Source organism: Polistes dominula, unplaced genomic scaffold (genome assembly GCF_049000335.1).
Source record: "Polistes dominula isolate Pdom_NZ unplaced genomic scaffold, Pdom_raw_medaka contig_23, whole genome shotgun sequence".
Taxonomy (NCBI): domain Eukaryota; kingdom Metazoa; phylum Arthropoda; class Insecta; order Hymenoptera; family Vespidae; genus Polistes; species Polistes dominula.
The window spans coordinates 3,451,931-3,596,109 of NW_028300963.1; the positions used below are offsets into that span (position 1 = coordinate 3,451,931).

Below are 144,179 nucleotides of genomic sequence, written 5' to 3' on the forward strand. Positions count from 1 at the left end.
TCTTTCACTTGGACTCATCAATACAAAAGATTTTCTTAAACCCAGTTTCTAATCCCCTTCACCCATTCTTAGTTTTTTTTTTTTTTTCGAAGAATACCTGTTGTTTTAAGATATAAAAAAACATTGTGGAAGAAACAACATTAATAGCAATTAGTATCGTTTCTACTGGAACTGTGAAGTTCAATGATCCCTCACCCACCCTCTCCTACATCGGAGTGAAAGGTAAACCTCTCGAAGGACACGCCTGCTTCTCTTTCTCATTCTCATTCTCATTCTCTCGTTCTCATTATCATTTTCTTCATTATCGTATTATTCGCACAATGTTCGTGTATTATTATTTTATGTATTTCATTCTAATTGAATAACATCATATATATACCTTAAATTGACATAATCTTTGAGGATAAATTTCTTTATATGTTTCTGCCTACGTGTTAATATATTCTATCTTTCTCTTTCCTCTATGAATATGGCTAAGGTCCAGCAAAGTATTCGCTATATTAGGACCGCCTTATATAACGTTAACTCATATCTATGCTATGATGATGATGATGATGATGTGTACGAATCTTTAACATGTACGATCAAATCAGTATGAACTACCATTTGCTAATAGCTTATGGTTAGTCAATCCTCTTACAAGCTACCCTTTGTTTTACTCTCATCTTCATCATCTTCATCTCATCTTCCCATTTAACCATCTTCATTATGTATATATATATATATATATATATATATATATATATATATATATATATATATATATATATATCTTTTTTTTTCTATTAAAAATACTTGGAAAAGTAAAAAAATCTTTTCTTTTTATACGAAAGATTATTAAAAATTAAAAATTGTTCTTTCTCGTTTTAATTAACAGTAATAAAATTTAATTAATGGTAAAAACTTTTTGACGAATTTTTAAAATAAACTCTAAGGTTAATAATATCTACATAATAGAGACCAATATTGAAATATTCATACACGTGTAACTAAGCACGGACCTGCTTGGGTTTTCGCCTAATTAAATTTTCCTGGAAACTACACACATGGTAGTGGGTTTTCTCTGTGTTGAAACTAGAAGCTTACTTCCGCTTGACCGTAAATATTTTTCCGCAAAATCTTCACTAATCTCTTTCTCTCTTTTTTTTTATTATTAAACAAGAATATATAAGACTTCAGGATATTTTTCCCTTTCCGTTGGTATTAATCGAGGATCATATAATTATTTTTTTTTTATTAATAGACGTAATCAACGAAGAATAATTTCGAACCCCTGCTGTCGTATTACGATTATTATCCTAAATTGGTGAGTAATACAATATATTAAGTTAGATGAACAAATTTATTTCATCTATGCTGTAATTTTATTTATAATTTTATTATAAATATTTTCAATGAGAAATATTTATTGTATGTGTGCGTATATATTTTTTTTTAACTTTGAATGCATTTATAATTTATTTTAAAATAAATGAAGAAATGAATTCAGGAACGTTTGAGTTTCTAACAAAGTACTTATGTATATGTACTGTGTAAATATATATATATATATATATAAAATGAGAAATACGGAAGGGACAGAATATATATATATATATATATTCCCTTCCGTATTTCTCATTTTCATCGGTGTAGATCCAATGTCCGCAAAACGACTGTCCAAACAATTAGCGGTCAACCGAGGGCGTTAATTTACACGACAAATACGACACCCTCTTTCTTCCTCCTGCCCTCAGGGTTGCTGTCAGTGCAGCACGGTTTACTGACTTAACTAATGTAAAAGAGACCTAACACGAGTAGTAGTAGTAGTAGTAGTAGTATTAGTAGCAGACCCTTTTATTGCGAGCATGATTGAATTAAAGATTAGTGATCCACGTAAACAAGGTGTCCTTCATTTATCTAGGTCATGGAATGTTTAAACTGATCAAACTTAATGGAACTAACATAAATGAAATTATTTGAAACGAAATATATATATATATATATATATATATATATATATATATATAAATATAGATAACACGTTTTACGATCATAAATAAAAAAATATATTTATATATTATATTTTATATATTATTTTTTAATAATACATAATATTTTTTTATTTAATATATTATATATATTATTTTAATATCATATTTATTTATTATTTATTATATATATTATTGTAATAATCCTGAGTAATATTTTTTTTTCTTTTTTCTAATCTAACCTAAATATATCTTTCAATCGATCATCGTTCGTTCGTTCGTTTTTTCGTTCGTTCAAAATTATTATTTCTATGGATATTTCGAAAAAGATATTTTCTTAGTTGATTAATTGCCAAAATGAATCTAGATATATCACGTTGCAGCCAATGGCAGCAACGTTTTATGGTTATTCGCGAAACAAACACGTTTCTTTTGCTTTACCCGTGATGAGGGTGGGTAGAGGGGTGTTGAGAGGAGGATCAAAAGCATTGAAAAATCGCGAACAAACCTACTGATGTTAACCTAAAAGTAGATAGGGCCCAACACTGCTTTCCCCACCCCCTTCGATTGTTTGTACGATCACCCCTCCCTCACCTCTCACCCATCCCCATACATCTCCTAATTTCGAACGAATGTCTAGTTAGCAGCTTATAGTTTGTTTTACTTGGCTAGAAAATCAACGAGGTCGATCTAGTCGGCACCGATCGAAAAGAAAATATGCAACGATCGAGATTCGCTATGATGAAATAGGTTGGATGGGTTGGGGGTGGGGAAAGGGGATCACAGCAATCGTATCCATACCAAAAGAATCGATCATTTTTTTTGGTTCACGTAAACGAATGAATATTTTTCTAGTTTCTGTTAGTTTGTTTTTCTTTTTTCTTCAAATCTTACACCGTTTAGTTAAATTTGATTGAAAACGTTCTAAAAAAAAAAAAAAAAATAAAAAATTATACTTCTAATATACCATTTATAAAGAAATTTAATACGCGTCAGAAAAATCTGTCAGTTGGCTAGAAACAAATGTTATTTTGTTTTATAAAACATTAATATGCATATTACAATAATTCAATTGTTAATATTAACATATGATGATTATTATTATTATTATAATTATTTCGATATATTAAAACAACGTATGAAAAATGAGAAAATGAATGACGATGAAAATTGAATATGACGATGAAAAATTTGTGAATGAAAAAATAAAAAAAGAAAAAATGATAAAATGTTTGTCCTACCTGAAGTTGGCATCTTCGGATTAAAAAATGATATAAAAATATACAATTACGGATTTATAACCGTGTGTTTGGTCGGGAAAAAAAATTGATTGGTTGTGTTGTTCGTCACAGGGGCCCCGTGTAGCTGATGTCTATGAGCTCAGAGATTCATACGAGAATAAAGTCCGTGAAAGTGAAAGCGAGGGTGGACGCCTTGATGCGAACTGACTGCCCCGCGACGGTTTCATTCAAGAAGGCGTCTGGTGGGTTTGCGTCGCGACGCTTTCCGCGCACGCGCCCCTCTCCCACCCTCTGACGACGATGACGACGACGACAAAGCAACTAACACGACCGACAACTGACTTTTATCTTTTTTTTTAACCCCCTCCAATTTTTGTTAACATCAGAACTACCCACACAAATGAAAAAGGTTTACATCGTATTTTATTTCGATTTTTCTTTTTTCTTTTCCATCCCTCCTTTTTACTAATCACCCCTTCCCTCTCCTAACCTTTTCTTTTTCCTGTTTTTCTTTTCTATTAAGTATTTGTTTTATTTTCTTTTTCTTTTTGATTTTAAATACTAATTATTTCGATTACTTTTCATAAGAATAATTTAAAAGAATAATGTTTATATAACTAACAGTAATTTATTTGTCGAATAATAAGAAAAATAATTAGAATTGGATTGTAATTTTCTTATCAATGAATCTTCAACTAGATTAAGAGAAAATCCTTTTGAGACGTTTGTGGATTCGTGTAGAATGAATTTTCTTCGAAAATTTTCAATGCAGTTGCCAAATTTGGCGTGTCTCCAACCACGTTGTAGTACGTTTATTAACGAGAATAAATATTGTCGATATTATCGAGTATCTGTCAATTATTAGATTTAGAAATTATGTTTTCGATATATATATACGTATGATATCTATTAATTTCCGGTACAAGGTAAAAGCATTAGATCGACAACGTTACGGTACGCGATTCGGAAAATGTTCATCTCTTCAACGTGGTCCATTCAATTTGCGTGCTTAACTCAAGTCTAATAGTTCTATAAATAAGTGAGAGGGTTACTAGTCGATGGTTAGGCTCTTCCATGCTTACCACGACGATGTGGAATGTTCATTCACTATTAGACCTATATATTTTGAGTTTGAATAATTAAAACCTTGCCTTAGAGTTTTTCCAAACGTTTGATTTTACAGTTTTTTTAGAAAAAAAAAGCAAAAAAAATTCATTCGATCTTACGTCTCCTTCCGGTTGTGGGTTCGAACATATTGAAAAAAAAAAAAAAAGAAATAGAATAATCAAGACGAACTAATATGAAAGAAAAGTAGTAGTTCGTTCGTTTAAAAAGTGCAGTTTTTAAGCAGTTAAAACATATGGGTTGGATGATACTAAAAAAAGAAATCCCTCAGCGATGAAGTGGAACGGTTTCTATTCATTCAATCCCGGAGCTAAAGTCACGTTTCCTAATCCTAAAAATAAATGACTCTTCTTGGGTATCAAAAGCTGGGTGCTAGGTTTCTACTAAGATTTAGGATAAAAATTCATTTAAAGTGGTGAGTGTGTATGTTTTTAAATGCAACAAGCAGTTTAACGTTTCGTCTCTATTTCCTAATTAAAGTAAAAAAAAAAAGAAAAAAAAATGGAAATGATGAAAGAGAAAGAAAGAAAAAAAGCAAGAGAGACAGACAGATAGATACAGTTTTTAGAAATAAATAAATAAAGAAAGAAAGAAAGAAAGAGAGAAGAGTAAAAATTTTTTTCTTCAAGCAACTTCAAGCTGTCGTTTTTTTTCGCTAAGAGGAGGCGGAGAGGATTCAAAACAAGTTCCCCCTAGAAGCTTCTCCGGTGTTCAAAAATAGAGCGATGGAATGACACGGAGAAGCGGATACCGTAATATTTTAGTGTCACAGGAATAAAACACATCCCGATATCCAGGCAATTATACGAATGGTATATAATGTTATCCCTTAAAGCATAGAAACTAATACTCAATAAACGAATCATCCTTTGTCGCTTTATCTATTGACTAGATCAACTTCTATACATATATATATTAAAGAAAAATATAAAAAATATATTTGAAGATAAATTCAAATTTAAATTTAACATAACATTATAATAACAAACTTTTAAATATATATATTTAATATTTAGTGTTTATATGCGTGTGTGCCTTCAGAAATGCATTTATACATATATCAAATGGAGGAGAATCAAAAAGGTTTGTTGTTAAATCCAACGAAGATCACCTGCAACAAAAAGAAAACTATATTAATCATATAATCAAGTGATACAGTAACTGCTTGATATACAAATCGCCAAATACGCAGATGCACTTTTTAATTAAATTCTGTATTTATTTTTATCAAATATCTATTTACCGTAGCAATGAAACTAAATTTAAACGCGTGATTTTACATTTACAAAAAAAAAAATAAAAAAGTAAAAGTACAAATATTTAATTACTAGAGAATATAATATTCATTAATTATTATGACTAATACTTTTAAACTGTATTACATAGAAAAGAAAAAATTAAAAATTTAATAAAACACTAAAACAGTTAAAAATCTTAAAGACAAAAAAAAAAGAGAGATTACTTAAATATTCAAAAAACGATAACTAGCCTTCAAAATGTAATAATGGAATTTAAATCTTTTGACTCAAAGTATTTAAACACATATGCATCTTTTGGACGATATAGACACAAATTTGGTATCTCAAGGAAATGGAATGATTCATCATCTCCAATTACAACTAAAAATTAATGACGAGCAAAAAAGGTAAAACAATAAAATATAAAATATGACTGGAGAGTCATTCTCTAAAGGTTCGAACTTGCTGTTGAACCTTTGAAAATAACTCTATAGCCTGTAGTTGCCCTCTTGAGCCACAATTAAGTGGGGGCCTCTTCGGCATTAAGCCTCTTCTTTCTTCATTCCATAAAAACTGCATTTGGACATTTCCTACGTGCGAGCAAGACAAGATCTTTCATACTAATGTTGCAAATGAACTCGTATTTTGTTACGATTCTAATTCTCAATTATTAAAAAAATTAATTTACATTTCGCGTTTACTTTTCTAGCTCGTGGACCATCAATGAACTTAGAGTTCATTGACCATACACGAGAATATTTAATTGAATGTCCAAGCAGATAATAATTTCCCTCGATGACCTAATAACACTTCGCACTTTTAACGTCGAGTAATAAATCGAATTGATATAAAAAGTGCAATAAATGTAATGCATTTTCTTGCAATACCTTCATTTAATTAATTCGCTATATTTAATTATATCAAATATTTCTAGCTGTAAAACGAAATCGCGATAGTGCGTAGTGCTAATCCTGAAAAACTTAAAACTAAGTATCAAATGGATCAAAGAATTTGCGAATTTGATTCGATTCTATCTCGTTCGAGATTAAATCGAAGTAGAAATGAATCTTTCAAATGGTTGCAAATACCTTTGAATCATGATACATAATAAAGATCACAGAATAGTCACAAAATAAATTAACAAATCAAGCATAATATAGAATGAGATGATCAAATTTTGTAACAATTCTGTATAAACCAGGAGGCGGAATTTCCACTCCGGAGTGGAAGCAAGAAGTCTAATGCCTTTCCTGGATCCTACCTACTTAAAATTAAAGTTTTCACATTCATTCATAGAAGTATGCTACCTGCCTGCCTATTATCCATATTTTTACCCATTTTAAGAAAAAACATACATACCCACCCACTCACTCCACGGTTCTCACACATACCACCAGGGTGCAAAAGCCTAAACTAGAGAGCATGCCCCGGGGCACCTCCGACACCCTAGTTCAACCACGTTTTCTAAACTTATATGCTAATGGGTATACGTACGTTTTGCTGTAATCGACTGCCAAGGCTAATGATTATTGCATAAAAAACTAAAGCAAAAATACAAGTATACACTAGTATATATGCATACTAGTTATATACAAGTATATCAAAGTTTCCACAAATAAATGCAGTAACTCTACTATGCAAACGATTATCCAAAAAATTAGAAATATTTAATATAAATATAAGAATGAAGATAGATATGCTATGCTAGAAGAAGGTAGAAGTAATGCTTTAAGTATTTAATGATGTATTAAATGAATAAAAAATATCGCGTAACGATGTACAATACACACTACCTAATACGCACACACAGGTGTAAAGTACATCGTGCAATCACTAGCACAATAACAGCCGCCAATAGGGGAAAAAACTAAAACTAAACCCACGCTAAGTGTTTCTCACCCATACGTGTAACACCTGGGCACACGCATAGATGAGAACGCAGAAAGTATGGGGGGGAGAAACGGGAGATTAGTATATTAGAAGCTGAAAATCCTGATCTAAAAAATATGATTAACACATAAACACATAAATACATTTGTATAAAAATTCATCTAAGCGACTAAGGACTCTACAAGTCATTTGGTGAATAATGACTTAAACAAGCGAATGAAAAAAAAAAAGTTACCCCATATGAAACAATTATAGTTTCGAGGTAAGGATGTATTAAAAGACTCTACAATGATGATGGATATTTTTTGCAAACCTCGGACGACTTTCTCATTAAGTTGGCTGTTCTAATGAAAGAACTGGGCTTTGAGCCGCCACTTAACTGCCAAAGTCTATCCGTCGCGAATGAGTTTGTCTTCTTGCTCATTTATTTAAAATATCAAAGTATTGATATATCAAAATTAATTTCGATTAGATAAACTATGTACGAAGCAATGCATGTAAGACATTTATTACATGCTTTTAACACGTAATAAAGAAGAGAGTGCATTTATTAATTGCATTATGAAATAAATGAATTTAACCGATGAGACAAGAAAACCTATCCTAAACTAATAATAAAACATACAATAAAATATACAATTTTCATGAGTAACTCCTAAAAAGGAATTACTCATGTGCTCGTCAATAATTTATTTAAATAATTACAACCAGTAACTCGTGCCGATTTGGACCTTTCATCCTCGGCATGATTGAGCACTGGAGGGACTTTAAATAAAAACTCACGGTTTAAGAAGTTCTGCGATGGCTCCAAAACACTCCTACTTCGCAGCAAGTATTGTAGTCTGACGATGGAAGACGATACTCGATTTGCCATTGAAGAAGATCCATCCAAAATCCTTCGAAAAATTCATCCAACATCTTTGAAAGGAAGAGAATCCATGGTTATATCTGTAAAATAAAATAGAAGAAAACGATAAGTTATCTGGAATGTTATCCAAAATCATGTTAAAATAAAATCGAATAAAATGTAAATAAAAATGAATACTTACAATGCATTCTAATAAGATGCAGCTCTATTGCACCATGGTGATGCACCTCGCGTGAATCTAATAACCCGGTATAAACGAAAATAAGAAACTATAGATGAGTTTCTTATCGCGAAACCGAAATTTTATTATACGACGAGCAGCACTGACTCTAATTCGCGTTTGATTTTAATTTATTACTCGCCCGATCACTGATTCTAAACTGCACTAATTCAAAGACTGCATTGCTCGCAGTCAAATGCAAGAACGAAAATTTAACTCCCGGTCACTTCACATGGGCCATTCGTGCACGATTGCAATCTGAAACTGAAATAAAAAACAATACTATTAATATCATTACTATTACAGAAGACTATTAAAATTTTTGAGGAATTATTTAATACAAAATTATACTCACTTTGATGAATGTACGATGAATGCACGATGGGTCTCCTACCCTTAGGATGACGATGAGCACATATTTAAACCGAATAAAAGAAACTTGCGAGTTTCTTAACCGAGCAAACGGAACTTTAACATGCGACGATCAACACTGAATCTATTTGTCGACTTTTTTATATTTTATTTTAACACGATGCAACACACGAGAACCTCATTGCCTACGCGCTCGATTGCAATGATTTTCTGAAATATAACAAGAAAAAGAACAATTAATATCATTGTTGTAATAAAAATCAATTGCAATTATCATAGAAATATTTGATAGTAAAATATACTTACTTTTAGTCTTCGTTGATGACTGCAGGATGGGTATCCTACCCTTAAGATGACGATGTATAAAATAAAATTAAATAAAAAGTCTGAAAAGCTGAAACATACTAAAGACTATATTACAATATTTCCTGAAAATCATTTCTGAAGGCAGGGCACACATTAAAACCCTTGAATATTTTTGATAAAATATTCAATGGTAAATAGAAAGAAATAATTTAATAATCTATGAGAGTTGACATAATTAAAAGTTAAAGTTATTAAATATTTGTGAAATTGATCAAAGTAATGCAACTATTTGCTTGCAATATTACACATCAAGTATGCAATGTTAGTATAAATATTAATTAAAAATCTTTAAAGTTGTCTAAATAGAACAGTAATTGTATCAGCAAACTCAATAAAGAGTAACATAAAAAATAAACCTGTTTTTATACCATTCTATGCAATGAAAAGCTTTTTAAACTATTAAAATCAAAAAGATAACGTTAGAAATAAAATTATTAAATAATTTAATACGCCTTATTTTCGTTCTTGTTGTCTCGTTGAAAGATAGAAGGCGAATAAGAGGTATGTTACTACATAACCTTGGTAGAGGGGATTTCGGGAGTGTCGAACGCTCGGCTATTATACCTGTGTTATCGGCTGTTTACGTTCTGTCGTCGGAAATTCGACGAAGAAAATTCCTCGAGAAATTCCTGGAAATAAAAATACACATTTATAATAACCTATATGTCGAGTGTATTGTTTTCTTATTCTTCTCTCTCTCTCTCTCTCTCTCTCTCTTTCTGTAGTATTTCTATATGCTTATATGCTTATATTTAAAAAAAATAATGCTCACCTCGCCATATATAGAGAAGATAAAAAAAGTTGCCACAAGGTTAAAAGATTAGTGAATTCGTGTTATAACTCTTCCCATGTTAAGAAAGCTAAAAGAAAGTAAAATATTAAAACACATATAAAAATTATGCATGTAGTATGCATTTGATATATAACATTCGTTATATATCATTTAATATATAACAGGAAGGTGTACATTAAAATATTAATTGAAACAATTACCTGAAATTAACGGGATAACAAAATCCGCTGCAACAAGTATACAGATAACAGAATAAAAAAATTCGAAAGATTCGCCATATTGCAGTGCATAAAACAGAAGCGTTAGACTGGCGCGAAAATACTGCATGCGCGAAAATGTTGCGCAGTAGATCTTCTTTCCACCTATAATAAAGAAAAATTTCGAATGATTAAAAATACGATATAGGACCACAAAAATTGTCAAAATATACTCAAAAAATCAAAATTGATCCTTTTATCCTTTATATATTATAATAGGAAGGTGTGAACGTTACAAAATATCTTTTAATTACCTGATCTTAACGGGACGATGACACTCCGATGTGTTCTCCACGAATGACGCCATGAAACTGAAGAATTCGGACGAAAGCTTGGCTGTGATTGGCTAATTCATTTTTTGAACATGAAAAGGGTCATCACAGCTTTTTACACGGACAGAATCTGACCTTCTTCATGACCACGCTGGTCAAACTACATATGATAATTTATTTATTAAATAAATTAAAAATCATTTCTATTTTTCTAATAAATGTATACGAAACTTATAAATATTCTAAAAATAATGAATAGAATAAAGACAATGTAGACATTAAGAGATCTTTGTCGTTTTGCACAAATGAACAAAATCGTATAGAAGAGAATTGTCGATAGAAAAATGTCTAATATGAAATGCAGCATATGAAAGAATAAATTCCCAAAATCTGTATCGATAAAGAATCCTCACAATTGAAATACTTTCAGAGATGCATAATTGTTTTAAAAATATTCACAATAACGTTTATACACGATTCACACGAACATTATTCCACATGATATTCTATGCTATAAGATACTACATGCTCTTTATTCTATTCATTATTTTTAGAATAATCATAAGTAACAAGTAACAATTTAATTTGTAATCGTAAAAAGAAACATAAATTTATAAAATATCAAAATTACTTTCTATTTAATGTACCTTAAATTCTATGAAATGTTTAAACCAATGAATATGCATAGAAAGAATCTGAAATGTAATTAAAGAATATTAGAATAATAAAACAATTGTTAAATAATTAATATAAGTGCATATTGTTATCTAATAACTTATTACATATGATCTTTGTACCTTTCTCTTCAAGATTCACCTTTAAACTGAGACATTTTCCTCTATGAAAATGCTTTTATTTAATGTTGGTTATGTTATTTTCCAAATGTTGCCCATGTATACAACGCAAATAGCATTCTAATTAAACAGAAATTCACATTATAACACTCTAATTTTTACATTCTTATCACTTTTATGTAATTACTATTTTTATTAAATGCACATGTAACTTGTAATCATTATAAACATAATGAATATAATAAAAAGGATGCAGAATAAAAATATCTCATTGCATAAGAGAAAACAATCACTTAGAAAAGAAACCTCTTCAAAGAAATATGTAAAACAATTGACAATCTATCGCTTGCCAATAGTAGAAAAGTCCCTATAATTTGTTTCTTTAACGTAAAAACTCGCCTTTATGATAGACATTTACTTTTATACGGGTGGATATTGATAGATTGTCAATTGTTTTGCAAATATCTTTGACTATGTTTCTCTTCTGCATGATTATTTTCTCTTATGCAATCAGATGTTTTTATTATGCATTCTTTTTTATTTTATTCATTATTTATATAATATTTACAAGTAAAAGTGTGTAAAGTATTATACTAGTAAAAAAGTGTAAAAAATAGGGAGTTATAATGTGTATCTCTGTTTACTTGAAATGTTTTATTTTGTTACATACATGGGCAACATTTGGAAAATAACATAACCAACATTAAATAAAAGCATTTTCATAGAGGAAAATGTCTCAGTTTAAAGGTGAATCTTGAAGAGAAAGGTACAAAGATCATATGTAATAAGTTATTAGATAACAATATGCACTTATATTAATTATTTAACAATTGTTTTATTATTCTAATATTCTTTAATTACATTTCAGATTCTTTCTATGCATATTCATTGGTTTAAACATTTCATAGAATTTAAGGTACATTAAATAGAAAGTAATTTTGATATTTTATAAATTTATGTTTCTTTTTACGATTACAAATTAAATTGTTACTTGTTACTTATGATTATTCTAAAAATAATGAATAGAATAAAGAGCATGTAGTATCTTATAGCATAGAATATCATGTGGAATAATGTTCGTGTGAATCGTGTATAAACGTTATTGTGAATATTTTTAAAACAATTATGCATCTCTGAAAGTATTTCAATTGTGAGGATTCTTTATCGATACAGATTTTGGGAATTTATTCTTTCATATGCTGCATTTCATATTAGACATTTTTCTATCGACAATTCTCTTCTATACGATTTTGTTCATTTGTGCAAAACGACAAAGATCTCTTAATGTCTACATTGTCTTTATTCTATTCATTATTTTTAGAATATTTATAAGTTTCGTATACATTTATTAGAAAAATAGAAATGATTTTTAATTTATTTAATAAATAAATTATCATATGTAGTTTGACCAGCGTGGTCATGAAGAAGGTCAGATTCTGTCCGTGTAAAAAGCTGTGATGACCCTTTTCATGTTCAAAAAAATGAATTAGCCAATCACAGCCAAGCTTTCGTCCGAATTCTTCAGTTTCATGGCGTCATTCGTGGAGAACACATCGGAGTGTCATCGTCCCGTTAAGATCAGGTAATTAAAAGATATTTTGTAACGTTCACACCTTCCTATTATAATATATAAAGGATAAAAGGATCAATTTTGATTTTTTGAGTATATTTTGACAATTTTTGTGGTCCTATATCGTATTTTTAATCATTCGAAATTTTTCTTTATTATAGGTGGAAAGAAGATCTACTGCGCAACATTTTCGCGCATGCAGTATTTTTCGCGCCAGTCTAACGCTTCTGTTTTATGCACTGCAATATGGCGAATCTTTCGAATTTTTTTATTCTGTTATCTGTATACTTGTTGCAGCGGATTTTGTTATCCCGTTAATTTCAGGTAATTGTTTCAATTAATATTTTAATGTACACCTTCCTGTTATATATTAAATGATATATAACGAATGTTATATATCAAATGCATACTACATGCATAATTTTTATATGTGTTTTAATATTTTACTTTCTTTTAGCTTTCTTAACATGGGAAGAGTTATAACACGAATTCACTAATCTTTTAACCTTGTGGCAACTTTTTTTATCTTCTCTATATATGGCGAGGTGAGCATTATTTTTTTTAAATATAAGCATATAAGCATATAGAAATACTACAGAAAGAGAGAGAGAGAGAGAGAGAGAGAGAAGAATAAGAAAACAATACACTCGACATATAGGTTATTATAAATGTGTATTTTTATTTCCAGGAATTTCTCGAGGAATTTTCTTCGTCGAATTTCCGACGACAGAACGTAAACAGCCGATAACACAGGTATAATAGCCGAGCGTTCGACACTCCCGAAATCCCCTCTACCAAGGTTATGTAGTAACATACCTCTTATTCGCCTTCTATCTTTCAACGAGACAACAAGAACGAAAATAAGGCGTATTAAATTATTTAATAATTTTATTTCTAACGTTATCTTTTTGATTTTAATAGTTTAAAAAGCTTTTCATTGCATAGAATGGTATAAAAACAGGTTTATTTTTTATGTTACTCTTTATTGAGTTTGCTGATACAATTACTGTTCTATTTAGACAACTTTAAAGATTTTTAATTAATATTTATACTAACATTGCATACTTGATGTGTAATATTGCAAGCAAATAGTTGCATTACTTTGATCAATTTCACAAATATTTAATAACTTTAACTTTTAATTATGTCAACTCTCATAGATTATTAAATTATTTCTTTCTATTTACCATTGAATATTTTATCAAAAATATTCAAGGGTTTTAATGTGTGCCCTGCCTTCAGAAATGATTTTCAGGAAATATTGTAATATAGTCTTTAGTATGTTTCAGCTTTTCAGACTTTTTATTTAATTTTATTTTATACATCGTCATCTTAAGGGTAGGATACCCATCCTGCAGTCATCAACGAAGACTAAAAGTAAGTATATTTTACTATCAAATATTTCTATGATAATTGCAATTGATTTTTATTACAACAATGATATTAATTGTTCTTTTTCTTGTTATATTTCAGAAAATCATTGCAATCGAGCGCGTAGGCAATGAGGTTCTCGTGTGTTGCATCGTGTTAAAATAAAATATAAAAAAGTCGACAAATAGATTCAGTGTTGATCGTCGCATGTTAAAGTTCCGTTTGCTCGGTTAAGAAACTCGCAAGTTTCTTTTATTCGGTTTAAATATGTGCTCATCGTCATCCTAAGGGTAGGAGACCCATCGTGCATTCATCGTACATTCATCAAAGTGAGTATAATTTTGTATTAAATAATTCCTCAAAAATTTTAATAGTCTTCTGTAATAGTAATGATATTAATAGTATTGTTTTTTATTTCAGTTTCAGATTGCAATCGTGCACGAATGGCCCATGTGAAGTGACCGGGAGTTAAATTTTCGTTCTTGCATTTGACTGCGAGCAATGCAGTCTTTGAATTAGTGCAGTTTAGAATCAGTGATCGGGCGAGTAATAAATTAAAATCAAACGCGAATTAGAGTCAGTGCTGCTCGTCGTATAATAAAATTTCGGTTTCGCGATAAGAAACTCATCTATAGTTTCTTATTTTCGTTTATACCGGGTTATTAGATTCACGCGAGGTGCATCACCATGGTGCAATAGAGCTGCATCTTATTAGAATGCATTGTAAGTATTCATTTTTATTTACATTTTATTCGATTTTATTTTAACATGATTTTGGATAACATTCCAGATAACTTATCGTTTTCTTCTATTTTATTTTACAGATATAACCATGGATTCTCTTCCTTTCAAAGATGTTGGATGAATTTTTCGAAGGATTTTGGATGGATCTTCTTCAATGGCAAATCGAGTATCGTCTTCCATCGTCAGACTACAATACTTGCTGCGAAGTAGGAGTGTTTTGGAGCCATCGCAGAACTTCTTAAACCGTGAGTTTTTATTTAAAGTCCCTCCAGTGCTCAATCATGCCGAGGATGAAAGGTCCAAATCGGCACGAGTTACTGGTTGTAATTATTTAAATAAATTATTGACGAGCACATGAGTAATTCCTTTTTAGGAGTTACTCATGAAAATTGTATATTTTATTGTATGTTTTATTATTAGTTTAGGATAGGTTTTCTTGTCTCATCGGTTAAATTCATTTATTTCATAATGCAATTAATAAATGCACTCTCTTCTTTATTACGTGTTAAAAGCATGTAATAAATGTCTTACATGCATTGCTTCGTACATAGTTTATCTAATCGAAATTAATTTTGATATATCAATACTTTGATATTTTAAATAAATGAGCAAGAAGACAAACTCATTCGCGACGGATAGACTTTGGCAGTTAAGTGGCGGCTCAAAGCCCAGTTCTTTCATTAGAACAGCCAACTTAATGAGAAAGTCGTCCGAGGTTTGCAAAAAATATCCATCATCATTGTAGAGTCTTTTAATACATCCTTACCTCGAAACTATAATTGTTTCATATGGGGTAACTTTTTTTTTTCATTCGCTTGTTTAAGTCATTATTCACCAAATGACTTGTAGAGTCCTTAGTCGCTTAGATGAATTTTTATACAAATGTATTTATGTGTTTATGTGTTAATCATATTTTTTAGATCAGGATTTTCAGCTTCTAATATACTAATCTCCCGTTTCTCCCCCCATACTTTCTGCGTTCTCATCTATGCGTGTGCCCAGGTGTTACACGTATGGGTGAGAAACACTTAGCGTGGGTTTAGTTTTAGTTTTTTCCCCTATTGGCGGCTGTTATTGTGCTAGTGATTGCACGATGTACTTTACACCTGTGTGTGCGTATTAGGTAGTGTGTATTGTACATCGTTACGCGATATTTTTTATTCATTTAATACATCATTAAATACTTAAAGCATTACTTCTACCTTCTTCTAGCATAGCATATCTATCTTCATTCTTATATTTATATTAAATATTTCTAATTTTTTGGATAATCGTTTGCATAGTAGAGTTACTGCATTTATTTGTGGAAACTTTGATATACTTGTATATAACTAGTATGCATATATACTAGTGTATACTTGTATTTTTGCTTTAGTTTTTTATGCAATAATCATTAGCCTTGGCAGTCGATTACAGCAAAACGTACGTATACCCATTAGCATATAAGTTTAGAAAACGTGGTTGAACTAGGGTGTCGGAGGTGCCCCGGGGCATGCTCTCTAGTTTAGGCTTTTGCACCCTGGTGGTATGTGTGAGAACCGTGGAGTGAGTGGGTGGGTATGTATGTTTTTTCTTAAAATGGGTAAAAATATGGATAATAGGCAGGCAGGTAGCATACTTCTATGAATGAATGTGAAAACTTTAATTTTAAGTAGGTAGGATCCAGGAAAGGCATTAGACTTCTTTCTTCCACTCCGGAGTGGAAATTCCGCCTCCTGGTTTATACAGAATTGTTACAAAATTTGATCATCTCATTCTATATTATGCTTGATTTGTTAATTTATTTTGTGACTATTCTGTGATCTTTATTATGTATCATGATTCAAAGGTATTTGCAACTATTTGAAAGACTCATTTCTACTTCGATTTAATCTCGAACGAGATAGAATCGAATCAAATTCGCAAATTCTTTGATCCATTTGATACTTAGTTTTAAGTATTTCAGGATTAGCACTACGCACTATCGCGATTTCGTTTTACAGCTAGAAATATTTGATATAATTAAATATAGCGAATTAATTAAATGAAGGTATTGCAAGAAAATGCATTACATTTATTGCACTTTTTATATCAATTCGATTTATTACTCGACGTTAAAAGTGCGAAGTGTTATTAGGTCATCGAGGGAAATTATTATCTGCTTGGACATTCAATTAAATATTCTCGTGTATGGTCAATGAACTCTAAGTTCATTGATGGTCCACGAGCTAGAAAAGTAAACGCGAAATGTAAATTAATTTTTTTAATAATTGAGAATTAGAATCGTAACAAAATACGAGTTCATTTGCAACATTAGTATGAAAGATCTTATCTTGCTCGCACGTAGGAAATGTCCAAATGCAGTTTTCATGGAATGAAGAAAGAAGAGGCTTAATGCCGAAGAGGCCCCCACTTAATTGTTGCTCAAGAGGGCAACTACAGGCTATAGAGTTATTTTCAAAGGTTCAACAGCAAGTTCGAACCTTTAGAGAATGACTCTCCAGTCATATTTTATATTTTATGGTTTTACCTTTTTTGCTCGTCATTAATTTGTAGTCGTAATTGGAGATGATGAATCATTCCATTTCCTTGAGATACCAAATTTGTGTCTATATCGTCCAAAAGATGCATATGTGTTTAAATACTTTGAGTCAAAAGATTTAAATTTCATTATTACATTTTGAAGCCTAGTTATCGTTTTTTGAATATTTAAGTAATCTCTCTTTTTTTTATCTTTAAGATTTTTAACTGTTATAGTATTTTATTAAATTTTTAATTTTTTCTTTTCTATATAATGCAGTCTAAAAGTAATTATCATAATAATTAATGAATATTATATTCTCTAGTAATTTAATATTTGTACTTTTACTTTTTTATTTTTTTTTGTAAATGTAAAATCACGCGTTTAAATTTAGTTTCATTGCTACGGTAAATAGATATTTGATAAAAATAAATACAGAATTTAATTAAAAAGTGCATCTGCGTATTTGGCGATTTGTATATCAGGCAGTTACTGTATCACTTGATTATATGATTAATATAGTTTTCTTTTTGTTGCAGGTGATCTTCGTTGGATTTAACAACAAACCTTTTTAATTCTTCTCCATTTGATATATGTATAAATGCATTTCTGAAGGCACACACGCATATAAACACTGAATATTAAATATATATATTTAGAAGTTTGTTATTATAATGTTTAATTTATCAACATATCTGTTTCAGATTTAAGACTTTAATTGATCTACTTCCTTTTTTTATTTTTATATTTATGACAGGTATCTCAAAAGGATGTGATTTTAATTTGCTTGTTTCTATGATCGTCTATTTTTGACCAAGTTATGGTTATTTGAAATAACAATGGAACGAAAATTTTGAATTTTTGATAAATTTATCCCTTTTTTGGGGTGGGCCAAAAAAATCTGAACAAATTCTCAAAATGTTGTTAAAAATTTTGACTTATAATGCCCAATATATACACATATATAGTCACGTGTGTATATAAAACAGATACGTATATGCATTGACTTTATTCAAATTGAAAGTAATTTTTAAGGGAAGAGGATGAGGAAGCTGGAGTTTGTAGGAGGAAGAGGTTTACTTGTTGGGAGTGATGGAAAGGGGAGTTAGGATCGTTTGTAAATGCGGGTGGTGGCGTTCGTTTAAATTTGGAACGTCGTCAGTTCAGAAATAGACGTTTCTCTCTCTCTTATTCGTTGCCTTACCTTGCTAACGTGATACCACTTATCCCTGAATCATTTTCCTTCGATTTTTACGATCTTCTCTCTTTTATCCGTTTAACTCCTCATCTTCGAGTTATATATTCTTCTTGCTTGCTATCATCTTCTCTATATTGCCTAATTCCTTTCCAGTCGGTTGACTAAAACTAGTCGTTGAAAATCTATTCATAGGTTTTTGATTATCTATTTTTCCTTTTTTCTTTTTTTTCCTTTTCTTGTTTCGTAATAAATCTTTGGAACGATAATCTTTAACACGTGCGAGCTATAATTTTACGTTTCTGTTAAAAGAAATATATGACCGTTACCGATGCATTAATAGATTCGAACAGTTTAAATATATATATTCGTAATAATGAAATTCTAGTTTTATATGTGAATAAAAAATATTATAAAAAATATTAAAAATTATATTGTATATATAATAAAATTGTTGAATGTAAAATATTTGTAGATTACTTTGCATACACCACTGTACGAATGTTGCCTTTCATCCGGGGTTGGACGTTTGGTGAACTTACTTTGAAATTCGACAAATTCTCATCGGATGGCGCACGTAGTTACGCTATTTAAAATTTAATAATTCCCGCGTCTTGTTAAAATTCTCTTCTATTTTAGTTTCGTATAATATTTTTTCGTTATTTTCCAAGGAAATATATAATATAATATACTGAAAAAGGTTTTGTAAGAGAATGGTTTGTAGTTAGAGATGAGAAAATAAAAAAATACATGCTTTATATATATGTGGCTCGTGTTATCATGTTATTTTTTTTTCTTTTTTTTTTCTTTATTCTTTTTTCTTTTTTTTTCGTTCAAAATCGTTTTCCTTTATTTTGTAGAAAACTGCGTGGATAAGTACACCAATAATTCTTGCAAATGTCGAAAAAATGTTGCCGATTTTATGTATATCGATGATGGGCACGAAAAAAGGGGACTGTCCGGAACAAGTTATATATGTATATAAATATATATATATATATACATATATATACATATATACATATATACATATATTCGATTCGATTGATGATATTCGATTGTGTTTGTCTTTTTTATTTATTTTTTATTTTTTTCTTACTTTCTTCTAATACAACACGTTTCTTTCTTTTTCTTTTTCTATTTCAATCTTTATACAGATTTCCTTTTTTCATTTTCTGATCCGAACAGCCTCCGAGAGGCCCGAAATATGCTTTTTTATTATTATTTTTTTTTTATCTAGCAAGCCAGAGCAGTGAACAACGAACATCTTTTTTTCCCTATGTGGTATTGGTACAATCCTACTGTATAAAAAACCTTTGAGAGTAGTAGTAGTACGTGGGGCGGCCATGACACAACGCGTTCGAAAATGCACCCGAGTTGCACACATACTCACACACACGCAGCACGCAGTACACATCATACACATGCCATGTACAACACAACAGAATAGTACTTGAATAGTACAACCATGAATTATTTCATATAATGCTTTTACTCTCGCAGTAATCATTTATCGAACGCGCATGCTCTAAGCGCGCGATTTTCAAATAACGTTGAGCTTCGTACCATTTTCGGATTTGAGTCTCGTTTTATTTTTTTTATTTTAACATTAGTTTAACTTTAGTTTAGTTTTTATTTTTTATTTTAGTTTAGTTAGTTTAACTTTAACTTTACTTTTTTTATTTATTTTTTTTTCCTGTAGAAGCAACCTACTACTTTTAAAATGACACTGTTTTTCTACAACATCGATCGATTACTTTGAAAAAAGATTTTTTCCCTAATTTTCTTTCTCTCTCTCTCTCTCTCTTTCTTTTTCTTTCCCTATATATTTCCATCCTTCCTTCTTATCTGTTTTTTTTATTTTATTTTGTAGTATATTTGACATAATGAAAATTCATTATTACTTCGTTCGAACTCTGACACACACGGCGCGGTCCCATTTCATTTTTCTTATTTTTAACCATTCCCATTTCCAACACTTCTTTTTTCTACAATTTCATCTATACCTTCCACCCATCAACTTCCATCATTTTTTCCATTCTTTCTTTTTTTTGAAAAGACACTGCGCGTTTCTGAAACACAACAACGAGACATTTACGAAATTTGTTTTTTTCTTTTTTTCTTTTTTTTCTTTTTTTGATTAGGAAACATTTGAATTCCGTCAGTCAGCGGGGTCTGTGCATTATATTGATGATGTTAATTAAAAATGATGATGATGATGATTATTATAATTATTATTTATATTATTATCATTATTAATAATATAATTATCGTTACTATTATTCTTTGCTGAATTGTTTTCTTTATAATTATTATTATTATTATTATTATTATTATTATGATTATTATGATTATTATTATTTCTCTCTATCTGTTTTCTCTTTTCACTTGCTACTAATTCGTTCTTTAACCACCCAAACATCCATATCCCAAATTACGAGTGTAATTTTTTTTTTATCTAAACCTTTTTTGTTTTTTTATTTTTCAACAAGAAAAATTGTACGCTCTACGACGAATAGGAGAAATGTGGAAATAGTAGAAAGAAAAGGAGACAAAAAAATAATTCTCCGAGAGTATTATTTGGACGTGTTATTTTTTTATTCTCATCAAAATTTTCACTAAAACTTTCATCCCTAATTTTTATAATTCTTATCCTTTTTTTTTTTTTCTTTATATCTCTCTCTTTCGAATTTATTTTCTCTCTCTGTCTCTTTCTCTCTTTCTCTCTTGCTCTCTTTCATCGCGAGGGACTAGACACACCAATCATATTAACAATACGATATAATTAATTAATTTATAGCTCTTAAAAAAAAAACAAAACGAATAAAATAAAAAAAAGTTTAAAAATAAACATATTTAAACAAATATTTTTTTAAAAATAATACAAATAAAAACGTATAGAAAACATTGTCTTTTTTTGTTTTCTCTTCTTTCCTTTGAAAAAAACAAAAAAAAAACGAAGAAATAAAAAATCTTTTCTCTAGCCTTTCTCTTTTTTTTTTTTCTTTTTCTATCAATCATTCATACCCAATTTCGTTTTTCCTATTTGTTTGCGCGCGCGAAACACGTTTTAACAAATTCGACAACTCCCTTATTTATTTGTCATTCTAAGTTGATTTGACTTACTAACTTTGGAATTTGTCGATCGGTCGGTCGGTCGGTCGGTCGGTCGGTCAATCGGTCGATCGGATTTTTAAATTTTTAAAAACTCTCGACGACTAAGAATAAATTTTTTCTTTTTTCTTTTTCTTTAGAACACAACTCGTGAAATCACATTATTATTATTATTATTATTAATATTATTTATTTTTTTTTCTTTCTTTTTCTTCTTCTTCTTCTTCTTCTTATTTAATTATAATTATTATTATCATCATTATTATTTAATTATTTATTATTTATTATTTCAATTATTAATTATAATTATTAATTATTATTATTTATTATAATAATTATATTATTATTATTTATAAGAATTATTTTCCGCCTAAGATTCGACCGCTGCTATCGCGTTCCGCCGTCGGGGGAGGAGGGGGGGATAAGAGATAAGAAAAAAACAACCCCTTCAAAGAAATAAAAAAAAAGAAGATTAAAAGAACGATGAAACAATTATCAATCTAAACGGTATATGTATATATGTGTAATATTTTTTTACTTTAATTATAAATTAAAAAAAAACATTTGTGTTATCTTCTCTAATTTTTTTTCCTCTTTCCATCTGTTTCTTTTTCTTTCTCTTTCTCTTTTTCCTCTTTCGACGGTAACGGGGTTTGCGCGCGGTTTAATTATTTATTTATTTATTTAATTATTAATTTTTTTTAATAATGACAATAGCTACAGAATTTTTATCGACCGATTTTCTTTTATTTTTTTTAACTTCGACGCGAGCGGACGTACGGCTCAGCGGTGACTAGAATTTCATTGGGGAGAGTTTTTTATTTTAATTTATTTTATTTTTTTTATTTTTTTCTTTTCTTTTTTTTTTTTTAATACAATTGACTCGAGATACTACGAGACGACGATTAGAAGGAACTACTCTTAAGGATTTTAACATTCCCCTTCTTCTTTCTTTCTTGCTTTCTTTTTTTTTTCCGTTAAAATGATGAAATTTCAAACGACTATTTTTTTTTCCTTTTTGTTTTTTTTTTTTTTTTGCAACTTTTTTGTTTTTCCCATTTTTTTCTTTTTTTTTGTTTTCTTACTTTACTTTATAAGCACATTCAACGTATACCTCTACTATCCTACTACCAACAATTATTACCACAACAAATTTGTATTAATTTTTTTTTTTCTTTTTTTTTTTATTTAATATTCAAAATTCGCGTCTAATTCTCTCTCACTTCTTTCTTTTTTCTCTCATCTCGAAATTCAAGTATATATTTAATTTATATATCAAATTTTCATTAAGACCCACGAGAGCCCTTTCGATATTCGAACAGAATGAAAAAAAAAGGAAAATTAATCGTCAGATGATATGTATTTTTTTTTTTTTTCAATATATACCAAGAAACGTCATTTTTTAAACATTTCAAAGACGAAAGGAAAGGTTTGGCAGGGAGGATAAAAAAAGAAAGAAATCGAAAAGAACGATTATCAAGAAATTCTAATTTCGTATGCTTTGGCTCTCGTGCGCGATCGGCAAGAGAAAAAATTGAGAAGGAAATAAAAAAGAAAAAGAAAAATAAAATATACAAAATAATGGCAGAGGCGTGTGTCGTCGTATTGAAAATCGTGCATTATGGACAAATTTATCGAACCGAGCCGTTCGTCCGATTTAAACAGCCAATAATTTAAAATTGGACTCTCTCTCTTTCTCCAATGGGAAGGAAGATCGTGTCTCCTCGATTGGCGGGCGAAATTTAATTGAAATAACCGTTTTTTTTTTTACCCCATTTACTATTTTTTTTTCTTTTTAAATTTGCGTCGAAAGGCCACGATTTCACATAATCATTTTATTTTTTTTTTCCGCTCCAATCCGCGAATCTTCTCTAACGTTAATAAATTACCTTTATTGTTTGTTTGTTTTTGTTTTTTTTTTTTTTTTTTAAATATCGCGCGCTATAGAATTCTTCCCTAATGAATTTAATGATAAATTTAAAGAGATTTTTTTATTTTTATTCCTTTTTTCCTACGAATAATAATTTCTTTTTCTTTCTTCATTTCTTTTTTATCCTTTCTTCCCTTCCTACCATTTTTCTTTTCTTTTAAATCGCTCGCGCATACAATAAAACTTCACTCGGTCCAATTATAATTAATCGATCTAAAACATAACCATCCCCAATTGTCATTTATTAAACTTCTTATCCCCCTTTTTTTCTCCTTATTTTGCTTTTTTATATTTTTTTATTATCATTATTCTTTTAAATTCAATCAATCTAAGTTAATAACATTTACAATTTAATTTGAAACTTGCACAGAACCCATTGCATTTATCTTTTTTTTTTTTTTCCTTTTTATTTACTATCTTTCCTCACATTCTCTCGCTCTCTCTCTCTCTCTCACTCTCTCGCTCTCTCGCTTATCTCATCTCTGAACGCGTATTATCTCACTCGAAACGCAAGGCCACGTCGATGACCCAATCGTCTATTAATAATAATAATAATAATCAAATTACGATTGATCCTCGCCATTTTTATATAATTCTTTTTTTTAATATTGCATACGCGTTGAACACATTTTTTTGAACGGATGTAAAATAAAAAAACAACAATAAAAAAAAGAAGAAAAAAAAACGAGCTCCCCTCGTTATTTTTTGTTTCCCCTTCTCTCGGATTTTCATCTAAAACATTTGACAAGCGTACACATCGTCACTCGGCAACGCAATTCACAAAGTAATATTACAAATTTCTTTGTTTTTTTTGTTTTTTTTTTCGCAAAAATAAAAAAAAACTCATAGGTCAGGAGTGTTGAAAGGGGTGCGGGGACGGGGTCGCTGGGAGTCGATTTTTGTTTGTTAGTCAATCAAAACTGCCCGGAGGTAGACATAGAAATTTGTTCTTTCAAAGGCATTTTTATAACTGGACACTTACTTTGTTGCTCGTTCCTTTTTTTTTTACTAAATATAACACTTCACTCAACCCTTTTTTCAACGAACATTTTCCATCCCTTTTTCCTGGTTTTTTTTTTTTCTTTCGTTTCTATTTTACATTAAAATTACAATAATTGATGACTTTTTAAGAGAATACATAAGTTGGGTGATTTCGTTCTGTACGTGGAGAGGATGCAAATCGGGGAGGCTCGGGAGTGTTCAACGAGACTCGTGTTGAAGATTATTAATTGTTTATCAGATTTATCAGACGTATGTGTACGCAGGGCCGTACGAAACGAGGAGACGTTGTTGTGCACCGTCGTCAAGTTCGATAATTTATTTTTTTGTTCTTTTTTTTTTGCCTTTTTTTTTATTTCTTCCTCTTCCTCTCCTTCTTCTTCTCATCTTCCTCTTCATCTTCTTCTTTGAATTATAAAGATTTAAAATCCCGATGGCCACGCGTCTCACGAACGCTATGGTCTTTTGTCAATTTTCTCCTAATCTATATTATTATTATTATTATTATTATTATTATTATTATTATTAATATTATTATTAATATTATTATTATTATTATTAATATTATTAATATTATTATATCGATCTCTCAATCGTGGGCTTTTTCAAAGCATTTGGAAAAAGAAAGGAGGGAGCTTTCGATACGATTCACTAAAACGTGAACCCGTTTTTCTTGAGCTTTCCTTCCTCGCTTTGATTAAAAAAAAAAAAAAAACAACAAAAAAAAATAAAAAAAATTAATTTATTAATTATTTAATTATAATAATAATAAAGCGCGCATATTCATTTGCACAAAAGACAATCCGCGACGACTAAACCTACGAGAATGTATTTTTATTCATATATATATATATATATATATAAATATATATAAAAGGAAAGAAAATTGGACGAATGAACACGATCATCGGCTAAGAAAATAATAACGTGGCCATTCATCATCATCATCATCCCTCTCCTCCCTTTTGTTTTTTTTACTTTGCATTATATACAAAAATAAAACGAAACGGAGAACAAAAATAAAAAAATAAAAATAAAAAATACATACATCAAAAAATGAATATAGGTGCGTGTATCGCGAAGAAAGAATTACAAAAAAAAAAAAAAATAGAATAAAATAAAATAAAAAAACGTTGCTTTTTCGTACGGCCCCCCTCTCTACCCTCGAGCTGTCGGCACCTATTCAGAATGTGCCGGACAGCACATATTTTTTAATGGTATGCGTGTGTTGTTATTGTTGTTACTGTTGCTGTTATTATTATTGTTGTTATTGTTGTTGTTCGTAGTTAAACGTTATATTGGATGTTTACTTTTTAAATCGGTATTGTTGTGTTGTATAGCATATAATTTTTAGTCGTAATAATTATATTGTGATATTGAGCTACCTAATCTAATATTTACAAAAGTTTTCATTTCATTTCATTTCATTTCATTTCCTTTCATTTCATTTCATTTCATTTCATATCATATCATATCGTTTCATTTCACATTAATTATTCGCTCTTGGCACTACTAACTTAATCATTCTCATTTAATCATTCCGCTATTATTCATTTTTTATTTATTATTTTACTTATTTTTTTTTTTTAATTATTATTATTCCTTATAGCCCTGTGTTTCTTCAATATTTTTTCTTTTTTTTTTTTATTTTATTTTCCTTACTTCCCAATTATTGGTCTCTTCTCCTTCTTTTTTCACCCCCATATCAACGCTCGCATTTATACCAATTAATTTTTTTTCTCATTCACTCTATCATTCTTATTCTCATATTGACACTCTCACATACACACAGACATTCCATTGTATTCTTTTATTCATTCACACACACACACACATATCATCGTCTGCCAGTATCTCTCACAGGTATGAGATGACAGCAGGACGCGCGAATATATCCTTGAATAAATAATTTACTAAGTCTTTTCTCGCGTGTGAAGAAAAAAAAACAAATTTCTTCTTCAGCGACACTTTTGCAAATCGTCCATTCGATCGTTTTTAAATCAACGTGTCGAAAGGGGTGGAGGGCGGGTGGGGGTCCGAGAAGGAGCAGGAGGCGAGCGATAGTTTTTTTCTTCTTTTTCTTCTTCTCCTTATAATTTATTTATAATTATATTATATTTACCCCCATCGTCATCCGATTTATATTTCTATCTAATTCTTCAATCCTCTCTCTTCCTTTCTCTCTCTCTCTCTCTTGGAACGAGATTTTTTACTTGGAAATGAAAAAAGAGAAACCCATCATCTTCCACCTAATACGATTTTTGTTCACTTTTTCTTACTCTTTCTTTCTCTGTCTCTCTCTTCGCAAGATCTAATCTCATCCTCATTTATCACGCTTTGGAATATTCTGAGATCTACAGGATTGTATTAATATAGTTTAAAAAAAGAGAAAGAAATAAAGATATATGGGGTTTTGGGGGTAGGTGGAATAAAAAGTATAATCCCCTTTTGGTATCTTTTCATCCATCTCTCTCTCTCTCTCTCTCTTTCTCTTTTCCTTTAAACTTTATTATTTGTTTAGGCGCCGTTCTCGTTTGGTCCTCGAACCAAAAGCAAAGGAGAGAAAAGTCATGTGTCGCCGTTTTGCTATTGGTCGTAGTTCAGTCTTCAATTGGCGTATCGCGAAGAAAGAGTAATAGAAAATCGTTTCATCGTTGTTATTATCTTCTTCGTCGTCGTTGTTATGTTTACTGCAACTGCTGTTGTTGCAGTTGCAGTTGGTGTTGTTGTCGATGATGGTCGATGACGTTGTTGCTGGAAGGAACTGGAATAGAGGATGAGTCTTTTTCGTTTTAGTCTTTTCCTTTTTCTTCTTCTTTTTTTTCTTCTTCAAAGAAAGGAACGCTCGCCTCTTCCTTCGCCACAAGGATCCACCACAATCACCATTAGCATTGCCATTGTCACCATAATCGCCACTACTACTGGCCTCGGATCAAACGCGTTTTTGCCTATGTTGACTCTCGTCCGTTTCACAAGGCACCACCGTCAATGTGGACAAATTACTGAGGTTGCTACTGGATTCGGAATAACTTGACAGGGTGGTCTTTTTCGGTGGGGATTGTGGAGTAGATTGTTGTGACAATGACACCGTTGTAGACGTAGACGTAGACGTAGACGTGGACGTAGAAGAGGTTGTTAATGATGACGACGTTGATGTTGACGTTGACGTTGACGTTGACGTTGACGTTGTTGACGTTGATGATGACAATGACGTTGATGTTGAAGATGGCGTTGGCGTTGACGATGACGGTGACGATGACGACGACGACGATGTTGTTGTTGTTGTTGTTGTATTACTACTACCAGAACTTGGAAACTTTCTAAACATTTTCAGCAATGAGCTACCCGCGCTATGAGAGCGTACCCTCTGTTCGGGTGGCTCCAATGGTCCTGATTGACTACGATAAGGGGGTGGACTTTCGCTATCGAAGATAGTCCGGTTTGGTGGTGGCCGTATGCACTTTTGGTAGATCTCGCTTTCCTAAAAAAAGAAAAAAAAACGTTCATATTTATTTTGTTAATATTTATATACATTATTTTACTTTTGATTTAAATATAAAATTAACAGTTAGGTAAATAATAGATCTGTATATTGTGTATAAGAGGGATTTGTGTGCATCTACAGGAGTGCACAGGAAAATATGATATCAAGTGAATGATGAATGGCAAGGGACGATCTTCCAAGTATTTTTGTTCGAATCAATACTCTCTCTCTCTCTCTCTCTCTACCGTTCCCCCTCTTTGCTACCCCTTCCCAACCTTGACGTTTACATTTAACAGTATTAATATATTATTCGTAGTAAAATGTTAGAAGGATGTTGTACGCGTACCACCACCCCAACCCACTTCGGAGAGTGGATTTATTCAAAACGGTATATTCTCTATCCGCGCACCGTATAAAGCGTTTTCAACTTCCGCACCACTCGATCCTTTTTCCGCACAGCAAGGCAGAACCGAGCGAGAGAACATAGGCTGATGTAATAGTAGTAGTAGTAGTAGTAGTAGTTATGCATATAGATATAGTAATAGGAAGTGCGTTCCGTAACGAGTTGCGAGATGCTTTAAAGCTAAATAACGTATTTTCTAGCGGATCGTAACAAAACGACCCGTTGCTCGTCGTTTCCCTTTCTCTCTCTCTTTCTTTCTCTTTTTCTCTCTTTTCACGTTTCTCCACAACTCCCGGGGTATATTGTGAGTGGCTTTTACAGTTTTCCCGATAAAGATCGTCCGACCGAAACGAGAAATTGATCTCGTAAGGGTCACACACACACATATAATTAGATTTATATTTACAACAAGATATCTAATTTTTTTTTCTATGTGATAAATCTAAAAATAATTAAAAAAAAAAAAGAAAAAAGAAAAACAAATGTATTGCATACTATTCGTTTGCGTCATTGATCCCAACGTTATCGAATTGTTTTGACTACGCGATTAAAAAGAATGACTGAACGAACGAGAGAGAAACTGACGAATAGGTAGGAGGAAAAGAAAAAGAAAAAAGAAGAGAAGGAGAAGAATGAGGGAAGGAAACGACCGAAGGGAAAAAATAAAAATAAAATGACGACAAAGAATTTGTCTAACCTGCAAGGGGTCACGAAGATGTATGTTGGTTTGGGCACCGTATGGGCGTTCCTCGCCATCTGGAAGTTCCAATCGTGGAGGTAAATTAAGGGCGAGATCTTGCCTGACGCTACCGGTCCTAATAGCCCTGTCCCTAGCCGCGGCTACCATTGCTTCTTGTTGCAGGACGTAACTATGTCCACGTACTGATGCAGTTGCTATTCTAACACCACGTGCCAAAGTTGTTGGGTTCGTTGTCTCGCCACTTCCACCATCTCTGCGTCCACCCCTGCGTCCTCCAACTTCACCTTCTCTTCCGCCTCTACGAACGTCCAATGCCGAACCCATCGATAGCATCTAGAAAAAATATACACGTAAAATAAATTAGGTATAAATAATAATTCTTGGTTAGGGTTCAGGAAAGATAATTTGTGTGTGTGTGTGTGTGTGTGGGTGTGGGTGTTCGTAAAGAATATTTTTCCTGTTAGCCAAGAAAACAAATTATCATTATTATAAATCATTTCCCAACCACGTTAAATAATCTTAAGCTTTCTTCCTATCCTCCTCACCCCCTTAATCCTCATTGTACTTCAGACTCTTTCCATTGTTCGTAAAAAGCGTCTAAGCTCGGTCTAGCCAGCCAGTCGTTGTGTTGAACGAAGCCAATTTGTTGAGGGTCGTTCTTTGAATTATTACTGTGTTACCACTACGATTCTTTTTTTGGTTTTTAAGAAAAACGATCAATCCTAAGAGTCAGACAACACATCGTCGCGTCGAGAGACAAATTTAGTTAATTAATTATTAAATGTCATACGATTGAGTTACATGTATATCGATAAAAATAAGTGGGACACGATTTAGTTCATGTTTATTACAGACTTATTTGCTTATACATTGCAACACATTGTTAATTAATAATGATTCCTAATATCGTATTATAGGAACGACGATTTTCTTCTTCTTCTTCGTATAATAATAACGCGGATGCACACACACGCATACATACATATACACTAACCCGCGCGTCACGGCTCAAAATCTCTTTGACGTAAGCCGGAAGTTTCTATGAATATGTTAAAAGCTGGGCCAAGATATAAACTTCGAACGCGAAACCTGTAACAGCAAATTCCCTCCTGCTGGCCTTTGGCTTTGCTTCCTTCCTTTTGCTTCCTTTTTATCTCTTTTTCACGCATCAGTGATATTCTAAACCTAATGATATCTACAATTTTCCAAATCTTTTATATACATCCGTTCATAATCATATTTTCATTATTAATGATAAACAAGACCAAAAAGAACGACCACCCTCAAGAAATGATGAAAAATGTTGGATCAAACGTAACACGTTGAATAAAAATTAAATTTGAACTAAAGACGCCGATTGACGCAAATGCGTTCACAACCGAGCAGAATGAAAAACCATTTCGAATATTTTTCGATTCTCGACCATTTAATAGCGGTAAATTAAAAAAATTTGTTCACCTTTAGCTCTACCAACCTTTCACCCAATTTATCCATGATAACTTGTTGCGATCCAAGTTTCTCTTGCCCTTTCCTACCCTCCTCCTTACTCTCCTGCATCAGCAGTTTTCTTTTACATTTTTATTTTACTTTAGCTTGATTTTTAATTAATTTCATGAAAGTAGAAAAAATATGATAAGAAATGTGAGATAATAGAAAAAGAAATAAATTAAAAAAACATAAACGAGAGTCAGGAATAATTAATGATGTTACTACTACTACTACTACACTACAACTACTAATACTATTACTGCTACTACTACTATTACAATTACTGGTCGCCAGTACGTCTGAAACGATCGTCGGATTTTGTTGTCTCATCTCGTTTCGTCTCGTCTCGTCTCGTCTCGTCTCGACGTCGTATTTTGGCAGTCGCGAATTACACGTAGGACACACCACACCACACCACACCACACACATACACATAAACGCATACATGCATACGTGCGCGTGCGCGTATGCATGCACATATAAATATAGTCGGAGACGAACCGCATTCACAGCTATTATATATGCAATTCGTACCGTAACAAAGACAATTAATTGTCCGTGACACCGTGGCTCGATGTACAAATTCCTTGGCCATGCCATGCCATGGCTTGCTTCCTTTTTCATAATAATAATAATAATTCTACGATTCACCAATTACAATTACAATCGACACATGCCAAGTCTTCAGATGAATTATTATCATTATTATTATTAAATCTTAATCTTGTAGTTGTATTCAAGAGAAGGGAAGGAAAAAAATGAAAGAATAAATCGTTTGATTAGAAATGAAAGAAATAAACAAACATGGTTGAATGAATAAAAGAAAATATTTCTATCGATTAAAAGAAGAGGAATACATCAAAACGATGACGTTCAAAAGAAGAAGAAAAAACAGCCAGAAAAGAAGTCGTTTTTCTCTTCTGGGGCGTTTGCTATCGAAAGAGAAAAAAGAAAAAAAGAAAAAAGAAGAAGAAGAAAAATGAAAGAAAAAAAAAATAAAAAAAAAAAATAAAAAAAAATGAAAGAAAGAAATAGAGAAAGATTTCTCGAAGTGTACTCTGCGAATTCCGAGGTTATCGTTTAAAGTCTTCGAACCCAATGACGTCTTTTATCATACGAGTTATGAAAATTGTTTCTTTCTCTCTTTTTTTTTTTGACGTACTACTCCTACTACCACTACTACTATGACACGACGAATGTATCAAAATATTTGCATATGTCTAACCTTTTCAAAAAGAGAGTGAGAGAATAAAATAAAAGAAATAAAGAAAGTAGAGAAAACGCACGAGTTGGGAGACATATGTGGGGGCAGATTGTAAGAGGATATGAAGGGGATGTGAGAAAGGGATGTGAAGGGGAAGGAAAGGGATGTGGGGAGAGGCTAGCTAGAAGAGTGTGGCGCCCTAGATTCGTACGTTCCTATCACGACGATCGACCGCCCTCGTTTTCTTCTCCCCCTATGCCAGTAGAGGAGGTATACGTACACGTCGACGTCATCGTCGTCGTACTATGAGTATAAAAAAAAAAAAACCTGTGCGAGTTTTCCAAGACTTAACCCAAAGAAACGTTTCCTCCACCATCATCATCTCTTCCTTTTTTTCCTCTTCTTCCCCATCATATAACCAACCACCTTCTTCATCATTTTTTTCTTTATCGTTCGTCGAATACACGGCTCAGCGCGCGCGCGCGAAACTCGATTCGAAAATAAAAAAAAAAATAAAAAGGGCTTGCTTTTGCCGAGAGTGACTCGAGTTTAAAGCTTTAAAGGGGGGTTCCATCTCTCTCTCTCTCTTTCTCTCTGCGTTTCCACGGAGGCCGTCGAAAGGGAAAGCTCAAGCGGGTGTAGTAGTTGGAGCGTTAACAGGAGAGTAGTGTAGTATAGCAGCAGCAGTAGCAGCAGGAGTAGAAGCAGCAGCAGTAGAAGCAGCAGCAGTAGAAGCAGCAGCAGTAGAAGCAGTAATGGGAAGAAGAGAAGGATGGAAGGTGTTTGAGGGGTGGTGAGACGCCTGCTGCTGCTGTTACTGCTGCTACTGCTCTGTACCTCGTACTGGTATTGATCGGACACTACTCGGCTCCAGAGGAGACTAGAGACGCGTATAATGTCCACGGGGTACGTTCTGAGAGCACGAGAACGAGCACGAGAGAGAAGGATAGAGAGGGGGAGAGAGAGAGAGGGTGAAGTTGGTCGATCGATCGAGAAGAGAGACGATACGAAAGAGAAAGAGAGAGAGAGATTCAACTTCTCCGAGGGTGCCGATGTGCTGCTGCTACTGCTGCTGATTCCTTCGTGAACGTTTCTTTAAACACGTGGTATGTGCTACCTAACACATACATATACACAGAAAAGAAAAAAAAACGTCCCTTTGAAATCTTCCCAATTAATCGAGTCATTTCCTTTTTTCTTTTTATTTTCCTTACGATTCATTCGATTCATTGAATCTTAATCGAAAAGGTAAATGCACATGTTGTTGGGATGAGGAGGAGACGCCAGGGGAAAGTGATAATACAAAATATAAATGAAGATGATGAGAATATGATGAAAGGTTTTCTTTTTTTTTCTTTTTTAATTTTTACAAATGCAATTTATATTAACTTGAGTAAAAAGAATGAAAGAAATTTGATAAGAGAATTATTAAATGTGTTCTTTCTTATATTATCGCATGAAAGATTTTGTTCTCTCTCTCTCTTTCTCTCTTGGCAATCTTGAGAAAATGAAGATTTTTTCTGTTAATGATAGATGGAGAAATCAATCACAATCGATAGTTTTCCTAGGTCTATTGATTTAATCGTTAATTTGTACATCATACGTATTATAGGAATATAACGTGAGCTAGTTACGGAAAGAGAGAGAGAGAGAGGTTAGATCCGACGTAGCACGTGTAATCGGGCTGCCAATTATCGTTATCGCCCAAGGCCACGAGACGGATAGGTTCCATTGGACGGTTGACGACGACGACGACGGTAACTATGACGATGTGTTGTATTATTTAAACGTTTCTACAACGTGACTAGTAATTCACCCGAGTATGTAATTTAAATATTATTCTTCATTTAACTATTTCTTCTATTTCTCTTTTTTTTTCTTTATATTATAAAAAACTACGTAAATATGTAGGTAGGTTTGCTTAATTAACAAAATTTCAAATGAAAAATATTAATGGAATTTATAAGGACAACGACAACGACAACGACGACTAGAACGACAAGTAAGAGGAAAACGACGATGACGTCATTGACAAAGAAAAATAAAAATAGTCACGATAACGATAACGTTGGTCATCAGAGAAACACTGCCCCCGCGTACTCGTTGATCTGAAAATAATAGTGACTAGCAGTAGTAGTAGTAATAATGGTGGTGGTGGCGAGAACGAATCGATGATAACGACCAAGACAATAATACATATATTGTTTCAATTATGATTCATTTACTACAATTTTTATTTAATTTTTAATTTTATTTTTCCTCTTCGGTAGAAACAAATTTCACTCATACTTTTGTCAATGACGAAATTTTCATAGCATGTAGTAATACCCCCTATGGAAGAAACATTTTCACGTTTACCTCATAGTAGTCCGATCCGTCGTATTGCGACGTATAAAAGCAGCGTCGAAGAACGTGACGCAACCTGTGGCCATTTTCACGAGAGTATAGACAGAAAAAGAGAGAAAGAGAGAGAGAGAGAGAGAGAGAGAGAGTACCCGCATGCAAGAGCAATATTTATATACTGCAAAGAGAGTGAGAGTGAGTGAGACAGATCATAGATACGTTAATGTGTACGTACGCACGTACATACGTACGCACCACACTTACACACTTACGTAACTTCCCAGCAGACGCTTCCCGTTTGACGGAGATAACGCTAACGAGGGCCAGATAATAGTGTCGGGAGTCTAGACGGTTAATTACAAGAAGACCTTTAAAATGGCGTGCGCAAGTGAGTGCGACCGCACTTACATACGTGCTTGCTTGCTTTCCTTGCTTGCCTTGCCTTGCTTGTCTTGCTTGCTTGCTTTCCAAGTCCCGTACGTAGGTATTACCGCTTTTAGTTTAGTTTTGAGTCTTACTATACGCCTACCACCCTAACGCACCACGTATGAGTAGTGATGGTGCTGGTGGGGGGGTTGAATATATTACGCTCGTATATTAAACGCATATTTCTTCTCTTCTCTTTCTGTGTTTGTTTCTCTCGACCCCCGACGCGACCCCTTTTTTGCGATAACTTTTTTACTTGGTCAAAATGAGAAACTACTTCTTCCAAGAAACATATTTTTTATTTTTATTTTCTCATCCAATTATTATATAAATATACTTTTACTTTCATTTTATTTTTGTTTTAGTATTTTAGTATTTTAAATTATAATATATATTTGTTATATTTAATATATTTTTATTTAATTATTTTATATTATCAATTATTCATCATTTAAAAGTTAAATAGTTTTATACTTTTTTACGTACTTCGTCGTGTTATTTCAACTAGGGAAAAAAATTTCGTCTGATTTACAATATCAAAAACCTCTCTCTTTCTCTCTTTCTCTTCTCGGATCTCGGATTAATCATTCAAAACGAGTATGACTGCTACTGCTACTGCTACTGCTACTGCTACTGTTACTTCCACTATTACGGCTGCTACCAGAAACGAAGCGCACGTGCGAAGGTTTTCTGTGAGTGCAAAAGTCCAAATCGATTTTTTTAAAAAAAGAAAAAGAAGATGATGACGATGAAGAAGAAGAAGAAGAAATAGGTATACAGGTACACCTTTTTTTCTCTTCTTTCTTCTTTTTCTATTTTTCTCAATTTCTAATTTTCCTCTTCCTCCTTAACTTCGTCTCTCTTCCTCCCCATACTTTTATCGATTTTACTCGCTAAACCCCGTCAAGGTAATTTCCTGCAAAGGCTCGCCTTTTGTAAACGTCCAATAAGTCAACGGGAATCGCTGAATTAGTGGCATTGTGTTGTGCCAGGAAGATCGACGTATAATGCATTCTCGTAAATTGTATCCCGTACAACGGAAAGCGACAACGACGACGACGACGACGACGACGACGACGACGACGACGACGACGACGACGACGACGACGAGTGGCGGCAATGGCGCGTAACTTGCCTTTTCTCTTCCCCCTTTACCCACCTCCTCACCACCCCTGGCCTAACCATCCGACACCATATCAACTCTTCTTCCTTTCTTTTCATCGTACAGGTGTGTGTGTATCAGAGAATCTCTGCGAAACTCTCTCTCTCTCTCTCTCTTTCTACACGTAATTAAGCTACGCTTTTCACTCATCATTTTTTTTTCTTCGACCAATCACGATGAATATATATATATATATGTATATAATAAATCCCATGTTCCCTTCGTAAGAATGAAAATTGTTTAAAAAGAACAAAATTAGACAAAATGAGACAGAAGAAGAAGAAGAAGAAGAAGAAAAAGAAAAAACTACATTGGCATAAGAGAAAGAAAGAGTGAAAGAGAGAGATAGTACTGATAAAAACGTTTTATCCTTATCATACCAGTCGATAAAGACACGTCACGCGATTTGATCGTTCAATGAATCGAAGCGTTACATTACTCGTTTCGTATTTTAATGAAAAGAATAAATATATACACTGTGTGTGAATTCAATGTTAATAATTTCTTCTTCTTCTTTTTATTTCGTTTTTTTTTTTTTTTTTTTTTTATTATAAAAAGAAAGGTTAAAAAGAAAAACAGATTCAACCGATCGTAGAAAAAAAAAGGAAAGGAAAGAAAGACAGATGGACTGGTGCTACGCAAGCAACGTTGTTCTGCATATTATATATTTATATATGGTAGTAGTAGTAGTAGTAGTATGTATGTATATATATATATATATATATATATATATATCGTATATATATATATATATATACAACCCGTGGTTCCCTCATTAACGTTTAATTAAATTAACGTACCCGTAAAGTACGAGGCCTCGTGGTGTTTAAAAATAGATAGGTTCAGGAGTTTGTTACAACCCGTGACTCGACCTATTTCTTTTTCTTTCTATTTTTTTTTTCTACTTCTGGCCGACGAAAAAAAAAGCACATACACACACATACCGTTCGTCATCAATGATGACGTTCTCTCGCTCTCTCTCTCTCTCTCTCTCTCTCTCTCTCTCTCTCTCTCTTTCAAAAAGTACGATCGATACGAAAGAAAACAGGAAAACGAGATAGAAGGAAAAAGAAGCAAAATAAAAAGAAGAATGAGAAAAAAAGAATTGGAAAAGGCGATATACTCTCGTATAATCATTGCAAGCTGTTTTTGGTAGAAACGATGCATGTGTATGTGTGTGTGTGTGGGAAACGGGAAAAGGAGGGGGAGGGAAACGAGTAACGAAAGGATTAACGAGCCTCAACGATAAGTCGACTCTGGATAGGGAAACTCGATAAGTCACGGTGAATCGAACTCTATTCAATGCGAGTCTCGCCAGCACACAACCCGTGCTAGCTAGCACAAGCTGCCTCGTGATTTCCTATTGAAAAAAGAGGGTGTTCCTCCATCCTCCTCCTCCTCCTCTGCCTCTTCCTCTTATTCGATAGATCGATCAGTTTAGATTCATCGATGTGTGTCGACGACACTTGCGCAAACGTTGGCCTACTGCCTCTTTCTATCTTTTAACATTAATAGTAGTAGTAGTAGTAGTAGTAGTAGTAGTAGTAGTAATAGTAATAGTAGTAGGTTTAGTCTATCTCTTTCTTAGAGAATCGACTGACCTTAATTTGCCACTTTGAAAAGGAGTATATTATTTTCTTGTTTTTTTAATTGACGGTTGTTATATATATTGGTTATTATATTATATTTTCTATATTATATTATAATAGTAATATTATTATAATATAATAACATTATATATAATTTCATAAATATTATATATGATCAGAGAAGAATGAAGCAAGTATGTATATGTCTACTTTTTATTATTTTTTATATCGATTTTTATATCTGTGTTTTTTATTGTTCTCTTTTGTATACGTGCGTGCGTGTGCATATGTATGTATTACGTTTGTGGTATAGGTAGTAAACGAATATGGATGAATAACATCGCATACGTGCCCTGTCCTATAATTTCCAGGCACGCTGTCTGCTGATACACCTTTAAAATAAGACCGGTGTAACACTTATTAAAATTCTATTTAATTTTCATTACGGTATACCTACGTACGATCCCAATGATCGACGAATTAAGAAAGACAATTTAACATAAGTTTTGCACGTGTGAATTCAACGTGTGTATATACATTAGGGTGGGTCAAAAAAAATCAATTATTTTTTTTTTTACAAGTGCCACGGAAAAATGGGTTGCTAGACACCTTAAAAAAATTCTCACCAAATATGAGCTCTTAATTTTAATAGGAAGATCCTTCGCATCGCATTTTTTTATTTTTTCTCAGTCCAATAGAATAAAATTAATACCTCTGTATTAATTTATCGGTGGTCTGACCACCGATTACATCCGGTCGTGAAAAATTGGCATGGGAGACGTTGATTGGCTTCATTTCTCGTAAAATCGAAAAATCTCAAGCATCAACGATGACGACGCAACGTTGCTAAATTTGTTATCGATGTTCTAATTTTTGATTATAAACCAAAGGGCAAACAAAAAAATTTGGTAGCACCACGTTTGTGTCATGAGAAATAGGATTTTTATTATTTTACACAATACAGATTTTTCGATTTTTCGATTTTACGAGAAAGGAAGCCAATCAACGTCTCCCATGCCAATTTTTCACGACCGGATGTAATCGGTGATCAAACGCGTACGTCCAATAATTTTCTTCTTTTTTTTTTTATCTTTTCCCTTTTAAAAAAAATAATTGAATTTTTTTGACCCACCCTAATATACATGTGACACGTATTTTAAACGATGACTTATTAAACACGGTTTTTTTTTTTTATTCGACACATTTGTGATTTTCGTTTGGACATGTATTTTTATAGAAAATGTTTCCTAACTATTCTAACATAAAAAAATATATAAGAAAATGACTATATATGTATGTATGTATGTATGTCTCTCTCTCTTTCTTATTTCTTTTTTATTTTTTTTCTCTTTTTAACTCACTCTTTCCTTCTATACTCGAGAAGCTCGATGAGAGTCGCACGAAGGCTGATGACATTTAAAAGTGTAACGCGAAGGTATCGACCGACGAGACCTGAGCAAGAGAGTAAGAGAGAGAGATGAATGGAGAAGGGATGTAAGAAGAGAGAAGAAAGACAGAGACAGGCTGCCGACCCAGACGAGAAAACTGCAGTGAAAGCCCGGTTCGCATTCTGGGCCAGACGGAAGAAACACGAGGCAGACGGTGTAACGGCCTCTCTCTTTCTCCCTCCTCTCTCATATTTCCCCTCATACTTCCCTCTCTCTCTCTTTTTCTTTTCTCTCTTTCTCTCTCTCTCTCTCTCTCTCTCTCTCTCTCTCTATCTTTAACTTATATTCGCTAGCAGCAAAATCAGCGTACTCGTAAAGGTATACACACATACATATATACATATATATACACATATATATATACACGTGCCCGGTGCACATAGAATTTTTCCTCTTTTTCCAGAACTCACGAGCGTATTACCGACGTCTGCGATTCCATCGGGGATAAAGACACGAGAGGAAAGAAAAGTAGAAATTACAGGAACGTTAAAAATCCTCCTCTCCTCTCTTCTTTCTTTTTCTTTTACTCTTTTTTTTTTATTTCTTTCACAAGAGGACGATGACGTTGAGCACGGTATGTATTGAGTACTATACATCGAGAATAGGAAATGCAACGTTTTTTTTTTTTTTTTTTTTTTTTAACATACCGATGCATTTACGTTATCACTGAGAACGAAATAAAAAGACTAAATATATTTGTTTTGGTTAATAAAAAAAAAAACTCGAGATGCGCGCGGCGACAGTAATGCATATATATGTATGTATATAAGTGTGTATCGTTTTTTGCTATAGAATTTCATTGGACACTCGTAACAGGCCGGCCTATAAATATGCATTTTCTTAAACTGTAAACATAGCAAGTACCGTGTTATGAATAATAAGCGATAGATTGCGCCTGCGTGATTGTGCGTGGTGTGTGTGTGTTTAATTCGTGTGTTGTATATATATATATATATATATATATGCGTGCATATATAGGAAAAATCACGTCTCTCGTCTTGCGAACCATGAACACCTCCACCCCTCGTTCCTCCTACTACTAACTCTAACGAGTTTAACGCTAATTTATTAAACGTCAAGAGGACAGACGATGCATCGACGACGACGACGACGACGACGACGACGACGACGACGACGACGACGACGAAGACGACGTTGGATTTTTTTTTCTTGTTATTTTTTTTTTCCTTTTATATATTCTTCTATTCACGACATTGTGCCCGCCGGTCGATCGAAGAGAGACCCCCGGTTGTCTCTGTCCCTTTCTATCCATCTACCTATCTATCTATCTATCTATCTATCTATCTATCTATCTATCTCTATTTCTATCTCTATCTTTCTCTCTCTATCTACTAGCTTAAAGTGGATAGAAACAAAAGCTTCTTCCCTACTACTCCTCTCTTGATAGGACGCGCGCGAACGCGGATCGAACCGTAGAATCAACTATGAACTACGCTTCTTTAGATATTCGAACGTTATAAAATTCATGCGATTCTACCCGATTCCTCTTCTTCTTTTTTTTTATTTTTCTCTCTCTCTCTCTCTCTCTCTCTCTCTCTCTCTCTCTCTCTATTTACTTATTTCTATTTCCATTTCTATTATTTCAGTTTTTCCGTTGGTAGACGATCGATTTGATATAACACATAATCTAACGATAATCTTTTCTTCTTTTTTAAATTTGGATATATTATACACATACAACCGTATATAAAAGAAATAAAATATATATTATTGACAAATCAAAAATCAAAAATGATTAATAATAATAATAATAATATTAATATTAATAATAATGAATTAAACGTATATATGTTTGGTGATAAAAGCCACAAAACATACCACCAAGGCCATGTCGCGCGGTTTCGAGCCCTGTGCGTGTAATATGCGTGCGCCCAACTCGAATAGCTTTCTCCTCAACTGTTTGACGGAGACGCCGAGCGTCTGCATGCAGCGACGCCTCAGCTTCATTTGAACGGAGCCGCCAGGTTGCCGAGGAAACTGGAAACTAGCTAGACACACCACCAACACCGTCAGCTGTCAAGCTGCCACCGACAAAGAGACTATCTTCTTTTCTTCTTCTCTCTTCTTCCCTCAATATCGTTGCACAGTAATATTCCCTCTCCCTCCCTCGCACCTTCTTCTAATAGATATTTATCTCCTTCGTGTCTTTACAGGAACCTTTTATTTCTTCTTTTGTTTTTTCTTTTTACTCGTGTTCGATCCAATAGACGAGTGGAAAAATTATTACAGAAAAAAAAGACAGAAAAATAATCGGAGGATAAATAAATTCCTCCTCCTCCTCCTCCTCCTCCTCTTTCTTCTTTATCTATCTTTTTAATAATTAATTCTATTCTCTTTTGGTTTCTTTAATGTCTTTATTTTTCTTCTGTATTATCACTCAAGTCATTCGAATTGACCAAAAATTAATTACACAGGAAAAATTATATTTGCCACTAGCGTTGAAATAATAATTCAAATCTTCGATCTTCTTCTTCTTCTTCTTCGTTTCCGTTCTTTATTTCGCGCACTGATATCCGCAAAAGATGTACCGATATATATCTCTCTTTTTCTTTTTAAATTCTTCTTCTTCTACGTCCAAAGATGTAGAAGCAAAAATATATGTCGAATGAATAACGAAAAGTGGAATATCGAGAAGAATAATAGATGACGTTTTTTTTTTTGATCTATCTATTATCTATCTCGTTGTTTTTTAGTCAAACTTCACGATTATTTCTTCCAATATATTTTGGCCAATTTCCATCGATCTATGATTCACGGAAATGTCACAATTCTTCTATTGCATCCAATACGCGAATATCTCCTTGTGTGCACGCCCGTGTTGTTATTTCGCGAATATCGGTATTTAACTTTTTATCTGTCTTTTTAGTTGGATTCTTCGTTTACACGATAGAAGGACGATGGAACGATATCGAATGGAACGTGTCGGTGTATATTTATAGAAGGTAGATTTTGTGGAATGATAGGACGACGATACCGACGTGGATGACAAATAAAAATAATAATAACAATAATAATAATAATAATAATAATAATAACGATAAAGAAATATAGTTGAAAGTAAAATGATAGTAGAATAAGTATAAAGAATACGAAGAACGAGAGAGTTGTGTGTTAAGTCGTGTGTCGTGTAGTTTCGTGTCTCTTTTCGTTGTGCGAAAAATGCGCGTATATATTCGCGCACAACGAAACCCAACTCGTCCTAAGTCCGACGGCAGACTGAACTCGTCCGGTGGCTGTCAGGCCGCAGCACCGTCGAGTTACCTCCACCACTCAGGGTTACCCCACTCGGCGTCGCAAGGCGCTCGCGTTTAGCCCCACCACTGCGCATTTGTCTCTCGGAGTTTTCTCTGTTGAATGTGTAAGTGCAGCGTGTGGTATGTGTGCATGCATGTGTGTGCGTATCGACGAAGAGGACGACGCGACGCTCCCGTACCACCCTTTCTCCTCTCTCATACACTCTCTCGTGTAGCTCGACACGACCATCGTCAGCCGGTCGGCTCCCTCCCTCTTCCACCCTCTTCTTCGACTCACCTCCACCACCTCCGCCACAATCTCCACCATCTCCCTCTCCTTCTCCTCATTCTCGTTCGTGTCTTGCACGGGCGACGGAAAAATCAGCCGCGAAGCGGTGGCAGGTGACCTACGAGAGACGAGACTTCGCAAACGACTCATATATATGTATATATGAGTATGTATGATACAATGTACGTAGAAACTGACAAGAAAAAAGAGATAGAGGGTGGTCTTGATTTTCAACGTTGGAAGTTAATTCATTCTTTCGATTTGACGAATGAAGTAGGAAAAAAGAAAAAATATGAAAAATCGAATGTTGGTACTTTAGAATTTCAACATAAGTTCCCGTACATATAGTGCGTACTCTCTCTTTTCATTTCATTGATTCGAAAGTAGGTACCTCTCTACCCCCTTTTAATCGAGGGAAAAATTACCCTTGAAATTATAACAGGTTTAATAATACTAGTACCAACGTTCCGATCGATATGCCGATTCTCCGATTCCAATCGTGAAATCGTTTAAATCAATGAAATCATTAGGCGAAAATCGAACGAGCATGCGAAAGAGAGAGAGAGAGAGAAAGAGGGAAAGAGGGAAAGAGGATTGGTAATGCCCTCGATTGCGATAATCTCGTACAAATACACGTATATATATATATATATATATAAACGTCGTCTAGGGGGTACCCAACAGACGCTCGTTTCCCCCATTTTTTACTGTGACATTAAACGAGAGAGAGAGAGAGAGAGAGAGAGAGAAAGAGAGTGAAAGAGAGAGAAAGAGATAGAGACAGTCTAAAGTCTCACAGACGCAACCCACAGTCGAGAAATCATGCGTTGTGGAAGAACAGTAAGAGAAAGCGAATGCGAATATGCGAATGCGAATGTGAATGCGAATGCGAATGCGAATACGAATGCGAAGGCGAGTGTGAGAGAGAAAGAGAAAGAGAGATAAAGAAAGATATGTAGGTAGTCTCGTGAAACTGCAGAAGAGACGCGCTTTAAGGAGCCTCAGAAGTTGACCTTACCTCGGCCAAGGTCGCGAGCAGTGACGGCAAAACGACGACTACCATCTCACGGTCTTTCTTTCTCTAATGTCGTTTTGACCGACTGTCGCTTTCTGTTTTGACGACTCGAAAGCAGCGCGTGCCACTCACACTCTTTCCTCCGCCCTCCTCCTGCTCCACCACCACCTCCTCCTCCTCCTCCTTCAACGCTCTCCTTTCTCTCTACCTCTCCTACCTTTCTTCCTTTTTCTCCTCTGCCCTGTAGCTCTACCCCTACCCCCTAAACCCCGCGCGCTCTTATTCTTTCTCTCTCTCTTTTTGCTAGAGAGAAGACCACTCAGAGGGTTCCCCCACTGCTATCCTTTGCCACCTGCTCTTCTCCTCCTTGTTTTTCATCCTTCTCTTTTACTTTAAACTCCCACCTACTCTCTCTCTCTCTCTCTCTCTCTTTGCTCATACACCTCGCGGATATGCGTGCACGCGCAACTTTAGCGTCGATCCTACTCTAGATTGATTCTCTCTCTCTCTCTCTTTCTCTTTTGTTCTGTCTTTTTTTTCGAAAGTTAAATTATATTTTGCGAAATTTTGACATTTCCTAAAAAAAAACGAGGTACTTTTAAATAATACGAACTTTCAATTGAATAAGCGATATTTGATTGAACAAATCGACAAAATTCAATATACAAATAATTAAATAAATAAAAAAGAAAATAAATTCGCGAGGGAATGAGATAGAAAAAAAGTACACAAGTAGAATAAGAAAAAGAATAATAAGAAAAAAGAATCTGCTTTCCTTCCGATTCGCGACTCTATCGTAAGGGACGAAGGAAGAAAAAGAGCGGGAGGGTGTGGAAGGGAGAAGGGCGAGAGAAGAAGGGTCGGTTGGGGGATGCAGGGGGAAGGGTAGAGAGTGCAAAGAGAGAGAGAGAGAGAGAGAGAGGGACGATGCGAAGGCGCGTCAGTGTGTGCGCGCCGTCTAGACGACCGGTTGTCGGCGAGACGGTGGAAAAGAGGGGATGGTGGGCAAAAGAAGGAGCGAAGGGAAGGGAGGGAGGGTTACGGAGGTACAGCGGGGAAGTATGATAACCGGCTATCATATCTCAGGGCCGTCGCTACGACTACTACCTCTCCTTATCTTCCCCCTTTCCCCCTTCATCACCCCTTATCCCATCTCTTCGTCGTTTTCGTAGCGTCTCGTCGTTCTCTCTCTCTCTTTCTCTCTTTTTGTTCGTATTTCTCTGTGTATCTCTGTCCCTCTCCCCCTTCCCCTTTTTAACTTCACTTGGTTACATCGAGAGGAGAAGAAGAAACGTTGCGAATCAGCTTCACTTTTTCCTCTTCTTCTTCTTTTTGTTTTTTGTTCTTTACGTTCGTTCATTTTTCTTTTCCATTTGAAATCATCCCCCTTCTTTATCCCATACCTATTGATTGAAAATTATTAACGAATATATCGATAGACAATCAATGTAATGGTCGATAGAAGAATAAGAAGAAGAAGAAGGGTAGAAGAAAAATTGAATAAAAGATATACTATTTGATATTCTGCAAAAAGAGAAAGAATTGTGACGGGAGATCGTTTAATCGAAAGTTGAGAAAAATTGGGAATAAGAAAAGAAGGTTCGATAACGTAGGTTATACTACATCGACGGCAATGGTGTTGGTGATAGTGGTGATGGGTATGGTGTAGTTTCGAAAAGGGCGAGAGAATATTCGAAGAAAAGTAAGAAAGAACGAATACGACTTGAGGGTGGGATATGAGGGCGAGGTGAGTCGAGGCGAGGCGAGACGAGACGAGGCGAGGAACTCTTTGATATTCCGAATCGTAAGGGAACGATAAATCTGACGATTCTAATACGCCTGAGTAAATTCGTAAAACGCGTATATTCTTCTTGAATTTTCCTATATGTCGGAGAATATTTTTTTACATTTTTTTTTTAAACATAAACACGTTATATCACTATCTAGTTTTATTTTTATAAAATATTTTCTTATACGTGTGTACGGTAAAAACCTGATAAGGTAGAATGAGTGTAGTAGTAAGTATCTTCTTGAAAATGAACAAAAAAAAAATAGAAAAATATTCTTTTAAGGGCTAAAGGAGGGACAGGAAACGTCTTCCAAACGGGACACACCGTCTATACGTCTTCTTCTTCTTCTTGTTCTTCTTCTTCTTCGTCCTGCCAACATTACAGAGGGAAGGAAAGAGAGAAAGAGAAAGAGAGAGAAAAAGGTAGTTCGCAGTCGTATTAAATTTTGATGAAATCGATAGTCTGGCCTGTGAAAAAGTGAGAGAGAGAGAGGGAGAGATATGTAGAGATGGTCGAGAATGCCTGACCTACGCGCGCTCGATCCCAGCACGCGTCGTGTTCAAGCTCGTTCTCTCTCCCTCTCTCTCTCCCTCTCTCTTTTTCTCCCCCTAACAACGTTCCAAATAATCTGCAGCGCGAAATGGACGTGCCTCGATATTGGTCTCCCGGGTGTGCTTCGATTCTACCGGACACCCGAAGCGAGTGTCAAAAAAAAAAAAGAGCGAGAGAGAGAAAGAAGAAAAAAAAAACAAAAAGAAAAAATAAATGGGAGAAAAATAAAAAAAAAAGAAGAAAGAAGAGAAGACTAGTAAGGAAAGGGGTAGGGGGTTAGGAAATATATACAACAGTATATATGTATATATATATGTATGTACATATAATGTGGTGTATGCGGAAAACGATCACCCGACACCCCTTTGTAGCCCATCGAAAAACGAGTAGAGCGTCGAACGGGGGGTGGGGAACAAGGGTGGAAGGGTGGTAGCAGTGGTGATGGTGGTGGTGGTGTCGCGACGGTGTCGCGACGCTTTGCAACCCCCTATTACATGGTGGATGCTGTGTGTGTAGTTTCGATTCTTCCTTCCTTCGAATTTGGATTTTCCTACTTCTTCTTCTTCTTCTTTCGATGTACATTTTTTTTTTAATCGTTCAGATTTAAATAGTCTCAAACGTAAATTCCCCACCACCACCACCTTTTTCTTTTCCTTTTTTTTTTATGTTTCCAATAGGTTTTATTTTTTTTTACAAAGACACCCCGAAGTGTGCGTAACAACGCGTGAAAACGAACCGTGCCGTAACTTTTCGTCTATTTACGTACACGCATCCACCCACGTTTTCCTCCTCCCACTAACGTATATCTAAAATCTCTCTTTCTCTCTCTTACTCTTTTTTTTCTTTTTCTTGTTTTCTGTTTTTTTTTCCTTTTTACACCGTTCCTCCTTCTCTTTCTCTCAATCTTACTCGTGTCGTGTCAGAGGATGCTTCGCGCGCGCGGAATAACTCACATTCTTTTCGCTTGAGTAAGAAAACGTACGAATCTGCCAGTGATCGTGTCTCGTCCCTTTCTTGTAATCTTCATTCGAGACGTTCTATATTTCTTTCCTTTTTTTGGGGGTTTTTTTTTTTACACCCCTTCGATTATTTTATTTCAACGAATAATCGAATCGAACACGAAAATACGGTGATAATCATTTGTCTAATTTTAATGATCTTCAATTCTGAATATGTTTTTTGACGTATTTCTTCTCTCGCGTGTAATTTTATTCTCTCTCTTTCTCTCTTATTCTTTTTTTTATTTTTTTTATTTCTTTCTCAGTCTCCCTATTCCTTCTACGACGCGTCGCATTTCACGGAAGCGTTGATTATGAGAAAAACGGAGGGGGAAACGGTAATTAAAGAATATTTTTCGCGCGTTCGTAATTAGCCGGACCGTGATATTAAAGAAGAAGAAAAAGAAAAAGAAGAAGAAGAAGAATAAAATGAGAGGGGTAATTTTCGAGATAACGCGACGCACCCCAAGCGGAAAGGAAGTGCATTGTCGAGTAAGAAGGACGACGATTCTACTTTTATCTTACCGACTATGATAACGATCGAAAATCATCGTCAAAATTGTAATAGAGATAAATGTTCAAATATTTTTTTATCCCTAATTAAATCTATCTTTTTTTTTCACCTGTCCAATTTTCCTACGATGTAAATTTTCTATTATTATTATTATTATTATTATTATATCGAATAAAGAAAATAATCCTTTATAGTTACGTACAATTGTTCGTATACTTTGATTAATTAATCGTCATCAAACAACCCTTTTTCAACTTGACCCTTGAATCTGACCGTACGGTGGTACATTTTTCGACTCGATGAAAGTTGATAGAATAAACGAACAAATAAAAGTAAAATAAGAGGATGAAGAGCAAGAAGAAGTTGCAGAAGATAATGAAGTAAAGAAGAACAAGTCTTAAAAGAAGAAGAAGAAGAAGAAGATACTGGTCGACTGCAGAGAATAAACTTGACTGGTCAGCCTCTTTCCACTCTTCTTCCTTTTCGTCTTTAACTTCTTCAACTTCTTCTTCTTCTTCTTCTTCTTCTTTACGGGGTGACCGACCTCGAGTACCAACTGAACGAAGCGATCAACCAAGCAACCAAGCAACCAAGTACATTTCGAACCCCATGGTTTGAGATCAACAAAGTTTACGATCGATCCTCGAAAAGAAAGAAAGAAAAAAAAAACCTAAAGAGTAAAAGAAGAAGAGAAAAAAGGGTTGGGGGAGGAGGAGGGGGAGGAGAAGTAGAGTACTCAGAGTAGCAATGTTAGTGTGTGTACTAAATCTCAAAGGCGAGCTAATAAAAGCTCGTTACGTCGAGTTCGAATCGAGTTCGTGCACGCGATCGCGAAAAAAAGGCCACGACCATACTACGACTATTGACCTAAATGGGTTGTGTTGGTTGATGTGGGATAGGGAGAGAAAGGGGGAGGAGGAGGAGGAGGAGGAGAGACAGTAACAGTGCATAGAAAGAAAGAGAAAAGAAGAAGAAGATGAAGAAGAAGAAAAGGGTTAAAACAACAAGGCGAACGTACGTACGACGAGTGTCTGGCCACTGTCTGTCCGTCTGTCTATGTGTCTGTCCGTTCGTCTACTTCTTCACGTCTGGAGAATGAGAGGAAGGGAAAGGGGAAAGCCGAAGAGAGTAAGTAAGTAAAAGAGAGAAGTGTGTGTCAGAATGAGCGAGAAAGAAAGAGGATAATAAAAAAGAAAAAAAAAAAGAAATAAATAAAAAAAAGAAACGAAGAAAGAGACGAGTATAAACCAACGTCTGAGTCATTAGACACAATAAGCGAGAACTCTTGTGAAAGAGAGAGAGAGAGAGATAAGGGAATGAGAGTAAGCAAGTGAGATAGAAAGAGTAGCCGGTGGTGTACTCGAGCTTTGATTCACTCGTCGTCTCGAATCTCATTCCTCCTTCTTCAAGTTCGAGCCTTAGTCGAGACTTTTAGACACAATAACCGTTGTCTCGAGATTACAAGTGGATAAATGAGACATTAAATCGGCCCACAATCTTTCCCTTTAGAAAAAGAAAGATAAAGAATGTGAAAGAGAAAGAGAAAGATTCTTTCAAGACATACACACACATATATATATATATAACATTTATAATGATAATAATATTCGAAAGAATTCACATTTGTTCTGATAATGAAAATGAACAAAAAATTCGACAAATGAGAGAAGATTAAGATAGGTTGGTTCGTCGTACTAATTGTTAAGAAAAGATGATTTATATATGAAAAATAAATTAATGAACAAAAGTTGAGGGCAATGGTTAAACGATGATGAGTTAGAAAAAAAAATGTTGTATAAAATGTGTATTATTAAAAAATTGAGAAAAGAAAGGAAGAAAAAAATTGCAATAATTAGAAAGATAGATAGATAGAGATAAAAGAGAAAGAGTGTGGAGAGAGTGTGTGTGTGTGTGCGTGTGTAAAGTTGAAAAAGGATGACGTTAACGATCTAGAAAACTGACGGAAATTTACGCTCTGACGGATCATGCTTGTTTCTCGCGAACGACCTCACGTTTTCTACTACACTACTACTACTACTACTACTACTACTACTACTACTACTACTACTACTACTACTACGATGATGACGATGATAATAATAACTGTAATAATACTATCACTATGCTATCTGCTTAAAGAGCCGCTTTCCGAGAAGCGACAGGCTGAGTTTATCGCGCGATAATGCAAGGTGTAAAAGAAAGATAGAAGGAAAAGACACGACGACGGTGATGCTCGTTAGATGAAGAAGATGAAGATGAAGATGAAGATGAAAAAGGAGAGAAGAGAGAGAGTAGCCAGGTTTAAAACTTTTTTCTTTGACGTTAACGCTTACTATGTAAGATGGTTACTTTAATGATAGCTAGATGGATCGGCAGATAATGCGGAAGGATTTACATGGGAGAATGAGATACGCGAACTGGCAGCATTCTAAAGAAGACTACTATACATATAACCATACTATATAATTCAGGTTAAAACTGTTTACTTACTTACACGCTTTTACGATCTTGCTACTAGGAATGATCGTACATACGAAAAAAAAAAAAAAAAAGAAATCATCTCGTTCGCAATTTAATTGTATAAAATAAAAATAATAATAATAATAATAATAATAATAATAATAATAATAATAATATTAATAATAATAATAATACAAGAATGAAATAAGTTTATTAGAATAGAAATGAGATTTGTGTTAATGAAAATGATAAAGAAAAATAAAAAGAAATATAGTTACGAACATGTAGCAAGAGAGTAGTAAACGAGCGTAGATAAGAGCAATAATTTAGTAGTAGTAACGTTAATACCAGAGACTGGCCTAATTAAAAGCCGGAGTAACTCTAACGCATCCCGATGCCTAAGCTAGTCCCTCAAGCGTAAAATCTATCCGTGGAATCGCTGCTTGCACTTTCCCACGAATCGCACTACGCGTCATTAGCTCTCCTGGAAGCGGTTTCAGCGCGTTATCCGTGTGGCGGAAGTCGTGCGAGAAACTTCGAGTCCGTCATTTTGTTAGTGGTCGAAGAACATCCTGTTGGTTGGTTCTGCCTGGCTAGAAATACACATTACTACTACCACTACCATCACCATTATCATCAATGGTGACCAGTAATAAATTTCTAGTCCAGTTTTTAAGAGGAATCCCGCTTGAACGCGTACAATTCTAATCATTTTCTTCCTCACTATTGCAAATGATAATGATTTGTTATTTTTTTATTTTTATTCTTTCTTTTTTCAAAGTTGGTATCATATACGATTGAAAAAATACGAAATTTCTTTCTCTTACGTTCCACGTGTTTTTTTCTTTTGTTTTGTATTCTTTATCCCCTTTCACGTTGCAGCAGTTGTAGCAGCACACTATTTTCTATGGGTTTTCAATTAAATGTCCCTTTTTTCATTCACGATAAAATACCTGTCTGTAGTATCGCGTAATCGTCTAGACAATCGTCGACCCGTTTTATGGGTTGACGAGATACGATTGATGATACACCGCAAACGCTAGCAAAAACGATTAAAATTTCACGATAGAAAAGAAAAGATAAATCTCACGCACGATTTTTTAGGTATATATACTTTGAATTACTGTACGTACATAATTATTTTCTTTTATCGTAGTATTTAAATTATTAACAACGATGGGATCATTTTGATTAATTAATGGATTTCGTAGTACGAATTTGTTCCTTAACGCAACACCTGGGAAATCTTTTTTCCTACTACGTAGGACGTACTTTTTTTTAAAACAAAACAAAAAACTTTGACCTTTTTACAAATGTATAGAATTTTTCATCCCTCTTTTCTAAAAAACAAAAAAAACAAAAAAAAACTGCAACAACTTTTTTTTTGTTCTTCTGGGAACGCGTCAATTCGCGAGGGTTGAAAATAAAAGTATGACGTACTATAGTTGCAAGACATTTTCTCGAAAATAGCGTACCATAAAAACAAAAACAAAAATGAAAAATAAAAAGGGCACATATGTGTCCTTGTGTGTATAATATCATTTTATTCTATCCCCTTTTTATTTTTCTATTTCATGTAATACATTGCATACGTAATTTACGAATCGAGATAATCACGAGAGAGAAAGAGAGAGAGACTAGACGAAGAAAGAAAGTTGGAAGGACGAAAAGAGAACCCTTTTCGTCTGGGGGCCTCTAAAAAAGTCATTTGTCAGCATCGTGCTTCGAGAGCAGACACATTTGTCCCAAGGACTCTTCCTTCTCCTCTTCCTTCTCCTCTTCCTCCTCCTCCTCTTTCTCCTCCTCTCAACTTCTTCTCTTTAAAAATGAAGACCTAGGAACCATACCAGTTACCCACAAAAGGGTTTAGAAAATCTGCCATCTGCCCAAACCGTGTTAAAGTAGTAGATAAAGTGAAAAGAGTACAAGAGTATGAGAGAGAGAGAGAGAGTGAGAAAAAGCAAAGCAAAGAAAAGAAAAGCAGACACGATCGAAAACTATTTTAAGAATACTTTGGTAGGAGGTAAAACGCGAGGGTGGTGAGGTGGTGGAGAGGGGAAGAGAAAGACTCGTTTCTTGACTGGACGAGAACGACAGGTCGTCCTACGACGACGAAGAAGAAGACGACGACGACGACGACAACGACGACTATGTGGAGGACTACTACCAACTCGTATGCAAATTCCTCGTATGCAAGTCCTGTTTATCTCGAGCATAAGAGGAGGAACTCGTTCGTTCCTCGTATTCTGACCATCATCGCAAAACTTCGTCTCGTCTCGTTCGTCGACTTTTATCCAAGAATGGTTAGGACGAGGTCAAGAATTAACGGAGACAGTTTTCTTACTTACAAAACACATCTCATAGTCATCATGTTGGTATTTGTGTAGTAGTTGAAATGTTTGTAATTGTCCTCGTGACAAACGTGGGACTGGGTCGAGGTTCTTTTAAAAATCCTCTTCTTCTATCGAGGTTACTACATTACAACGATAAAATGGATAAAATCGAGAAAAATTTCTCTCTTGCATCGCGACCTTTAAACGTTATATTCTGTTTCCTTCACCTTGGACGAAGGTCAACGACGATTTCAAGGTAGGAAAGTTGCGACCCGTTTAAAAACGATTTCCTAGTTGTATCAACCCGTTTTACGATTCTTCTTCGATTCGGCATGGGTTTGTGTTTGTGATTATTGGGTTAGTATAGATAAGTATAAATAGATAATAATTAAAACATTAAATAATTAAATATATATACATATATATTTAAATTTATATTTAAATAAATATCAAATATATATATATATATATATATATATATATATATATATATATATATATATATATATATATATATATATATATATATATATATATATATATATATAATGTAATATAGTAAATTTTATTTTATATTAATTATAATATATTTATATTATACATTTAATTATTATATATATTTTATATAATCGTTGAGAAGAATGTAGAAGAAAAGAGGATTTTGTAGAAACTCGAATGACTATGGAATACAAATGTGAAAGAGAAGAGAATGGAGGAGAGGAGAGGAATAGGAGAAGATGAGCAGAACCGTTGAAACGTTTTAGAGAATCGGTGTCACACGATTCCTCGAAAGACTTCGCGGTTTCGAATTGTCGCAACATCGACACCATCACCACCGTCGATGATGTTCACGTCTAGACGATCGGCTTTCACCATACTGCCTTCAGGCGCCGTTAACTCACGCTGATATTGCCGCATTCGAACGAACGAACGAACGAACCAACGAATGAACGAACGAACACGTTCGATACGTCACTCATTTTACCATGTGAACAGATCGCTAAGGTTACATCTTTTTGTTCTTTTTATTTTTCAAATAATCGTTTCTCTTTTCCTCATATATATATATATATATATATATATATATATATATATATATATATATATATATATATATATATACACGTTACTGTGAAAAAATCGAAATTGGAGAATGTTAAAATTCATATAATCTCTGATCAACACTTACCATAATAAATTGATTAAAGATCAAATATCTGAATTTATTTGTATACATTAATATTCCTGACATAAACCAAACGATCAAGTTAATCTTAACATTATCCAATTTTTGTTATTTCACTTTAACCCTTTTCGCTACGGGTATGTTTTCCCTACTGTACGGGCTGTTAATACGTACATCATCGAATCTGCACTTTATTTTTTGAGTAATGTCGCGTGAAAGAAAAAGAAACCAAATAATATTTCAACCAGTTTTTATTAACCCGTTCGAAGAAACATGAGGGTTGCGATTTCGTTTGTTTCAAAGCCCAAACAATCCCCTTCTCCCCTGATTCATCTAGCAACGAAACACGAAGATAAAGAATGGGATACGAAAGGAAGAGTGGAGATTGGTTTAGGGGAAGGGCTAAAGGGAGAAGGGTAGTAGTTTGCGTCGAAAGGACAGACGGACCAAAGAGAGAAAGAGAAACACTCATAGAGAGAGAGAGAGAGAGAGAGAGAAAGAGAGCTGGAGGAGGCGATTAGAATTCCACTTTCGTGGTCGAAGGCTTAATTCATCGTCCGGATGCTCCGACAACGGGTTGGGATAGGGGGAGGGGGGTTGTAGAAGGATGAGGATGAGGAGGAGGAGGCGATCGATAAACATATCGAGTGAGAGGGGAAGGGGTGAGAGAGAGGGAGAGAGAGAGAGAGAGAGAGAGAGAAACGGACACGTGCAGGAAAGTCCAAAAAGTAGCGGAGCGGCAGGCGGAAGGACCGCAGACGCGGTCTGCGGTTCTGCTCCGGTCCCCACCCCATTTTCTCATACCCCTACGTCCTTTTCCCCCTTACTCACTCTCTCTCACTCTCTCTCTCTCTCTCTCTTTCTCTTTCAGCAGAGTCAAAGTAACGATCTCTAGCAGCAACAGCAGCAGACAAGGCTAACTGAGAGAGAGGGAGAGAGTGAGTTTACTGTGTGTTTTCTCATTCTATCTCTCTTTTTTCTTTTATTTTATATAATATATTTTGTCTTTCATACAACCTACAATTAGGCGAAGGAGTATTTTGGCAGGTAACGTGAAAAAATTTCGGATTAATTTCTCTGTTAAAACTTGGTGTAGCTACTGTTCAAAGAAAAAAGATTGAAACGTCACCAAACGCAGGATTACTAAGGATTTACTAGGTCTAGGACACCTAACGTTAGCTAAAACAGATAAACAAGATCCTATTATTTTCCATATTAAAAAATTTTTCTATTCCATTCCATATCCCATTATGTTTTCGTAGAAATTCGTGGACTAATCTTTTACCTAACATTCGATCGAAATTTTTGTCTAATTGTTTTTAAATATTATTTATTTATTTATTTATTTTTTTTTTTTACAATAATCAAACTAACGAGTCTTTTTTCGTAAGGGGTTGAATAGTTACATATCGTATTAAATGATAGAATAATGTAATATTGATTCATGATGTATAATTATCGATGTCACGTTGAATGTTACATGTAAGTATTTGAAAATGAATTACGGAATAAGGTGGGACATTAAATTGTCACGTAGGAAGGATCATCTGTCGTTGTAAAAGGAAAATAGGACTGTTGGTATCCCCAGTTCATCCCTCTTCCTCCACCTCCTCTCCCTCTACCCCTCTTCCCTACCCATTCCTACTTCTCTTACAAAAGCGTAGACTCACCTCGTGCATCTACGTGCATGGAATACGTTTTGTTTATATCCCTTGTGAATTAAACTTTCATGTCCACTTGCAACAACCAAACCGATGAAAATTATGCATCGTTGGTAGAATTGTGACGTACATTTTTACAACTGTAACTAAAATATTTGTCTTTTATTTTTGAGTACTTTGTCTGTGTCTGAAAATATTCCCCTCCCCCCCCCACACCCCTAATCTGACCGAGTTCCGGTGAACGAAGTAAACGAAAAGAATAAAAGAACAAACGAGTTTCCGTGAGAAGAAAAATTCTAGGGAATTTAGAGGCATTTTTTAGGATGCTTTTATCAAATATTGATAACTATACGTCTCTTTCAATGTTTATAGAGGGAGGAAAGGGGAGGTATAATATTTATCAGTATACGTACGTCGTTGCATTTAACGAGTTTAATTTATCTTACGTTTAATTGCATACTACAAAATGTATTTATATAAAATAAATAAAATAAATAAAGAAAATGATAACACAACATAGATATGTTCTCGTTTAAATGTTGTTCGAATAATCTCATATCGTATAAATAATATATAAATTGGTATTATAATTTATCGTATAGCGAGTTTACAATTTATATCGAATATTTTCATATATATATATATATATATATATATATATATATATATGCATATACGTATGCGTTATCCTAGAACGAGGTAACAAAAATGGATAATAGAAATATTAAAGTGATCGTGATAAGAGAAAAAGAGAAAGAGAAAGAGAGATAGAAAATGGGAATATATTTGAGAATATAAATATCTCTCTCGCCTACGTAAATTCCTATTTAATCGGTATCACTCGTCCGTGAAAGAAAAAAAGTATTAGTCTTTTTATTATACTAGATCGAGTAGTAGTAGTAGTAGTAGTAATAGTAGTAGTAGTAGGTAGTAGTGGTCGCCTTTTTCTCTCTCTGTTTTTTTTTTGTCCTCTTACGATCTGTCGTTTTGCGTTAGTTTAGATAAGAGAGTACGGAATGGTTCGACTTTATCGTCTACTCGTTTTATCGTTTCCGAATTCCGCGTGAAAACGCGTCGGAATAGGATAAAAAAACAGGGGGAAAAAATAGTTTTGAGTCAATTTCCAAGTGACTCTCGACGATATAAAAAGAAAATCAAAGTTAATTAAAATCAAAATCAAAAAGAGAAAATAGATGAAAGAGACAAAATATATAAATATAAATAAAAATATGTAGAAAAGTGTAGATTTTGTTCGTGCTTAATCGTTAATTTCCAAAAATATAAAAATTTGTAAAAAAAAGTAAGTTTTGAAATTTTGCCACAACGTTGCATTCGCATACAGCTAGGTTTTTACTTGCATTAATTTATTTATAAAATAATTAATTAATTGAAAAAAAGAAAAGAGAAAGGGATATTTTCATTACCCCGTCGATTAAAAAAATATAAAAGAAAAGAAAAAAGGTAGAGGAAGGAAAAAACGTGCGAATGATGGGTGATGCGTGTTTGTGAGTGGTATGGAGAATCTCGTGTTGGTGGTTTGCTAAAAAAGGGTGTAAAGAATATATCTATATCTATATCTATCTCTTTTTCCTCTTTTGTGTTGGGTCAGCCACGACCGAGAGAAAATCGAGAGGGAAATCTGGCTGTCATACTGTTAGTCGATATATCGTACAACGTAGTCCTACCCTATATTAGCCTATGAGATAGGGGGATGCTCGACACGCCCCGTTCACGAGCCCGTTATCAAATATTTCTCAAGGGCTAATGTCACCCCATTGTCCTTCTCATTCCCTCTCTCTCTCACTCTAGCATGGGCTTTACTGACACATGAAAATGAATTACCGTCATTTTGTATATTACGCGTTTTATGCGATTAAAATGTTTCATATAGAAAGAGAAATATATATATATATATGTTAAAGACGTTTAATATCCAAGAATGAGGAGGGTTGCTTGAGGATTAAGTCTGAAAATCGTACAGACGTAAAAACAAAATTAGCCTCTTTGGAATTGGATCACGAAGGTAAAGTTTTTTTTCCTATAAGGTGGGGAAAAGAAAAAGAAAGAGAACAAAAAAAAAAACACACACACACACACACTTGGAAAAAGAAGGGAGAAAGGGTGGGATAGAATTGGCCGGGAAGAAATAAATCGAAGGATGAGGGAAAAAGTTAAAAGAAGACAGAAAGATATCGTCCTAACGTTTCCGCTTTAAGTACGACCCAGACAGCGAGCTCCGAAAAAAGGAAAAGAAAAAGGAAAAAAAAAAGAAAAGGGAGACCCTTAGGAAGAAGACGTAGTGGTGGTGGTGGTGGTGGTGGTAGGTAACCCTTAACGTAGACACCCTCTGTTCTGAAGTCTGAAGGCCTCGAGGGGGCTGACGGGGGTTGAATTCGAACGGCACGTGGAGAAGGACGTCGCCAAAGAGAGTAAGAGAGAGAGGGTGAGTTGGTAAGGTCGAAGAGAAAGGTAACGCCTCGGGGGCAGTTTTATCTAAATCGAGAACTGGGAAAGAGAAAGAGAAAAAGAAAAAGAAAGAAAGAAAGAAAGAAAGAAAGAAAGAAAAGGAAAGAGGACACGTGGCCTCCCGAGAGCACCTTGATATCCTTACGAAAAATAATCTTAGGCACACGCTGAAAATCTTCCGAGAAAATCGCCAAAAGGATTCCAATCCTCTAAGGGATTCTTTATACAGATATATACAATATATATATAGAAAAAAAAGAAAGTATTTTCTCTTATTTCGAAAATTTCATTCTACGAAGAGAAACTTTTTTTAAAAGCAAAAAAAAAGCAAAAGAGAGTATAAGGTTTTTACTCGTACTTTCTTTTCTTTATTTTCGTTCGTTCGTTCGTTCGTTCGTTCGATCCTTTCTTCCTTCTTTCTTAAAAGAAATCCGTCTTCGTCCGTTATCGACCAAGGTTCGAGTTTCGACTTTGAACGAACCACCTCTTTTCGAGATATACGCGAACGTGGCTCTTTTCACGAGCCACCGACCGGATTAACGAGCAAAGAGCTTTCAAGGGTTCGCTGCTGCTGGTTCCTGCTGGATCGACGTTTCAATCCCTTCTCCCTGCTACCTATCCCTTTTTCCTTTCCTCTCTAACATCACCCAAGTCAGCCGAGGTTTCCGACCATCTTCCAGATTCTTCTTCATTTTTTTCTTCATCTTTTTCTATTCATTTTTCTATTCATTTGTATTCTATCACGTCGTTCAGATGACGTCATTGGAAAAGTTGATCTCACAGAGTATGCCACGTGTTACGATGTTTACGCAGTTTTAAAGAAACCAAAAAAAAAGAAAAAAAAACATCTAACACACGTGCCTTATTACAAATAAAGGTTTAATAATATTATTTATTATTCTTTTGCTAATTCTTGTATTAATTAAAAATCGTATCAAAATCTGAGACAAATGTAGAAGGTCTATAAACCATTCTCAGATTGTTACGAAACCTTTAGCAATTCTTGTTTTACTTGTTTTATTATTGAAAGTGTTCTCGTTGTTCAGATTAACGAGTTTTGAAACACTTCTCTCCAATGTATCGTTACTCTACAAAGAATCTATGAATATATGTGTGTCTGTATAAGTGTCCGGAAGAAAAAGAGAACCAATGACGTCATAGGGATATATACTCGTCTCTGTATGTAACGTAAATGTCTCGATAGCTTGAGTCCGTCGCCTTTTATGCTACGAACGGTTCGCCTTTATTGCTTTTTCCGGAAATATACACCGTCTAGACGATACAAACGCAATATGTAGACTATACTATATGCGCAACATAGAGAAAACAACACCTAGTTACGAAAACGCAACACTGTTTTTCTTTTATTTTTTATTTTTTTAAGAGGAAAAAACAACTTCAATAATCACTTTTGTTGTGTGTGTGTTTTGTTTGTTTTTTTTTGTATCTTACGTTAAGTAAACCAAGTAAATTGCAACTTTGATAATTTTGTAATTAAAGTGTGTGATATATTAAAAATAGTTTATAGTTTAATATTTGATTCGTAGACATTTTCCTTTTTATTTTTTTATTATTTTATATCTATATTATATTTCATTATTATTTCTTTTATTATATTATTAACACTAGATTTACGAATTGAGCCAATTTGACTCATTGAACATTTGATTATTTTATATATTTATAAAATTTAAATACTATTTTTTGAAAACTTATTGGTTTTTAGTTACGTAATGAAATATACGTAAATATTAGTTCAATTCCTTTACTCAATCCTTTATTCAAACAATGTTATTACGTCATTAAAAAATAATGAACAAAACATCCGTAAATCTAGTGTTAATTAATTTTATTATTATAATTCTATATATATATATATAAACCTCCTATATATTTTATTTTTTAAATCACAGAAGAGAATAACGTGAGATTATTTTTAGAAATCTTGCAACGTGCTCAAATCTTTTTCCTTTTTTTTCTTCTTCTATTTCTTTGATTCCTTGACTTTATTTTATTATATCTCTTATCGATTCCCACGGATCTTCTTATTCCCGTGTTGCTACTTTCTTTCTATTCTTCTTGCCACCCCTTAGCCCACCCCCATTTTCTTTAGACCGATCAAAGTTGTTCGTGAATTTGCCAACCCGTGAACTATACACACATATATACACCCACACTCACATTATTCTTTGCTATGATTGTAGTTGGACAGGATCCAAACATAATAAATTTCAAATCGGACCATTGCTTTTACCCTCGGATTCGTAAGAAACCTCGGAAAAGATACCTTCGGGACTTTCGATGTCAACAATTTCGTACTTGTTCGAAATATCGAAAGAAGGAAAATCAAAAAGCAAAGAGCTACGAAAGAAAAAGCGGCGGACGAGGGGGGGGAAGTAGAAAGTAACAAAAAAAAAAAGAAATAGAAAAAGAAAATAAATATCGTACGTTTTTGAGAATATCGTGGACAAAATTTATCGTGAAAAATTCGATGCTAAAAAGAGACCAACCACGTTAATAGAATTCGCATGATTTTGTGAATGGAATAGTGGGTTACGAAGAGAAATAAAAATATTATTGACAAATATGATAAAAGAAAGAGTATTATGATCAGTTGTTCGTAATTTGATTTCATCTACATCCCATACATAAAAAATGATATCAGATGATGATTCATGCTGTAAAACATAAAAATCAACAGATTTATTTTCCACTATAACTTTTGACAAGTACACTTGTTTCTATATTTCATATGAAATTCTAAGAACAATTAGTTTTTTTCAGATAATAGATAGATCCATATAAAAATTATATTTTATCATGCTATTGCAAAAAGTATTTAGTAATGTAAAGAATTAAAAAAAGGAAAAGTAAACAAATGGTGATAACGATTATCACAATGGAATATAATTTCTTACTACTATACTTTTCCACGTAGGATTTTTTTTTTTTTGTAATTTAATAATCTAACAAGTGTGTGTCTTACGTATTATAAGAAAGAAAATAAAAAAAAATGTCAATTAGTATTTCGTACGTAAACATTTTTCGAGTTGATATTATTAATGAAGTTTTCGTTAAAAAGTTGATTTGAAAATGTTATTGAACGACATAACTCGTGGCACGTAATTTTCTACTCTCTGCGATTAGGGGTGGAAAATATGTGGGGATGGTAGGTTGGGAAAAGGGGTTCTCGAGGGAAGAAAATCATTTCTAGTTCGTAGAGTATTATTTTACGGTTCAGGTGTATTAAGTTTTTACGTTGCATCGACGGTGACTATCAAGCATTCGCCCATTTATAGGTACGACCGACCTCGTCCGGTTATTATGATGAATTAATAAACCACGTGCAAAGAAGTAAGAGAAGAGAGAGAGAGAGAGAGAGAGAGAGAGAGAGAATCCCTCGTGAATAAATCCTGAATTATGGCAAATTTTAGAAGCCAAACCATTCTTCCATTACTCTCTCGTTAGTTTCCTTTCCTATTTTCTCTTACATTATATTCTCGTAACGATCGAATCCTTTCCATTTGATTTGTGATCGACAGAACACAAAGCAAAAAATAGAAAGAGACAGAAACTTTAATTAGTATAAGTTTTATTAAAAATTAAAATTAGTTTAGATGTGTTTTTGGATACATTTACGATATTATACACACAAGTATAGTGGTTTAATTATTTTTTATTATTTAATTTCTAAATTATTATAATTTAGATTACTTATATTATATTATACAAATATAGCAGTTTATTTATATTTATTATTATTTAATTTTTAAATTATTATTATTATTATTATTGTAATTAATTTTTTTAAATTAATAGTTCAATTTATTTTTATATTTTTATAGAAAATGTTTTTTATTTATTATATTTTTTTTTCTACAATTTGGAAACTCGTGAACTCCAGGGGGGTACTTTAGAAACATCGTAGATGGTTTAAACCGTACGCGTAGAACCACCACCACCACCACCACTACTAACGTCTATTTGCCATGGCGAAACAAGTTTGGAGGTTGGGCTTCCCTAATCTAATTTGCGAAGCAATCTACAATAACAATAGTTCGCGTACCACTGACGAGATGAAGAGGAATAGGAGTAGAAGTAGAAGTAGAAGAAGAAGAAGACGAAGAAGTGAAAGGGGTAGTGTGTTCATTGGTGATGGTAGTAGGTATAGGGACTTTACTGGATGAGGAAACCTCTTGACTTTGGCGTACCAACGTTCCTACTAACTTCCAAGTTTCCAACCTGACGAATAAGAGTGTGTGAGAGAGAGAGAGAAACAAACTAACTGAGACCACGTTTAGATCAACGTTTAGATTTTCCTACATCCCAAATACGAGATGTCTTATCGTATATTTCAAACGGAGAAACTCAGTGACAATAATTGTGCTCATAATTATGATAGTGGTCTAAGGTTAATCAAAATGAAAAGAAAAATATCAATTTATCAGTTATCTCATACCATATTATTTTAAATGAAATAAATATCAATATAATTTTTATCATATTGTCAAAAATGATCATGTTTACATATTATTATATAGAATATATAGTAGTATATAATATTTATAATATAATTGTTGAACAACATACACACACACACATAATAATAATAATAATAATAATAATAATAATTATTATTATTATTATTGTATTTCACTTGCATGTTTTTTCGTGATTCTTTGATGACAGGAAAAATAGAAAGACGAGACTACGTCTCGGTGAAAGGCTTGACAAACATATAGATAAATAGATAATTGTATACTTAATAGACAAAAAGAGAGAGAGATAGGTTGAAGTAAAAAAACAAATGAAAATAAAATAAAATGATGAGCGCGTGCCAATCGTGACCTCGTTTACCAGTCTATCTTATGTTGAAAGAATGAATGTAAAAAAAGAAAAGAAAAAACAACAAAAAATATATGCACTTGAAGATATTTGCAGTTGCACACCGTCATCTTATGTTAGTCAGCCTATGTGTACGCGAGAATATTAAATAAAGAAAAGAGAGAGAGAGAGAGAGAGAAGGAAATAAAAAGAAACGGAGATTAGATATCAGGAGAGAATTTTTTACAGACAACCTTCGAAGTTCTGCGAATAGCGTAATAATCTTGTCGAAGGTCAACGACGTCGTGTACCTCCAGTATTTAAACCACTCCAGACAGGAAAAATATTATTATTTATCTAGGGATACGTGATAGTAACAATGGCAAGGTTAATCACCGATCTATATATAGAGAGAGAAAATGAAATATAACGAATGAATGTTCTCTTTAATTATCAATAATAATAATTAAAAAAAAATGAAAGAAAAGAATGAAAAAAACAACAACTGATGATGATGCATCAAATGCATTCGATGACGAATCAAACGCGAACAAAGGAAAATTTAAATACAAAGAAGAAATAAAAAATAATTAAAAGACAAATAAATGAATATTATTTAAAAAAAAAAACTCACATGCGTTCCAGGATGAAATTGGTGATCCTGCAGCAAGGAATGTTGCTGATGCAACACCGACAAAGGATTTTCTTGATCTTCTTGACGATGCTGGCGATGTTGCAATGGTTGCAATGGTTGCAATGGTTGATGATGATGAAGGTGATGATGATGATGATGATGATAATGATGATGATGATGATGATGATGTAGATGTCGATGGTGATGTAAAATAGAGGAAGAATTCGATTCCGTTAATGGTTCCAATCGACGATGATGAAGATGATGCGATACTGTTGCCAATATTGCCAAAATCGTACCAACTGTCAAAACGAGCACCGCTGACACTACGTAACTGCTCGTACTCACTAAAAATTTAACAACAATGACAATAATTAATTTTACATAGAAAAACAATCCAAAATCTTGTTCACACATCTTCCTCTCATCTTGTTTTATTTTCAACTGCATCAATATCGATTACTAACACCAACTTCAAAGTTACGTGTTTAAATTTTGTGCAACGTTTCGCCAATAACATGATGAGTTTTGTTTTTAGCGTGTATTGTTGTTGTTCAACTTGATCGACTAACTACCAATTAAATATGCGATCGTTTTGGAAAATAAGAAAAAAATAAAATATCAAATAAAATGAATTCAATTGAAGGAACATCATACACACGTGTTGAATGTTCATACGTTGATGAATATTGCAGAAACCGAATTTATTCGGTTAGCCAATCGTATTTTTTTTTTTTTTTGTATTTTGTCATACAACCTTTCGAGAACCGATATGAAGTAACGCAAATTTATTTTGCAACGATGATAAATTTTGTCTTCTCTCAGCAATCTATTTAATCCAATTAATAATTTGTTTTCTTAGTTTAACTTCGAGAAGATTCTGTAACAATTTTTCCAACGTTTGGTCTGAATCGTTAGATTTCAATTCAGTTTGTTTTGTTTACAATTTCTTCTAGATAAACATTCTTAAACTATAAGTTCTTGTTCTTCATCTAAGTACACTTTCGATATGTTATCTGTTAAGGTTATCCATATTTTTCTTCTTTGATGTTTATTATTATTAAATATTTTTTTCACCTTGACATAGTTTGAGGTATTTATAATCTCTTTGTATCAATTTATCGGTTGGTAGTCATCTGGTATTTCAAAATTCTGTCGATCAGGTGTAGTTATTGAAGTTATGCATATAATATTTGATTTTTCATTCGCTGTTGGGTTTAACCGTAAACTCAAACCTTAATCTTTTCCATGTTAAAATGTTTGCAGAAAATGTTGTTTTATAATGAGTTTTCAATTGGTTTATATAACAAAACAAGATTTATATTTACAATATTTACAATGTTTACAACATTTAACGAATTAACAGATTCACTTAACTATTATAACGAAACAAGAAACAACATTTAAAGTCTTTAACTTACAATTAGGTAACAACTAACATTTACCTTCTAATAAATCAATCTTTCTTTGGGGAAGATTTTCCTCACATTAACCATCCATCTCACTCTTCCCTATCGTTATATACATATATATATATCTACTGATGTCGCTAGCTATGACACCTAGTGTTATATACAATATAAATACTAAATTAATTATACTAAATAAAAGTGCTTTAAAATCGATTTATATGTATTATAAAAATATTCAAAAAATACTTGATCGATCGTGATCGCAATTATTGAAAATTCATTTGTGAATCGCAATATTTTAAATCAAAATTTCCGAAATATTTCAATTATTTTTAGAGAATAATCCTTGTAGGTTGTAATCGTAAGACGTTTAAATGTTGACTGACTAAACACCCATCGTGAATGAACGACTTACAAAACAAATTACGCGTAGGCCAAAGTAATATCGACGATAAGCAATAAGCATAACATCTGACTTTATTGTTTATTTTTAAGTACGTCGCATACAACAAATAACCCACGAATGTAAATCGTTTTACTGTATATACAGGATGTTGGATTTTTCATAGCTTTATTATGTAAATCTTACCGATAGAAATACTTGAAATTTTCATAGTAGATAGAATCAACATTGTAATACGAACTTGATATTATTTGAAATCGTATTAGAATTGAACAACACCCTTGTACAATTGAACATTTTTGATTCTTCATTATCTTTTTCATCTTGAAAGATTAAACAACAAATTAATTGCTTCTGGATACATTTAATTTCTTTATTAATTTTTTTTTTTTTATTTTATTTTTTCTTTTCTCTGTCATACATCAAAAGTTAATCAAAAACGATATGAAATTCGACCAGATAAATGTGTGCCTAAAAAAAAAAAAAGTCAACCAGAGAGATAGAGAAAAATATACAAATAAAGAATAATAAAAAAAAAGAAGGTAAAAAAAAGAGAGGTGGGTTTGGTTGATTGGGACTAACACGAGGAACCTTTCAACCTGTTAGCTGTCATAAATAAGGTAGCTCATTAACTCGCTTCTGTTGCTTCTGCTTCTGCTTCTGCTTCTGCAGGTAGCATAGCATCAAATTCAGGAAGCTTTAATATATGAAACATCCGAGGCCTCGAGTTTTAACAGTTTACAGTTTTAGCATTATACTTTCACCTTCCAAGTTAATTTTTTACATGATACACACACACACACAAATATATATATATATATATATATATATATATATATATATATGTAGATGAAAAAAAAAAAAACATATTTCGAATGAGTTCATTTCGGTGTCTCGGACAATGAGTCACCACAATAAATAAACAAAAGTAAAAAAATAAAATTTTAGAGGCACGAAGCTAAAAAAAGGATGAGAGTTAAGGGAAGTAAATAGCCATGGGATGAGAAGACTGAACAATTTTTATTTTTTTATCGTTGAACAAGAAATAAAAGTCAAATTTGGAATTTAGCCGTTGAGAGAGAAAGAGAGAGAATTTGTTTGGACTAATGGGACATTATTCGTCGAGGTGAGTTTGTCGAGAATGATGCCAGCAAGCATGTGTGTGTGTGTGTGTGTATGTATGTGTGTACGAGGACGATTCTCTGTGATCGCGATTGGTTGGGACAGGATGAGACACGACTATAAAACCTTATCAACGTTCATCATCGCCAGTTCAACGGTTTGAACGTGGCTCGTCACCCACCGCTCGTTAAACGTCCTCTATCTATCTTTTTATCTCTCTCTCTCTCTCTCTCTCTCTTTGAAACACACACTTGAACGTAGTAAGCATCACGCAGAGACAGTTTCGTCGTCCTCTCTCCCCTTTCGAAAGGCTTGAAATAAAAAAATAAAAAAAATAAAAAGGGAAAATGAAACCACTCTTCTAACGAAGAAAAAAAAAAGAACGGCTTTTATGTATACACACGTGTGTATGTGTATATGCATGTGGGGTGGGAATGAGAGGTAGAAGGAAGAGGGAGAGAAAACGATCGAGTAAATGAAAGAAAATTTCTCGTGGTTAGTGAAAAATATTCGTCGTTTCTTCTTAAAGCAAAGATGGTTGTGGTGATGGTGGTGGTGGTGGTGGTGGTGGTAATGTTATCGAAGTATTCGTTATTAGAATTATTAGCGACCACGCCCCGAAGTAAGACGTGTTTGAACTGCCAAAGTGCAAAAGAACCTCCACAGACATACATACATACATACACACACACACACAGATATTTATAGGGTCTTTTCCCTACGTACTTTACTTTGCGAGTCAGTTCGAAAACGAATAGAAGGTAAAGAAGAAGGTGAAAGATACAAAACTGAGAGATGAAGGTTCAAAAAGTCGAAGTAGAAATAGTAGAAGTAGAAGAAGAAATATAAAGAAGAGGAAGGGAAAGAAAGAAAAGGAAGGAAGGAAGGAAGGAAGGAAGGTTTGCTTTTGGTCAGCTTTTGTGCAAGAAGGAACAGCCGGCTGGCGTCTAAGTCCGCAAACATTTTGCGTGTCAATATTTGACGGACCGTTTAGGATGTCTGCTGCCATAAGTCCTCGTCGTGTCCACGTCGTTGACGTTGACGTTGTCGTCGTTGTCGTTGTCGTTGTCGTTGTCGTCTACGTTGAACGTATAAAAGAAAAAAAAGAGTAAAGGGCAGTAGACTTCCCGCACCTTTTTTGTAGATATATTTCGATTAGCTTTCCCTCCCAAACCACCCAACCCTTCCTCCTCATTTTTCTTACGATCGAATCTTCTTTACTTTCTTCTATCCTCTTTCCTAGCCAACCACTTAAATTTCTTTTTCATTTTTTTTTTTCTGTGTAGTCAAATCTCATTTATTTCTTTTAAATTCTTCCTTTTTTTTTTTTACGTTTAATCTCGAAACAAAAATTGTCTTTATTTTCACAAAAGACAAAGGAAATTACTTTATGAACAAATTCAATACTTGTTAGAATAATTAAAGAGAACATGTAAGAAACGTAAGAATGAACGAACACACGGCAGGTGCATTGAATAATATTCGCGAAAGGATCTTCTTCTTTCGTGGACTTCTTTTCTCCCAGTATCCACCACCTCCTCCTCCTCCTCCTCCTCCTTTTTCTGAGGTCATAACCGAGACTGGTGGCTTCCAACGAACGAATCTTCTTCTCCTCCTCTTCCTCCTCCTCCTATTGCACACGCACGTGCACTCACATGTACTGGGGCCGACAGTGCGAGTGGACTCTTGCAGGACAACGATGATGATGACGATGATGACGATGACGATGACGATGACGATGACGATGACGATGACGATGACGATGAAGATGACGACGATGACGATGAAACGAAGAAGAAGAGTGAGAGAAAATAAAAGAACGAGAAAGAGAGAGAGATAGAAAGTTAGGGAGAAAGAATACGAAAGATGGAGAATAAAAAAGAGAGGGAAAGGAGAGTATAAAAGAAAGAGAGAAAGAGAGAAAGAGAAAGAGAGAGAGAGAGAGGAGTTACGATGGTGCAGCGCATGCAGCGCACCAGACAAAAAACGATGAGCTACGGTGGGGGCCAGACGGGGGACAAAAACACGCGACGGGCCCCAAACCCACTTGCGAACGACTCCCTTACACCGAGTCCTGCACGCACACATACATATATACATATATACAAGCATATATATTGAGGGAAGGAAGGAAAGAAAGAAAGAAAGAAAGAGAGTGAGAGAGAAAGACATAGGCACACAGACAGACCGTAAAAGCGTGTGTCTTTGTACGTGCAGTTTAAGCCTCTTGCATGCCTGCATCCGAGGATCGCATGCAGCATGGGTAGAAAAGGGCGAATGAACGAACGAACGAACGAACGAACGTACGAGCGAAAGCAGTCGGAGCCCTTTCCAACGTTGAAATGACCCATCAAGGACGAAGAGGACGACGACGACGACGACGACGACGATGTTGAGGAGAAGGAGGAGGAGCAGGAGGAGGTTCCCTCTCCTCGAATTTTCTTTAACTCATAACTCGAAGTATCGATAGGAATAAAATAGGGGATTAAAAAAGAAAAATTTCCCTTTTTTTTTCCTCTTCTTATTATTTTATTTTTATTTTTTTATTTCATTGAATATTATTGTAGACGTGTTATTAATTCCTCATATACCTATATATATATATATATATATATATTTAATATAATTAATATAATTTATAATATAATTTATTTAATATAATGTATATAAATATATATGTATTTTTATATATATATTTATTATTAAATATATACTTAAATATTTATAATATTAGAATATAAATAAATTATTATATTTGTATATATATATATATATATATATATATATATATATATATAAATAATTTTTTTGCTATTATATTTTTATCTAAACATAATTCTGAAGGTGTTTCTCTGACACATTTGAGATTCTTCCCTATCACCCGTAAATTTTTACTGTTCGACAGGTGGACGACGTATTCGTCGTTGCGTTTAGCGTCGCAAATGTTGCAGGTGCGACCTTTGATACCTCTATCTTCCTCCCTTTCTCTTTTTACCGGACCACCTCACCCCACCGAATATTCCCCAGCCCAATATTCCTTGTTCAAAATACACATATGTCCATCTAGTTTGAAAAAGATACCATTGTTGCTTTATCCTTGCAACAACATACACCCCATTGTGTATAAAGGTACGCAACGAGTGCAAAAAAAAAACTGGGAGTGGAGAAGGGGTGTGTGGAAGAAGAAAAATTTACGGCTATTAAAAAGAAAAAAAAAGAAAAAGAAAAAGAAAAGAAAAGAAAATAAAAATATATAACTCAAGGAGACACACACACACATTATTTTTCGTCCACGATTTGTGATCCGTCTTAAAAGTTAAGCGACAAGGAAAACGTAGTGGAGGGTGGAACAGAAAAAAAAATGCGAGCACAATTCTCCCCTTTCTATCCGTGGATAAGGGATAAAGGTATTATTCGTAGGGTTACAAAAAATGTGAAGTGATATAAAATAAAATAAAATGAAATAAGAGGGAAAAAAAGAAAGAACAAAAAGAAGAGGAAGATAATTAAAAAAAATAGAAAGAAAGAAATAGGAATAAGACAAAAATACAGTAATACAGAAATGCAAAATAGAAAAATACAGTAATACAAAAATACAAAAATAGAAAAATACAGTAATACAAAAATACAAAAATAGAAAAATACAGTAATACAAAAATGCAAAAATAGAAAAATACAGTAATACAAAAATACAAAAATAGAAAAATACAGTATTACAAAATTACAAAACTACAAAAAGGAATAAGAATAAGAAGAAGGGACAAAAAGACTATATATATATCTATATATATCGAAAGACTGAATCTAAGGGATTTCCACGGTTCGGGTGAACGCGTCGGAGTCCACTTTTAATACGCTTATCTGTATTATTGACGGGTCGCTCGGCTTCGTAGGAGATTAAAGCGGCGCGATCTTTAAACGGATTTTCAACGTTCGAACGTGAACGAGAGACGAGAGACGAGAGAAGAGAAGAGAAGAGAAGAGAAAAGAGAAAAGAGAAAGAAGAAAAGACGAGACGAGACGAAACGAGACGAGACGGGACGGGACGGAACGGGATGGGGCGATGAAGGACTCACCAAAAGGTTTCCACGCCTATGAGGAGACGACCAAGGAGGGTGGGAGAGGGAGAGGAAGGGAAGGGAAGGGACGGGGGACGGGGGATAGACACGTGTTTGACCCGAGTCGTCGTCGACGACGACGACGACGACGATGACGGCGACGACGACGGCGACGACGACGTTGGCCATCCACGTACGTGAAGGGCAGAATGGAATCCGACCGAAATGGAAACCGGATTTTGCGATGGTTTTCACTTTATTCCAGGTATAAGGGACCATTCACTCTTTAACTTCTGTTATATACCTTTATTCTCATTGGTAACCCTTTCCCTTCCCCACCCACCCTCCTCCTTCTAATCATTCGTTGCTCATTTAACTTTTCTTTTTTCTAATTTTATTTGTGAATTAATAAGGAAACATAAGAATAAAAAAGAAGAAGAAGAAGAAGAGGAAGAAAATGAATGAGGTTAGAAATAAGTTTGATTGGTTGATTGTAACAGTAGTAGTAGTAGCAATAGTAGTAGTAGTAGTAGTAGTAGTAGTAGTAGTAGTAGAGATGGTGTAGGGCAGTAATGTCAAACACGTGGCTTCGTAAAATTCTATATTATGAAACCCGCGCTTTAAAACACGTTTGATAATATAAAAAAAATTGTATCTATATTATTATTATAAAAATAATATTGTATAAAAATATATATATATACAAAATTTGATATATAGATTGTAGATGGGAATAGATGAAAAAAAGAAAAAGATAATAAAGAGAGAAAGTCTTATTGGATGAAAGAAAATGTGTTATCATACGTGGAAAATTCTTTGATAATACAAGTCAGAAGAGAGTCAGCTAAACTCTTCTACGTCATCTATCTCTTTTTAGTCTAGCCAAACCTAGTCGGCGTATTCTTTGTCCTGTGACCTAGATAGGAAAGCCAGCGTGAAGTAGGAGAAAGAGGAGGGGGAGGAGGAGAGCATTGAACGATCCACAGAGAAAGATAGAGAGTAGGGGAATTAAAGGGTGGGAGGGTTAGAGGAATGGTGGGTCAGAGGAAGAGAAAGGGGAAAAAAGAAAGACATATATATATATATATATATATATAGATAATACGTATTCTACGCATCGTTGGGTAAACATATGAATATGCATATATATATATATATATATATATATATATATATATATTAATATAATATGATAAATATTCGTTCTACATTATTTGACAAAAAGTTAACTGTATTAACTTATATAATTAATTTTAAACAAAAATAGAAGGAGTAGTTTGGTGTTAATTCCTTAACTAAATAAACCAATGGAAAATGATTTCTATAAATTAATGTTAAATAATTCTTGAAGATATTCAAAGTTTAACTTGGCGTGAGAATATAAGAAAAAGAAAGAGAGTGTGAAGAAAAGAGAAAGATGATAATAAAAATACAAAAGTAGAAGGGATAGTTTGCACGATTGAAGAGACAAGAAACATGGCATCGTCATAGTCATCGTAGTCGAAGGTAGGGAAAGGACGTTAGATGAACGTCGTAGTCTTCGTTGTAGTTGTCGTTGTCGTTGTCGTTGTCGTTGTCGTTGTCGTTGTCGTTGTCGTTGTCGTCATGGTTGTCCTCCATTGTCCTGGGTTCTGCTGCATGGGTTCTTCCTCGTTAAAAGCATCCTTAACGATCGCTCTTCAACGACGAGTCCTTGCTGTCGTCGAAATCGTCGTATCGTCGATCTTAACGAGACTCCTAGTTTATCTTCCCTCCCCAAGCCAAACTCCTGTTCTCTAACTCGTGAGTACCCCTAACGCGAATCGTTTCATCTTTGGTATTGAACATTTTTTTTTTTAATATTCCTTTTTTATTCGTCGTCGATCAGATAACTTGTCGGAAAATATATTCCAATTTTTTTATTATGGAGTTCATTTCGATAAAATAAACTTCGGTTATTTTTTTGGGGTGGGGAGGGGGGGGGTATACGAATTTGTTACGAAAATTTAATAAATATTAATAAATATATTAGAATAAATTGCACTGTATGTTTCCCTACGATAGAAAAAGAAATATATATATATATAAAATATCGGAAAATCTCTAAGAACATTTTCAGAACAAACAAATACCCCAAATGAACATTTTCTAAATAGAACAAATAAAAAGAAAAATACTAATAACAATAATAATAAAAAGAAACAGAATAGATAGAAGTAGCATGGTAAGAGGGGGGGGGGCAAGGTGATGATCACAAAATATAATATAGTAAAATAAAAATAAAATAAATCGTAGAAAAACAGAACGGTGCTTTGCACATGTGGGTGGGCATGCTTCGTGCCGAGGAGGGCAAACGGAGAATGAGGAGGAGGAGGAGGAGGAGGAGGAGGAGGAGGAGGAGGAGGAGGAGGAGGAGGAGGAGGAGGAGGAGAGGTGGTACTACCAGATTGCAAGAAGCCGAGGCTGGCCAAGGCCAGAACGTCGCGCTGAGCCGAGCCGGGATTATTTTTAGGCGCTTCCTACTATTGTGCAAAGTACAAGAGTAGTCAGTCTGTCAAGCGTCTAGGCGTTCTTTACTTTTAAACGGGTTGACGGTGGGGAGGGAAGGCGAGAGGAGAGTCCACCGTTAGATTTAACATCCTTTCACCTTCTATTCGTCTTCTCTTACCTCATCCACTTAGACATGATTCCCCCCACTCTCTCACCTCACCTCACCTGGTTTCTTTTTCTTATAGCAATCTAATCGAGTTCCTATTCCGATTATAAATCGATGATGATGACTGTTGCTTTATAATCATATACAGAACCTCAGACACGCATATATGTGTTACGTATAATGCATATGTATGTATAATACGTGTATCGTACGATCGTCGTACCACGTGACAACGAGACGACGACGAAGACTATGACGAAGACTTGATCATCGTACTAATGCAAGAGACCTTCTTGTATTAGCTAGAAATCGCGAAAGTGCAGACGTATTTAAAAGAATCACGGTTATGCAATTCCAACCGATCGATGTGACACGCATTGAAAACGAACGAATTGAAGGAATGAGGAAAGAATGAGTTATCAGGAACGTTTAGCTAGTCTATCATGAAAAAACTTGGGTTTTTTTTTCTGTATCAAACCCATTGGGTTCTGGGATAAGTCTACTTTCTTTTTCTTGATTAGCATAAATATTGAATAATAATATCATATATCTATATCAAAGGATTCAAGTATTACTACTATTGCAACTAATGTTTAATTTAATTTTTATAAACGTGGACACAATCTCACAAAATCAAAAAATATTAAGTAATATAATATATAAGATATATTTTATATATGTGAATGAAAAAAGAAAAAAAGTAACTAGGCCTTTTTGTAGAATACTCGAGAGAAATTCTAGGACAGTGTGGTAGAAACAAGCACGTCGAATACAACGATGCACATGGCCTTAGCCTAGTTGCAGAAAAGGCCGTTCGCTGGACACGATGACGGCTGGCAATAACAACACTAACACTAACACAACAACCATTAACACCACCTCCATATACTACTACTACTACTACTACTACTACAACTACTACTGTCTTTACGACAAGAAGGTTTAAGTAAATCAACTAATCAGTACAACGGTGTTGTCTCGCGTACGAGTTCGTGCTCCCTTGGATTTATTTACTGGAATAAAACCGAATGTGTTTAGACGACATAGAAATACAAAACCTACAAAACCTTTCAATGAAGATATGCCACCCACGAATGGGTTTTTGATTATAATTACTCCCCAAAAATTCGCCTTACTTTAACTATTTTTCATTTTAAGTCAAATCGTTAATAGTTGGTTTAATTAAACAATTTGACATATTGTTTTTACATGAAAATCCGATTTCCGATCAAATCCTGTAAATATTATTCAAAAATGATTGTACTGACGATACCGACTTACAATGTAAATGAAGTCAAAGTATTTACGTAACTCAAAACACGTCAAAACGGGAGGCGCCGTTATGCCGCGACCAATGCTGCAGACATCTTGTTTTTTTTTTTCTTTTTCTTTTGCGTGTTCAATGAAAAAAAGAAGTAGAAATAGAGAAGAAGTGACGAAAAATTTCTTACTGAGAAAAAAAGACAAAAAAAAAAACACGGAGACATTTCTTTTTCTGTTTCTTTAACTCGTTCCCCCCACTGCACACCGACCAAAACGAATACGAATACAGTTTATTTATAAGGATATTAATGATTTCGTTAATTTGTTCGTGATATTTCGTAATGTTATTTTTAGACATTGTCATACGAATAAGATTTGATTTTTTTTCGTTTTTTTTTTTTGGTCTTTTTTCGGTCTCCATCAATTTCTACCAAGGAAGAGAAAAAAAAAGTAAAGGAGATTGGTTCGCGTAAAAATTGTCTACGGTTTAACTTACGTAAGTATATTATAAATGTTTCTCTTCTATTCTGAAGTAACTCGAAGATAAAGATATGCATCTATCTTTTTCCTTTGTCCAATGCACAATGCATTCGATGTTTTAAAAACATCCGATCGTTTTAATCCTATAACAAACTTGTTATGTTTTTTTCTCTATTTTTTCTTCATCTTCATCTTCCTGTTATTTTATTTTTTTTTTTTTTCGTTTACTTATTTATTATAAACTTTGAACGTTTGTTCATACTTTGTTCCGTAAAAAAGAAGAAGAATAAGAAGAAGAAAAGAAAAAATTAATTATTAATGCAGTTTGAATATAAATTTAATATACGTACGATCGTAATTAACATGTTATTCATATATGCGAATACAAATACAAACAAAGTAATACACATAATTATTGAACAAAAAAGAATATTATTTACGTAACATTCCACACATTCTCGTTCAATCTATTCTTTATTTATTTTTTTCTTTCTTGTTTAAACAATTAATTTAATTATTCAATACACGTCGAGATATTAAAAATAATCAACCTTCTTAATGCACAAATAATGTGCACTATAATATCACTATAATTTAAGTGAACATTTTCGTTTCTCTTCCACTTCAACAAACTTGACAACTCCTCTTTACGTTTATAGGCAAGAGAAAAAAACTTAAAATGCCCCAGAAAAAAAGATTTAAAAAATGAAAGACAAAAAAAAGATATCGTGATGAACACGAAAGAAGAAGTAAAAGAAGAAGAAGAAGAAGAAAAATTCCTGACATGTACGATACCAAGTTGAGAACGCGTGCGTGACGTTACTTTATCGGTGATGTGCTAAAAATCTTTCGTTTAAAGGAGTCTGTTGGCTGATGCTGTTGCTGCTGCTGCTGCTGCTGCTGTAGGCTTCTGTCTCGTCGTTAAAAAGTACGTCCTTGACCAGTCGACAGGATGGTTGGTACAGTTATGTACCAAGTCAAATTTTACATATACCACGTCTCACAGCTGTCTCTCTCTTTCCATACATTTTATCTCTCTCTCTCTCTCTCTCTCTCTCTCTCTCTCTCTCTCTGTCTATATATATTATATATAATATTTAATTTGATTTGTTATTCGTTGTTTAGTGAATTAGAAAAAACAAATAAATTGTATGTGTGTGTGTGATATTTTCAAAAAAGAATTCTTTTCGCTTTCGTTGGACCATTTTATAAATCAATTTATTTGTTTTTATTTTGAGATACTAAAGAAACAATGTAGATGGGTACCATCCTTTGTAACTAAACATGTTTAAAGGGTTATGGTCAGGGTCAGTGTCAAATATCAATGACCCAAGTATCGAAATTCTTATTATCATGTAGAATATAATCAATTGATTCATATGTAGATATATATTTATTGCGAAACAATATGGCTGATTGGGAGAATAAGTAAAAGAAAGTTAATTATGTTAATTAAAACTTTCGAATATTATATTTTTAAGTAGTTATTTTAGAATTGATTAAAACTCGTAAGAATATCACATTGAGGAAAAAGTACACGTCAGTTATTTTATGCGAAATCGTTTAGAATGAAATGTCTGACGACTACGACGACTACGACGAACCTAAAAGGGGGCAAGCAAAGGAGGAAGGGAAAGGGGGAAGGTGGAGGAAAGGGGTAACGGGCGAACGACGACGTAATGCAGAAGGCAATTGGCCTTGCGAGGTGAACGTACTCGTGAACGATTCGACAAGTATGACGAACTGAAGTGGACAAGAAGGAACATTGGAATTGGACAAATCAAAACGTTCATTCGAATTCATCATGAATTTTGACTAATAAACAAATTCACGTTCTATCTCGTTAATGTGATTATTATTATTATTATTATTAATCATTTAAATTTATTTTTAACAATTAGTCCTTTTTTGTTCTTTTAATTTCAATAATGTCATCTCGTTAATTATCTTTTTTCTTTTTTTCTTATGAATCATTTAAATAAAATTTAAATGCACATACGATGCACGAATACGATTAAACGTTTTTTTTATATTATATTATAGTAATTTACATTGAACATAATTTATAACACAAAATGTCGTTTAATCGCATACGAGATTCTTGTAATGTACGTGAAAAAGGGTTGAAGGGTTTTTCATTTAGTATAGCATAATTTATTATTAGATAACGAGATGCGAAATGTTATTTATTCATACAGTTTTGTTCTATATTATTTAAGTTAGCAAAGGGGTTGTTTAGGGATACTAAATGAAATTGTCATTAATACATACGATATACTAATGTATGTAAAAGGTTCAAAGGAACATTAATAATAACATTTTATTTATAAATGATAACGAAATGATTCAATTCTTGAATATCTAACATATTAAATAATAGGCTTATATTATTATTATTAATATTATTTTGTATGATCTATTAATATATTTTCGTGTTATTAATTAAATGAAACTAAAGTACAGTATAGTCATCAAAAACTGAAATGCAGAACGATAACTCCTAGGGAAATAGAGAATTCTCGTAAGATGAAATAAGAAGAAGAAATAAGAAAAAAAAGAAGAAAAAAAAAGAGGGAAAGAAAGAGATCATTGTTTCTCCCCTTTATTGCAGAGAGAGAGAGAGAGAGAGAGAGAGAGAGAAAAAAAGAGAGAAAGACAGAGAGAGAGAGAGAAAGAAGCAAGGAAGAGGTCATACGCCTAATTATCCCACGGCCCGGGTACGGGCACGAGCACGAAATACAAGGAATACAAAAGGAATAAAAAAGGGAACAAAATATAATGAGAGAAAGAAAAACAGAAAAGAGAGAGAGAGAGAGAGAGAGAGAGAGAGAGGATGGTGAGTGGTGAGTGGGGTTGGGTAGGGGGGAGGCTACACAACAACAACAACAACAACAGCAACAGCAACAACGATAACGACAACAACAACACGATGAAGACTCGAATTGGAAAAGGGAACAAACATAACGAAAAAAAGAAAAATAAAAAAAAATAAGAGAGAGAGAGAGAGAGAGAGAGAAAATGGTTGGCTCGTTCCATTGCGAAGCACGCGCGACGAGGAGCAACGAAGCTTATCGTAAATTATTTCAATGCACCTAACTCGCCTAACGTGTGCAGGGAGTATTATTTACGACGAGAGGGTTTCTCTCTCTTTCTCTCTCTCTCTCTCTCTCTCTCGTAGTTATTCTCTTACTCTTTCTCGCGCACTGGGTGCAGCCTAGGCCGTGTGTCTCGGATAGGGTAGGATACGATTACATCACGGCGCAAACAGCCGGTAATAGTGGCTCAAGGCTACTATGCACATATGCACGTATGCACATATGCACATGCATGCATGGCCGCAACGCCGGCTGGCCCACACGACCGCCTCCTACTTATTTTCCTTTTTTTTTTCTTTTTTTCTTTTTTTTTCTTTATCTTCGTTTAACTCTTTTCCTATCTCTTCTCTAAAGTTCGCAAAGAAAATTCTTTACTCAACTCAATTACATACGTTTAAAGATACATCCCAGTTGTTTTTGCTTTTTTTCCCCCATCTTTTTTATAATATATTAATTTTTTATTTTTATTTTGTAAAAAATATCTTTTATACATATATATATATATATATAATTTGAAATCAAAGTGTAATTCCTAGACATTGAAACGAGAGGGGAAAAAGGAAATACATTAATTTACATGAATTATATAAGTTAAGAAAAAACAAGAAGAAGGAAGGATTCTCTATGATTTGCAACTTGAACTATAATTTTCTTAACAACGTTCTTAATGATTATCAACGTTAAATGCAAATTATTCGATTCTATTGAAAAGTTTTTCTCTTCCTGATTTATGTCAATACTTATTACATATACGTGCATACACACATATCTGTACAATTATACTAGACGAACATAATGGTTATATGGCATCATCTTTTATTATCTCCTTTTTTCTTCTTTTTCTTTTTTTTTTTTTCTTTTTCTTCATTTATTTTTCTTCCACGTCTAATTGAAATCAAAGTCTAATTTTACATGTCGTTTACAATCTATATCGATTTAATTATGATTAATAGTAAACGCAATATAACAATGTAAGTATTTATATGATATAGTATATACGATACGTGTTAACTTATATTTAAAATTACTAGAAACTGTATAACCATTTGAACGTCTGAATGATGTATTTATTTTAAGAACACCAACCGACGAACGCAGGATTCATCTTTTAATGACTTCGCAGGGTCAAAAGTGCAACGCGTCCTCGAGTTATATAAAACCCTTTTACTACAACACGTCTGAAATCTGTTTGGAAAAGATAGACAGACAGACAGACAGACAGACAAATTGAAAAACAGACAGAAAAATCAAACTTGAACAAAAAATCAAACCTTTATCTTCTAACAGGAATATATATATAAAAATTGATTAGATCATTTTATCAATCGATAATGAGAAATAAAAATTCAATAGTCACCTGTAATCTTATTAATCTTATTAATTTATTTAATTAATTATACAATTGATTTGATAAGATCTTAGAGTCAAAATCATCGATCAGCTTCATCATTGTCATCGCATGATGATCAAAGTAACACGTGGAACGAAAAATAATGTGTGTGGGTATTATGTCAACGTCCTCTCAACCTTTTTCTTTTTTTTTCTTTCTTTCTACCTCTTTTTCTTACACTTATATACTATATCCTGTTTATAATAAATCATGTTAAAATACGATACGAAACACGTGTTACTTGTCAGTGTTTTTTATTTTTTTTTTTTTTTTATTTTTTACGCGGAAGTGTATCGTCATTTTGTTTCTATCTCTCTTTCTCTTTCTGTTATATTTTTTTATATTTCTTTGAGTTGTATTTTATGGAAATTATACCCCCACTCACTCACTCTCCCTTCTCTCTCTTCTTCCTCCCACTACTATCGTAACACGGTGATATAACGAGATACATGCAATGACATTTTTATTACGATTGACAAATGATATTTATTAAATCGAAACCTTTAGTCACGAAAATAATTTCTTTAGACATATGTGTGTCAAATGAAAATTTTTCTTGATACAAAAAAAAAAGAAAAAAAAAAAAACAAGAACATAAAAAAAGACAAATATGTTTCGTGGAAATATCGGAAGATTTTTGAGAATTCGATTTAAGTGTTTACAGATTCAACGATGATGATGATAATGATGATGATGATGATGATGTTATTTTCCGTATACGATATATCTATTTATTTATTTTTTTTTATTTTTTCTTTCCTTTTCTTTTTTTTTTTTTTTTATTATTATTATCAGGTTGAGAAGAAAAACTTGTCTTTTTTTTTATTAATCGAGACACCGTTGCGACGGAGTTTGTAATAACGAGGACACAGGTGCCGTGAACGTAATGTCGCGTGTAATCGTAGAAAAGCAAGGCAAAAGAAAAAAAAAAAAAAGGAAGAAAAAGAAAAGAAAGGAAGCAAAAAAAAAAAAAGAAGAAAATAATGCGTGACGAGACGATACGCATAATCCAAACTAGTTCTCATCGATCATTCGGCACGTGTATTTCTCACTTGTGTCGAGAGATAGGAGTCTGGTTAAAAGAGAAAGAGAGAAAGAAAGAAAGAAAGAAAAAGAAAGAAAGAAAGAAAGAAAGAAAGAGAAAGAAAGAGAGAAAGAGAAACCAGTCGGAAGAATGTTGCGGAACAACTCGCACGATTCGTGTTGCCTAAGCCAGATTTATTTACGTCGTAAGGTCTACATATATAAGAAGAAAGATAGAGATAGATAGATAAATAGATAGATAGATAGATAGATAGAATAGAAAAGGGTAGGGGAGAGATACGTGTAATCTAATGTACGATCATCGGATTCGATCGTAAAAGGAAAGGAAGTCTAGCACCAATATCGATATATCACGATCAACGCGTTACCTTGAAACGAGATTCTGATTTTATTTAAAAAAAAAAAAAAAAAAAAAGAATGAAAAATACGGAATGCCTGTAGTAAGAAAATAAGAAAGAGAAAGAGAGAGAGAGAGAGAGAGAAAGAGAGAGTGAATAAGTAGAGAAGAAAATGTTTATTAATATTTATAGCAATATCGTGTTGAATAATAAAAGTCGAGTTTGATAATGATAATTTGTATAATTTCAATCATAATTATAATTATAATTTATACTATTAATATTAATATTATAATTTAGTAATTATTAAATTTTTTAATATCAATAAAAATATTATATAAATATTTAAAAGTAATACAAGAAATGACAGATATAAATATATACATAATATAATTAATATACAGTTAGATCGTACAGAAAAGAACAAAAAATAATATTAAATACGTGTCTCATATTTTATATCAAGTTATTATTTATAAAATACATGCATGCATGCATCCATACATATATATATATACATATGCATACGTCTCTAATGTAAATCGTAAAACGAAATCGAAGTAAAAACAAATGGACCGTGATAAGTTATTAAGTAAGTACTTATTCATATGTTTCGATTTGAATCGTGATATTATTAATAGTCGACTTCGATTTCGATCGAGAATCGATTAGATTGAAAGAAAGCGTTTGATTTGATTTTTCATCGAGAATAAAACGAAATGACGAACCAAAGCCAATTTTCGAGGATGCGTATCCGATCGTATTTAACGATAACCGTGTTATTACTATCGTCATCGTTTTATTATTATTATTATTATTATTATTATTATTATTATTATTATTATTATTATTATTATTTTTATTATTAATATTAATCGCTGATAAAAAGAAGGTAATCTCCGGCGTAGACATAAATACTTTTCTTGTTGTTGTTGCTGTTGCACTTGCATTGCCATTGCATTGCTGTTGCATTGCTGACGACTACGACGACATTATCGATGTTGCAATGTTGTAATTCGCAAGCGAGCCAGAAGTGAAGATTTTTTATGTCTGCTAAACGTCTCGACACTAACTCGATATATGCATGTGTGCGTATGCTATATTTAAATACCTATGTATTTATATATATGAACGATACAAATTATCTTTTCATATTATTATTACATTCTATTCGTAGATGTGACTGATACTTTATAACGGTTGATTTATAATAAGCAAATTGAAAAAAAAAATATATTAATTTTTATGATTTATGTTATAAAGCATATAATTATCAATTCAAATATAAATCATACTTAATGAAATTAATTATTGTAATATACAAAAATGGTAGGGGAAAGTTACCGTAATACTCGTATACACAAGTTTTCAATTTAAATGTTAAATCATTCATATTTCAAAGCTTACAAATTCTACTACACGTAAATAATACGGAATACATACAAGTATTTTATATAATATATACATATAAAGTAGAAGGGTTGAAAAGTTCTGAGCTTATCATACAAACAAATATATATATATATATATATTTATATATAACTATCTTTCATAATTTGAAAAAAAGTTACATTTAGATTTGTTCTTGTTCCCTTTATAATACCTTTACTATAAAAAACGAAAAGAAACGTTTAAAGTTGACGAAAGGCACGTAGGAAGTTCAATACGAGTCAGCTTTCGAATTCCATTTCGTTGTCTAAAGAAAGGAAAAAAGAGATAGAGAAGACAGTGAAAGAGAGAAAAAAGAGAGAGAGAGAGAGAGAAAGCGTACGACGCGCGGACGTGAGAGTTTGTTTATTCGTTTGTGCACCCTTTTAAAAATAGGCTTTCATTCAAGGATCCCAGCCAGACGCGGGCCAGACATTCGACAGCACGCGTACAGATAGCTTCAGCTATTTCGTCATGCTCGTCTTCTTCTTCTCTCACGTTTCACACTCCTGATGCTGATACTGATGCTTCTGATGCTGTTCTTGATGCTGTTGTTGCTACTGTTCTCTTTCGACACACTCTTCTTTTCCTCTCTCTCTCTCTCTCTCTCTCTCTCTCTCTCTCTCTCTCTCTCTCTCAATGCATATGCATAAGAAATAAATACGTGTATGTGTTTATTTCTATATATATATATATATTTGAATGTGTGTAAGCACTCATGCGTTTAAATAAAAGTGGGACGACAAAGAAGAAGAGACAATAAACGAACCAATGACAACGACTACAACGATACGTTATTGCAAATTCACATCTTATTATCAATCGGTGTTTAAATAATTCAATGTTATATATATATATATAGATATATTTACCATCGTTATTTTCGACATCAATGTTAATCCCATTCGATGAATTATATCTTCGAATATATATATATATATATATATATATGTGGGTGAATGTGTGTTTATTATGGGTGTATATGTAAGGTATGTTGTTTTTATTCTCTTTCCATTTGGTTTTGCACACTTTGTGTGCAAACAAATTCTTTTTTTTATCTGTGTACATGTGTGTGTGGTTGTGTGTGTGTGTGTGTGTGTGTGTGTGTGTGTGTGTGTGTGTGTGTGTGTGCATGTATTTATGTTCATACGTAAGTGGTGGAAGGAAAAACATTGTCTGACGCATCGAGTTTAACATGGGAAAGTGCTGGCTTGTGTATGATACGGGTATGTAGGTAGGGAATGTATTATACTTGCCGATGTCGTCGATCGCGACGTGGCTACGTTACGATAAATACTATAAAAGAGAGAGAAAGAGAGAGAGAGAAGAGAAGGGGAAGAGGATGGGGAAAGGGGGGAAAAAGAAGAGACAAGTTGGATTGAAAAGACACGTAGAGAAACAACAGTTATAAGGAAATCAAAAAGAGATAAATAGATAGATAGAATGAAAGAAGCGGGTTTGAGGGAGTTGAAAGGGGTTGGAGAGGGTTTGAGGAGGGAAAACAGGAAGAGAGAGAAAATTGTACAGACGAATATCAATGGAAAAAAACATAGGAAAATAAACTGTAGAAGTTAGATTAGACAAAGATAGAGAAATAGGAAAGGGAAGGTAATTGAAAGAGAACAATCGCAAGGTACAAAGCAAATAGAAAAATAGAAACAAAGAAAAAGAAAGAGAAGGGGAAAAAGAAAAGACAAATTTAATTCTATTCTTTCTTCCTTTCTTCCTATCTTTCTTTATAATTCTACATTGAAAGATATTATAAAAACAATAATGTTTTTAAAAGAAGAAAAAGAAAAAGAAAAGATAAACTTTGACTCGTACATTTTCGTATCTTCGATGATTTAACATCGTTCCAAAAACGAACAACGGAATAATCCGGTCTGTTTAGATGATGGGATTCCGATTTTGTGACAGGCTGTATACACGTCCGGTTGTTCAAGTTTATTTTTGTTTAGTCTGTCTGTGCTCGTTCAAAAACGTTACTACTGCACTCGGAATTACCTACAGGTATACCCAACACCACCGATACCACAATTCTCCTACTCCTCTTACCCATATATCTCAAACTCCCCTCTTATCACTGATTCTCTACGTTTTTATTTTTTTCTTTATAAAAAAAAAAAATAAAAAAAATAATATACGAAAGGTATAAAGCTTTTTTAATATAATATATATTATATAAATTATATTTGAATGTTATATAACATATAAATTATTTTAAATGTAATAATCTATTATATTAATATATAATAAATCTAATGACTAGATTTATTTATATCGCAAACACATCTTTGCTTCATTACTTAAAAGCAAACCTTCTAACCCTCCAATCCCACCCTCTCTCCATCTGTAAATGAAAAAAACAAGAAAGATAAAGAAAAGAATGTAATTTTTAATTTGATTTTCCACACAGACAGATATTCGACCTCGATGTAACCGAAAGGTTTCCCTTCAATCTTCAAATCGGCTTTGAGATATTATCGATGTGAGATATCCACGTTTGGTTAGTTAGAAAATGGCCAAACACGTATTCCACGTAGAACAGGCAGGCGCGAACTACGACCGGCTGGTCGATGCCCCAGTGCTGTGTACTTGGCACCATTTTCCTACCCTACCATACCCTACCCTACCCTACACCCTACCCTACACCCTACCCTACGCTTTACCACTACCCATCTCACCTTTACTACTTCTATCTCGTTCTCGTACCCACTTTTGCATTTGCTTTTGCTTTTGCTTTTGCTTTTGCTTTTACTTCTTCCCTTTCTACCATCCCTCTCCTCTGACCCTTCCTATCATCCCATGTTTTCTCATTCCAGAGGGAGGAGGAGGAGGAAGAGAAGGAGGACAGGGAAAAAGAGGGGTGAGTGAATTGAATCAAGAGACGAGGGTATGACGTAACTGAACCAAACTCTTCCCCCTTCCTTCTCTTTCTCTTTCCCATAAATGTGATCATTATTTAAAGGATAAGGGGAAGAGGGAGGGTGGAAATCGAATAAAGATGTCAATGTGAAACGAATTTGAAGATTTTTCTTTTTTCGTTATCAAAGTTCTGTAATTATTTAAACGAGCATTAAATTGTATAACAAGTTGTACACCTGTTAAGAATTCAAAGAATTTGGGGTGGTAGAAAAGAGGGATGGATTACTCGTAATTAATCGAGATTTTGATAAAATTACTTTAACTAATTATTGCAATGAAAGGATTAGGTTGTTCGTTTATTTCCTACAACAAGTCAATTGATTTTGAAAAAATGTTGAAACAATATGAGATCATTGCGAGTTGTAACAAATTGTTAGTTAATCCTTTTGTTAATACTTTTTACAACAATAGAATAAGAAAGAGGAAGAGAGAAAGAGAGAGAGAGAAAGAGAGAAAAGTATTGTCTATTGTAAAGAGAATAGAATGAATCACACACGGTAATGGGAGGATTCTCCGACGAAATCGTCGCGATAACTTTTACACGCTAATATGAGAAAGAAAGATATATGTAGATAGATAGAAAGAGAGACAAAGATAGAAACACACAGAGAGAGAAAGAAAGAGAGAGAGAGAGAGAGAGAGAGAGGGGGAACGTTTGAATATAATCGTAACATCGTGCCACGGATTCGTGGGCGTTACTCATAGAGACGTTTTATGTGCGTCACAATACAAATTTAGAAATTACGTGCTTGCCAAGTCGAATTGTATACACTAATACTATATCGTTAAAAAATCTTCAAACACAATGTTGCAAGACTATTTAGAAATGATTGCCCTTACGATGTGATACACGTATATGTGATGCACAATGTTAATGCACGGATGTGATGATAGTACGTGCATATGTGTGTTATGCGATTTCTACTGTCCCGTTTAAAATACGAGTACATAATTTCTATCTTCTCTCCCGTATTTTTTATTTATTTATTTAATTATTTGACTTATTTATTTTTTCTTCTTTATCTACTTCTACTTCTAGTTCTTTTTTTTTTTTTAATATTTTTGCAATAGTACGATTCCTACCATCCCTTTTATTTCGTCACGTTTCTTTCATTCCTTTTTCTTCTCCTTTGTTTACTATTTATTTTATATTATTTGTACTATTATAAATTTTTTAATCTTTTTCTACTTCTTCTTCTTCTTCTTCTTCTTCTTTTTAAATATTTTTGCAATTTCATCTCGCGCGGAAATTTATTCGCAAAAGCAGTTTACATCTCGGTTGGAAACGATCGCTTGTTGCTGACGGCCTACAAAAGGAGAAAAGATCGATCGATAAAAAAAGGGTTTACGTGGAGAAGAGAAGAGAAGAGAAGAGAAGAGAAGAGAAGAGAAGAGAAGAGAGGGCAAGGGGGAGGAGGAGGAGAAGAAGAGGAGAAGAAGAGGAGAAGAGGAGTAAGAGAAGGAAAGGAAAGGAAAGGAAAGGAAAGGAAAGGATGGATAGATGGATGGATGGATGGATGGATGGATGGATGGATGGATGGATGGATGGTTGGAGTTCGCGAGAGAGGTTGTTGGTTGCCAAGAGGGTCGCTCGCTCACCAGAGAGAGAATGAGAGAGAGAATGAGAGAAAAAAGAAAGAAAAAAAAGGAGGAGAGAAAAAGAGAGGGAGCAGAAGAATGAAGAGAATTGAAGAAGAAGGTTGGAGAAGAGATTTCTTCCTCTCTCTTTCTCACTCACTCTCTTTTTTTTTTTTTCTTTCTTTCTTTTTCTCTCTTTTTTTTCCACCTTCCGTGGGATGGCGTCGAAGAGTGCGGAGTATCTAGGTCTGTGTAACGATTTTTAGAATCCCGACCCTCCCGACAATCGTCCAGTACGGCATAAAAAACTTCAGCTACCCCGCAGCGAGAGTTACCATAGCGACCAAGCCCTTTTCGCACCCCCTTCCCCTCCCCCTCCCCACGCTTCTCCTCCTCCTCCTCCTCCACCTCCTCCCTCTTTAACCCTCCTCACCGCCCTTCTGTCATTGACCTATACCATTCTTTATATTTTCTCTTCTTTTCTTTCCTATTATTATTTGTATTCCCTTTCTCTCTTTTTTATTTGTTTCTAATCCAACGTTTACTATTTATATTTTGTGTGTGTGTGTGTTATTTTATACTTAATTAATGTAATTAGTTAATCACACTTTTTTTTGTATGATATTATAATTATTTAATGTTACTTCCATTCGAAGTAATATACAAATGAGAAAGAGAAACAAATCGTCACAGAATACATATACAAAACATATACATACGTACTTTACTTACATATATCCATACGTAACATACATACATATATAAATAAATGTACGTATACGTAGTATAAGTCGAAGAGCTTTATCAGACATGCAACGCCGTCGAAAAAAGTTAGGGGCGTGGAATCGTAAATCGAGAATTAAATATGACGCCGAGAGGTAAGGGCGTATATAAATTTTCCTTGCCGATGAATAATAAATGGTAGTAATGTTAGAGAAAGCAAGAAAGAAAACTAAAGAAAACCAAAGAGAAAGAAAGAGAGATAGAAACACACAGAGAAAGAGAAAGAGAAGAGGAAAAAACACAGAATGAGAGAGAGAGAGAGAGAGAGAGAGAGAGAAGGGTACAATACGGTATATAGTCACGCTTGAAAGACGTACGATGAGTGGGAGAGAGAAAGAAAACGAACGAATGAACGAACGAGTTGCTTAGCGAGAGAGAAAGAAAGAGAAAGAAAGATAGATAGAGAGAGAGAGAGAGAGAGAGAGAGAGGGCAAGGAGTAAACGAAAGGACGTTAACCCTTTTCTTGTTTCTCTTCTGCCCATCCCTACGTTTCTCCTCATCCGCAGGAGAGCTCCTTTGCACCGAAGAGTTTCTCTCCTTTCTCTCTCATTCTTTTACAATTTTACTTCATTTTTCCATATCTTCTCTCTCTCTCTCTCTCTTTCTTTCTTTCGTTGACTTTTGCTAGGTACAAACATACTCCTCCTGGTCCTTCTCATTCTCTTCACTCGTACGAATGAATTCCCATTTTGACCTAATGTTTAATAATTAAAGTTATTTTATGCAGAAGGAATTTTATCATACGAACTGTAAAAAAATCGGCCGCCATACGCTTAAAACTTTGACGGCAAAGTAAGTGCCCAAGGAAGGTGTGTTAACACAAACATCAATTTGATATTATTAATAAATAATAAATAACGTGTATTGTGTTTCTTACAATTATAATAAAATCATTCGATTATGCATATAATTTCTATAAAAAAATAATCTCGTTTTTTATGAGATCAAATCGGTGGGGGGGGGGGGGGGAGGCAGGGAAATACCGCCCGAAAAACTTTGACTATACCAAATAAAAATAAAGAAATAAAGATTATTATTTAACGATAACGTAATCGAAATGAATATTGCAGATTACTCTTGTTACTTAAGCTTAAATTGTGTGTATTTGTTTTTTTTTTTCTTCTTTTTCTTTTTTTTTCTTTTTGTAGAGCAACGAAAATAAGACAGCCGAGTTACGGAATGCCTGGCCGGTTAGTCAGAGTGCATTTAGTCATTCCTCTTATACTGAGTACCCGGTATCGCATGCTAACCGAGAACTCACCGTTGGTAACTGTCCAGATCGCGAATTAGCTAGCGAAAAAAGCTGCCTAAGAAGAAGCAGCAGCAGCAACATCACGGAAATAAACGCATCAACCGATCAAACTTTATCCTACCTTTTAAGTTCTAGATCGTGGCTTTGGTAAAACCCCTAAGTTCGTAGCTTGAAGTTCGGATTTTAAATCATTTTTCTTTTTTTTTTTTTTAATAAAAATTTACTATGGTTCAAAACACCTTTTCTACATCTTACCCCTTATCCCTAAAGAAAGATTCGAATTCGAGACAAATTGAGGGGGTTCGATTGTCAAGCATTGTAAGAAAACAAAATAATATTATCGATTGATTATTCATACTCAAAGTCACGAACTGCATTTACTACGTGCACGCATGCGTGCACACATGCATGTGTGTGCACTCGTGCAAGCGTAATTGAAAACACGCGAGTAGGATACACCGAGATGCACCGAGATGCGTTTACGCATCGTTGTACTACTCGTCTCCTGTTTTTTTCGTGAGTTTTCCAAAGTACACGCGGTTAGTTAATGTTTTTTTTTTTTTTTTTTTTTTTTATTATTATTACAATTTATTATATTATACAATTATAAGATTGTGGCGATTTATAAATACATATAATATGTTTTGGTAAAAACATTCGAGTAAAATTTAATGAGATCTGGAAATGTAGTGTCGATCAGTCGTAAAACAGTAGGATGGCGACATAGATACCTAAACTTTTTAAATTTAGCTTAATAGTCGATTATACGAGTTTCGTGTTCCTCAAAAAAAAAAAAAAAAAAAAAAAAATATTACCGAACTACAAAATTCCGGTGTTTTATGGGAGCCTATGTATATCGGAAATAACGCGAAGAAAATTTATATGAATACCAGAACGCTCTGTCACTCTTTGGTGGCACGCGTTCAACTTATTTTTATATTTTGCGAGTTATACGAAATAAACGGCCGTTCGAGAGGAAGACCACATGTTTCGGTGCTAGCTTAGATTACTTTTAACTCGATTATTATGGAACATCGAGTAGAACAAAAAGAAAAAAAGGAGTACGCCCCGGTAAAATACCACAAAGTTTTTCCCCTTGAAAAATAATTGCAATTTCTATAAGAAAAAAATAAAATAAAGAATAAAACTTAACGAGATCGTAAAAAGTAATAATAATTAACAACATTTTTTATATTATAAGATAATTGGAATAAAAAAAACATTATAATATATAAATGGCGAAACGTTGCATTGGACTCTAAATTAAATCGATAGATGAGTTATGTTAAGTAGTATAGAAGAAATAATGGGGGTAAGTTGAACTCACGTGCTTCCATAGAGTTGTCCCGAGTGGGTGGTGGTAACTGTGTGGTGGATAGGACCGTCGTCGTCCCGGTGATCGTCGAGGATGAGGATGAGGAGGAGGAGGACGACGACGGCGAGGAGTCGATGACCTTGACCTCCTCGCGTAACGTCTGCTCGTCCTTGCCTAGTTCTCCAACTTCCTCTTCCTTTTCTTCTTCTTCTTCTTCTTCTTCTTCTTCCTCTTCTTCTTCTCCTTCCCCTTTCCCTTCTTTTTCTCCAGAGCTTGGCCGTTTCACTATCTGATGATTTTCCGCTCCCGGCAGCTCCTCATCTCCAGGATACGAACTCGCTGACATCGGCTCGGTGACTGTTATCGTCGTCGTGGTGCTAAGCTTGACGACACCACCACCACCAGCACCACTACCACTAGTAGCAGCACCACCACCAACAACACCAACAACACCACTACTATTACTACTATTACTATTACTACTACTACTATTACTACTTTGACTACTACTACTATTACTACTACTACTACTACTACCACCACCGGCAGAAACAACGGTAGCACCGAGTACGAGTAGTTGTTGCTCGGTGATACCACTTTTACCACCCTCTTTGTCTTCTTTTTCTTTTTCTTCCCTTTCTTCTTTCCTATAACCTCCTCCTTCTTCCTCTTCTTCTTCTTCTTCCGTCCTATCAGAAAGACGAGTTGCCAGGACTCTAGTCCTTCTCCTCTTCCTTCTCCTCCTCCTCCTCCTCCTCCTCCTCTTCTCCCTTGTTCTCGTTTTAATCCTCGTTCTATTCGTTGTAACCGTTGCCGTTGCCGACGCCGTCGTTGTAGTCGTTATAGTCGTTGTCCTAGTCGTAATCGTAATCGTAGTAATAATCGTCGTTCTAGTACTTTTAGTCCTCGTCCTTGTACTCCTTACAATAACCGTTTTTGTATTTTTAATATTCGAATCCTGGTCGTCTTCGTCACTTCCATCGACAGTAAAGGACGAAAATGTCGATCTTCGTTTCTCGTGACACCAACTCCACCACCACCACCACCACCACCACCTAAACAACCGTTGTCGATCGATCGATGAATCCAAATGTAAAATCGATCTTATGCAATGGGGTTTGATCGTAGGAGGATGAGAAGTTATGGGAAAAAATAGAGGAAGAGGAAGAGGAGCTGGAATTATTGTTGTTGTTGTAGCTGGAACTGGAGCAAGGGAGGAAGAAGAATAAGAAGATGATGGATTCGTGGGGGGTGGACGGTGATCGGACGACAGCAACCCTTTTACAGTAGCCGTCGTCGTACAATCGCCCTGAAAAGCGACGACGAGAAGAAGAAACAGGTGCAAACCCACTCCCGCCCCCGTGGTGGCCCACGCGAGCTTCGATTCACCACCCTCACCACCACCACCACCACCACCACCACCACTGACAACAATCCTTTGCGATCTACATCCAACACTCAACTTTTTCCTCTTCCTCTTCTTCTTTTCTTTCTTCTTCTTATTTGAATTCCTCTTTCCGAGGAGTTTGTTATCCCAATAAAAACTGTCATTTATCTAACATCCAGTTTATATCCAAATAACTGCGTACTTCTTTGGTCTTTTTGATAATTAAATAAATTATTGGATCTCGTTCCGCCATCATCGCGAATTACGACATTCGACAGATTGGAAAACAATCGTACTACAACGATGGTACTTGAGAAACTGAAAAGATCTTTTACTAGATTGCATCCTTTCCTCTTTTTCCTCTTCCTTCGTATTTTCTGCTTCTTCCGGTACCTCGTTGATCGTTATCGCAAATTTTTCCTAATACACGATTCCTTTGGAATATGCATTTACTGTTGTATGACCTAAAACAGGAAAAACATTGATTATCACTTTTTGTTCATTTTTATAATATTTCTCTTTCTCTGTCCTTTTCTTTCTCTTTCTTCATCGTTAATACAAATATACGAGAAAAGATTGCTACTAATTTATATGATTCCATTTAACAACGATTATTAATGATGTTTATTAACTCGAACCATTAGTTTTATTTTTTCAAGTAAACAATCTTATGGACTCCGCGATATCAATCTATCTCTTTCTTTTTTTTATTTTTACGTATTCCTCGTGGTCTCCATATCTTTCTCTCTCTCTCTCTTTCTGGTTCGCAAGAGCGAATACTAGCGTAATAAATTTAGATTCTAGCGTGTAAAAAAAAAGAGAGAGAAAGAGAAAGAGACAACGGGGTGAGAGGAGGGGTGTGGGTTACGCGAGGTCCATGCCTTCCTTCCGAAATTTGTTTACTACACGGAGACACGAGGCACGGCTCTAAGTATAGACGACTCGTAGGGAACGTGAAAGCATGAAAAACCTATTTTTATAAACTGTACGCACGCACGCACGCACGCGCTCACTCACTCACTCACTCACTCACTCACTCACTCACGCACGTACGTACGTGTTTGAGGAGAAACATTGTTGCATTGAATTCATCGTTATAGTTGTGTGAACCTCCTATATATATATCAGAATAAGAAGAAGTGTTAGAGAGTGTGAAAGAAAGACCGGGGTTCCCGTTTTCATCGAGTAGCCACCAGCCATTCTCTTAATGCAAAAACCGTGTACTACTGCATTGCCTAGCAGGACGTCCAATTTTTGTTGAGAGTGAAAACGCGAGTAGTCGATCTAAAAGTCGACGATAACGAAGTGAGAACACGTTCATTTTGCCACTAACTTCTTCTTCTTCTTCTTCTTCTTCTTCTTCTTCTTCTTCTACCTACACGTAAACTGTGAGAAAATAATCCTTTTATTTAAAACCTATGGCAGACATTGAAAGATCTATTAATACGACCAATATACCAATTGGAATAATAAGAAAACCTTCAACATAAAAAGGTTATTATTATTCCTTGGGTTTCCCTTAACCAACTATCGAGTCCTAACGTTTTGAACAACACCACACTACTACTACTACTACTACTACTACTACTACTACTACGACTATAACTGCACGTGGTTGTCTTCGACATCGAAGATGATTTTTCTTCGTGAAATGATGACGAAGAGAATAGCTCTAGGGAGAGAGGGATGGAAGGATAGGAGGAGGGCCAACAAAGGGCTCGTCGAGTGTTTCGAGTCGCACGTGACAGGACTTATCAAGGAAGTGTTGGGAAGTTGGCTCCTCCGCTGACATTACTTCGCGAATAAAACAATAAATTTTGTGTAGAAAGATAAAATACACGATTGCAATACTCGTCTTTGGTTGTGCCAACCGAGAGTGGGAATTTGCTGTTTTCACGGGGAAAAATGTTAGCGGCACGCGCGCTTAAGCGAGTAAGTGCGCGCGCACGCGCGCGCACGCTGACGTTCTATTTTCGAATGAGAAACGCGCGATCAGGGGACAAGAACGAGAGCCCTCGTGTAGGAAAGGATAGGAAAGGAAAGAGGGAGGAAGAGAAAGAGAACGAACAAGACGATGGAAAGAGGGTTTCGCGTATAATGTGAAAGAGAGAGAAAGGAAAAGAGGAACGAACCGAGTTACTAGAGATTGAGTGAGTTAGACAAACTGACTGAATGCATCTTGGCGGAAGAGGGACAGACCTATGCAAGGAACACTCTACGAAGCAAGCAAGCAAAAGAGAAAGAGAGAGATAGAGAAAGAGTTGAACATTAAAGGGAGATGAATAGAGTGCGTAATGCGTGTGCACAAGCGCGCAACTCAACAGAGTGAGAGAGAGAGAGAGAGAGAGAGAGAGAGGAGTGATAGAAACACGACGGGGAAAAAGAAAAAGAGATAGAAAGAAACACCGAACCTAGCCTGGTGGATATCGAAGAAGAACACTCTGACTTGTCTCGCGTTAGGCGGCCATGCTGGGTCTCCCTCGCGTTCCGAGAAAACGTTCCGAGAAAAGAAGCCTTGTCTCTTTCTGTTCGACGAACGAACTAACAGACAAACCGAAAACTAAAGGCTTCAACTACTTCAAGCGAGAGACAAATTTTCAAACAAGTTCTCTCTCTTTCCTAGATGTGAAGAACCACCACATGATCTCTATTACTTCAGTGATAAATAAAAAAAGAAAGGGGTAGAAATGAAAGATGTTTATTGTGAGCATGCAAGCGAGAAACAAATAAATAAATAAAAAATGAATGAAAGAAAGAAGAGGTAGACGAACCGTGTTGACCAGCACGCGTCCGTTGCTTGATGTGCTGCGAGGAAGGGGGTGGTTCTCCTCACATGTGTTGGGTATATGTGTGCATGTATATATATACGGGAATGGTGTGCAGGGGACGATGATGATCAACAACAACGAACACACAACGAAAACTACGATGACGACAACGACGATAATGATGATGATGATGATGATGATCACGATGCCGATGATGGACGATGAATTATAACGATAATAACGATGATAATAACGATGATGATAACGAAGATGACGACGTTGACAACGATGACGTCCACACCAACGTGAACAACCTTCGTGTTTTCGAGACCGAAAGAGAAAAAGATGATCCGAGTTAAATTGTAAAAAGAGAATTATTTCAAAAAAAATAAAAGGATGGGTTGTTTCTCACGTACGATTCACTGCGTCCATTTATTACACCTATGCATATTTAGTATATATAGATATATATACATATGTTTGTGGTATATATCGTGAGGAGCGTTCCACGCTGCGTTCGTGCGTACATGCGTAAGTATATAAGTAAATAAGTAAATAAGTAAGTAAGACAACAAAAAGGCGCACCAACGGGGCCACGATAATATTACTTCGACTATCGAAAGAGAAAGAAGAGATGCGATATAAAAGGAAGAAGCTATACTCGTTTCTCTCCCTCCCTCTCTCCCACCCACCCTTTCACCCTCTCTCTTCGATATAAAAACAGACAGAGAGAGAGAGAGAGAGAGAAAGAAAGAGAGTGAGGACTAGAGGAAGGGTGGGACGAAGGAAAGAAGGGCAGGAAGGAGGGAGGGAGGGAGGGAAGTAGAAGCAGAAAGAGAGAGAAAGAGAAAACACGGAGAGAGAAACCCGGGGCTTCCCGTACGAGCGAACGAAGCGAAGGATCCACGGAGCAAGCGGTGCTGCCTATCGGATGGCACTGCGTTCAGCGCCGCGGTGTGCGACACTCCTCGGCCTTCCTCGTATCTCCCCGTCTCTTCCCGTATTTATTCGGAAACGATCGTACGTTTTCGACCCCGTTCGTTACCTCCGACAAGGATCAACAACAGAAAAGGGGAGAGTCATGCAGAAAAAGGGTGAGCAAGAGAGACACTAATAGGGAACACACTCTCTCTCTCTCTCTCTCTCTCATGCTGATACCTATTCTCTCTTCTCTTCTCTCTTCTACGTTTCAACCTCCTCATCCACGTCTCTCTTCGCCTCCTCAACGAAGACGACGACGACGATGACGACGACGACGACGAGGATGGTGAAACCGGTTGACTGACTTCCTGGCGAACGACCCAACTCTCTTTCATTCGTGTTTTTCCTTCCTACCCTTTCTTTTCTTTCTTTCACATAATCACTCTCTTTCTCTCTCTCTTTTGTTCTAATTTATTTTACCTAATATGGCAAGATTTTATAATTGATATCAAACATATCTTACAATTCGCGCGTATATTCAAATAGAATCGTCGTTTATAGGAATTTTCGTATTTACTTTATTTGAATGCATATGCACGGATTAAAAGTTAATATTCGTTGATAAAAAACTATCACCAATTAATGTCCTCCCGTATAGACAAAATATTATAAATAATTGCATTCGATTGCATTGCGGGGAATGCTCGGATAATCCAATATGGCAGTCGGCGGGGCCTGAGATTCGAGCGTAGTGGGGAATAGGGCTGAGAGGTCACGTGATACGATTGTGGTCATCGGTTTCTTACCAAGTAGAAGTCGGTACTGCAATAATTCATTAAAAAGGTTAATTGTGGAATATGCTTTGAGAATCGTACGATATGCGATATGCAGTCTCGACGTATGGAAACCTTTGTTTCTCACCCCTCGAATTATTATTCTCTCCCTCCCTCCCTGTTTCCCCAACTCTACTTCTCCTTTTCTACCCCTTCTAAGAGCCGGTGGTATCGACGTCACGGTTCCCATTATTTCTTCTTTAGAAAACGAGAACGTCACTGCAACCAAGAAGACAGAGACAGAAAAGGGTGAAGGGAGGAAGAAAAGAATTCAACCGGACGACTAGAGAGGTTACCACGTCTCGATAACTTCTTGTCGTTCAAGGATTCCCCATCAATTTTCTTCCTTTTTTGATGAAGTTTCTATAGAAAAAAATAAATGTAGACGTAATCATTAATCTCGACGTTAAAAGAACATTTCTTATTTTTTCTTTTTTTGTTGATTAACATTAAACTATGGGAATAAAGATGAGAACATCTAATTCTCGGAATATTTGATTTAATATGGAACACTGAGGGTTAATGTAAAAGGAATCGCTGAATAATATGATTACCTTGATTGAATTGATGATTTTGAAATAAAAAAAAAGAAACAAGAAAACATCTATTAAATTACGTAGAAATTGAAACGAGTACATATATATATATATATATAGATGTATAAAATCATTGGAGAAGAAAAACAATTTCCAATTTGATCGTATTACACGGTTAACTCTCACAGTCAGTATATGCAATAAAATATTGGCAATACAATCCTCGTCTCGCCAGACGACAGCAGCAGGAAATCCTATCTCTTACCGATAAACGTACTTTGACCTTGCCGGTGCGGACTCGTAATCGTAAGAAGAGATGGAGGAGGAGGAGGAGAAGGTGGAGGATCATCGTCTCTCGAGTCTGCGTTTCTATTCGTGGGGTCATCTTTGAAAGAATGAGCAAAAGAAGAAGAAGAAGAAGAAAGAGAGAAAGAAAACTAACTCATGCAAATGACGGTAAGAGTGTTTGCGTTGATAGAAAGGCCTGAGGCGAATCGACTCGTCCAAGGTGGGAGGAAGAGGAAGAGGGAGAGTGGTCTTTCTTTCTCTTTCTTTTCTTCAACTTCTTGGTCTCTATGTGAGCATGGTGGAAGAGATGGGTGAATGCAAAAATGCATTAGCAAAGCCAGCGACATTCCATAGCGACGTACTTGGAATCGGACGGCGAGTTCGCGGAACCGACGGTCACCCGAGAACTACGCTCTATTTAAAGAAACATAGGCAGTTAAGTGGTGAGAAAGATAGAGAGAAAGAGAGAGGGAGAGGACGGGTCCAGTTGATTCCCGTTATTATCAACCTTCGACGACCTTTCGAGGAGCCGGTCCACGTGTCATCCACTTCGAGGTCACTGGACAACATTTCACAACTTATGCTTATACTAATAATAAGAATAATAATTATGATGATGATGATAATAATGATTACTTTTATGCATTATTTATTTTTATCCTCTTCTAGTCACGATGAATGTTTTATACAAAATCTGTGTGTTCTACAAAAATGATAGGAAAGTTAACAAATAATGTTTGGTATAATAATATTTAATGTTTCTATTGTGTTTTATGACTTTGGTTAGTAATGTACAATATATGGTAGCATAATTTTGAAATATGAATTCTTTATAGAAAAATAAGAATATTTTATAACAGTATACTGAAATATACAGCAATATTTGCATTGCATGATCTACATTTCGATAAATTATTTATGGAAACCTGATTACTAATGTGAAAATATTATAATTAATTTTCTAAATAAAAAAAATAAAAACTGTGCATATATTTGTAAACTCGATTATAACAAAAATTCCTAACAAATAATTTCATGACAAATACCTTGAATAGCAGTATACGTAATTAAAAAATGAAACCATATTATTATTCATTTTCAGTTTTCCTCAAAGCCAACTATATTTGTCGATAGACTATAACAAAATGAAGGTTTCCTGTCTATCCTTGAAAGAGTCAAACGTTGGACTTTGTTTTGTTTCTTAGTAGGTCGTGGAATTTCTTGAAAAAAACACAGTCGTATATATTTAATTTCCATACCTGTTCATTACTCATGCTACCTGTTTTTTTTCATTAAATCTGGCTACATGGTATTAGAAAAAAACTGGAGTTATTTAAAACGAGATAGACAACAACCAAAATATTTCTTTCTTTTTCTCTTGTAAACACACACACTGACAGACAGACAGACAGACAGACATTGTACTCATACATAGATGTAAACAAATGTTTGGAATCGAGCTTAACTACGAAGGCTTTATAATAACCTACATATACGGATCTACTGACCTGTATAAGTTGACAAACATGATCTATATGTATAAATATGTGTTGGAAAAGACCTGCTTTAAATACCAAGGTAAACGACAAAAAAAAACTCTCTAACTCACTTACGCGTAACACACACACACACATACACATACGAATACCCCCAACTGACGACAGAAAACTTTCATAACAAACTTTATATATATATATATATATATATATATGAATCTTTTTCAAAGTTTAATATTATGTACACGTGTTTATAAAAAAAAAAAAAAAATAAAAAAAAATAGAAAAAAATATACATCGTGTTTATACATATAAAATATAAATTATGCACTATATCAATTTCAAAAAAATAACTTTTTTTTATTTTAATATATGTTTGTAGGTAACGCTTGTTTCTTTTTTGAACAAAAAAAAAAAACATTTCTAAAATAAATATACCTCTTAAATTTCGAGAAAAAAAAAACGAAAAAAAAAAAGAATTAATCTTATATCATTGATGATTTATAACATCGTTCTAAATTCTTTGAATCTATAGCGATAAATTATTAAACGTATACTGTTTAACATTGAATAACTGAATAATTTGAAATTTCTATCTACTGTCTTAAGTTAAATCATGTATAAGATTTATGTCATATTTAAAGCTTTGAAAAATTTATATATATATATATATATATATATATACACACACACACACATTCTATATAAATTTCAAAGGAATTTGAAAAATATCTTTAAAAAAAAGAAAGCTAGAACACACTGTGGTCAACGTACACTGGTGTTTAAGAAAGAAAAATTATAAAAAGAAAATCCTACTACTGGATCACAAGACGAAGAGAGAAAAACAGAAAAAGAAAGAGAAAATCGGTCGAATGAAAGAACAAAGACAAAAACATGAAGAAGAAGACGTAAGCGAGGTTAACATGTGTGAGAATGAGAGAAAGAAAGAAAGAAAGAAAGAAGAGGAAGGTAGGGGTCGACAAGGATGAAGGGACGAAGATGAAGATTGAGAGAAGAGGAAAGGAAAGGAAAGGATAAGGTGAGGTGAGGAATGAGGATAGAGGGGGGGCAGTTGAAGGAGCGGGAGAAACGGGACGGTGGTTTTAAAAGAACCTCAAAGACCATAAAGACCAAGTGATAATCGGTCAGAGACCCTTTACCGGGGCCAGACGGCTATGCTGCGTTAGCTTCGAGTGTGCTGGGGCAAGCAGACAACGAACAGACGTACTCTATTACGTATGTGTATACATATGTATGAGAGAGAAAGAAATAGAGATGGTCCCAAGTAGAGAAAAAGAGAGAAAGAGAAAGAGAAAGACATACAATCAATGTGTGTAAGTCTTTCTCTCTCTCTCTCTCTCTCTCTCTCTCTTTTTCTCTACTTGAACTTTAATCGTGACACGAAGAATCAAAGTCATGATACAATCGTTGTTCATTCTGTAAAAATAATCTCTCTAAAGTTATTTTTATATATAAAATGTATATTCTTCTTCCTGATATATCAATGTGTGTGTTCTCATTTCATTTTTACAATCCAGGTAATATTACTGTATTTTTATTATATATATATATAATCTATAGTACTGTTAGGTTTACAGGAAAGTTTTGACAATTTTGATAAACAACCGGTTCAATTTTTTATCTTTAGGAATACAATATTTTACATATATAAATTGTATATAAAATATATACATTGTACACATTGTAATATTGGTAGAAAGTTATAAATAATGATGATAATTATATTATTTTATTCTAAAAGCGGACAGATCTTTCCGATAGACCTGATATTATATTATTATATACTATATTGTTTATATTAAATTGATCTAACATTTTATTTTATAATAGGAAGATAAAGGTATAAGTATGGTATTAATTGATTAACAAATTACAACAAAAAATAAACAAATAAAAAACATATATTATAAATAAATAGATAAAAATTGATAAAAACTTTTAAGTTAGATTATTTCGTATTTATTTTCTTTCCTATTTATCTTCCTCCTGTTCGATTCTCCGATTGTATGCAAAAGTCGTTCACCGGACAACGGCGAAGTTCCTCATCGTACATCCACTTTCTTCACACATGCATACACATACACATATATATGTATATATATATAGGTTTATCTTTCTCATATTGTGTCTTTCTCTGTCAGTTACTCCTATATCTGGCTATATTTCATAAATAATAAAGCGGATACCCGGGTAATATGCGAGCGGCTGAAAGCGAGAGACACGAGCCTCGTCACCGTCGGTGATTTTCATTTCTCACGGGACGCGACGCGCCCGTTTAAACCCATTCAACGAAGCCATTCGACTCGGCGGGTCTGGCCTGGCCTGGCTGGGCTGGTTGGTTGGTTGGTTGGTTGGTTGGTTGGTTTGCTCGCGTGCTCGTCGAATCATTCTTTTTACCCTTGTCCGGGGCCGAATGCGCTCGCGCGTTCAACCTCTGTCAGTCACAGTCTCTCGCGTTATTCCTTCGTCCATCCCATTCCTGTACACCACATACACACACATACACTTGGAAAGAAAAAGAGAAGAGTAAGAAGAAGGAAGAAGCAAGGAAGAAGAAGCAAAGAAGAAGCAAAGAAGAAGAAGAAGAAGAAGAAGGAGGCAAGTTAAGGGCATCGTGCTTGGCCATCGTGCTTGGCCATCGTGCTTGGCCATCGTGCTTGGCCATCGTGCCTGGCCATCGACTCAGCAGACGTGCATCGTCTTTCTCTTTTCCCTTTCCCGCATGCTCCCTCCACCCTCCCACCTTCGATCATTCCATCTCTTTCTCTCTTTCCGAGACGCTGGTCGGGAGGGCTTTAAGATCAAATAGCCTTGATCGTGCCGCATGCGAAGAATATCAAGGTTTCTTCGAGAGATCGGTGAAAATCTTTCTTGAATATTTGAGAAAATATATATATGTGTGTGTGTGTGTGTGTGTGTGTAATATTTGTCAAATAAGAATTATAATTAATTGAATATTTATATCGATGTTAGGATGTTACGATAGTTATTTTTTTCTTCTACGTGGATCTTAACCATTATCGTAATGAATTCATTTTTTTCTTATGGTATTTTAATCAGGTATATATTATTAAATATCACGGAAAGAATGTTAAGATTTTTTTTTTCAAGATGGAAATGTATTTTTTTTTCTTTTTGTTGAATATTTGTAGAAATATATATATATGTACGTATACCATGATAAATAATACAATTTGTAAGAATAATCAAATACTAAAAATTAAATGCAATATTATAATGTTCATCTTTCAAGTCATTACTCTCAAATTTTTACTGTTAAACGTTTCATATTTGTATTTTTTTACTCTTACTTATTTTTTTGTTTTTACATTTGCACCTGCCGAAGATCATAATCGTCACGCACACGAGAGTCGTTTGCTATCATATATTCGATGTATAATGTAACTTTGACATGTCTCCTCGTATATAAATTTAAAAGCAAAACAAAAAAGAGTAACAAATTATAAAACAAAAAGATAGAGAAGAAAAGAAAAAGTAGAAACAATTAATATCATTTTATTAGAGAATTGAGAAGTAGGTGTACTCGAGTAATAATTAATAAATCGTTATCGTAGTGGCAATTAACGAAAAGGGTAACGAGAAACTTCAGCGATCACCAAAATTCAACTATTACTACCACTCTCACGTTATATTCCCCCACAATCGAGCATAACACGAACCCGTCGAGTCTGTTACTCTGTCTCTCTCTCTCTCTCTTTCTCTCTCTCTCTTTGATTTTCTCTTTCTTTCTGTCTATAGGTGCAACGATCGAGTGAGCGAGCGAATAACGGGCCGTTTCGTGCGATCGCGTACCTACCCACCTTTATTCTTACCGGCTATAGTTTCGCACATGCGATAAGTGCACCTGTTGAACGATACCGTATCGATGCGAGTGAGCACCCACTAAAGCACCCCTTTTACGATCCTAATCCTGCAAATCAAGAATACGTTTAGTATCCAACTATCTAGAGGGAAAGAAAAAAAAAGAAAATTCCCCATCAAATCTTAAACAACAACATCGCGAAACAAAATATTGGAACCTTCCAAATACACGCATACAATCTCAAAAAAAAAGAAAATACAAAATCATGTTTGTGTTTTTTCCAAGATGCTAAAGAAAATATCGGTTTCCAATTGTTTTGGTTTCTTTTTATTTTACACCTCGCAAAAGGTACGACGAGATTATTACGGTTGAAAATAGAACAAACAAAAATTTCCCTACAACCCCGTTTTTTCTCTTCTTTTTTATTCTTTTATTCTCGACGTGGTACAACGAAGAAGAAGAAGAAGACGACTATGACTAAGGGTGATGGGGGTGGGTGTTGGTGTGGTGTCTGCGGTGGTTTGCATGATTTCAGAAAATTGGACGGGTTTCCCCCACATCTCTCTTCCCTTCTCTCTTCTCCTCCACCCCGTCTAGCAGCCCACCCCCCATCCCCATGACAGGAAGCATCTATTCGACTCACAGTCGTACCAGAAGCAGACGTAGCAGACGCAGCAGAAGTGATCGTTGAAAAATACATGCACCATCGCAAGAGCAACACCCTGTTTGTACCACCCTCTATCTCTCACACACACAGACACATACAATTCTACCCTCTTTATACGCGAAAGCTCAGAGAGAGAGAGAGAGAGAAAGAGGAGCGTCGGGCGTAAATTGGATTATCGGCGATCAAACATGGAATCCGATCAAATCGTTTGGAAGGGGCTTCATCTTTCATCTTTATCGGTTCAACGCCGTTTCTATCCCTTTATTCTTATTCCTTTGAATGTATATATGTATATTATATATATAATATATAAATATATAAATATATAATTTATATATATAGGGGTGGTAAAAAATAAGAAAAAAATTCTATTCGATATTTTCAAAGTTAATCATAATTATCTGAGATAAATAAAAATTGTTTAATTAACACGGATCTTTCCTAAAATCAATTCTATATAATTATATACAATATAATTATAATAACCTAATAATAACCTATATAATATAATTAATATTATAATAAACATATATAACAAATATTTATGTACTTCTATATAAGAATTATAAAGGTGCCACCACACGAATAAAAGAAGGAAAGAAAAAGAAGGAAAGAAAAAGGAAAAAAACTGAAACCTTGGTTGTTTGAACGGATACATTTAAACGTCACATCCGAATGAAATCATTTCGTCGAGGGATCCTGAACGGATATATTCTTTATCCCCCTTTTCCTCCCAGCCAAACCCATTCTTCCGTCTCGTTCACCTAAGTTTCGACAGGCCATGATAAGCTATCGAGAAAGTATCCAGAAAGAAAGAAAGCAAAAGAAAGGAAGGAAGGAAGGAAGGAAAAAAGGCACTGTGTTAACGACGACCATGCGTGGGGATCGCAGAAAGAGAACAAAAACAAACGGATAAGAGAGTGGATGGGTTAAAAAAGGGAAGTAAGAAGAAAAAAAAAGAAAAAAGGGGGGCAAAGGAAAAAAAGAAAGGAAGGCATCGTCAGAAGCTAGGTAACCGGGCAGGAGTTGGGAGAGGAGTTGGGAGACGAGTTATCGTCTGGCGATAAAAGTCGATGGCGATAATAACGACGATATACACCGCCCTCCGGGCCCTCCGGTTCCTCTGGTCCTCCTTCGTTAGCCCGTCCACCTCCTCCTCCTCCTCTTTTTCTTTCCTTCTCTCTCTCACTCTCTCTCTCTCTCTCTCTCTTTGTTGCACTTTAGATCCCTCGTTCGTGAAGCAAGCGGGGTGATGCACCGGTCTGGCCTGCGTCCGCCTGTCTGGCTGTCAACGGGTCGTTGAACCCCCCCCTTGCCCCTCTCGTCATTCTCGACCGGTGTCTTCAAAGCCTCAAGAGACCACGACGACTACGACTACGACGACGACTTATCGTCGTTTAAATGCAACGCTGCATTGCTTTGCATCGCGGTTGCACACACGCATCACTTTCTTTCTTTTCCTTTTTTTTTATCTTTACTTTATTTAGTTTGTTTGTTTTTTTGTTTTTTTTTCATTTATTTTATTTTGTTTTATATGAGAGGAGACTCGGGTGGGCTTCGATCGGGCAGATGTAGGATAAAGGGAAAAAGGACAAAACAAAAAAATGACCGACAAGTTGTCTGGTCAGATGCACTCGATCGGATTTTGTATTCCTTCCCTGTATGTTTTGTGAAACTAATGCAAAGATTTCTTTTTCTTCTTCTTCTTCTTCTTTTTTCTTTTCTTTTCTCTTCTCTTCACCTACTTATTTTTCCAAATAGTTCTAGATTCGTATTTTTCACTTTCACTTTCTACGAACAAATGAAACTGTTGCAAGTATTATAGCAACGACGAGAAGTAGCTAATCGCAGTTTAGTTGATATATTATTATTATTTTATATTATATATATATATATATATATATATATCGTAAAAAGGAGAACGAATTAGGGTCCTCAACATGAGTTTGGAGAAATCGATTTGTCTAACAGTAAGAAAAGTCACCTTAAACGTTAAACACACGAATCGTCGTGGTCTTATACGGGATTCTTTTCAACCATACAGAGAAGAGATAGAGTACTTATATGCATTCTCGAGACGATGACATCGGCAATAAAAAGGGAATCTGTCTGCAAAGAATTAATTCGTCTTAAATGGAGCTGTATGATGACGATGATGATGATGATGATTCGTTCTGAGGATACAATGACACTGAAACTATTAACAAAGATTGAAAGAGAAAGAGTATACATTTTGAAAACCTATATATATATATATACATGTAGAAAAAGAAATCTTATTCTTACGACTATAAGAAAACGATGACAGATTTTTTTTCCCTGTCGTAGAAAAGAAGAAAGAAGGTGGGTAGGAGGAAGGGGGAATGGGTGGGGAGTTCACACAATGCATTTACCTTTAAAACAATTTGAAAGACGGTGGTGCACTCAGTCACGCCACGTCGCCGTGAAATAAATTCCAAGATGGACGAGGTTTTAAGGGAAAAAGAGTTGAAAGAAAAAGAAAAAGAAAAAAGTAAGAGAAATAAAAAGCAGAGGGGGTAGGGGGGCGGCTTGGAAAAGGAAAGAATAGAGAAAGAAAATAAGAATAAGAGAGGTGAGGAGAAAGATGGAAGAAGGAGAAGAATGAATAATAGTAGTAGTAGTAGTAGTAGTAGTAATAGTTATAGAAGAAGAAGAAGAAACGAAAGAAGGTGTCTACTAGAAATGGTAATAATAATATCTGAAGGAGTAACGGAGAGTGGTAGGGGGTGCTAGGGCTGCTGGATTCTCGGCAGGAGGGTGGCAGAGCTACGAGGACAGAGTATTTTAACTTTTTAAGGGGGTGCGAGCAGAACAGTAGGAGAGAGTGAGAGAGAGAACGGAGCAGTTCACTCGAACAGTTTGGTTGGCTTGTCTGCTGGGGTGAATCGGGGGTTAGTCTAGACGGAGTCACCCCAACCCCTTTGCCACCCTCTCTCTCTCTCTCTCTCTCTTTCTTCTCTTTTGCTTCTACAACCCTAGAAAGAGAGAGAGAGAGAGAAGCATTGCCGCCACCACCATCACCACCATCACCACCACCACTACCACCACCATCACTAGCAGCAGCAGCAGTAGCAGCACTCAGACTGCGAGCAGACAAGTTGCAACCAATGTCGTAGCAAACTCCCACCCCACAAGTTCGCCGATGCACTCGTCCAAAATCTCTTAACCGTCTCCTCTCCTCTCCTCTCCTCTTCTCTTCTCTTCTCTTCTCTTCTCTTCTCTTCTCTTCTCTTCTCTTCTCTTCTCTTCTCTTCTCTTCTATTCTCTTCTCTTACTCGTTCTTCAACGCTCGAACCCTATGAGTGGCTGTAAAAAACGAAAAAAGGAAAAAAAATTAAAAAGAAAATGAAGAAGCGTAAGAAGACAATGAGCTCACTAAGAGCTCATCCCCCTTTTTAAGAAGTGCAAAGTTTTGTGTTTAGAACAATTCTTTTGAATAATTATCCCCAAATTATGACTAGTATAATCATTTTGTAAAAAATATATTATTATCAACAAAATGTATCTATTTTTTGATAACAATAATGTGGAACGATTTAATATTATGAGTGGTGTGCAATACACGTTAAATTGAGAAAATAATTTATTATAAGAGTATACATTTACTTTAGGTATGCGTATGCATAAACGATTCATTGTTTTGTTACGTAGGAGGAAAAGAGGAAGGGGGACAGAGAAAGAGAGAAAGAAAAATACTGCAATAAACGTATTATATGAGTAAACAATGGTGCAACGACCTCGGGATGACCAATGCAGTGTTCATCGTTTAGATAAACTGCGATTAGCTACTCCTCGTCGTTGCTACTTGCAACTGCGTTTTATTGCAACTGTTATCACGCTAAGTTGACACGTAAATGATCGACAATGAGCATATGTATCATTTTTTTATTATTCCTTTGACTGACTTCTATGAAATTATCATAGAAAACGAAATGAAAAAAAAAGAAGAAAAGCAAAACAAAACAAAAATCTATTTCTCTATTTCTTTTTTGATTATTCCCTACCTTGAATGTAAAGATTCTTTTGGATATAGGTACGTTTTTCATATTTGCCGAATCAAACGTTGAGAAAAAGAAGAAAAAGAAACAGAAAGAGAGAGAAAGAGAGAGAGAGAGAGAGAAAGAGAGGAAAGCAGTGAACATTCGGATATCGGAAAGACAAATTCTCCCAAGGTAGTAAAACGCAAAATACGCGCGGGATCTCTTTGATGTTGCCATCGGACTCTGTCCGGCACCTTGTAAAGCCGTATTGAAATTTTGCAAGAGCAAAACGTGACGAGATGCGTGGTCAGTCGGTTGGAGAGGGGCTGAGGTAAAGGGTAGGAACAAACCAAGAGAGAGAACGACGAGTGAGAATGAGATAGGAAAAAAGGGTTATAGGAAGGGGGAAGAGAGAGAAAAAAAGAAAGAGTCAAAAGGAGTGGTAGAGAAAGAGAAAGAGGTGGTGGGGCTGGGGGGAGAAACATATGCGGGCGGGCGGGGTGGACAGTGCGAGAGCTCAAAGCGATGCGTGGAATGTAATTGTCGGCCTGACGAAGAATGCGCGGGGACCTGACAAAGACATTTTTGTTACGGTTTTCCTTTTCCTTTCCTCCCCAGCCCCTTTTTGCTACTTTTTTCTTTTTCACTTTACGCGAGTAAAAAGACCAAGACCAAGAAGAAGAAAGAAGGGTGTATCATTGCAGATTTCGCGTTTACCGATAATATCTCAGCAAGGATAACTACGATAATTCTTGATCTTTCTTTTTCTGTTTATTAATAATAATAATAACATTAATCGCTATTGAAGAAAGAAAATAGTTGGCCGGCCAATAGGGGGAAGAATAAAATAAAAAAAAAAGAAGAAGAAGAAGATGCTACGAGCTGCATCTTTGTGCAGTTTACCGAACAAAAGAACTGAGATCGTGTCACGTGGTTCCTTTCTCGCAATAATTTCGTCTACCCGCATTGTAAGACACGATGGATTACCGAGAATGAAATATAAATTGTTAATATAATAATACTTATAGGGTTTTATATATTATTATCGAGTTAAATGTTAATCTGCATTTTATTTGAAATTCAACGAGCTAACTCGTTGTTGTTGATTTTGCACGAATGCACTGCCATTCGCTATACAACTAACTAGTTAGTTAGTATAGGATAGGCTAGGCTAGGTTTGTTTCAGATTTTGTATATTCATGAGTATGATGACTATACTATTTTCTAACATATGAATCGATAAGTATTTTAGTTAACGAGTAAATGCTGTCAACGTATCGATCGAACAATTTTATCATCACAATTCAATCGTATTTTTTTTTCCATTCTATTCTCATCAACTATTTGATTATTCTTTTCTTTGGATTTCTTTCTACAAGTATAGGAAGAAGAAAAATATAAGGAAAAATTATTGAAATACATTATATAATTTTACAAACTACGAGAATAATTTCTTATTCATCAAGGTATGAAAAAAAAAAAAAGGAAAATAAGAAAGTGTTAAGATAATACAGTCTGTTTGAGCTTTTTGTCAATCAGTAAAGAAGAAGAAGAGGGAAGTAGAAATAAGAAAGAAAAAAAGGAAAAACGCAGAATGCAAAATAATAAAGTTTCAAGAAGCGGTTTCACACTTCTCGTACGAGAAACTCCTGCAATACATATAAACCAACGTTAGGAAGGGTTACGGGATCCAGACTAAACAAAAGCCATCTGGTTACACTTTTTGTCCTTTTCTTAGTAACTTCAAGAAAAACAAGAGTAAAGTAAAAAGAAAGAGAAAAACGAAGGGTAGAGCAAGGGTTGTGTTTTAACATCGAAGAGGGATAATAAGCATTTTGATTTAGGTTCACGTTCGATGAATAATGAAAACAATCAAATGTTTCTGACCAAGAAAAATTCTATAAATTCTATAAACAAAATGAAAGATTGTATATACAAAAGAGAGAGAGAGAGAGAGAGAGAGACAAATAAAAAAATTTTGCAGTAATTTTTTTGATCATAATGTTTGAATAAAAATTGTCTCTTACGCTTTTACCATGAATTCAACGTAAACTCGGGGTGTTTTATACACGGAAAACTAAGAATGGGGACCATTTTAGAAACGTGCCTGTCGGTCGCCAACTAAAATTAATCAAAAAACGAGAAAAGTCAACTCGTCCCTCCTTCGCACACCGGCCTTTCTCTCTGCTCTCCGCCATTCGAAAGTTACTTTCTCTCTCTCTCTCTCTCTCTCTCTCTCTTTCTCTCTTTCTCATTCTCTACATTTTGGCTTAACAGTTTTCCTTTTTCCTTTTTCCTTTTTCCTTTTTCCTTTTTCCTTTTTGCTTTTCCTTTTCGACGCCTTCCACACAATTCTTCATTCTAAAGAGAATTCCTTCAGTTGTGTATTTACGTGAAATCATTAAAATATGTATCACACTAATGCAATACGCGTATCTATTTTATTATTTATTTTTATTGAGTCGTTAAGTTTCTAAATAATATTGTTTTATATAAAAAAAATAATTAAAATATCATTTACAATTGTACACTTGATTTTATAATTAACAAAACTATATTAGATTCGTAGGAACGTAATACTAGTACTACTACTATTTAGATTCTACGGTATTGTAGAAAATACCGTATTAGAACGGGGTTATTTCTAATAGAAAAAAAAACTATAGTTCACCCTAGAATACATAAATAAAAATAACATAATACATAAATAAAAAATAAAGTAACGAAATTACATGTTTTTTATCCAAGGTTTCCATTTTGATACAATGCTAGAGTCTACTATTGTCGAAGGTTCAAGATTTTCTGTTTATCCACTTGAGTAGAAAAAACTAGAAAAATCTTATTAGCAACGTTCCTTCGAAAATAAATTCATAGATACATAGGAGAAAGAAGAAAATAAATAAAAAGAAAAACATGTCGTAGAAAAAGAGAAAGATAATAAGAAAGTAAAATGAAGAAAGGGAAGAAGGGAAAAAATAAAACGAAGACGAGTTTTCTCGATGTCGTCTTATTTATTAAAGAGTAAAATAAGGATAGAAGAGAGGGGGTGAATTGTGTACGGCCTTTGGAGGAAGGTCGTTCTTTTACGAGGCTGCAACACACCGCGAGATATCGTCATAAATACGCGTTCGAGGATGTTCGAAGTTGATTCGATCGTTATTGGGCAACATTGTTCAAGCGAGACGAAACGACGAACAGGAAAAGACTAAGAAGAAGAAGAAGAAGAAAAAAAGTAGAAGAAAAAGAAGGGGTGGAAGAGGAAGAAGAGAAGGGGTTGAGAGGGAGGAAGAGGAGGAGGAGGAGGAGGAAGAAGAAGAAGAAGAAGAAGAAGAAGAAGAAGAAGACACAGTCAACAAAGCTCGTGAGACACTTTGTCTCGTGTGTCGCCCGAGTCTCCCTCGTGGTTGATGCTTAAAGCATACATACATATATACATGTATGTGTTGCACATACGTCGAACGAACGTGCATTGAACCGACGTTCGAATTACTGAGAAAAAGAGAGAGAGACTGGCTATCGTCGATCGTTAAGTAACATTTTATATACACCCCCTGGTGGCGCTTTGTATATTTTCAAAGTAAAATGGGACAAAACTTAAACTTGGGTACCCACGATTAGAACAAAATTCAAATTAAAAAAATAAAAAATGACTTACTTCTTCTCTCGATAAAGTAATCGATCATTATTACTTCACGTAGTAGAAATATTTCGCCATAATAAAAGAGAAATAAGTTTGAGAAAAAGAAAAAAAAAACAATGGCATATATAGTAAGTTCGATGGCCGTTCTACGTTTTTTCTTTTTCAACGAGTCTATCTCTGGTAATCTCGTAATCCTCGGTTCACGAGTTCTCATTACGAACTTTACCTTGCGCCTTAATGACAAAAGGGTATTTAAAACTCCTTTCCTGTTTGCCAGGACGAACGGTCGTAGGTTACTGTGCGCCAAGGTACACCCCAAGCTACGATGAAATTTAATTAGCCCGCGCGTTTACCACCGAGGAAACTACTACTACGCACCTTCCACACCCCCTTTTACCTAACTCTACTTCCACTTCACCTTTGAACAAAATTACTTTCCTCGAAAGAAAGGAGGACCTCCCAATGGTGCTGATCTTCAAGGTCGCTGCAAATGCGTCCCAACTTTTTGCCCTTACTCCTTCTTCAAAATGTAAACAAATTTCGTGTTTCACAACCAATCAACGTTAAGATGTTGACCAATCAAATGAATTTCTATTTCATTTTAAAAATACTTCTTTTAATATTATCGTATTACCTTAGTTTATGTGAAATATATCAATAAAAAGTGTTCTATTATTTACGATTGATCATCAACCGTCTGCCATTACGATAATATATATATATCAATCGTGATTTAGTCAAGGAGCATCGCATAAAGATGGCGATAAAAACGTTTAACGAAGATGACGCTCTCGATATCTAGCATTCTAACCTTCTAACGAGATCGCCCTTAATAGCGAAATCGAACATAAAACCAAACGACGTCGTTAATAAAGATCGACTCGTTAAAGCTTACCATTATCGTTTTAATAGAATAGACATTAATCTTTGTATAAAAGACGTTGGTATCTTGCAATGCAAAGCTAATCCAAAAAATGCTAACCAATCTGTTTCATCTGCATCTTCTTTCTTCTTTGTCTTCTACTACTGCTTCATTTGCAAGAAACAAAATATCAAATATATACACACGACGTACGGTTGAAGAGAAGGAGGGAAAAAAGAAGAAAGAAATTGATCGAGAAAATATAAAACAAAGAGAAAGAAAATTCAAGTCGTAGGACATTATTACGTAGCTCTAGGGCAAATGCGCGCGTTTACTTGGAAAGCGCGCCACCGTATATCGCCATCTGTGAGAATTAGTTGGAAACAAAGATGTCCGACGGTCGTCGGTGATTTACGTGCACGTTGCATGAGGCTATACGAACGCAAAAGTGTGAGAGAGAGAGAGAACAGACACACAGAGATAGAGAGAGGGAGAAAGAAAAGTTCCCTCGGCGCTGGGCTCGTTGTGTGGGCGTCGTTTCGGGTTGAGGTAGAGGGGGCGTCTAGACGCAACGTCACGAGTACGTAGCCTCGTCCAGGCTGCTTCTCTCTCTCTCCCTCACATTGACACTCTCCTTCTCTGTCTGCTGGTGTATCTCTGTCTCTGTTCCTCTTTGCCCAGGTCCCCCCGATGCGGTGCGCGCACGCCAATGCGCCGGGTGTTCCGAGCCCCTCGGTTCCGTCGATGCCACGCTGATGACGGTCGTCGGAGCCAGACACTCCTGCGTGCCGGGGAAAGAGGAGGAGGAGCAGGAGGTGGAGAAGCTGGTGGTGGAGGAGGAGGACGAGGGGGCCAGCGAGGGTGACTCCGGCTTTTTGGTCAGGAATTGTTGCCGGTCCCACGCGCACGTGTCTGCTGCCGCCACCACCGTCGCGATATCCGTCTGTCTGTGTACCCCCAGACTTTCTATGTGTGTGTTTGTTCGTGTTGCTTGCTTGCTTGCTTGCTTGCTTGCTTGCTTGCTTGCTGCTTGCTTGTTCGTGTACTTCGTAGAGTGTCGGAGAGACGAAGAGAGAGAGAGAGAGACAGAAAGAAAGAGAGAATGTGTTTGGAAAGGAAGGAGAGACAAAGACGAGAAAGAGAAAAACAGAGAGAGAGGGTGAGAGAGGGAGAAAGGATGCGGAGGAATATACCTTGTATATTTGTAATAGTGCGTATCCATCCAAATGGAGAATACGTCAAAGTGGCCGCGAATTGAGTTTTCCTCAGGGACAGGTATAACTCTCTCTTTCTCACTCCCTCTCTTTTTCTTTCTTTCTATTTATCTATCCATTTCTATTCTCTGTCTCTCTTAACTATTCCTTCCTACAACTCTTTTTTTCATTTGCATGCTTTCCTTCCTCTCTTACTTTGCTATATATCATATATATATATATATATACATATATATAAACAAATGTATACCTACGTATGCATATATGTATATTTTTGTTTTATCTCTGTCTCTTTCTTACCTTACTGATAAAGAAATCTTTTCATATTTTATGACGTGAATCTCTCCTTTTCGTTAGTTGTTCAGCAATAATATTCGTTGCTGGCAGTCTTCCAAGAATTTAAGAAAATATCTTTTCGTGTTTATTTTCAAAGATACATACGGACATATAAACAGATGCCTTTAATATTATATTCTTATGTAATGGAAGGAAGTTATTCCAAATTGCATTCCTTTTTCACCCTCTTCCTCAAACCTACCACCACCAACCACCACCAGCATCACTCTTGTCTACTCTCTTTCTATTGGTGACACAACTTGACACGTGTTGGTCAGTACTTATCAAACGAATTAGGTATGAAATACTACGTACGTGTTGACCAACAATTTTCTATGGAAAACTGCACTTCACCATCAACGATACCTTTGATTACATATCTATCGGAAACATAAAATAATTCATTAAAAAATCTGATAATATTTTAATAATAATTATATGATATTTAATGAGAAAAAAAATCAGATTTTTTCATGAAAAGATGGAAGTAACCTTCAAAAGAAAAAAAAATGGCGGTATGACGTGACGCGTTTCTCGCATATTAGGTGTCTCTCATAAACGTAAGCAATGTCGTGACGTGGATTCGAGGATTATTATACTACCTGCACGCAAGGTCATAAATATTTTCTTTTTTTAAGTTGTTTTGAATAATTGACACGGAAAAAAATAAATAAAGAAAAAACAGGTGAAATATAAAATGACTCTCATTAAAGTTCGATAAGATTTTTCTCGCAATTATTTTTCAATATCTTTTATTTTTTTTGCTTGTATTTCTTTGATCGTACTTAAAAAAAAAAAATGCATATTTATCAGGATTATTTGGTGCATATAACAACCATATATATATATATATGTATACTATAATTCATATAGAAGCTCTAAATGCAGCGAAGCTCCTATTTAGACTCCACGGTTGACTCACGCGGCCGTTATTTTTGGAAAGTGGCGTGTTTTCGTTCGTTCGGCTACGCATACCATCCGAAAACCTAAACGAAAAAGAGAAAGGAAAAGACAGAGAGAAGCTCGTGCGTAAGCGAAACGAGTTTACGTTTTCACGTGCACGCGTGCACGAGATTACGAACGAGTATAGAACGAATTACGTCACTAAATTTGCGTATTTACTACGAAGAATGATCGAGGAAACATTTTGCGAGGGTGTAAAAAGTAAAAAATTTCAAAATCGATTAAAAAATTTATCAAACATCTCATTTTATATTAAACAAGGATGATTAGAATTTAATTAAATACATTTTTTTTTTCAATATATTATAGAAAATGATATGCTCAAAAAAAAAATCGTTGAAAAAAGAAACAGTGTATCTTCTCATACACTGTTGCATCGTCCTACGTAAAGGGAAAAATAAGTTTTTATCGATTACTAACCTAGGACAACCATCTGGCCCGGCTTGGCCTGGCCTGGCCTGGTCTGGCCTGGCCTGGCCCTCGTACTACCCCCGCGGTACACGTAATAGGGGTGGAGCTCGATTCCAAAGTCTCCCGAGAGAACGTAAGTCTCCCTTGTGTTTCCTTTTCTACCCTTAACGGAACAACATTCACCACCCTTGGTAACTCGTTCTTTTCATTTGTCGCATTTTCTTTTTTAGTTTCATCGTTTCCATATAAAACTTTGATATTTACATTTATCCAAATGTCCAACAAGATACAATAAGAATTGTTTTTTTTTTTTTTTTATTAACTATTAGAATGTTTGTTATTTATTTTTTACTTTTTAACTGAAGTTAAATTTCAACTTCATTGAATAACTACTAAATGAATTGAATAATTCGATGTCACGAGGATTTGGAAATGCAACAACGTCTGGAACGTAGCGCTCGTGCTTCGCCATGGTGCTCTCGCATGGGATTTTCCATTAACTTCACCCGTCGGTTCGTTGTACTTTCGATCCTTTTCAACGCAAAATGAATAGTAATTATTCTAGATATCCGTACGCCATTTCAATGCGAATAATTGTCATAGCCAGGCGTCTCTCTCTCTTTCTTTCTCTCTCTCTCTCTCTTTCTCTCTCTTTCTCTCTCTTCTCTCTCTCTCCTTAGATACGATATTATTTCATCCGTCTGTTCCAATATTTTATATTAGCTAAAAAATGAAAAAATGTAAAACAAAAAGAGAATAATATAAAATAGAATGTTGATAAGAGAAAGACAAGATGCGTTATTTGTTAATCATCATTTTTATCTTATCTACGAAAGATTGTCCCGATAAATATTCGTAATAGTCCTTGATAAGTTAAGATTTAAGTCGATACGATAAGAACCGGGAAGCAGCAGCAAAACTCTCAAAACGACGTCTGGGGATTTAGCGATATCTAAATAGCTCAATCGCTGGAAAACACGAAGCTGACGTATCCAAGACATCTTGAGAAATTTATTGTTGACATTGTAACGTTGGCTCTTCTTAGCCTTGTGCTTGTCTTAAATTTGCTACATTTTCTTTTTAAAATGAAAAAATACAAAACAAAATAATAATAATTATAATGCAATTAATTATTAAATTATTTTGATTAAATGGATGTAAAAAAGGTTAATAGAATTAACCATTAAGTTTGCTATAAAATATCGAGTTTCTTAATGCAGTTTTAACTAACGATGATGACGAATAAGAGAAGAAGGTAGAACTGAAAGCACAGAATCGTCGGGGGTTCATGGTTGGCCATCTTCTCTCTTGAGATACATCGGAATGATTTAACGGCAAGACGTTAATTAACGGCAACCAAGTCCCTCGTCACTGACCTTGCTACTCTTTGTGGAAAGGAGTCATATTATAGTGTCGACTATACGTCTGGGACCTACCCCAATCAAATGGAGACTAAACTTCTTCCCTTTCCCATGAGTAGAACTTGCTCTAATCGTTTTCTATCACGCTACGAGGAATTGCAGAAGGAGGACCAAGAGAAAGTGGAGAAAAGAGGACAAAAAAAAATAGATATTAACCCGAAGTACGCACACTCTAATACCAATCCGAAAAACTAGTGATTTCCGGTTAAAAAAAAAGAAGAAAAAAAATGTCGAACGTGCAAGTGTAACATTCACGAAGCGTACAAAAAAATCCTTCAATAATTTGCATATCCCGATAGTATTTCCAGACGTCTTTGAGAAAGTCGTGGAAGATCGTAGAGAAACTTTTCATCTTCATGGTGTTTTTTTCTTTTTTAACGATGAAGAGAACGACTACGACTACGACTACGACTACGACTACGACTACGACTACGAACGATGATTTTCGTCGATGGATTTTCAGGTTTTCGGTTATAAACGCTATATAGTCCAGATTCGGAGGGAGGATGCCATGTAGTCTTCGGTCTGACGCACGATATAACGTTGGCATGGCTGGAGGACTATAGTCACTGGCTAGACTGCACCCCCGTCGAGTGTAGGCGGAGGGGGAAGGTCGACGTGGTTCGAGGCTTGGCTCAGAGGGGTGAGAAGGGATGCAGACCGGAGCGAGAGAGGGCGGGGACTCCTACCACAGTGTTCGAGGTAGGGGGCGCTGGCTAGACACCGCTCAGACGGTCCAGGGGGTCGCAGGGGGTAATTTCTGCATTGGCGTCGACACCAATGACGAAACTTTCCTATTCTACTTGCAGCTGCCGGCTCGTGCGCGTGAACCTCTTGTCCAAAGGTGGGGGTAACATAGAGAGAATCTATATATATATCCCTCTCCCTATAGCTGTTTTCAAAAAGGTCATCGAGCAAGCCCTACCACAGCTGGCACCTGCCGACGCCGACGACGACGAGCCAGACGCGCACGTGTACCGATTACGTGCTCGATGCGAACAAGAAAACGACCGATAGAGAGACGACTACTACCTTCCGTCTCCTCGTTCCTTTAACGCCGTCCGTGATCGCGAACGGACCGTGAGAAACTTCAACCTCTAGTACTATCTGCCGATCAAAACGATTATATCCAAAATCCATTCAACATTTCATCCTTCTATTTCATCCTTGTATTCTATTCAATTATTAACACACACAAAATAGAATCCCGATTAAATCATTAGGTTAATGAATATCACTAACAGCTAAAAAAATCGAGCATCCCTTCTACGATTGAAGAAAATTTGATACAAAAAAAGGAGTAGGTTTAATAAAAAGTAATACAACGATGGGGGTAGTTTTCTTAAGATTGAAATGATCTATAAGAAAGTTGAAAAGATGAGGTTTTGGTTGAAAGGGTGTGCCACTATACTTTACGCCAATGGATCGGACGGGCCAGGAAAGCGACGGACTGTTTTTTATCGAGTGACTGCAGAGAGTTGAGTCGACTCGAGTCGACTCGAGTCGAGTCGAGTCGAGTCGAGTCTAGACGAGCGGGCGTCTGCCGTTCTCTTTGCCTCCTTATAGATAAGTCCTGCCGACTCCTTCGCTACTTTACCCACCGCCTTACGTGGTTCTCCCATTCCCTTATCCTCACTCTTCACCCTTCACCCTCACCCTCACCCTCTCTTTCCTTCTTCTCTCAACCTTTTTAGCTTCTCGTCTCTACCACCGCAAAAGGACATGCCTTTTTTCTCGTTAAAGCTACCACGATACCTGGTATCGGTTACGGATCCTAACATAAGACCATCTTTGGCACCGATTACGCGGAAGCTTGGAAAGATCAACGAATAAAAGTACCAACTATCTTTTCTCAATTTCTCTTTTTTTTTTTTCATCTTTTTGTCAAGACTAGTCTAACCTTATTAGAAATACTACATCTAACACGTGTCCCTTATTCAGAATATCATATATATAACATCAAAGTTTTATTTGATTTTGATTGTACACAATTTAATTCGTGTTTCCTGGATCACACAAATGGATTTGATTGATCAGGATGCTTTAATAGCGTTCCGGTTTCAGACTCCTCGTTAGGTAAATTCAAGCGAATTGCCATGGATGGCGTCAAACTCTCGATCGTCAATTCTAAGCATCGCGAGAACGCCACTTCAGTCTCCGGAAGTGTTAAAGCGTCGGCTTCTGCCTGGTGAACGAACGAATGAACGAACGAACGAACGGATGGATGGATGGATGGATGGATGGATGGATGGATGGATGGATAGGATAGGATACGCAGGGACAGGTGGCTCTTCGACGATCCTAAGTGGGCAGGAAGGACACCCGGGCTCTGACGAAAGGGGCGAGAGACAGACGGATGGGTTAGCTTGATCGCTTATAAGTCAGACAGACAGACAGACAGAGTGAGAATGAGAGAGACAGACTGAGTGAGGGATGGAGGGAAGGAGGGGGTACAGTTTCGTGTTCGCCCGATGCGTGCAATGCAATTTCCCGCAGGGCCGTCTGTCCGCTTGTGCGGTCGTGCATGCCACTTACGCCATTGTTCCTCCCCCTTTTCGCATACGAAAGTGAACATTCCCGAGATCCGGGAGGAATATAACGCAGAGAGAGAGAGAGAGAGAGAGCTAGCTGCTGACCCCTTGTCTCAAGGTGTAACACCTCGTCTACAAGATGCAACTGAATAATGCTTTCTCTTTTTCTATCTGCATCTTACTTTTACAATAAATAATGTAAACATCAACATTAACATATAATTAATCGATTATAATATATCAAATTTAATTCTTAATATTTAAATGATTATAAATTAGTATACATGCAAGTTCGTATTAGTTTTTTAACTGAAATAATTTTACAAATTAATTATTAAATGTAAATTTTGTAATTAAAGATTAAACAACACTTCGTCTCGAGGTGGTCCTGGTGATGGCGAAAAAGGGTTAACGCACGGTTTATCCTTAGAGCCAGGATGCATCTAGAAGATTAATATCTCTTTTGGTCGAGCAAGTTCTCGGAATGTGAAGAAAAGAAAGGTAGGAGGAAGACATCCCAGGGATCGATTCGAGCAAGCGGAAAACTATGCGACTGGAGAGAATAATTTATGTGATATTTTCCCGCAAACGGGGGTATTGTTTCCGTGTGAACAGAGGGGGAGGGAGGGTGAAAGGAACGAATTGGAAACGTTCCACTTGGACTGTTTCCATCGAAGTCCGAGTATAGTCCAAAGAGTTTACGCGGGTTTCCTTTCTTATCCTTCTTATCCTTCGAATCCAGTTACTTCGTTTTTCTTCTTCTTTAACGATTTTTAACATTTTAACACGATCACTTGGTATTTGGAAAAATTTGGTAAAAAACAAATAAAGAAAATGAAATATCAAGGAGGGAGAGTAACAAAAACTGGAGATGGGGAAGGGGGTAAAGGGGGCTAACGTTAACACTTGGAATTTGTTCATTGTTCGATTCTCGATACGAAAAATAAAGTTGCATTCTGTAGTGCCATCAACGACGAACGCTCAAAAACGAAAGGGGTCGAAATGCGAATTGTATCGCGTTCTGTAGTTGAGAGTGAACCTGGTGAGAAGGGGTAGAAAGGGATTGCTTGAACATCGTCGACTATAGGAGGGGAAGGAAAGGGAAGAGTCATGACGTCAACCCTCTTGTCTAATCGTTCAGCCGTCTGTCCAACGATGATGACGACGAAGGCAGACGACCGTATATAGGAGTATGGAAGGGAAGTGCATGCAAACTTTGACGCAACGTTTCAATGTCACGGTTGCGTCGACTCAAATCCAAGACCTGCCATTCCATCCTCTACTGCATCTGCATCAGCTTTCTCATCCCCATTATTCATTCGTTTTAAATAACAACCCTTATACTATTTGATATTTAGCTACCTATACTTAACCCTATATTATTTGTTCTTATCCGAATAGAATACTGTATTTGTGTTGTTAATACTTTTATTCAATGCTTTTTTTATATGTGTGCAATGGTAAAATAATAATTCTAATAAAACGAATTATGCATTGTAACGTTTTAATTTTATTATTTCTTGCATTCTAATGTAATTATTTTATCACTCCTGCACAGTGATGACTTCGATGATTAAATTATGCTAATATGTCGATTAATTAACAATTATTATAATACTCTAATGCACTCTATACTTATATTAGAATAATTATTATACACGAGTTATATACAGAGTGTTCAATAAAAACCATTGAATATTTATATGGTATATAGGATGCACTGTATTGAATAAAAAAGTTTTTAATAAACATAGGTCAAAAATTCAGCATAAGTGTATATATATATATAGTTTAATGCAATCGTCTAGGAGAAAACGGGCGTAACGCGCTCGTTCGGCGTTTCAAGGGGTCTCCGTTACCGGAGCCGCCGTCGTCTGGAGTGCCGACGAGTTTCAGGAGACGCAATTGGGGGTGTGCGAGAGGGAAGAAGAAGAAGAAGAGAAGTAGAGAAAGAGAGAGAGAGAGAAGGGCGGATAGGCGAATGCTGGCGGCTTCGTAGGGCTGGAGATGAAGAAGAGGGACGAGAGGGAGGAAGAGGAGTTGGAGACGAGACGAGGAGGAAAAGGAAGAGTAGGAGAAGAGGAAGGGTGAAAGGAGAGATGAAAACGGTAGCTGGGTTTGGTGAGAGGGGTGGGAAAGGAAGGGAAGGGTGTCGTTACGGTCCTGCACTACTAGCGGGGGTGGATGCGGTGCCGAAGGGAGCAGACGCGGCGATACTACGCTGTTGGAGATTCCTCGAGGTTTGAGGTTGCACGGTCTTTATTCTATAACGTCTCATCTTCTTCTTTCATTCTTCCTTTAAACAATTTCAAATATTGATGAACCAAGAGAAATCTAATCCGTTAATAAAATTATACCAAAAAGTATCTATTATAAACTATTCGTTAGATTTTCCTTAGGTAACTCGGAGAATTCATCTAAAAGAAGATGAAACGATAACACAATGATAAATAACGAAGAAACGAATGCTACTATGTAAATCCATGAGATTTGTTGATCTCTTTTTAGGTATGCAAAAAAAGTTCCTTGGAAAAAAACCCGAACGTAATCGGCCATGGAACAGAAGGGGGTAGAGGGTTGCAAGGGATGTCACGCTTGCGAGAATTCAAAACCATTTTAATTCCGTGCGTACGAATGGCACGCGTGAATATGCATGACCAGACGACGACGACTACGACTACGACGACGACGACGACGTGGCTTGTACTTGGCCAACTGAGTTAGCCAAGCGAGCTAACCAACCGAGTTTAGCAAGGCCAACATCGTCATCGTCGTAACTTCCTATGAAACGTAGGAACAAAGTCAGGACAGGAAGTACCACCGTAGAGGTAGCTTTGCGACGATTTTATTTTGTTTCCTGAACTTTTTTCGTTCAAACCACGGGAACCTATTAAAATGCCGTTCGCCATGACCGCACCCCGTCTGCTTGCTTGCTTGCTGCCTGCCTGCCTGCCTGCGTTATCCGTTCTTTCCTACCCCCCTTTTTTTATCTTTCCTCCCACGTATTCTACCAGTTTCTCTCATTGCGTTACCAACGTGGAAAAACTTTTTTCCACCGCCACCCACCATTCTGCCTGCCTCCTCCTCCATCTCCGTCACCTCCACCCCCTCGCAAACTCCACCCTTTTATCGCGCTCGACTCGTTCCAAGAATGAAATCACGCCCAGGTTGCGTCTACGATTCTCTTCTCTTTTTCTCTCCCGTCATTTCCAACATTTTTCTTTTCTTTTATCCATCTCATTCTTACCTAAACCCGTACTTTACTCTTTATAGTTTCTTTCGTTTTTTTTTCCTTTTTAGTTACATAAACAACAGGGATAAAACGTTGATGACGATGACACCGACGAACGAGCCATTGCGTGCCGCCCAACGTCAGATTGGAAAATTTCAAAGGCGAATGTGCAAAGATGTACAACCTACAAATTACGATCTCGTTCATACTCTTACCTTTACCTTTACCTACATCTATTTATCTAGCAAGAAACTTTTATCGTAGCACGAAAGAATAAACGAGGGAAAAACTGTCCTTTTCTCTTTTTACTTGGGTATGTTTTACGAGACAAGACACCCACATTTCTATTACGTTTCATCTACGATTCCGTTATTCTTCTTTCCTTTTCTTCCCTTCTCTTTCCTCCCTTTACAAATTCTCGTTAAAATTCGTATGGGTGGTAAAAAAAAAAAAAAATTATCTCGTAAAAATGTTAAGTGTCTTACGGTGTCTAACAATTACCAACGGAAAGTGTAATCCTTGAGAAAAAAAATATATTCACACGGTGTAAGTAAGTAATCTAAATCTTAAAAAGAAAAAACACTTGTCTTGTTATCACCCTAAATGTGTGTCAGAGTGAATTGAATAAACAATAAGAACAAAAAAACATATTAAACAAAATAGAAAAAGTAATTGGTCCCGATACGATATCAAATCTGTACGTGGGTGTGAATCATATTTTTGCATGAAGTGTTTTTCTAGGTATCTCAACAAGGTGCTAACAATGTGTACACTTCATACAATCTTCGAATAAGTTGAAAGGAGAGAAGAAGGAAAGATGAAGAAGATGAAGATGAAGGAATAGGAAGAGGAAGAGGATGCAAAACGGGGAGTTGGGTTGAGTTGAACTAAAGCATAGGAAAAAGGTTGTTGACGAGACGACATATCCCAACACGGTAGTAGAAGCGCAGCCGGTGTTGACAAAACACCGAGAGACGTCGATATGTGTACCCGAGGAAGGTGCTGCTTCGTAGCAGTCGATGACACAGCCAGCTAGCAGACGGTCTGACCTGGATGCCGTGTTTGCTTCGCTACCATCGGCTCGACCCGTCTGCACGGCTCTCTCCACCCCTCCTCTCCCCTTTGCACACATCCCTCTCTCTCTCTCTCTCTCTTTTTACACACATACATAGATCCGAACATGCATCTCATGCATCACAGTTACTCGTATACTCCATATATTCAGATCACCCGATACGTAGCAACGTGCATGCATGCGTGCGTGCATGCGTGCATGCGTGCCATGAGGTTTTGTCGCAACCTCGAGAGCACGTGTATACTAACACTTCGTGCATGTAAGTGTGTTTGCTCGTGTGTTTCCTCGTGTGTATACCACAAAGCTTTTAAGAAGAAAGAGATAGTGGTAGTATACACACTCTCTAGTAGTGTAAAGTCTAGGCTTTTCCTTCCTTCGCGAGCATGGTAAATAAAAGACACACAGTGAAGGCAACGGTGACGATGAAGGGAGAATGGAAAGGAGGAAGGGATGACTTTTCTTTGACAACTAAATTTCTTCCTTTCCTCTTTCTTTTCTAACATTGCAAACGTCTTATCGTATGATTTTTATTAGATCGATCTTGATGAAGTTGAAAATCCTATATCAAAAACGAATTAAGTAAACCAATCTGTTAGAGTTTTTTTTCAAACCTTCCCTCACCATCTTCCCATTCTCCACCCACCTCCCCCCACCCCCTCCCAAACGAATCTTTAAATAAGAATAATGGAGTACGAGAACGGGTATCTAAGTATCGCAGTAGGAGCTTTCGAAGGAAATGGTGATTCATTTGGGTGATACACCCCGTGACGAGAAAAATGTTCCATGGAAAGAAAAAAGAAAAAAAAAAAAGAATGGTCTGCCGTTTCTATGTAATTTGCAGTGAGAGAGAGAGAGAGAGAGAGTAGACACATTCACCGTCGTCATCGTCGTTCTACGCGTTTCTCTCGTCGTAAAAAAGTTTCTTCATCGAGATTGGGTCGTGAGATGAGTGTACTCCTCGCTGCGTCTACTTACTCGTCTTTTCCCTCGTTAAAAAACAAGTCAAAGTATTTGAAGGTACCAGGGGAAAATGTTGTTAATACCTGAATACAAATTGACTAATCATCAGATTGCGTTAACATCTAAATGTTTTAATAAAAACGTCTTATAGTTTCTATTCACAAATGGGGTTGTGTGTTTTGGTTTTTTTTAAAGACAAACTAATTAAGTCGTATCGTTCATTGTGTCACGATGACAGATGTTTAAAAAAAAAAAAGAGAAATAAAAGGTGAAGAGGGTGGATGTTTCTCTTTTCGTATACGATAATTTATGGTTAGCGATTTTACTCGGTAATTTTGTTTGTTTGTGTGCTCACCGTTTAAGTAGAATGAAGATAGAATACTAAGGAATGAAGTCATGGCAACGCGTGACCAATAGAACAGTCGTTAGGAGAGTATCGTAATAGGCGGATGAGTTAATTAGAGGGATTTAAGAGCCGACAGACATACTAACATTAGCTGTACACTAATCAAGTTGATCGTTGTCTCCCTGTAGTCGATACAAACTTCGATATACAACGACAATGTATTTTTATCTAAAAATCATAAAATTTGACATCAAATCAAAATATAATTAAGTTAATTCATTAATAATTTACTTAATTGAATAATTTTTTAATAAAAATCGAATATAACGTAACAATTATCACGTGTACCTGTCCCGTCGTCATCTGGCAGGTGTTTTAAGTAAATGGTGATAAGATTAACGAAAGAGTCTTGACAAGTAGGTTAAGAAAACATAGACGTGCTAATTTGTTATCTAATCAAATGTGAATAAAAAAAACAAATCAAATAATACAGAAAGAGAAAGAGAGAGATTTTTCTAATTAAAAATATAGAATAAAAATAATATGTGTGTTCAAAATATAAAACTCTGAATCGAATATAGAGTTGCAAGGTTGCATCAGGGGAACAAAAAAAGTGTATTTTCTACGTGGCTTTTTTTTTCATTTATATGCACCCTTCTCAATGCATTTCGGACAATGATTGGATACTTCCATTAACGTGCATATATCGAACTTAACGTTTAGAGATTCGTAACTGTATTTTGAACATACCGAAAATTTGGTGGAATTAACAAAAGGTTTAATTTTAAAAAACGTTGATCAAGAATACTGGCTGATTAAAATATCGGATGATGATTTTGATTTTTTTGTAATCGTTACCACCAAATATCCAATTAATTTCTTTGTTTTTTTTATTCTTCTTCTTCTTCTTCTTCTTCTTCTTCTTTATTTTTCAACGATCTTGAAAATTGAAAATACATTTTCCTTCTCTCTCTGTTTCTCTTTCTCCTTCGAGTCCTCTTATTTGTATCCCGTCTGAAGCCTTAAGAGATTTCACTGAAATATTCCAAAGCCCTGGTTACGCGTATCAAAGGAATCCTCGCGCTCATTACACATACTTTTCCTCCTCCCCTCACCTTTTTCCGCTTTGAAACATATAAAGCGAGCTTGCGGAGTTGTAAAAGAGGTGCTTAAATCCGGTGACTTTCTTCGTTGAAGAAAAAGAAAAAGAAAAAGAAAAAGTAAAAAGAACAAGTAAAAAGGAAAAGTAGAAAGAGAGAAGAGAATGTCTAGAAACGTACGTCGCTACGTTTTCTTACAGCACACACACACACACACATACATAAAGAATACATATACGTAGAATATATCGAGGATGGTTTCTACCTAGACTAGAAAAAAAAGAAAAAAGAAAAAGAATAAAATACGCTAGACCAAGGCTAGACTATTCTCTTTCTCTTTTTCTCTTGTAGACAAACATCAGATAGAATTTTTGCGTTCTGTTTAAAACCCAATCGTTGAGAACGAATCGAGTGGCATAGAAAACGAAAGGTTGTTGGAAAACGAACGGCGAATAATATTTCGTAGCACCGTCGCGCCGCCGGCCGCCGGCCGCCGATAAATACAGACTTCGCGCATACCTACCGGCGCCCTACCGGTTTTGCGGTATCTCGAACGGCTTAATGGCACTGTTAACTGCCGTATTATTTAACGGGGATTTATGCATTGCAGTCTGCCGATTAAAACACTACGGTGGTTAGAGAGAAGAGCTTGGAATGAGAAGAGGGGGGAGAAAGGGGGGAAAGGGATACAGAGGGATAGAGGAAGCGGAGGAGAGCAGAGAGAATGTGGTGGTGGTGGTGGTGATGGTGGTGGAGGACCAAACGAAAGGGTGGCGATGAGGTTTGGGTGCTGTGAGTTGAATCGAGATAGAAATAGAAAGGAATAGAGAGGTAAAGAGAGGGAGAGGAACGGTGGCAACTAGAGCCGACAAGGTTGAGAGGGGTTGGTGGAGTGCACGATACCCTTAATCCTTCATAATAGCTTGCTCCGATAAACAGTCTCCACCACTACCACCACCACCGCCCCCCTCTCACCCTTTCCAATCTTTTCCACTCTGACTGGAAACTCGAGACTCGTAAAAATTCCTCAAACCGATTACTACGCACAGGTAGGTAGATAATAGATACTATAATCCATAGATTTGGAATCATTCAATAGATATCAATGAATCGTTTATCTTTTTCTTTTTTAATGATAAATAATAATAACACTATTTTTTGTTCCCCCTTTAAAACCTCAAAGATATATTACAGAATATAATATTATTTTCGAAGAGATGTGATGCAGAGAAGAAAATTGCTCAGGGAATTACCTAAAGAGAAAAATAAGAAGAAGAAGATGATGATGAAGAAGAAGAAGAAGAAGAAGAAGAAGAAATGGAGAAAGAATGAAGTAAAAGGAAGTAAAAAGAGAAAAAGAGAAAGAGAGACGAAAGGCTCGTGAATCATCCACGTCACGATCGCTGCCAATGGGATCTCGGATCTCTCGGGCGATGCTATTGGAGGATTTGCATCTCCTGTCTGTTCCGAATGCCAGAGGAACTTGGTTCGTGCTACTGCTGCTGCTACTGGTGCTGCTGGTGCTGTTGCTAGTAGTGCTGGTGCAACGAGGACGATGGGAAATCCGGTTGGGCATATATTCGCGGATGCGCGAATACGACAAGCTCTCTCTCTCTCACTCTCTCGTGAAGGGAAAAGAGATGGAACGAAAGGAGAAGGAGGAAATGGGAGGGGAGGGGGAGGAAAGATAGAGCTAGAGTACGTGTATGTAGAGAGAGAGAGAGAGAGAAACGGAGCATGGTCGATGTGTCTAGCCTAGCCCGGTTGGCTGGCTGGCTGGCTGGCTCGGCTGGCTGGATGAACCAGGGACCGTCTAGCTTGCGCTGCCCCGCACAAACTCGGCATTATCTATACGTCTAGACACCCCTGCGCCACACCAGAGAAAAGAGAGAGAGAGAGAGAGAGAGAGAGAGAGAGTGAGACCGTAGGCGGCTTGGCGCACTGCTGCTTGTAATTTACAGCAAACCCCACCGTGTCTTTCTACGTTCGCTCTAACCTACCAACTTCCACTATTCCTTCTCTTCTCTTCCATCTTCTTGGACCCCCCCCCTCCCTCCCTCATCTCCCTCGTTGCATTTTCTCTGTCTCTGTCTGTCTCTCTCTCTCTCTCTCTCTCTCTCTCTGTTTCTCCTATCCAACTTGTCATTCTGTGTTAAACTCACCCCAAGAGATACAGTTGTACAACTAACAAACTCATTGTTAGTTGTTACCCTTTCTAAAGGTTCAACCACAACCGATCATGGTCAATTTGGATTGCATTTTGTATCCTATTAAATAAATAATTTAACGCGATATTGTTTCATCACTTATTTCTCTAGATTGTAAACATTTAATTCTAATTTTTATAAATTAAATTAAAACTCGATTCCATTTGATCGCTTTTAGAGAATAATTGAATTATTCCCGGGGTAAAATGTTAACTCTATAGAGGGTGGTGGTGGTGGTGGTGGTGGTAGTGGTGGTGTTTGTTAACGGGATCGTCGTAACTTCTAACTCTTGGGGGACCATGAAAAGAGCACGCACTTTCAGTCAGACGGTATCGTTACGAGATTAAACCGAGAAAATCGTCTTAGACTCGACCTTCAAAGAAACTCCTCTCTCTTGTGTCCATCTCTCCGAGTAATCGGAGTATGAAGAGAGAGAGAAGGAAGAGAGAACACAAAGTTTCTCTTCTCCTGGGCAGGACTCGAGAGAGGCAAGAATTAAGGTAGAAAGGGTAGGAAGGAAGGAAGGAAGGTAGGAAGAACACGGAGTCAGGTGCGTACGACGTCGAACTTGGCGAGTTTCGAGAACGCAATTTTCCCAGAGGAATCGGTCCTCGCTAATGCCACAGCGACCATAAAGTCGAACAGAGAAAGGGAATGAGAGAACAAGAAGAACGAGAACGTGAGAGAGAAAGGTATACTTACTAGGAAGAGGAGAGTTAAAGGAGGAAGAGCTTGGAGGTTGTAGCCGTCGTCGAAGTTCGAGGGGTTCAACGAGCTGACGCTTTAAGCAATGTAACTTACAGAAACTACGCTTCCGAGCGGTCTCGGGCGCAGATTAGTCGTAATCTCGGCGCATTGCACTCTCTGCAGATCCACTCCTCCTCCTTTTCCACCTTCTCCTCCTCCTCCTCTCTTCCTCTTACCATTTATGTTCGCTCGTGAGAAAGAGGAAGAGGAAGAGAGAAGGGTAAGAGAAAGAGTACCCTATCGACGTCTCCTCCTCCTCCTCCTCCTCCTCCTCTTCCTCCTCCTTCTCCTCTTTTGCGACCTTCCTCGAGCTTCCTTCGTGTGTTACACCTCGAAGTCGCACCGATATAACACACAGAGGTAGGTAACTCGTAACTTCCAACACATAGAACACGTAGCCAGCTTAGTCGGTGCTTATATCGCCGCTTTGATTATTTCCTAGAGGCTTAAGCCAAGTCTACGCCCTCGCTGCTCGGCTCGCTGCTATCAACGGGTTACAACCGCGGCGAAGATTAAACGCTTTCTCGATTTACGAGTCCGCGGTGGTATCCCTTAGCCTTCGGCTTCGGCTTCGGCTTTTCTTTAAGGAACATGCCTTGATTTATATATGTGTATATATATAGGTATATTTAGCACCTCTCTATTGGTCGATGTTAAATGTTAGCAATTGATGTCTTCATATTTCTCAATATGTTTTTCTTTATTGAAGAAAAATATATTGAAATATTTTAGTTGTTTTTCTTCTTTTTTTTTACTATTAATTTATTCGATAAAATTAATATCAAGATTAGAATTTAAATTTCGCGACAGAGAGAGTCTATGATAGCAACGCCGCAGGTTAGTAGCTATATCGAACAAACAAGGTAAATAGGATATTTGTTCGTTGGTGATAAACGAGGAGTCGCGTATATAATACCTGTAATAACTACTAGTTAACAACCATTTTGCAATATAAGTGTTATATATCGATTATTAACGTAGTTTCGCACGTAGAAAATGTGTTAAAGCATGTCACGTTTATAAGTAATTTAGATTTTTCAATTTTGTTGTTTTTTTTATTATTAAGGGTTATTACCACCACTCCAGAATTTATAAAATATTTTTAAAATAAAAATAATGACGGAGAAAAATCAAGACTACAAGGAAAGTAAAAAAATTGATAGAACGTTTCACGTGAAACGTTATTGTAATATGAAAGATCCAGTGACTTCTGACAAAATTAGGTATACGTTAATGAGCGTTAATTAAGTATCTTTTTTTTTTGAATAAATAGAAAATCCTTGAAAACATTTTTGTAAATTTTAGTAAAGAGGTGATAAAAACCGAACGAGAGACAGAACGGAAATGGTTGGCAAGATACGAATGTTTGTCCAGTGAATATTTTCAAAAGGTACCATAAAAATACTCGTGCGTATAATCGTGCGGCCGACCAGTCACGAATTTCAACGAGTTCCAATGCCACTGACCGCAGGTGCTGGCCGAAGAATGCAGAAAAGCGGCACTTCCGGCGGATACTTTCAAGCGAAAACCGCCGGAAGACCCGACTAAATGTTCACCAATTCCCTTGAAACCTTCACCAGCCGTTCCCAGAACGGCGTCCGCAATGGTCGGCTGGAGATCTTCTCGTATGGAATACAATCTAGAATGCACCGGCCCTATGTATATTTCACCAAAATGGACCATTCGTTCTTACACGGAAATAGAAAATTATCTAGCGCAACAAAAATTCATTTTTCTTGGTTGAATGTATATATACATTATGAATGTGTGTAGGTATATACGTGCTAGTAATTACGACAATGTAATAAGTTAAACTATTTTAAAAATTGATTTTTTATTTTACAATTATTTATATCATAAAATAAATAAAACAAAATAATTCTTTTGATTTATTCACTCAATCAACTGATCATCTGTCATACTAATTACTGCAACGAATGTTCAATTCTTGTTTGTATATATATAAAGATTTCAATTAATAACAAGATGAATATGTAACAGTAAGTGTCAGTAATGAGATAAAATTTGAAATATAGATACAATTATTATGCTATTGCATATGTGTAAATGCATTTTGAATTGTCGAAAAGTTTTATAAAAAATGATATTTTTAATTTTACTATACCGGTGGTTTTCATGGATTTCTTTTCTATTTACATGCCGTACCACTTTTGTTTTAGCGGGGGTGGTAATTTTTCAATCAATGTCATTGGATTTACTTCAACCGCGACCATTTCTTCGTCATTCAACCAGTTTAAATAGACAAGATGCTGTTAAAAAAAACATACATAATTTCTTGTAAGACAATAATGCGATAAAGGATTAATTAAAATTAAAATGAAAAATTACCTTATACTTTTTAGCAACTTTGAAAGCATGTTGCGATTGTGAACTCAATGCAGAGCAGCTATCTTCCGTAGTATCGTCATTTTCACACTTTGGTATTTTCGTTTCTTTTTCCAACGATTCATTTTCTTTATTTATTATATATACGTTAGAATCATCGTGCATGATTATAATATTCTCATTGTATGGATCGAAAGAAATGTTTATTATCGGAAACCGACGTGCCAACCATTGCTTCGGAATACGACTTTGTAAATTATTTGAAAATTGAGTGTACTGTTTTTTAAGTAAATTATATTCGACGATCTAAAAATATAATGTTCAATATGAGATCAAGGTTATGTTATATTTTAAAGTTCAATTTATATATAATATAAGCTTTTAAGCTTACACTTCTTACCTTATGATCAGAGTATACAATGACGAGATTTAAAGTGTCTTTATGTACAGCCATTGCTGTTGGTGGACAACTATATTTAGGCAATCGCCATGGTTTAAGAGATTCTTGTGTAAGATCTCCATTAACTGTATACACTGCAATACTACCTTTACGGTCAGAACATATTAAATATTGATTATCCGGTGAAAAACATACTAAATTAACATTTACGATAGACTCATTCATCGTATGGAATGATCCAATGTGCCTTAAACTTTTTTTACTTAATTTATATAATGTTACTATGTTCTCTTTTCCATCATTGTTAATTGTAGCTAATAAGTTACCATTTGGACTGAACAACATTTTTTGTATTCTTTTTACAGTTATATCAATATCGTTCCGTGATAATATTGCATCTCCCTGCACTACATCAAAGTTGAATACTCTGACATGAGTATCAGTTGAATACACTATAGTTTTCGAATCCTTACTAATAGCATAGGATAAAATACTTTCACCTCCTTTAGTTCTAAGTTCTAATAATTTTATCGGTTCGTTGTCTAATTGATGTAACATGCCAACTTTTACAGATTCTGAAGCAGTTTTGACAGAAGATCCTAATCTCCATAGTTCAAGATAATTCGAATAACACAACAATACACATCTGGACTTTTTACATAAAACAACAGAAGGTGGCTGAAGTAAGGGTGGATACTTGACAAGTACCTTCGGAGGATAACTCGATTCACATAAATATCCATCGACTCCAGCAGAATATAATTTACCATGAGCATCTACTAAAGCTCTAACATCGTGGGAATGTATTCTTCTTTCTACTCCTTTGACCCAATATGACTTTCCACTGGACTTAACATTAATTTTACTAAAACTTCTTACAACTGGATCAACTCCTGCACAATATACAGTATTCTTTTCATGAGACAATGTGACTGCCAATATATCAGCAGCATGACTTTCATGAGACTCGATTAAAGTACCCATATAAGGATCCCAAAAAGATAAAAATCCACGAGAGTCGCCAGAAATAATTAAATTGTCATCTGTTACTTCAAGACACCACACAATAGTATCTTTTCTTATTTCTTTTCTAGATGTAGTCATTTTATGAATTGCATGTCCTGAAACGGTACTCCAAACTCTCACTGTATCCGTTGATCCAGTAAATATCATCTCTCCTGTATTATCCCATTTAATACATAGAATTCTTCCATTTTGTTTGTCAAATATCCGTTCATAAATTAATGAATCTTCAGCGATGCGAAACGTATTAATGTATCCATCTTCCGTACCAACAGCAATAAGTGTTTTTTGTTGATTTATATCCATGCACCATGCTGCACCACCAGTAACCGATACCGTATACTTAGCTTGTAATGTTGTTAAATCATACTCAACAATTAAGCCATGGAGACCAGTTGAAAACAGTCTTGAGCCGATCAAAAGAATGCTTTCTATAGAATTATCTGGATCACCAGGAATAACACACTCGATGAATGGAGCATTCTCAACATTCCATAGCTCTATCGAATTATCATTTCTATAAATAGAAAGAATAATATATTAGAATTATTATTATTAAAGCTCGTATAAAATATTGAAATAACAAAAACTAACCTGGCTAGTGCTAATATTTTAGTTTTTGGTTCATAATATAAGCAAGTTGCAGATTTGGGTTGTAGTTCATAAAATCTTACATTATGTATCTTCATTTTATTCATTTTTTTTAAATAAATTTATATAAATAATATTCATAATATAGATTCAAACAAAATCTAAAATACACGTGATATTAAAACAATTCTGATGATAGTAACAGTGCATGGATCTAGTAATAATGTATAGATGTGTCACTAGATTCTCTGAACCTAAATTCGAAGAGCCAATAAGAAAAAAGGAAATATTGTTCTTTTCATCTTTGTTATTATGATGATCTTTGTTATAGTTAATTATTATTAATAATAATAATAATAATTAAATAATATATACATAAAAAAATCGATCGTTATAAACGATATAAACGAATAATCGTATTCGGTATATCTTGCAACACGTTAACCAATGAGAATGAAGTTATAACAGAAAGTGATTATCATTATTCCATTGCACTGAGAAATTCTTAATTTATTGATTTTTGATTATGATTCTTTTGCTCATGAGCTCATAAATTTGAAGTCTCCTTTATAACCTAAAAACAATAAGATATTTTTCTTTTTGTTGAACACATTGCGCATGCGCTTAATTATGATTTGCCATACTTGATAATAGTTACTTTTGGGTAGAATAATATCGGGACTTGCCGGAGCGTGTTGTTCGTTCTGTTACGTTGGAAGACTTATCTACATACATATATTGACAATTAAACTGTGCGCGAAAAGAGTTTTTAATTAATTTCGTTTAGATTATTTTCTAACAAGTTATTAATTTTTCACCGATTGACATCTCGTTTTTATCAAGAAAAGTTATCAAATCCAAATTAAAGAGGTAAATAAACATCAACCATATTTGGCACACGGATGTGCTTTAATATTGATTGTAACTATTTCTAGAAAGTGGTATGACGCATCGAATTGATATATAATTCTTACTGTCATTTTGCTAATTCAAAAGTGCTAGCTATCATTTGATTATCTATTTATCAAATGTTACAAGATTGCACTGTTGCTCAAGGTGTTGCAATGATTAAATGTAACATAGAAATATATCAATGCTAATTAAACTTATCTCATACTATTTCCGGTATTTTTCTAGACTAATCTCATTATTTAACTTAACGATAAAAGTCAATATTTCCCAGAAATATTATCAGAAAATATATACGATCAATGAGATTATATCCCTCGTTTTTATTATTAAATGATAAGTGCATAACTTTCAATACGTACGATTTGTAAATATGCATTTTAATATTTAATGTTTTCATAGTTGTCGTCCTTGTCATTGTTGTGTCGTCATCGACTGTGCTAATAATTGACAGGTTATTATACAACCAAAATCGTGTTTTCCCCGTGCGTTATAATTTAATACATTAAATTGTTGCAATCAAACGTACGTAATACGATAATGGTAGATATTTTCATATGATGACGTATTCTACGTAATGAATGTTATCTATAAAATAAAAGGAACATCGTATTAGAGATAAGATAGATGAGCATTTTTCCAAGAATTTATTAACTGACTTTTTAGGCCATACATACGCATACACACATTAATACATACGCATTAACATTCATATACATATATATACTAACATACTATATAATGTAAGATGATATATTTATATTAGTATATTATTACCTTACATTTTTAAGGTGCGTTGCAGTTTGTATATTATATCTTATAATATCAACTTGTTGTAATCATAGATTATTTTTCAGCTAATACAAGCAAAAAGATGACTACTTGGAACACACCAGGTGCAGGATACTATCCAGGGCAACAAGGTTTTAATTTTTTCTTTACGTTACCAAAATTATATTTCTTGTTTTGCAGTAATTTTATGTATTAATACAGTCATTTTTAACACAGCCCACAGAAAAATTCACTACAATTCTTGCTTCAAGCGGCATTTATCATTTCATCTCATCTTTATAACATTCTTATGTATATATACATACATACAGTAGAACGTTAATTATCCAAATGAATTTGGAGATAAATTTAATTTCAATGGTATATAAAACTAATACGTATCTGATAATAAGGAAAATGCATTATAAAAATGTTAACGTTCTTTGATATTATCAAATTGTGAATTCCATTCATCAATGTATACACAACATTTATTTCATTTTGATGTTTTGCTCATTCCAAGACAATATTTAATGCATTATTCAATGCATATCTAAATTATGTTCTAATTTCAACATTCATTGTATAAATAAAAGCTATGCATATAAACTCACTAAATTCAGACAACATTTAAAACTTGGAGATTTGAAACAGCTATGATTCATGTTTCATAAAATAAAAAATTCTTAAAAACAAGTCTAACGTGACTCATTGTATACTTTGATAAACGAGAGATTCAGATAATCAATGTTCAGATAATCAACATTTCGAATAATCGACGTTCTATTGTATATATCATAAGAATAAAAAAGAATATTTACTGATAATAATAAAAACAAGCAATAATCGTTTCATATTTAGATGGATTCATATTCATTAAGATTAACAAATTTCGTAGAAAAAAGATATCACATTTATTTTTTCTTATTTATAATCTATAAATTATATTTAATATATGCATATAAAATATATATTAGCATCTTACGACCCTATAAAAGAAAACAATATTATTTTTTAATTAAATTTCAAAATATTAATGTAACATATGCTCAAATTTTCTTCATAATGATATAATCGATTTGCAAATATAATTTCCAAAAAGGCATATATAGTATTATTATTATTGATTAATAAATTACATTTATTATCATACATGTATGAATAACATGGTCCTGCAAGAAACATAGATGTTATTCATGTCCATATGAAATGGCACGCAATATAATAATGTTTATCACAATTGTGTAATAATAATAATTATTCACAATAATGCATGCTTATAGTATAATATAGAGGGTATTATTAACAAAAATACTGTAATATTTTCATTCATGTTTTTTAATGTTTGTTGTATAGGTTTTCCTTATCCGCCACAAAATCCTGGTTATCCACCACCCCAGGAAGGATATCCACCTCCTTATTCGGCTGGAAACATTCCACCACGTATGTTCAAATTTGCTTAATAGATATATTATTAAATAATTATTTTTATTATATTATATTTTATTTTTATTTTTATTTTATTTTAGAACCAGGATTTATACCACCACCAGGTGTACCTCCACCAGGTGTACCACCTTACGGTCACGTTCCACCTCCTACTGGAACACCATTTGGTGTAACTCCACAACCAGGAATGTATGGGTCAAGCTATGTGGAAGATCCCTTACAAGATGAAATAAAGGGATTTGATTTTAATGATAAAACAATAAGAAATGGATTTATCAGGTATGCATTTAGATAGGTGTTATTGATTGGTCTTGTTGATCATGGTAAATGAAATTATTCATTATTTTCTTTTTATTTACAGAAAAGTCTACTCAATTCTAATGACTCAGCTATTGATTACCTTATCATTGATAGCTTTATTTCTGTACCACAAACCAACGCAAAAATGGGCGATGGCACACAGAGAAATATTTTGGATTTGTTTTGTTGCGACCATAGTTTTGATCATTTGCATGGCTTGTTGTACCAGTGTTAGACGTAAAGCTCCGATGAATTTTATCTTTCTTTTCCTATTTACAATAGCTGAGGGAGTCTTATTAGCGATGGCTTCATCCACCTTCAAATCGGAAGAAGTAAGTTGCAATCATTTTGATCATAGAATTAATTTAGGATTGTTAATATATGATTTTTTTGTTTCATAGGTATTAATGGCAGTGGGGATTACAGCAGCTGTTTGTTTGGCGTTAACAATTTTTGCGTTTCAAACGAAATATGATTTCACCAGTTGTCATACTATTTTATTTATAGCTCTGGTCGTCTTAATAATATTCGGTATTATTGCAATAATCTGGCCCAGTAAAACCATGCAAATGATTTATGCATCACTGGGTGCACTTATTTTCTCATTCTATTTAATCTATGATACCCAAATGATAATTGGTGGTAAACATAAATATTCTACTTCTCCTGAGGAGTATATTTTCGCAGCATTGAATTTATATTTAGATGTTATTAATATATTCTTGGATATCCTTACTATTATTGGTGCATCTCGAGATTGAAATTAAGAAGATATCTGGAACATTCCACTGTATTAAAATTCTCTACTAAACAACGCATAGTAGGCTTTTACTTGTTATCATTTTGTTTTTCAACTCTATATTATTTTTCCAAAGAGTAAATAATAAGTGAAAGAAGGGAAAAAAGTGTAAAGCAAATCTTTATTGCTACGGAGAATTAGCTTTTACATGTGTTTCTATTTATGGACAAAAGAAGGAACACACAAAAAAAAGAACAGTTACCATTTGACTTAGTTTTACGTGTAAAGTTTTTGATTTTTTTTTTTTTTTTCAAAATATTTCTTATTTTCTTACTAAAAAAACTAAATGTATCATAATGTTTATTAATCTTTTTTTTTTCTTTCTATAAGATTGAATATTGTCGATAATCATTTTATTGATGTAATTTAGTTGTTGTTGTATTCAAATCATTGTTATTATTTCAATCATGTTAGACAAAGTTAAGAAGTCATTTAATATAAAATGTACAAGTAGTTCTCATCTTTAAAAATCAATTCGGTACGATTACCCTCTTGTAAAGTGATAATCTTTACATCTCAGTGATGCTTTTTGTTCCTGACAATTAATATTTCATCTTGAAAATCATAATTAGTAATTATGTATATATTTACTTTGTTTTTCTTCTTTTTTTTTGTCCCCATCACCCTTCCAAGTTTCCCATCAATATATCATTCATAAAATCACTGTTGTGCACTTTATGACAATTTAATGAATGATGTAATTGCTGATGGTATTAATACTAATGCTCCTTACTTTATTAATGAAAATATATATGGTATTTAATATTATAAGCATATTATACAACAGTTAAGCAATTATTGAAAAAAAAATTATAGACTTTTGGTCAATATTTATGTATTTATATAGGTACTTTATCAGTATGTTTAATTTTTATTCATGTTTGAATAATAAAAGTTGCAGATACAAATAAATGATTATTTTATTTTCAAAGTATTCAAGTATGGTAATATATTCATTTGTATGTGCAAAATATTTCATAAAAAAGCGTCTAATTCTATTTAATGTATGTATATTGAAATAATATGATCTATAATACTATAGATAGTAGTTTAAGGATCATAGAACAATAAAAAAATAATTTCAAAATCTTTAATATTTATATTTATAGTAAATTATTCTTACACAAATAGGATAAAAAGCTTTTGGTTTAAAGCTTTTCAATTGAAACTTAAAAAATATCCAATTAAAACTTAATTATAAAGAAGCCATGTGAGAGGTGTGTGCAACGTTTTTGTATGAAAAAAGCGTTCAAGTTTACATAGATAAAAATGTTTGAAATGTATGTTTTAGCATTCATTCTTCTCATACTTCTCATGGTAACAAATTGCAGCTTTATAATAAACAATATGATATAGCTAACTTTGTTCGGTTACTAATGCTTATTTTCGTATGAAAAAATGAAGCCTTATCAATAAAGCTAATAATTATTGATATTCTATATTAGCTTTTTTTTTCTTATTCATGGAGCTTCAGTCTGTATACGTGCATTAAACACACACTTATAAATATATTTACGTATGCATAAAATAGCATTTACAGTCCATCCCCTGAAGCCTGTGGATATAATGAAAGAATTTGATGTTGAAAAATAAAATTGGATAATTTGTTGACAACCCTTCTTTAAATTGTACTCAATGTTATTACCACAATTGACATCCAATTAACTGAATCAGTTTTTGATCAGGCAGTGTCACAAAGAGTTTAATTATGCTATTACGATTTAAATTATATACTATATCTATCCACAAATCTATTTCAAGTGGCACGCGTTTATATATATATATATATTTATATTTATATTTATATATACATATATACATATAGATATATATGTATATACATATACATAAATATAATTTATTATGCGCCATTAAATAAATAATATAAAATTAGCAGCACCGATTGGAATTTCTTTCCACCCTTCTATCGACTGTTACTCTATCCGGAGCATCTTGCGGTTCTTTTCCCTGAATTTTCTCCAAAATAGCCTCCGCTAATTCACTGAATGCACGATCAATATTAATGTCAGCTTTCGCTGATGTTTCCATAAATCTGATACCATGCTCCCTCGCTATCTACAATAAAATAGAATTGTTTATTAGTAACATGATTGTTCCAAATATTATTATCAATATCAATTAAATAATATTTCTTACTGCTTCGCCTTTCTCAGTACTAACAACACGTTTATCTTCCATATCACTTTTGTTACCAAGTATCATTTTTTCTACATCTTCATTCGCATGCTGCAAGGAGTATCATAAGTTATAATAAATATATGCAACTGATAATTCATTTTGTGTAAGAAAAATAGTGGAAAATAATATTTACCTCGTCAATATTTCTTAACCATTTAACTATATTTTCAAATGTTTTTTCATTTGTAATGTCATAAACAAGCATTATACCCATGGCACCTCTGTAATAGGACGTAGTGATAGTATGAAATCTTTCTTGACCAGCGGTATCCCTAGAAAAATATCCATTTAGAACTATTGTACTAAAATGTTAACATTAACGTTGTATCTACATTGTCTTACCATATCTGTAATTTAATTTTTTTCCCTCTCAACTCGACAGTCTTAATTTTGAAATCAATACCTATAAAAACATCAAAATTATTATCACAATATAAATATAGAATAATATATTTAATAATTAATACAATCGATAAGTATTGACAATCAAATCATAAATCATAATTCGTGGTAATTTAAATCGATAATCTAACCTAAACGATTGTAAGAGAAAGAGAGACAGAGAGAGAGAAAGAGAGAGAGAGAGAGAGAGAGAATCGTTTAAAGAACGGTATTGAAAATAAAAAAACTACTGATGATTTATCAAAGATGACAGATAATAATTAATCGTTATTTAAATCTTACCAATTGTAGATATAAAGGTAGTAGAAAAAGCATCGTCAGAAAATCTAAATAGTATACAAGTCTTGCCGACTCCGGAATCACCGATGAGAAGTAATTTGAACAACAGGTCGTACGTCTTTTTCGCCATTTCACACAAAAGCTAAAGTAAATAACTCGTTAAGGATACTTGGAATCAAAATGGGAAATGAAATCTAGGTTGTAGTAGTTAATGAAGGAAGAGGATATCCTGAGGATCGACGAGTATGTTTCGTACATCGAACGCTACGTGCCGATTAGTTAAAATTTCAAGGTCGAATGAGGGCGCGTCTTCTTCTACTTAAAAAGAGTGTCGGATAAACGACAGTAAAACCGGTCACAGGGACTATTATAATATGCCTTGTGTTCTCAGAGAAACTATTAAAAGACGACGCGACGACGCACGACGGTGCAAAGCGCAATGAAAGGCATTGGGGTGACTTCGTACTTTGCGCTCGCGGAACGATGACGAATTCCTTCTTTCCCAAGATCGTACTGAGTTTAATTCTATCTATATCGAGTTTCTAACCGACATATTTCTTCGACGACGACGACAACGACAACGACGACGACGACGACGACGATGATGATGATAATGATGACGATGACTATGATGACTATGATGACGACGACAAAGCCGACAAAAACGTGTATGTTTTTTAACGCATTATAAGAGTTCCCCTATCGTTTATACGTTCTATATATATACGTATCTACATATATCTATATATATGTATATATATACATATATATATATAATATGTATGGCGCGTATAAATACGAATGATGTGTCTTAATGATCGTTCATTAAAGATCTTTTTAGTTACCACGAGGATGTCACTACCAACTTTTATATAAACTTTTTATCTTTTATTTTATTTTAAAAATGAAACAACGATTTTTTCCCGTCTTCCCTTTCCCTTTGTCTTTCTTTTTTCGAATACAAAGCCGGACACAGTGTTCTTTTTTTTTTGTTATTCCGTTCGTTCGATCCACATGTTCGACAATTACATATGTAGGAAAAAGTGTAATAATTACAGACGACTTTTTACTACGCTTTTTCCTTTCTTATATATTTATTTATTTATTTATTTATCTCGAGTCATTCGTTTTAATAGTTAAAGAAACCAATTAAATTTCCCTCTCTTCTATCCCTTCGGAATATTTCTCGTTTATATTTATCGCGATATAATAATCGATTAATACGAAGAATCAAATTTGCGAATAAGTAATGCGATCAAAGAAATTCTATTATGTCTCTTTGTGTTTGAAAATTCATGCTACCTTTATAACAACGGTATTATACTATAGAAACTATCGATTTCGCGTTGAATTTCATCCATTGTCCTGTGTATATATAACCTAGTACATATAGCAAATAAAATACTACGTCGTATAATCGACAAACACAACGCATATACGAATATCAAAGGACGTAAGAAATACGTATATGAGTTTTTCTTTGCATGTCTTGCTTGCTGCTGGTGCTACTCCTGTGCTGCCCTGTCTGTCTGTCTCTCTCTCTCTGTCGTCTACTGTGTATGCATCATAGTGAGGGACAAGGCCATGTACTTCGAAATATCGCCGCCAGGCGGCAGCACCGATGCGTCTTCATTTGTTGTTTCGCAACGCAACCAATATTAGTTTTATCAAGTTTTACGCGGTGATTTCTCGTCGATGGATTTTCAACGTATACGTTAACAAATATCTTCCTTTTTTTTTTTATTGCATACGACGATCCTGCCAGTTTTTTAAAAACTACGTGCAACGAAATAACATGGCTGCAAAAATTAAACATTACGATCCGTTTAGCTCGGCGAGTTCCGAGAGGTAAGTTAGTCAAATGTTTTTTTTTCCTTCTGGAATGGATGTCAACGTTTTATAATAAGTAAATGTTATTTATCTTTGCCTCGTTTTACAGCGAGGATGGAGAAATTCCTTTTGACGATCGTGTATTACTCGATGATGAGATTTGCGACGAAGCGATGACTACGCCGCAATCACCGAGACCACCGTCCACCGGTACGTTCCTTAACTTTTCTCATAATCTCTCTTGTTTTCTTTTTCTTTTTCCTCGATATGATAAAGTTGTTACAATGAATGCATTCTCACACGATCTGTCGTTTAATAGATATTTCATTTATTCTCCCTTGTATGTCTCTTCTTATCATTTGCAACATCTGTGTATGTGTGTGTTATCATAACTATTTTTTAATCAGGTTGCAAAACAGCTTGTTTCAAAGAGATATGGAGCACATGCACATGGCAACAATTCGATGATCATTTATTCCAAACAGATATCTATAACTATTCAAAGAAGACTGCTATTTCTTCTACAAGTACAAGTGTTTCCCTTCCCCATCGTCCCTTTATTTAACCTCTTGCATTACGATTAAGTTATGATACAATTACAAATTTCTGATATTAGTGCAAGAGCTTAATATCCAATTTAAAAATGTTTATTACTTTATATTTATATAAATCATATGAAATTTGTTACAAAAGGTTCACAAAAATCTCCACGTTCAAGAAGACAACGTACTACCAGTATGACACAATCTAGTAAAAAGACATCAGCGGAATCTATCATTAGAAGTAAGAGAGGAACCATTTATACAGCAGGTAGACCACCTTGGTATAATTCTGCAGGACAGCAGGTAGAACCTTTTGTTATTGGTAAGAAAGTTTTCTTTTAATAGAATTTTGTAGTCTTTATAGAATTAAGTTAAAAGTGATAATTGTGTTTTAGGAATCTGTGGAGGTAGTGCTTCGGGAAAAACTACAGTAGCTACAAAAATAATAGAATCATTGAGCGTTCAATGGGTAACTCTCCTCAGTATGGATTCATTTTACAAAGTATACAAGCATAATTTACTATATTTACTTTTAATAGAAAAAATTCAATTATTATACAATATTTTTATTGTGATTGTAGGTATTAAATGAAAAACAGCATGAAATGGCAGCATGCAACGAATATAATTTTGATCATCCAGACGCTTTTGATATGGAACTTCTCAAGACTACGTTGCAACGATTAAAAGAAGGAAGAATGGTGGAAGTTCCTATTTATAATTTTGTAACTCATAGTAGAGAGAGTAGGACTGTAAGTTGATAAATTGAACTACTATACATCATTATTCAATGCTACTTTCTATAATATAACATACTTATCGTTTTATTTTCTTTTATTTTTTTTTTTGGAAGAAAACAATGTATGGCGCCAACGTCATTATTTTTGAGGGAATATTTACCTTTTATAATGTGGATGTATTGAAGGTAAGTAATTTAATGTGTTAAATGTTGAAATAGACAATGTAAATCTGTGTATACTTTATATCTAATATTTTATTTCAATGATTATTTTATAGATGTGTGATATGAAAGTATTTGTTGATACTGATGCTGATGTACGACTTGCACGAAGATTGCGTAGAGATATATTGCAAAGAGGAAGAGATTTGGATGGTGTCTTAAAACAATATTGTACTATGGTACAACCAGCCTTTTATTATTACATAGCACCACTTATGGTCCACGCTGATATTATTGTACCTCGTGGTGGAGAGAACGAAGTTGCTATTGAACTTATTGTACAACACGTGCATACACAATTACAATTGGTATGTATTTCTATATATTGTTATTTTATATAAGCATCAAAATATCTTTAAGCATACTTATATGTTTTTATTTATATTTTAGAGAGGATTTAAACTTCGAGAACAATTAGCCCATTCTTACATTGGTCAACCATTGCCTACATCTTTGTATTTACTTCCTGATACACCTCAAATCAAAGGCCTACATACGTTCATAAGAAACAAGGATACCTACAGAGATGAGTTTATATTTTATTCGAAACGTTTGATACGTCTTGTGATAGAATATGCATTATCTCTCTTACCATTTGAGGTAAGTATAAAAGAAAAATTATCTCTACAATGATACAGGAAAAAGAATGAGAAAATAGAAAAATCATTTGTTTAATTGATTTAATAATAAAGGAAATTACGGTGGAGACACCACAAGGAATACCTTATCATGGAAAGCGAGGTGCGACAGACAAAATTTGTGGTGTATCTATTTTACGTGCTGGAGAAACAATGGAACAGGCTGTTCGAGATGTATGTAAGGATATAAGAATAGGAAAAATTCTTATACAAACGAATCAACAGACTGGTGAACCTGAGGTATTTATTATTTCAATTATTATATTTATCAATGATAATATAATCATTTATACACACACACACACAATTCTTCTTTCTTAGCTCTATTATTTGCGTCTTCCAAAAGATATAAAGGATTATAGGGTTATATTAATGGATGCCACTGTAGCAACTGGTGCTGCTGCTATGATGGCTATTAGAATTCTTCTCGATCATGATGTAGCAGAGGAAAATGTTTTATTGGTATCTTTACTTATGGCGGAATCAGGTGTTCATTCTATCGCTTATGCTTTTCCAAAAGTGAAAATAGTTACGTCCGCTTTGGATCCAGAGATAAATAATAAATTTTATGTATTACCAGGTATTGGTAATTTCGGTGACAGATATTTTGGCACTGAACCATCTTCCTTAGATGATTAACGAATTTTATATAATTAGAAATAATCATTTGTAGTCTTATTTGTTTCTTGCCTTTACTATTGTGATACTGTAAACAACAATCCTTTCTTGTACCTTTAGTATAGATTATTATTTAAGTTTTTAATTTCTCCCCGTTCGGAGAGTTGTACAGTAATATGTCCAAAAAATCTTGTTAAGTGATTTCTGCGTCGAAGATAAGTTTGTAATAAATTCTATTACATTGGTATATTATATTTTGTAATATACGTATATGTGCATATATATTTATTTATTATATTAAATTGTTTACAAAGGTGTTGTACCAACATTACCAGCTTCAGCAGATGCACCAGTACCGTGTAATTGTCTGTAACCTCTGGCACTCGCTTGACGCGATCTGCGCCAAATATCTAAATTATTGTTTGCAGTATTACTACTTGGTTGACCCAAAAGATAAGTAATCAATCTATCAAGAGCTTCCAGGTCTTTGTTTGTACTTGCAGAATTTGACAAATCGTTTGGTGATGTATCATGATTGCTCGTAGCACGAGTAATTATTTCATCACTTGTTCTATTATTTCCTTTATTGGCACCAACGTGCGTAGGAAAACCAAATTTCGGAGTAATCTATGAAAGAAATTTTTTATCATTATGCTTTCATTGTACGGATAATTGAACAACGAGTACATTGTTACTGCATTAAATAATTATGACATGTTTATAATAATGTTTCCAATTATTATAAACAACTTTACCAGATAA

At 34.7% G+C, this 144,179-nt stretch overlaps 7 protein-coding genes and 1 long non-coding RNA gene across 24 annotated transcripts in view; 3 read left to right on the forward strand and 5 right to left on the reverse strand.

Moving 5' to 3' along the window:
* Positions 1-10,097: 10,097 nt before the first annotated feature.
* On the reverse strand, positions 10,098-10,647 carry LOC149032524 (uncharacterized). Its single transcript, XR_016176643.1, has 3 exons — positions 10,595-10,647; positions 10,284-10,445; positions 10,098-10,150 (listed from the first exon to the last, which is right to left on the reverse strand). It is a non-coding gene; the product is annotated as an uncharacterized LOC149032524 (long non-coding RNA).
* Positions 10,648-21,094: 10,447 nt separating this feature from the next.
* Positions 21,095-94,669, reverse strand: LOC107065710 (uncharacterized). Of its 6 annotated transcripts, XM_089172701.1 has the most exons (6): positions 94,146-94,577; positions 93,373-93,502; positions 89,587-91,425; positions 63,053-63,399; positions 29,414-29,749; positions 21,095-28,310 (listed from the first exon to the last, which is right to left on the reverse strand). In XM_089172701.1, the coding sequence occupies exons 3-6, from the start codon at positions 89,918-89,920 to the stop codon at positions 27,762-27,764; spliced, it is 1,566 nt and encodes a 521-aa protein (XP_089028827.1). In that variant the 5' UTR covers positions 89,921-91,425; positions 93,373-93,502; positions 94,146-94,577; the 3' UTR covers positions 21,095-27,761. The 6 variants fall into 6 exon arrangements, with proteins under 6 accessions (XP_089028827.1, XP_089028826.1, XP_089028831.1 ...); XM_089172700.1 differs by lacking the exons at positions 93,373-93,502; positions 94,146-94,577 and adding an exon at positions 94,613-94,669; XM_089172705.1 differs by lacking the exon at positions 93,373-93,502 and having other exon boundaries at positions 94,391-94,577.
* A 16,288-nt stretch (positions 94,670-110,957) lies between these two features.
* LOC107065692 (uncharacterized) lies at positions 110,958-129,110 on the forward strand. Of its 9 annotated transcripts, XR_016176638.1 has the most exons (5): positions 111,624-111,762; positions 119,502-119,933; positions 120,202-120,521; positions 128,666-128,750; positions 128,832-128,859. XR_016176638.1 is itself a non-coding variant. In XM_089172728.1 (4 exons), exons 2-4 carry the CDS (start codon positions 128,477-128,479, stop codon positions 129,102-129,104), a joined length of 465 nt encoding a protein of 154 aa, XP_089028854.1. In that variant the 5' UTR covers positions 111,635-111,762; positions 128,427-128,476; the 3' UTR covers positions 129,105-129,110. The 9 variants fall into 9 exon arrangements, 6 of the variants coding, with proteins under 6 accessions (XP_089028851.1, XP_089028854.1, XP_089028855.1 ...); XR_016176637.1 differs by having other exon boundaries at positions 128,666-128,970; XM_089172728.1 differs by lacking the exons at positions 119,502-119,933; positions 120,202-120,521 and adding an exon at positions 128,427-128,583 and having other exon boundaries at positions 111,635-111,762; positions 128,832-129,110.
* Positions 129,111-129,175: 65 nt separating this feature from the next.
* l(3)72Dn (UTP4 small subunit processome component l(3)72Dn) lies at positions 129,176-131,941 on the reverse strand. Its single transcript, XM_015319611.2, has 4 exons — positions 131,724-131,941; positions 130,107-131,646; positions 129,710-130,012; positions 129,176-129,630 (listed from the first exon to the last, which is right to left on the reverse strand). The coding sequence occupies exons 1-4, from the start codon at positions 131,825-131,827 to the stop codon at positions 129,514-129,516; spliced, it is 2,064 nt and encodes a 687-aa protein (XP_015175097.1). The 5' UTR covers positions 131,828-131,941; the 3' UTR covers positions 129,176-129,513.
* A 443-nt stretch (positions 131,942-132,384) lies between these two features.
* Lfg (Glutamate NMDA receptor-associated protein 1 lifeguard) lies at positions 132,385-137,841 on the forward strand. 3 transcript variants are annotated; one of them, XM_015319612.2, is made up of 6 exons: positions 132,387-132,590; positions 133,487-133,552; positions 134,757-134,843; positions 134,930-135,128; positions 135,211-135,481; positions 135,551-137,841. In XM_015319612.2, the coding sequence occupies exons 2-6, from the start codon at positions 133,504-133,506 to the stop codon at positions 135,908-135,910; spliced, it is 966 nt and encodes a 321-aa protein (XP_015175098.2). In that variant the 5' UTR covers positions 132,387-132,590; positions 133,487-133,503; the 3' UTR covers positions 135,911-137,841. The 3 variants fall into 3 exon arrangements, with proteins under 3 accessions (XP_089028850.1, XP_015175098.2, XP_015175100.2); XM_015319614.2 differs by lacking the exon at positions 132,387-132,590 and adding an exon at positions 132,650-133,154; XM_089172724.1 differs by lacking the exon at positions 133,487-133,552 and having other exon boundaries at positions 132,385-132,590.
* On the reverse strand, positions 137,025-138,964 carry Rab10 (RAS oncogene family member Rab10). Its single transcript, XM_015319619.2, has 5 exons — positions 138,832-138,964; positions 138,490-138,550; positions 138,281-138,419; positions 138,106-138,195; positions 137,025-138,024 (listed from the first exon to the last, which is right to left on the reverse strand). Exons 1-5 carry the CDS (start codon positions 138,956-138,958, stop codon positions 137,839-137,841), a joined length of 603 nt encoding a protein of 200 aa, XP_015175105.1. The 5' UTR covers positions 138,959-138,964; the 3' UTR covers positions 137,025-137,838.
* Positions 138,965-139,354: 390 nt separating this feature from the next.
* LOC107065695 (lethal (2) k01209) lies at positions 139,355-143,697 on the forward strand. Of its 2 annotated transcripts, XM_015319616.2 has the most exons (12): positions 139,355-139,496; positions 140,399-140,676; positions 140,768-140,868; positions 141,066-141,185; positions 141,352-141,522; positions 141,596-141,702; positions 141,782-141,952; positions 142,054-142,125; positions 142,218-142,469; positions 142,552-142,761; positions 142,854-143,039; positions 143,121-143,697. In XM_015319616.2, the coding sequence occupies exons 2-12, from the start codon at positions 140,450-140,452 to the stop codon at positions 143,436-143,438; spliced, it is 1,935 nt and encodes a 644-aa protein (XP_015175102.2). In that variant the 5' UTR covers positions 139,355-139,496; positions 140,399-140,449; the 3' UTR covers positions 143,439-143,697. The 2 variants fall into 2 exon arrangements, with proteins under 2 accessions (XP_015175102.2, XP_089028847.1); XM_089172721.1 differs by lacking the exon at positions 141,066-141,185.
* LOC107065696 (uncharacterized) overlaps positions 143,692-144,179 on the reverse strand; it is a 3,594-nt gene continuing 3,106 nt past the window's right edge. The window contains exon 12 of the mRNA XM_015319618.2: positions 143,692-144,044. Coding sequence (XP_015175104.1) covers positions 143,724-144,044 — 321 coding nt within the window. The 3' untranslated portion in view covers positions 143,692-143,723. The remainder of the gene's footprint in view (positions 144,045-144,179) is intronic.

Coding starts and splice junctions, on each gene's coding strand:
- Rab10 (XM_015319619.2), bottom strand. CDS start 138,958: ATGGCGAAAAAGACGTACGACCTGTTGTTCAAATTACTTCTCATCGGT. Junction 138,551..138,831: donor TACCTTTATATCTACAATTG/GTAAGATTTAAA, acceptor ATGTTTTTATAG/GTATTGATTTCAAAATTAAG. Junction 138,025..138,105: donor GTACTGAGAAAGGCGAAGCA/GTAAGAAATATT, acceptor ATTTTATTGTAG/ATAGCGAGGGAGCATGGTAT.
- LOC107065695 (XM_015319616.2), top strand. CDS start 140,450: ATGCGTCTTCATTTGTTGTTTCGCAACGCAACCAATATTAGTTTTATC. Junction 141,523..141,595: donor GGTAGAACCTTTTGTTATTG/GTAAGAAAGTTT, acceptor ATTGTGTTTTAG/GAATCTGTGGAGGTAGTGCT. Junction 141,703..141,781: donor GTATGGATTCATTTTACAAA/GTATACAAGCAT, acceptor TTGTGATTGTAG/GTATTAAATGAAAAACAGCA.
- LOC107065692 (XM_089172725.1), top strand. CDS start 111,573: ATGACGGTCGTCGGAGCCAGACACTCCTGCGTGCCGGGGAAAGAGGAG. Junction 111,788..128,665: donor TGTACCCCCAGACTTTCTAT/GTGTGTGTTTGT, acceptor TGTAAATTTTAG/TAAAGAGGTGATAAAAACCG. Junction 128,751..128,831: donor CCAGTGAATATTTTCAAAAG/GTACCATAAAAA, acceptor CACTGACCGCAG/GTGCTGGCCGAAGAATGCAG.
- Lfg (XM_015319612.2), top strand. CDS start 133,504: ATGACTACTTGGAACACACCAGGTGCAGGATACTATCCAGGGCAACAA. Junction 133,553..134,756: donor ATACTATCCAGGGCAACAAG/GTTTTAATTTTT, acceptor TTTGTTGTATAG/GTTTTCCTTATCCGCCACAA. Junction 135,129..135,210: donor ATAAGAAATGGATTTATCAG/GTATGCATTTAG, acceptor TTTTATTTACAG/AAAAGTCTACTCAATTCTAA.
- LOC107065710 (XM_089172700.1), bottom strand. CDS start 89,920: ATGTCAGCGAGTTCGTATCCTGGAGATGAGGAGCTGCCGGGAGCGGAA. Junction 29,750..63,052: donor AATTTCATCCTGGAACGCAT/GTGAGTTTTTTT, acceptor TATTTTTTCTAG/ATGCTATCGATGGGTTCGGC. Junction 28,311..29,413: donor ATCTTCGTGACCCCTTGCAG/GTTAGACAAATT, acceptor TTCTTTTTTTAG/GAAAGCGAGATCTACCAAAA.